Source organism: Calonectris borealis, chromosome 3, assembly GCF_964195595.1.
Source record: "Calonectris borealis chromosome 3, bCalBor7.hap1.2, whole genome shotgun sequence".
Lineage (NCBI taxonomy): Eukaryota > Metazoa > Chordata > Aves > Procellariiformes > Procellariidae > Calonectris > Calonectris borealis.
In genome coordinates, this window is record NC_134314.1 from 37,012,696 (window position 1) to 37,156,874 (window position 144,179).

At 38.3% G+C, this 144,179-nt stretch overlaps 1 protein-coding gene across 1 annotated transcript; it reads left to right on the top strand.

Annotated features, from left to right (window-relative positions):
* The first annotated feature begins 31,074 nt into the window (after positions 1 to 31,074).
* Positions 31,075 to 116,216, top strand: MEI4 (meiotic double-stranded break formation protein 4). The gene is made up of 5 exons (XM_075145346.1): positions 31,075 to 31,142; positions 41,177 to 41,425; positions 55,654 to 56,210; positions 72,789 to 72,920; positions 114,581 to 116,216. Exons 1-5 carry the CDS (start codon positions 31,100 to 31,102, stop codon positions 114,830 to 114,832), a joined length of 1,233 nt encoding a protein of 410 aa, XP_075001447.1. The 5' UTR covers positions 31,075 to 31,099; the 3' UTR covers positions 114,833 to 116,216.
* The last annotated feature ends 27,963 nt before the right edge of the window (positions 116,217 to 144,179 follow it).

Below are 144,179 nucleotides of genomic sequence, written 5' to 3' on the forward strand. Positions count from 1 at the left end.
TACTGTTTCCTTCTGATTAAAAGGTAAATGAGAACATCCCAAAGAACATCCCATTTCCTCATTCATACACAGAGTTATAACTCTGTGTGTGTGTGTATGTACACATACAGACAGACATACATCTCTCTCTCTCTCTCTCTCTCTCTCTCTCCCCATCCTAAGCCCAGAGCAGAGGATTTCATAACTGTTCCATGACCATGAGTGAATATTCTGAAGCTATTAAATAATAGATTTTTACACTGATATTATGTCAAGTAGTCATAGTATTTGTGATATTTTCCATTCTAAGTGTCTAGAACTCTATAATCACTATATAATTACATTATTATTTGTGTATAAAATTTTGTGAATACTATGTTGCCCACAATAACTCTGCTTAAAGCTGGGGAAATGCAGACAAATAATTAAAAAATCTTTTGCTATAACCCTTTGTTTCAATGTGTTGACAATCTGACTTTAGATTTTTTATGTTATGTTCTGCTTTCACAATATCAAGTTATGCTAAACTCCAATTTACTGCATGTAAAACTATTTTCTTGGAACCACTGTTACCAAGATCGCAGACTGAAATAATAAATTTTCAATCTTTCTATAGAGAAGAGATGGTATCTTTCAGAATGTGAAGGTCTGGCAACTATTCTAATGCATAAAGTGCCTTTCAGTGGACAGGTACTTCAATTAAAGTAATATCTATCCATAATGTGACAGACTTGCAATAACTGGATTCCTTGTCTGGTCTAATTTGAAAGCCCAGAGGTAACCATTGAAAACCACAGGAAACGAGGCTTAATTTGACTATGTGACTTTGTGCCTTGATCTAGATTAGTTGTGTTATTGTTTCTGAAACCCTAATCAGTTTGTTTAACAGCCACCCTGTAATAAGCATCCAGTAAACAATACCTCTGCCTCAATCTACCTATTTTTATAGGCGAGAAGTTGTGGAGATATGGAATGAAAACTAAAAAAACTGTAAAGCAAATACACAACTAGATAGGAAGTAGCAAACAAATTTTCACACTACCCAGATGGCTTATCCTGTTTTGACAGCAGCTCCTAACTGCTGCATACATCTAATTTAAATGCAGAATAACTACCTGCAGAACTACGCTATGTATTGCTAGTTAAGAACTGTTTTCACCGTTTTACAAAGAAGGCTCCTTCATATTTCTATCCTCTTGCAAACAGATTTTTTTCTGTTCTTTTTCTAATCTAATGCTAAGAATTTTAATATACTTAATCTTCACTTGATTTATTCATCTGCTTGATTGGTTAAACAGTGATCACACATGTAGGTGTCTCTGAGATGTGCTTTCTGTTGTTTTTTTTATGAACTTGCAATCCTCTGTGCTGAATACTTATCAGAAGTAGTCATCTTAGTTAGGACTGTATTCAATTGTGTTTCACCTTCCCTATTTGTGTAAGGTGATTTCATCCAGAATGTTATTTGGCTCGTCCATTATCATGCAAAATAGTATTTCCAAATAACTTTCTTCTTTTCTTATCTATAATTTGCTTTCTCATGGCCCTTTCTGACTGCTTCAAAATTTCCTTATTTGAATTCCCATGGTCTGGCTCTCCCTTCAGCATAAGAACAGGACAACTTGGAAAATACATCGAAGTATTTTGAAGCTCCTGGGATTGCTGATACTAGTTTTCTTTCCCCCAAGCTCAGCTTTTCTCTACCTCCCCCTTTTGCCATCACTTCAGCAATCTTCTTTCCTGTGGACATCTTGCAGACCAAGCATCCTGTGAGTAATATGGGGCTTTGTGGTTCTCTAATGCTACTTCTTTTGTCCTATTTCTTATTCTATTTCTTCACCCTGGAAGACTTCCAATAGTACAGCTCTGCCTCTAGCAGTGCAGTTGTCATGATACTTAAAGAGTAGAGAAGTTACTTTTTAACTCTTTACACTTTTAAATGCAGCTGTCTTTGTTGTTCCAGGCTCTGGAAATCATTACACAAAGGGGTAAACCCCACAGGCCTCTGCACTGGGGACCCAAAAATGCTAACTGCTAGGCATAGATGTCTGTACTTCAGGAGCTATAATCTTAGAAGTTCTTGAAGTCCCGGGTCTTCTGATAGCTGCAAATAAAGGTTTTGGCACTACTTCTAATATCCAACCCTGAGAAGGGGTAATTCTCAGGAGCACAAAGGAAAATACATGCATATGGGTGCTGTAACTGAAAAGTAAGAATATGAGCATCATTGTGGCTGTCTTCAATGATAATTTAAACCGATGCAATCAAATGTATGCACGGATGAATCGTTAAACCAGTCCCTGGCACATTTTGATCTGAGCGAACTAGTGCCCTCCTGAGCAGCTCCACAGCACAGGCTGGCCCGTGCCAGGGTCCGTTTCCAACAGGCAGCTTGGAAGTGGCCACACTGTTTTGGAGGCTGAGAAAAATGAACAGTATGGGTACAGCCAGTCAAAGACAGCTGGCCTGGGGATTTGTGAGCGGACCTTGGGACTGGTACGTTTACTGGTATAGACATAACCATCTCGTCTACTGAGCGCTTGGGTATGCATTGCAGAACTGCAGCTGGACAAAATCCCCAGGGAGGGGTGGGGAGTGGGGTCTGGCAACCTCATCAAATGCAATTTAGCTCTTTCATGGTAGAAGTGCCTGAAATGGGCCTGAGGGGGCAGTGCCTGAAAGCCAGGCTTTTTGCAAAGTTATAGTCCATATGCAGGTAGCAACTAGGATCTGCATGAAAGAGCAGGGAGTGGACTTTATAGAGAGTCCCAGTATTTGGGCAATGAGCATTAGGAACCTCAGGGACAAACCACCACAGATGGTTCAGAAAACATCGGAGGTACTACCCAGAGAGGGAGCTCTTGAGTTAACTGCTGGCTGGTAATAGACCTAGCACTGTAAATTTTCTTGCTCCATAAGATTTTTACTCTGTTTAAGAGGAAAAAAAAACCTTTATGGACAACTGTAAACAGAGATTCAACCTGCGAACAGAGATAAGGAGATAGCAAAGATAGCTAACAAGGTGTGTCATACTGGCTAACTATACAAACCAAAAGGGGAAGCACTATCATTTTAGGCATTATACCTTCTACATGGTTATTTCATCTCTGTAACACTTTGCACCTGTGCAGAACAGGATTTGCTTTCAGTTCAGCACAATAGACCTTACGGCCAGGATCGCCTGTTGTCTTTCTGTGTAAAATACTGCTGATCAGTCTGGATCTTTTAAAATCACCTGATTCTTTCCTGTACAGCAACAAGAAGCATAATGAAATTACAATCATCAATGGAAAATAGGTGTGTGCTGTCCGGGAAAGATAAGATTAAATTGGTGGGGCTGAGAATCACCATGATAGTAACCAGCAGTGAAATAAAGGTTAGATGGATGAAAACAGAAGGGATTTTGGTCAGTTGTGTTCTGGAAGGATTGCAGAAGAGATTTCACTGAGGCAGTCCTTGAAGTACTGCCACAGATCCTGAAGACAGGTGAATAGAGATCTCTATATTTCTATAAATTCTTATTACTGGGATTACAATTTTCCACATATATGCTGGAGGACATGTATAAATAATAATGATAAGGCTCAGTTATTACCACATAGCCACATATACAGGAATAAGAAGCATAATGGAATAACAACCATAACTGGGATATAGGTTTCTGCACCATGATGAGCTGAGTTGATGATTGAGTTAATAGAAATGAGACAACATTCAGTAGCACAAAACACAAGGCCAAGGATTAAAGAGTAGTTTCTAGAATTTCTGCAGTAAATTAGCTCACCTGTTGGAACAATAGACCCCAAAAAAATAGATAGCTGGTAGCAATCCTGTGATAGACTGATGTGATGCAGCCATATAAAAAGAAAACATATCCTTGAGGATAGGGAAGTACTAAACAGTACTCTAGCAAGAGTTTACCTGGAGATTAATGTACAATTATAGCTGGTTACACAAGTGAATTAAACATGCTGAAAAGCAGAGAAAGACTTCTAAGATAATTAGGGGAAAGAAAGGTTATCAAATGATCAGAGGGCTGGAACACCTCTCCTATGAGGAAAGGCTGGAAGAGTTGGGGTTGTTCAGCCTAGAGAAGAGAAGGCTCTGGGGAGACTTTATTGCGGCCTTTCAGTACTTGGAGGGGGCTTGTAAAAAAGGGTAGATTTAGATTAGATATAAGGAAGAAATTCTTTACAATGAGGGTGGTGAGGCACTGGAACAGGTTGCCCAGAGAAGTTGTGGATGCCCCCTCCCTGGAAGTGTTCAAGGGCAGGTTGGACGGGGCTTTGAGCAACCTGATCTAGTGAAAGATGCCCCTGCCCATGGCAGGGGGGTTGGACTAGATGACCTTTAAAGGTCCCTTCCAACCAAAACTATTCTGTGATTCCGTCTTCTGAGAGGACCTTGGCTTTCACAGCCTAACAAAATGTTGCGTGTCTATAATATTGCGTGTTAATACACCAGAGAAAAGCTATTTGAACTAATAGCCACTGCTGGCACAAGAACAAATGGGTATAAGCTGGCCATTAATAAATTTATCCTGAAAAGAGGTTTCTAAGCATTGCAGCAACAACATTTTGGAACAGCTTTTCTAATTGCAGCACAAAATTTAATGTGGTTAAACAGCATGATCACAACCTGGATGAAATTATGCGATTGACCAAAATAGCAGAACTCCGATGATCTCCTATGGCCTCTATTACTAGAGGGAAACATTATACAAGGTTTTGGGCAATAGAGGTATAGATCCTATATCTCTAGATAAGTCTCTGAATTCAGCGCACACTGAAAACCACATTTGCTGTTGCTGATTTTTTCTTGCCTCACTTAATGCTTAGTTTCTGTGTCTGTTGTTTGTTAACAAGAGTTTGTGAACTTGATTATAGGTTGTTTTGCTACTGTTTAGGTACTTAACTACATCTCAGTCATTAAATATACATCAATTCTTTTAATAATATAAATAAAACATTTTATTATTTCAGTAGATTAGATCTTCCCAATATAATCTTTTAGTTATATTGTTACATTTCAGTTTGGCGTGCTGATGTGTAATGTCCATTCCCCTCTCCTCTTAGGGTTTTATTGGTTGCTATAGTTACCGGCCATGGCTCCTCTCATGTCATTTATGTAGGCAAAATTCTTAGTGACCCTAAATCTGTTATCATACACATCTTGTTGTTTCTATTTTGTGGGATGGCAAGGTATCCAACTTGTTATGAGGAAGACTTCCAAAGAAATGAATGTAGCTTGTTTGCATGGCAGTCTGGACTCGCAGGGCTGAATCCCTCCCTGCACTGCCATATTTTTTAAATCCACATGAACAATAACCCAGCAACGTCTTGTATATGCTGTAACACAGTCTATCTTTATATTTATTATTTAATCTATTAAAACATTTGGCTCTTTTCACACACAGTTGGGGGACCAATTAAAAGTCCAGAAAAACTATACAAAGTTTCCCATGTAATTAGATGTTTCAGGGCATGCTATTAAGGGCCATCTGTTCTCCTGGTTGACTGAGTAGGACTGAGAAATGAGATGTTTCTTTTTGTACTTGGGGTTCCGTCTGTCTTGATTCTATATTTGATTAACGCTGTATGGGGGTGGGGGCTGAATTTATTTATAATGGTCTTAATTTGTATAGTCGGTTAAGTATGGTTTATTGGGTAGGATGTTGAACTGTTTAGCATTTGAGATGCCCTTTATTGTTTCAGTGCAAATAACTCTCTTGAACATTTTTCTAGGAGAATCTCCATGGTTTTTCTCTTGTTTACATTCCCCCATCACCTGTTTTTTTCCCTTTCTACCAGTGAATCCAATTTTGCCATGGGGTAAATGGTTACAACTGGAGAGAAATCACTGACATTTCATGCATTTTGAATTTGGCTAGTAAAGCCAAGCAAATGCTCAGCAAATCTGAGCAAAACATATGCTGTAAAGTTATGAGAACTGGCTTACTGTTTCCTCTGTAACATCTGTGCAGTCCCACTGAAGGCAACTCAGAATATGTCAGACTGCCGCACAATGTGGAGATACACAAATTAACTTTTAATTTAGGTGTTTCTGCTATTCTGCCAGCCGTGATGTGTCAACACTGCTAAAAGGAGAGTTCAGTCCCTTTGTATCAGTGCAGCTGGTTGTCTACACTTTTCTCCCTAAGTGCCTCTACATCCTAACAGAGCAATGACACGCAGCAATACTTTCATTTAACATTTCTAACAACAACTGATTGCTTCAGCTAGATTTTTGTACTAGCACACAGACATTTAAAACCTAAACCTGGCTCTAAAGAATACTTTCACTTCTTGTATAAATTCATGCAAATAAAATCGAAGGTCTCATATGCTCTGCATATAGCAAAGTGTTCAAAAATCTATGCCAAGCCAAGAGATCGAGTCATTCTGCTTTGGTTATAGCGCTGTGTTTCGTTATATCTACTGTGCTTTAATGTTTCATCCACTTTATGTACCTCAGCAGGTACAGTTATAGCAATATTCAAACAACACGTTTATTCATTCATTCACTCAAATGCAATATTGTTTGAAGAATTAAACCTGAAATATGACTTTATAATACACTGTCGCTGCACACTTAGCATTGCTCATGTCACTCTCTAGCATCACCCTTAGGCATATAATCCCTGGCACTTGCCCAGGCTGGATGGCTTCCTGTCGGTTTTAGGAATGGTTATCAAAATCCATAAGCAGTTTAAAAACAGTATTTGAAGATAATTGTAGGCACTTAGGGTAGGATCATCTCACCAAAATTTAGACAAAGTTAGTTATCAAGGAGTGAGTTAGTTACCTTTTGCTCCCTTTAGTATCAGCAAAGAACAACAGGAATTTCCAACCTGCAATTATTTTCCCTGACTTGGGGAAGGTGTGTAATTAAGTACCTCATTTGGAGTGAGATGAATCACCTGGGAGGCCACATCCCTCATCACCCTATGAAGAGCTCAACCTTGACTTCTCTAACTTTTAGCCCCCTGAAGTTAACTTCATCCCCCCCTCAATGCGTGTTTCCCTGGCCTGCAATGCCATGAATCCAGCATTTTTGAGCCATTAGTAGCTGACTCTAGAGTTGTTCTTTCTCTCTCTTGAGGAGAAAGGGCATGCATTTTTCTAAGAAGAAAATATAAGTGCAGCCACTGTGACCGTGAAGCTACAGCTGTTCATGATGCACACCATAGTGAACACGATTAATACAGTCATCCGGAATTTATTAGCTACTGTGAAGGAGATGTGGATACTTTTGGTGTAATTGGAAAGAGAATTTAACTTCCTTTTTAAAGAATCCTTCCTGAAATAAAGAGTATCATTTTTTTTATTTAAAGTGAGTGAAGTTGCTTAAAGAACACAAGAAAAGCTATTAAAACTTTGACAGATGTTCTGCTGTGGTGAAATGTGAAACTGTGTTAATTTTAACCCAAATAACATAGAGATAGATTGAGCATGTCAGAACTTTTTGTTACAATACTCTTGCAGACTGAAATATTTCTTTGTATTTTTTCCCTTCAGGAATTACTTTGTTTCAAAATTGTAATTATTCTATAATCAAAAACTGGAAAAATGAACTTTGATGGATTTTTTTTTTCTAGAATGGTTCTTTCATAAAGTATCTGAAAGCATCAAGATTTGGGGAGAAATTAAATCATCCAAGAACTGGAATTTTCGCCCTCCTAGGAGCTCTACTTAAACGGTCATCTTGCAAAGGTGTTTTCATCTTGGGAACGGTCATATCAGCTATCTGCTCCCTTGACAATAATAATGTATGTCAGTTCTCACAGTTTTCTTAAAATGGAGGATGGTATAAGTCACTGCAGATTATATCATTACTAGATAGTGAAAATACTGGGTTTATAGATGTTTTTATATAATTTTCTATGTGTTTTAAGACCTATATCTTCCAGGTGCTACAGTAGTGGCTGTGCTTTCTCAAAATTTAATAATCATCAGGAATCCTTAGGATGTTCCTTATAATTTTTCTCCATTTTCTTGCTTCATAAGAATACACATTCTGTTACAGAGGAACTGAAAAAAAGGATATTCACATGGAATCTAAGGTCTGAAAAATGGCTATATACGAGCAGGATGGAGAAAGATGAATTTTCCGGCCCTCTTTGCTTTTCTAGGCCCTGGCAAAAATATCTGGGATTCTCAGGCTCCTCCCCAGACTCAGCAAACTTGTTTTTAAAACCTACAAGGGACATGTTTTCTTATAATTGAGACTGAGTGGCCAGAGATTCAGTAAAATCTCTGCTATTCAGTGGTAAGTGTAATTTTCCATTCCAATTCTTTATCTAGAGACACAGTGGATCCTTTGTCTCTCAGCATCTAAATTAAGATCAGGTTTTTATCGTATGCAAAAATTCCTTAGTGATATCTGCTGTTTTCTCTGCTACAGAGGAGGTTACAGGAGATCACTACAGCCTGATCTGGCTGCAAGAACCTGTGGAAAGTTTAGAGCTGTCTTCAGTGACTATCCCGTCCATGGGATTGCTCCTCCTGCCCCTTCCCGAGAAGAGGGAATTGCACATGAAGTCATTTGTCCCCCTCTGGCAGACTCCTGACGCTGGTGTCCCACCTGCCTCAGCCTGTGAAGCCCTGAACAGCCTGGGTGACCGGTGCCTTCTGCATTTCCCCACGGGGATGGGTCTGGGCTGAAGCAGCAGTAGGCACAGACAGGGTGCTCCTGCTTTGGGGAGCAGTTGTCCAAAAGACACTTGGGGAGCTTCTGCATCAGTGGGGTTAGTAGCTTTTTTTGTTTAAATCTTGTTTTAGTAGAGGAACAAATAAGAATGGATACGCACAACCTCTCCTGTTAGGCAGAATATTTTAGACTCTGTGTTGGAGCTGTATTTTAATCAAGGGTATCAAAAATACAGAAAGAGTTTGTCATACAGACTGAACGTTAGGGATATTTTAACAGGCAGAAAGAAGGATGAGTGAGAGCTTAACAAACTAATATAGGCCTGGAAAATAAGATTTGATGACCTTTTAATCACTGCCTTTCTCAGTATGTAGAGGAAAATAATTTATTTTCCCAGTGCTTCAGTTTCTTTCTGTACAGCGGGGATAATAACACTACTTGAAATAAGCCTTGTAGGGAGAAATGTTAAATATTGGCAGTTGCTTAAAGGTTTCAATCAAAGAATCACACTAGCTATTTACTTTGGGCAAGTAAATGCTATGTGTAGATACAGAATTTCAAAGTAAAATAGGTCATGAAATCACGACATGGTAAGGCACTCCTCTCAGTCTCTGACCAGAGGGTACCAGAGGACCTGTGGTATTTTATGAGACATCTGTACCATGAGCTAAAAAAACAACTGGACATTAAAAAGCCTTTGACAATCTTCAGAGGAAAAGACGAGTTATCACCTTTAAATCTGAAATTACAGATAATTACATTTTCCTCCCTTAATCCCCCTGTAGTTCCAATGAGGGATGCTATTTCTCACTTCCTCTCCCAAAGCATGGCACAATGCCGCTATGCATTATTGAACAGCTGCCTTACTTGACCCAGAGGTGACTGCTTCTTGGCGGTGGATGAAATGAGCCACACAGATTCCTTGACTACCTCACAGAGATATTGTGACTAGCTTAATTAGATAATGCTCAAGAAGCGTTGTGAGATACTTGGATTAAAAGCATTATGTAAGGCCAATTAATTATAAGTATTAATACAATCTTGATCTAAAGAGTAATTTGAATAAGGGATAAACTAATAACGAGATCTTTGTGAGTCACGTACAGAGTGCTTTGCTTCTCCATATAAAATATCTCCCACATCATTTCAAATGTTTCCGTGGAGCAGCGCAGGGCAGTGCCGCTCAGAAGTGACAGGAATATGCGCGGCCAGATGTGAGTCATCGCTGAACTCCAGCACTCGTTGCTTTGTTCACGTTTCAAGCACAAGACACCCTGTTCCCTCCGACAGAGTTGCCTGCAGATGCCTTGATGGAAAGTGAAAAGAGGGGGTTGTTTGGTTTTGTTTTGAAGTTTGGGGGATTTTCTTCATTCCCTGTGCAGATCTGTGGTGACATGGCACAACCATCCTTGTCCCTGGGTGAAATCCTGGCATTTCTGAAATCAAGGAAACGTTCCCTTTGACTTCAGTGGAACCAGGATTTCCTCCACGTACATGTTTCAGTGCCATGTTCTTTCAGGTAAGGAAACGTGGAAACGCTGGGAATGATGTGAATTTATGTAGCCACGTAGTCGATTTCCCTACAAAACCAGAAAAATTTCCCCATGGGGAAATGCAGAAGGCACCGGTCACCCAGGCTGTTCAGGGCTTCACAGGCTGAACTGACTGATCTCCAAATCTGTCTTGACAGTTGGGTGGCCAGCACGGGTTTCCACTGCAGCTTTTTGCTTGGTAAGCTTTACACTTTGTGGATACCTAGAAAGTTTGGTAACAGATTTATTTTAATGAAATCTGAACGCATGGAGATGGGATTTCTAAGTCTAAACTTTTTGTATTGCTAGGGTAAATTCTTTTGATTAAATACACATAGCTGCAGTATATTTAAGACATCTGCTCTAGGATGAACTGAGTTGCTCCCTAGATCTGCACTGACTCTAAGAGGAGTCTACAGTAACTAACTATATTTAGTCACGAGAATTTTATAATTTTATACTTATTTTTTGGTACGTGCTTTAGGATTTTAATGAAATAGGGCTGCAATATTGAATTATTTAATGCTACTGAGCTAGTTACCACAGAAATGTGAGCACAGAATTGTATTTTAACTTTAGAAGCAAATTTCTCACTTTGATTACTACCTAATAAAATATTTGAACTGAATAACCATTTTCTTTTCAGGTATTGGACAGATATCTCTAATGACTACTCTTCACACAAACTCCACTTATAAGGCCAAATTTCCACATGTAGACTTCCTTGTTACGTAAAACTTGAGCTGACTGACTAAAGCCGAGCATATAAATGACATTCTGAACATTTAGTTCTAGTCCTTTTATTTTTGTTTACTTCTGTGCTTCATTATAATGAGAGATACACGTTTTTGTGTATCAGGGATTATAATTACTCGTGCCCATAGAGCAGCTCACCAGAGAGTATAATTGAGTTGGCTCAAGGCAAGAATTAGACTAGAAAGTCTGACATGGTCATGACTCTTACATTTTAATTTGTTCACCTCCTGGTAGCACCTAATAGATCATCTATGCCTGTCCTAATTTTTCAATACAAAGAGATTAAACTCCTGCCTCCATATGCTTTTTTGTGAGGAAGATATTCATACCTTACTCACAAAGACACAGAGCTGTCTGAATGCCCACCTGGTGCAGGGACAGGGATGGCACACAGGGCAGCTGGCCACGTGCAAAGCACAGACAATGTCACAGAAATGTCCGAGGCCACAGAGACACGACAGACAATGCTGGGTGCACAGGGATGGAGGGCATTCTCTTTTTCGGGAGAATTCGAGCAAGGTCTTGGGGCAAGCTACGTATCTCCATGTGTCTCTCTACATGGAGAGATTTATTCAGGCTGGAGGTGACATATCCGTTGCTCATGAGCCACGTGTAGATCAAGAATCGGTTTGATGTGGCCACTGAGGACTCCTTCAAGACAGGGGCTACAGCAGGGATGGCCAGAGAACCTGCACCACATGCTTTCTGTAGGTGCTGTGCATGCACATCTATTTCCAGGTACAACTTGGTCCAGAATTCAAAGCACTTTTAGCACAGGAAGATGCTGGACTGCCCCTTACTCAGCTGCGGAATGGGAGCAGAGGATGGCTGCTGCCCGGCCCAGGTACCCACTCCTTTGCTATTACACTGGCCTGTGCACTGCTGACACTTCTGGTTTCTTCTATTTTCTGTCTGGTGCACAGTTTAATTTCCTGAGAACTCTCACGCTTCAGTACGACAAAAGTCTCCAGGCTTTAACACAGCGTACCTGGTAAGGCATTATGGTTTGTGCTATACCTTCGGCTAAACCAAACAAGTTAAGCCCTATCAAGCAATAAAAACTGAAATGTCTCTTCTTTGCCTATTACCAGTGAATCCTGTGCCTCTAAATCACTGAAAAGTATCTGGTACCCTGGCTTTCCTGGGCTGGATTACTCTGAGTTTGTGTGAAGATTTTCCTCCACAGCAGGAAGCCCTGACCATCTCCTCAGAGCTATATTGCAGGGCACGTATGCATGAGCTTATTTGGGGAACTACAGGCCTAGCTATAATGCTAGTGTTGGCCAAGACTTCTCCATAAGGCCTTGGTAAGGTACGTGAGCCTACACAGAGATGGCCATCCTGCTCTCCATGCTATGACCGAGTGAATAGAGGAGCCACTTTTTCCTCTATACTCATACAACTCATTACAAAACAATAACAATTTTTCAGAAATTTGTCTCCATTACTGAAATGTTGAAAGTGTTAAGAGAGTGAGCAAGCCGCTTGTAAATATTACTCATTCTGTTTTAAAATCTCTTAGTACTAGATGTTCTCAAACAAGCACAAATTAAGTTCATTCTGCGTATTTTAAATTCATTTTACCTGTTTCTTTTATAAGACTTATGTCTCACTATATGATTTTAAGTGGTTTTACAAAATTGCTTCAAAACAGATGATTCTGTAGAGTTTGCACACACTTGATATATATCGTCGGAATTATTTGTTCTTGTGCATCCTCTTAGTTACAGAATAAAGACTGCTTAAACTTCTATTGAGACAACTCAAGTAATTTCCTTATAACAAACTGAACGAAAAACACATCATTAAAAGATTTAAAGATGAGAAAAAGCCTTTTCTGAGAGCACAACTCTTAAATAATAACTTCAGCTCCAACAGTGAATTCTTAGTTATGTAATGAAATCCTAGTAAGCAGTACTTTATCCCATACATGTCAGGATTTTTCAGTGAGAGAAAATGAACTTTGGTCCTAATGTGTGCTCTGGGAGCAAGAGGCACTGGGAAAATATTATAGCAGGGCATTTCAAATTTAATTTGCTCAGTTGTCTTTGAAGGTATCTTGGGTGCTGATAACAGCAATTCCTGGTTCTCCGTCAGGCCGTGCATGTGTGCAGGAAAAAATGTGTCACTGTCCTTTCCTTCACCACCCACCACGATCATTCATGCTGACACACAATCTGTCTCCCCAGCTCTCTCCCCAGCATCGCTAACTGTGACCTAGCTGCATCTCTTCACCCACCTGCCATGTTCACCCCAAGCCCTTCTTTGCCATCACACCAGCCCCACGCTCAGCCAGCAAGCCGGAGTCCGGACACACGCTGCCGGCGGTGCATGCTGGAAGTGTATGTCCTCTCATGCTCTAACACCTCGACAGTTTGGGGCTGCCGTGGTGCACGGCAGTGAGCCACCCTCGCCATCACCACCTGCCCCTTCCGTGCAAATGCTCGGGTTAGCACCTTTGCAGCTGCTGCTCTGAGGTACCACCGCGCTGTCGGCCATACCTTACCCCGGCGGTGCAAGGTCTGCAGTAATGCGTTAGGCTGCTGAGGTTGCAATTCCTCTCACCTAACCCCAGCTTTCTAAAGGTTAGAGATCTAGATGCTGGTCTGTTCCCTTTCCAGCTAATGGAAAGAGACAGGAACAGCTGTGCTCAGAGCCGAAGCTCCGGGTGGACCTCGCCGCTCTCCAAAGGTGTCTGTCCTCCACCTGCAGGGACATCAGCTGGCTAACACTAACTGCATGTGGCATTGCCAGGTCTCGGGAGTTCACAGAGACAGGGCTTGACCTCAGTGTGCACCAAAATGATTTTAGCGTTAACAGAACCTTTCTTGGCAAGCAAGTTGCTCTACATAAGGAAAGATGTGCACATGGTCCTCCCAGCGTCCGGTCCTAATAGTTCAAATTTCTTTTGCAGATTATAAGATGCAAGAGCAATACAAACAAAAAGTGTTCTCAATGATGAAGAAATATTGTCATTAGAGACTAACGAAATAGCTTTCTAAACCATTTTACACCAGTTTGCCAATAGCCCAAGCCCAGACTGAGCTAACTCTGAAGGACTAGAAACACTGATTTTTGAAAATTAATAAAATAAATAAAACCACATTAACATTATCTGAGCAAAATTAAAGGTGGAACCAAGAAAAGTAGAAGCAGATTATTTGCGTTTCTCCAAGACTATTGCTGGAAGTATATTTATGTCTATAAGTACAAAGGGAAAATTGAAACTGATATTATTCATAAATCAGCACATTTAAGTAATATTACATAAGTAATTTCAGTGAGTATTGATCCACTTAAAAGCCATATAGCATAGAAGAACAGTGTTTTCATTACATGCAGTGTTTCGTAATAAATAAGTGAACCACTGAGTAAATCCATCTCATTCATAACGTGCACAGAAGATAATCAGTGGGACAAAAAACATCACTTAAATCTATAAGTGTTCAATATGAAGTTCTTGTTTAGTGCCCAATTAAACCTTCTCAAAATTTTTCTCATGTCACTACTCTTTGATTCTTCATGTTAAAGATGTATCTGAATAGAAAGCCAAAGTCGTATCTTTCATTTGCAAATAAGAAAAAATTTGAAATTTGATTAAATACATTTCGTCAAATGGCACGTCTGAATCCAGGATGTGATTGTGAAGCCTTTCCAGTAGAGTGAATGACTTTTAAGCTCTTTTTCTTGGAGAAAAAAGTTAGTTGCTTGCTTTCTAGCACTAGCATTTACTTTTTACAAATACACTTTCTGTACCTTATTTTTTTGTGATGGAGCTGTTTTGACTGATCTCACAGTTTTAAAAGTCAGTGAAAAACCTCTGTTTCACTGAAGTGGAAGCCTTGATCAGGCACTGCTTTTTCTACTTAAAGCTGAAATAAATATAGAAGCATGTCTCTTAGTACGTTTAGATCAACCTTTTCTTCTGCTCATGAACAAAGAACTCAGGAGCGGAGGGAGAATATGAGGCCTTTCTCTGGGACAGAAGAGAAAGGCAGGGGAAGAAAAGAATAAAACCCCCATAGTTTCTCCTTAAAATCCTTAGAAGACCAACTCTGCCTCCGCTTTTGGGTTTTGTGGATGGAGGGTTTTGAGCTGATTGGTGACAGAGGTGGGTTAGCATAACGATCATTTATTGAAATGAGGAAAAATAGCTCTCCAGGTCAAATACTTCCATATCCTTTGCTGCTTCTGGTGGTTAATCAATACTGTCTTCTGAGACAACATGACTCTTGATTCTTCTTGCAAGAAGATTATTGCTGTAAAAATGTTCAACTGACAAAGATTTCAGAGTATATATTATCAATTTGTGTAAGAGTCAAATCTTTCTTGGCAAAATCTCACTGGGATTTGCTTGATCCTGCCGTTTCCAGCTTTAGCTCAGCGAACTTGTGCCAGACATACAATTCTGTATCAGAGTAAAAGTTTTCAGCATGTTGCAAAATTCATCCCTAGTTGTTTCTGTTTCAGTAACTTTTCTGTATTTTTATTGTAGAAAGTTCTTGTTAGTTGATACAAAATTCCTTTCTTACACTGCATCCATCCCAGAAGATGCAAAACAAATTGTCTGAGTGTGAATGTGTATATACACACACACACATACATATCCACACACATGTGCTCTAATACGTACACATCATCAGTCAGACTCCTAATACCTACACCCAAAATTAGAAAGAGGGACTGTTTGACACAAGAACATGTAAATGCCCATACTGAACTGAAAAGGTGAGGGTATCTTTTTCTGAAATGTTCCTCTTACTGTGACCACTGACATAACTGGCATATCTATCATCAATTAATTTTGTAATTGCTGTAGGTGAAAACTAGATTTAAACCAAAGTCTTGGAGGCATGAAGTTTCATAATTACGTACCACTTCAGTAAACAGCCAGCTTCATCAGTTCAGATTTCATTTACTTGTGAGGAAAATATCAAAGAATCTGAAGATTTTCTTTGATCTGCTTATAAACATTTTGAGATCAGTGGCAAGAATCAAGGAACAGTAATATTACTGATGATTGATACAAACAAATTAAGCATCAGTGAAGAAAGTCATTTAAATGTCCAAAACTCCCAAAATTCTTAGAATACTGGATTTCTTCTAAAAGGCTTTTTTCTCAACTAACTAACTTGGCAGTGCTCAATAAAACTAAAAAGCTATCAAGGTAAGTTAATAATAAGCTAAGTGAATAAAGTTAATAACTATCAGAAACAATCTGCTTTTTTGTTAGTCAGCTTCTTGACATCCAGTTGTAACCAACAGCCCTGGTGTCTGATTGGGAAAACTCTTGGCCCTAGATAGATTCTTAGAGGAGAAATTTCAACACCAAATAACAAATGGTTTCCATGTAGCTTTAAATTTTCATTTTGTTTCCTTAAATTATATAAGGAGATGGAATTTTGTTCTCTCATATACCAACCAGGAGCTAGGAAAATTTAGCAAGAACAGCTTGGATAGATGGTTACACATAACATATTGAGTATTGCAATAGGATGTGACATGCTGCGTGTTGCAAATGACATAAATCATTAAACACTTTAACGTTAAAGGCCCTTAAGTAATTTGTGCAATTTACTGGCTAGTCCACAAGTCAGTGTTTCAAGATTAATATTATACTGTTATGGGTTGTTGAACAATGTCAGTGGTCAGTTCCCTTCTTTTTCCACCACCTTATTTTGTGGTTGTCATTAGTGGTATCACTTAACGCTTTATTGAACCTCCATTTGCCTGTTTTCTCACTATGTAGATATATTTCTGTTCCCTGTAGCCAAGTACCCACAGAATAATAATAATACTAACTATTCTCTTTAAAATGTAGTGTCATTATGAATACTTGCTTAAGCACACAAAAATTTCTTGGATTCAGAGGCCAGTAAATATGGAGTCAAGCCAATCTCAGGTGCTATTGTAAGAGTCTTCTCATTTTTCTACTTAGTTTTGTACATTCATTGAGTTATATGATGGCATCAGTCATACAGAACACTGGGATCACATCCTGACTTTGTCATTTCTGCTGGTTTTATAACAGTATACACTCCACTTCATCATCTTAGAAAAATAAGAAGGAAAAAGAAGGAGAGTTGTATTTTCTATTCATCATTGTTCAGCATACAAAATGCTACTCTGAGCTATTTGAAGTTTTACCTGAAAATTTTAGCACTAAATGGTTATTGAAATACACACAGAACACAAAGGAGAATTCTCTTAACTCAATTAAACTGGAAAGAGAGATGTCAAGCACAAAAAATCCCACAAATTATTAAATATTCCTTTAACATCAACCTGTCCTATAAGGTAGCTGTGAAAGTAGATTACCTCTTTGTTGGAGGAAATACCAAGCCAAATGCTACTACTGCACCCTCTCATTTTAAAAGAAGTTGCACAATGTCAAAATGTTTTATTCCTATAATTTATCTGACATTTTATTTTTCAGTATGCCTCTTTGTATGTGTTAAGATTTGTTTTTGTGAAATGAATGGAAATAAAGAGGGCAGTAGGAATAAAAAATGGAAGTCAAGGCAAAAATAAACTATGTATAGTCATGTATCTCTCTGTAAAAATGCCAAATAACCTTGACACTGGGATAATTGGCTGCTCTGTGTGACAAAGGGCATAGGGGAGGCATTAGCTCACTCAGAAACTGTACCGGCTTTCATTGGCGATACCCAGGCTTATTGGGTCCTTGCAGCAGGAAGCCCACCTGGACATGAGCTGCAGTTCCATCTCCATCTCTGTGTCCCCTGACCTGGTCACTCTTGTCACATGAAATCTCTGAGGATGTGACCAGCATGATGTGACTTGTCCTGCTTGTTTAGAGAGGTAGGACAGGAACAGCATGCCCTACCTGGGGCTGCTGCAAGCAGTGTTTGTCTCTTTTACATTATGATTCCCTTGCATCACCCACTGATTCAAAGAAAGCCATTAGACTCACCCTAAATGAGAAATCACTTTATGTTACATCCGCGAGCAATGTTATTGTAGTGTAAATTACTGTCAGTGAACCGAGGATGGATAAACAGAGACATTTTTCTGGTGTGCATTCCTCTTTTCTTAATAATATCAATAAGCAAAATCACTTGTCTTCTTAGGCAGGCTGGGGAATACAAGCAACTGCGACTGTTCATTAGCTCATTTACACAAGTACTTTTTGCTAAATGGGCACATAGTCTTGTATCCTCACTGCACGAACAAGACAAGACTGCTGGAGCTCAAAAGAAACAAAGACAAGCCCGGGGGACTGCAGATACTTATTTAATCACAGGACCATTTACCTGATTTTCTCAAGCTATTTGCTCACTTGAATTCAAACCCATCCATAACAAGCAATAAGCAATTCACCAAACTTTGAGATTTAGACATCAAAACAAGCCTGTTTTATCCGATTAAATAAACGGAAAAGAAAATTTCTCAGTCTCTGGCACATTAAAAGCTAAAAATCTTCCCCTCCCTTGCCCTCCCCACATGCTTACACCTTGTCTCCAGGAACATGTCACATGAGAAAGAAACTTGTCAATTATCAAAACTTTTAACACTAAGACTGCGATTAGACAGAACATAGAAACATGTTTCAAAATTAATACAGTAAAGAAATACGGCAGTAATAAAGGCAGCCTTATGCTTCATTTTAATACTTCCTCATTTTGGTTATTGGTTTGCAATATCGGCATCTCATTAGAGTCTAAGCTACAAAGAAGGCTTCAGGGTAATAGATCTTGCTTTAGGCCCCAGCGTTTGAAGGGAAAGGGACAATTTAATATTTTAAAGTCAGTGGAACTGTGTGTGGGCAGTAAGAAAGAGGGGCTTATCTGTAGATTTACTGTGAAACAATTACGCTCCTGCAAGCTCTAAATCCCTCTCCTACTCACAATTAAAGGCATAGATAACTTCTTAATGTACAGCAGCTGACAGTTCAGATGATGGAAAGCCAATATCTATCAGTCTCTGTTTGCTTCTTACTCTGTATGGGGAAAATCAGCCATATGCAGAATCCATTTGGGACAAAAAGAGCTTGACTAGCAGTGTAGAGATCATTTCCAGTATGAAACTGTTTCATCCATCAACTCTCTCCAGCAAGAACACGACTGGATGTTTCATTTGCAGGGCAGAGGAAGAGAGACCAAAGGAGGAAGAAATCAGTTCAATGAGAAGGGGAAAACTCCTTTCAGGCAGAATTTCAAGCTCCTAAATGATTTCCTGAAAGCCTCTGCAGGGCTCATTGATGGTTCTTTTGTTTGCTCGTTTGTCCTCAGAAAGGTAATTGCCAGAAAACTTGACTTGAACTTGCAGGTTTTCCGTTCATAGGGAGAGCAGTGCAAAAGGAAAGGGTGTGGGATATTAACGGGTACAATGAATCAAATCTTGAAGTCTTTCTTCAGTTTGTATTTTAGATTTTATATAAAACTCTAACTACACCTGGCAGAAGCTTTAGCACTTCAGGAACCCCAGAATTTGGCCTGCTGTGTTTAGCTGTGAAGCTGTTACCTCCACCTATTAAACAGAGGTACAGTATTTGTAACCTCTAAATGCAGTTTATTTCACTAATAAAATTTATCCAATCCACCCACAAAGGTTGCTTTTAATGTATGTTACTGCTCTCTTCCAGCAGAGAAAGCTATGAAACAGATCGTCCTGGATCCAAAGGATCCTGTGGCTCTCGCTGAGCTCTTTGGAGGCAGAGAGGCTTGCCTACACGTTGGAGGATTGCAGGAGCATGGAGTTACTGCCTGGGGGAGTTGACATGCATGACACTTGGATTGTCAGCTTAAGCACTCTTGTAACTCTTCTGTGTCCTTGTTTTTCCCATTAATCTCTTACAGGATGTAAAAGAAAGACTGACAAACTAAACTGTGCAAGGAGGAATCCAAATGAGAAGTTTGGATTGTCTCCAAAATATCAGTAAAAACATGCCAATTTTCATATTACTTTTCAGATTTCTGCATCCTCCCTCCTCCCCTTCTCTGTTAATTTCACAGGAGATTCCCAGCTGATCCTTGTCATGAAGATTTTGCAAGGAATTTGTTTAAGGGGAGTTTAATGAAGATGGCTAGCAAAATCTTGCTCATGCTAACTATAGAGTAACTGAGGAGACCTAAGACTTGCCCTCCATCCGCCAACATTTGTGGGTCCAAACCCAGACAGAAATGAAGTCAAAACCACTGTGTCACTTGTGCTCCTTCAGGATTACATTTCAGTCTCAGTGAGACTGGCAGCAGACTAGGGCAAACAAGTAAAGGTGGCAGGTACTGATCAACAGTGAAATTACTTACTTCCTTTTTATTCATTGACCCATGATCGAAGTGATTGAAGATCACCCTCCTAGAAAATGGTATCAAAAAAGCAGGTTCAGCTGTTTTTCACCTCACTGGTTATTTAGGTGTGTCTTCGCAGCAACATTTTTGTTTTCGGAAAGAAAGGACCCTTTCATTATGAGGCTTTGGGGTTTTTTTCATGTTAGACATCAGAAGAAGACAACTTGTTTGAAAAGATGTAAAAACATACTTTAAAATGAGATGCTACCAAATATTTTTAACATCTTTCAGAATCAAAGGTGTATTTACCGCTATAACTTTTGTAACAATGTAGCTTTTGTAATATTTACAACTGGGGTATTGGAGAGTTGGCTACTAGGCAGAATACTGCTTGCTTTTTTTTTTACCACCTTGAAATTTTTACGTGATCTTTCAGTGTGCTCTCACCAAAAAGCAGCATCTAATCACCATGCAAGACACTTTAGCTTCTAAGAAGTAATCCTAGAAATTAAAAATTGACACTACCCATTAACGTCTATCATATGGGGAAAGATTTCCAGTTCACAGGTTTTCCCTGTGAGTTTTGTGGAGGCTCAAAATTATTTTAAGATCTTTACATTTAATTGTTTTAAATTGAAAATACAAATCACATTTTTATATTTTTTTCTTTTTAGCTTAAACTGTTTTAGTCACCTAACAATCCATTGTTCATTTGCTGGTATTAATAACTCAACATTTCCTTTCAAGGATCTGCTTTGAAAACTTGCTGTCTCACCCCTTGTAGAAGTCTGATTTGAGTGCATTTATGATTTTATAGTGAAGGACCTGTCAGATTTTCAATTATAAAGTTTTATTTTCAAGGACATTTACAACATCTTTGAATTCCTTCAGGGACATCTGAATGATCCTTTTAGGGTTTCCTGCATTTGACAGGATTTTGCAAGGTTTCTGTGAGCTACTTAGATATTTCGCAGGGGCTTTCTTAGCCTCATGGTGCAAGCTTACTGCATATAACTCATGAAACTGTAATTTAAACATAGAAAATCAGTATGGGATGACATTTGACACAGCAATTTTTTTCAGTTACAAATGGTGTAGTATCTTTATTTGGGAGTTCTCTTACAAAAATGTAAATACTCTGTTCTGCAAATGTGCAGAGAATTTAGGATTGTGGAACAGTGGTTTGGACACATGTTAAAACCTACTCTATTTAATTTATAATCAATTTATCTAAGCACCCAGTTTTTGAAAACTGAATTAACATCTCTGTTGCATTAGTGTCTTTGGAGAATATAAACACTGATGTTGTATATGGCCACAGTCTAACTTACAGCTGTCATTTCACCAAAGAAGGAGAAAAAAAACCTGTGGAATTTCAACCCATTGAAATAAGTCCTCTAGGAAAAGAGTCAAGTAAGGCCCTGTAAAATTTAGACTACAGCTAAGGTGCTTTGAGGGCAATATAAATGGAAAGCAGCCACTTTTGAGAGAGAAAGGCAAATTAGTGGAAACCAACTTCCCCTTGATGCCTCCACATTCTTTGTTGCTTCAAGTTCTCTGTCAGCTTTGCTAAACTCCTCCCTTATGCTTTATTGAAGAGAATTTCTTCATCTTACTATGTAAATTTAAAGGGTTTTGCTATCTTCTCCTATTGACCTATTTCAACTGCTAATGGAGTGTCTAACGACCAACAGGTGACCTATTTCCTATGGAAGATTAGCTGAAGTCACCTTGAATATGATCACTAACACTTGGAACAAGCTCTGGTTAAAAACCATCACCTAGAAGAGAAAGAACACTCTGTATAATTTGCATTTTTGCTTTGAACATAACAAATAAGAAAATGGATGATCTTGGAAACAAATAAATATGCACTGAAGAAGGCTAAACAAATGAACATCTATGAAAGCAGCTAGGTTAAACGGAGTTGGCAAGACTTCTGTCCAAGTTCCTTGCTAATTCATATCTTTGTTAATCACATGGGTCAAATAGGGTAAGAGACTTTATTAGACAGGATACTAGTAGAGAAGCTGGAGACAAAAGTTTAATTTCTCACTCTGTGGTTGATTCCCTGTGTCACTCTGTTCAATAAAATATGGGCAATGGCATTTTCTTACCACGAAGATGCCGAGAAAAATAGAAGGATGCTCAGCTATGGCAGTAATGAAGAACTCAACAGTGTCTAAGAGCCGAAACAACACACAATGCAGCAAAAAAGATGCCAGTGAGCAACCTCTAAATAATATTCTAACAGCCTTTCCCACTGCTGCTGTAGGAGAGAGAAAACTGGGCTAGATGAACCCTTGGACTCGCCCACTGCGGCATTTCTTATGTTTTCAACTGATGTATGCTTCCATCCCTGGTGTTACTTGCTACTGGACTTACCAGATACGGAGACCCAGGTGAAATCATATTGACTGACAGTCTGAAGAATGATCTGTGGGACACTGGGATCATCTCTTTGGCTCAGTATTGACTTTTAACTGAACTAAACTCCCGGAGCACTGAGACGGTCTATCTGATCTGTTTTCCACAAATAAAATAAAAATAGTGAGGACAAGCTGGTCTTCATGAATATTGGCAGAACAATTTTTAGCCCTGAAAACAAGTGTAGAAGTAATTACTTCTGAGGAAGAGAGAGATTCTTAGCATATGAGGAAACACCCATGGCAACATAGGTTTCTTTGACAGTACTTCAAAACTCTGAGCAGTCTGGAGCATTTAAGGTAATATTCCTTGAAGACATTTAATAGCAAGTGTTCTGAGGGCTACCTAAACAAACATTTCAAATGAGGAAACAAAGAGGAAAACATTTTTTTTTTACTTTTTATAGCATCTCACTTGCAATGGCCATAATTATGGTTGAGAAGATATTTCTATTATGACATTTAGAGGTTTAAGAACATGATCTGTTGTGCTAATATTGTTCATGTTTGTTCACTACCCAAATATGAATTATTATGAAAGTGTGGTAAAAATCCGGTCTGGCAGATTCTGAGTTATGGAATATGAGTAAACACACTTCTGCATAATTGGAAAAATGTTTAGGTTGCCCTTTTACACTCCAATTCATGTAACGTTTAGCTTGACACATACCTGCCTTCGGCATGTTTGAAGAAATCTGGTTTTTAAATAATCAAGTTATGCATCTTAAAACTGCCTACCTCAATCACAACTGTGCCACATTGCATATTTATTAAAGGCCACATTTTCCCTTGAGAGAAATATGTGCATATGTGCATGGCTCTCAATGAAGTCATGCACATATTTGTGTGTAGAATGTGGCGATAAAGCATAAATAAAATAGTAGAGTTGAAGAAGGAATGAAAATTATAAAAGCTATTGGAAAATAACTCCCCTTGAAATGCAAGGTGCATAGGAATACAAGAGGATTATCTCCATAAATATATTTCTTGGTCCAATTTCACCTTAGGTTCTCACAGATCAGTGCAGAGCAAAACTTCTGATTAAACTTCAGTTTAACTTTCTTACAGACCTTAAGGAAAAAATATATATAGCACATATATCAAGAATCACATGTACTCCACAGAACTCAGATTTCTTTATTCTCAGATATGAATTATCCAAGTAACCTACATAAGAATTTCATTCTGCTGACTTGCTGCTTTTTGTTTCATTGTTCCTCAAATCCTCGAGACCTCAAGTTATACAACCAATCGAGCTTATAGTAAGGAGCAACCAAATGTTACAGTTGAAATTAAAAACTGTGCACTGATTTTACATATCATAACTGAAAAATCAAATAGTGAATTATTTCAACAAAAGTCTAGAATTTAGTTAGAACTAAACTAAATAGAATTTAGTTAGTTAGAACTTAATTTAGTTCATTTTATGAACTGTATTTTTACAATAGTTTTCATGGATTTAAATCAAATGTCCTTCCCTTTAACGAGGGTTTTAGTGATGTTGTAAGTCATGACAACTCGGTCTAGTTCCAAAATTACACATATCATAAAATTTAGGTTCACCTTCATTGCAGCCAATTCCTTCTAGTAATTTGTTTTCTTGATAATTACACAGTCAGAAATCTTGTTAATTTTTTTTTATTTTCTTCTGATGTTTTCTACTCATTCAGCAGAAACATCATTAAAGACAGCACACCCATTTTGGCAGACGGGTGATTGCCTCTTAAATCCTCCTATGGAATGGATATTTGTGGAGACTTATGGGCATGTGCAATTTTCTCCCCTTAAAATATGCACAATCCAGCCTTTGTGGTCCTAATCCGCGGCCTGAGGCCCATGCATGGACCTTCAGATTTCTGGACAGCTGCATCAGGATATAACTTGTACAGATTTTATTTTAATTTGAAATTGCGTCACTTGAGTCATGCCATGCAAGTTTTAAATGGCATCTTCATTTATATCTACTGATGCTCACATTCGTATATCACCACCATTTTATTTCAGGCATGGCAACCATGGTAATGTGACCCTCTCATGCTGTAAGCAGATGCTCCTCTTCTCTGCAGCAACAGCCCAGCTGCTGGAAGAAAGGATTTATGTCAGGTCCACTGCCCTTCCCTGATGGAGTCCAGGAGCCCCAGGAAGCACAGGGTAAGAGTTTCAAAGCAGATACAGTATTGATTGCAGCTCCCTTGATCTGTTAAAATTATGTTCAACCCTTCAGCTGTAAAGCTCAGAAACCACTGAACTAGGACATGTGATGGGATTTTTCTGAGGGAAGGAAAGTTGCATGTGGAGAAGACAAAGTGTTTTATTTTTGGAAGCCAGTTGCTATAGTTGAAACATATTAATCAGATAACAAAAAATGACTTTCTCCACCTCTTTACCATGACCTGTTTCACTTTGTCATTTACATCTAGCTATGTGTCTGTCTGTCTATCTATCTATCCGTCTAAATGTGTATATACATATTTATGTGTGTATACCTCTATATATGACCTATTCTATTTATACTACATATTGCATTAGAAATTTGTTTTATTAGTCTAAAATACTTGAGTTTTTCTGACGAGTGTTTTTTCTTTCTCCAATCTCCTTTCTGGAGAATTCTGGGCTCCAAGAATCTACATTTTTAATCATTTAACCTGAAGCCTACATTTCACACCAGGAAAAATGAATGAATTAATGGTTTAAGCTTGTTAAGCTCAGTGGGACACATTTACAATTAGAGCAAACTGACAAAACTCCTTGTAAGTGAATGAAATTGTGACAAATTACATGCTGAGCAGATAGCCCTCCCTCTCCTCACCTATGAGAGCAGTACAGGACAGTCCTTTTGAGGGGAGAAGTTAGTCCTAAACTGGACTGCTTAGTCGGTAAGAATGGGTCTATTAATCGCTAGTTATGTGTGTGCCTGTGTGCAAGTGAGTGTGTGTAAACAACGTAAGCTTCCACAAAATGAAGAAATGTCTACATTGTCCTTTGTGCACTGAAGGAGGAAGAGTACTTTGGTGCCTGGTCAATCGGTGTGGATTTCCTAACGCCCAGGGCTTCCTTGTGCTTGACACCAGCTGCGTGGCACAGCCAGACTGATATTGCGCAGTGCGTGACCTGGATAGTGCCACAATATAGCACAAATATGCTGTTAGGTCCAGAAAACCACTTCCGTGTTGCTATGCAGTGCAAAGACTGTGGATATTTTTTAGTAGAAGACTTCTCAGCACTACTACCAAGGATCCTGGGAAAAATGAGACTGACAAAGGCAGGTGCCAAGCGAGGAGCTTCTTGAGGGAGTCAAAATTCTTACCCACGTGTAAGACCGCCAGACCGTATGCAATTTCCTCCAGTGTAGATCAGAGCATGTATGTCCGCCTACAGGTCACAGCCTCCAAAACCTCTCCTGATTTTAGGTCTGGAATAGTCAAGTTTTTACAAAATACAGATAGTAGCTACTTTAACCAGTTTCTGCCCAATAACTCAGAGGGCTTACCCGCAATGTGGCGCACACATACTCCACTCACTTCTGAGTCAGTGTTCAAGCCCACCTCTCTCACCTTGCAGCCCAATTCACCAGATTATAGGCTATCTTCAGGTGGTCAGGGAGAAGGCAGGGGCAGAGTGCTCTGTTTTGCTTTTGGTTTGGTTTCATTTTGTTTGATTTGGTTTGGTTTGGTTTGGTTTGGTTTGGTTTGGTTTGGTTTGGTTTGGTTTGGTTAAGGGACTTCTTGAGGTTGTCTAGTCAGTCCTATGTCCCACTTCAAGCAGGACTATAACCAAGACCAACATTGCTATTACAGCTCTTCCATCAAAGGAATGAATCCTTGGCCGAGACAGCATATTACATGGTATCATATACGACCCCTCACATAAAGGTAATTTGGTTTCTTACCTGAAAGTAGGGCAAATTCCAGTTCTCGCTGCAGAAAAATACACATTATCTGGAGCGTGCATCAAAACTGAAGCCCTCATCTTCCTGCCAGGTAATTGCTCTTTCACCATATTAAAACTCCCTGTAGCCTAAAGAGTATTTAATTCGGAGCATTTTTGGCAAAAGGAATTGAGACAAACCTCCTCCAGAACACCACTATGATTGCTGGGTGCAATGCTCCTGTGGGAAACAAGGTGCAAATTCCCCCAGAAAAAGGAATTGACTCTGTATCCTTCAAGCTCTGAACAATAAGCTACTGGTTAGACAGGTGAGATGCTAGCAGCACTAGCACAACCGCTGTGTCTTAAGTGGGTTAGCATCTGGCATTTTTTGTGTGTGAAGTGTGATTAAGTGAGTATATTCCAAGAGGTGAAACTCATTTCATCAAAACTTAAGCCAGACCCAGTAGAAAGAAATGGATGTTGTAATCCACGATTCAGCTGACACGCAACGTTTGCACAGAGGAATGCCAATCAAAATGTCTCAGGATTAAATCAGAATAATGTGGATATTTTAATGCACTCAATTTTCTATATTGTAAGGCAGTTAGGGAGGACTGCTCAGATGCTCTTTGATTCTAGCCCTGTGTGTAGAAGTGTAAACTGGATCTTGTATATCCTAGGATAGCTATTTGATAGCAATTACCTCTTCCTCTCTCTGCTTTTTTATAAACTTCATAAAGAAAACCTTCTGGAATTACAATAAAAAGCACTAAATTAAATGAAATCTCTTTTTATATGTCCTTTAATTTTTCTTTCTTCCCAGATGTCTGTTGTCCTATACAGGGAAAATGGAAAAAAAGCTCTCACAAGAGTGTTTCGTTAGTCTTTGACCAATGATGAAATGCAAATGCAGAAAATTGTCTGCTATATTGTCACACTCATTTTTAAACATCTCTACACTAAAGTATGACCATCATTCTGATTACTTGCTAACATGCTCTTACCCTTTTTCTTACCTGGTGGTGTGGGAATCTTTTAGTATTGATTTCCAGATGGTGAAATTCTTTGAGGGAAAGGTTTTCTCTTTCTTTAGTATATACTGCATAGAAAAGAATGGAATCTGTTGTCATTATCCTGTGTGTGCATCTAATTTTACGGTGTTATGTAATGATAACATTTAAATAAAGCACTGTAAAGTATCTATACATATCAGAGCATACTGTCATAACTGATGGTATGTTGCCTCATAATGGTAGCAAGTTTTGTTTGTTTCCCTGTTCACCTCATATTATGTCTAATTTTTTATATTGCTTTTGTAGAATGAGGTTTTCATTGCATAAGATGCTGAAGTGTTATCTTTTTTTCCTGATGGTAATGCTTTATTTCTGAACAGTAACAAAGAAGTCATTGCATAACTCCCTGAACACCCTAAATCAGATGATTTGTTTAGAATTGCAGATTACGATCAAAGGGAGTACTTGAACCATATTTCTGTCAAGAGAATAACATACAAAATAGAGCCATCACAAACACATTATAATTTATTTTGAAAAGAGCATGATGTGAGTAATGAAGAAACATGATGCCAAAATTTTTATTTTTAATTAAATATAGCACTGTAACACAGAAGAATGAAAGCTCAAATGAGAAGACACTGACGTTCTTGCTCATGATTTTCACACACTCTTTTCAGAACGGTGTATCTCTTGCCCCACATCAGCTAAACACAATTGCAAACTACAACAGCTGAGGCAGCATATTTCATATGTGTTTTCAGACACTTCCAGCTCTCGGGTAAATTGAGATGCATTAAAATATAAAGATGTCTGATGAATTCTGACAGATTGTAGTTCTCCAAACGAAAAGGTATTCTTTCATGTTTGCTCAAATTGTTTGATACTGTAGGCATCCAGTAAGAGCAGGGCCTGCGTGTCTGACAGTAATGTAATCCATTTACTTTTAACAACTGATTGAAGCCTGCATTTTTGGAGGTTGTTCTCAGTTGACCACTGACTTGTCTGAATTATTCAGCATGTGGATTTGTTAAATACTGAGAATTCATGACCTCTAATGTGATTAAACACCTGCACTGCTTTTATGTTTAATTATTAATAAGAGCAGCTAATTATTTTGTATGGCCTTTTGCCACGAATACATCCTTTGACTGTTCTCGAGATCAAAAAGCATCTTCAGAAACAGAGATCAAAAGAATTTATCTGCAACTAGTAGAATCAGCTTCCTTCATGATTTACAAACTGCTTATTTCAAATCAAAGCTTGATTTTATTGTTGGTTCACTTGAGATTACATACAGCACTAATCATCCCACGTTTGGACATCAAAATGGGAATTGGATCTTATTTTTCATTTGTTGGATATAACATTAATCTGCACATGTGCACAAAAGCACGTGAACACACACCCATTGTTCATTTATGAAAAAGTAATGTTAGATTATGTAATCACTGGGAATATTCAGTGCATAAAGTTAATACAAGTTCTATACATTATTTTTGAAGCGTTCTTCAATAGAACAGGATCACACATCTCAGTGAATCTGCTGTTGATTGCACCCAGATTTTGCTGTTTTCGGATGAATAAAAAAGTCCTTAGAGATGCTTCTGTTAATGGGGGGGTGGAATCAGCTTTTTTCCACCTTGAAAATATTGGGATGTTTCAATTTATTTTAAAGACAAACCTAAAAACTGTAAAAAGGTGCAACCTTGAAAGTTGCATGCAATAAGTTTATAAATTTAAGACACATTCCTTTTAACTACTACTAGCTTCAAATAAAAGAAAAAAAAGGGGGCTGTGCATCTAAAACTAAATTTATGCAGCTCTTAGATATTTAAGTACAAAATAATCAAGCGAAAAACATCCCTCCAGCTGTTTAATGGTTGAAGGTCTCAGGATTGTTAGGTGCCTCTCAGTAAGCCTACAATTGCTAGTAGGACTGGTACTCTCACAAAAAGCAGAGCCACTTTCTTTTTTAGAACAGTAATAATGTTGCCTCTGCCTAATTCTGCTTTTTAGATTCAGCTCTCTGTATATAAACCCCAGATTTGCAGGTAAAAGCTCTCGTGTCTCTGAACCTTTTATTTCAGTCATAGTTGAAAAGATTATGTGAAAATGTGGACGTTCCAGTCTACCTAATGACTGCCCACTTTGCAAAGCACCTGCATCACTTACATGCACAAAAGATGCACAGAAAATGATAAAGTGTAGCTGCTGATATGTCACCATAATAAAAGGCTGGAGAATGTTTTGTTATTTTTTCCTCTGGGTTTTACTGAGAAATAAGTAGTGCAGGCAGAATGAAAATAGTCTCTAAATTATTCGGTCTAATTTATCATTTGAAGTCTAAAATGAAAGTTCCAATATGTTAACAGTTTTCTGTAGTTGGGATGGTAAATTAATTTTTCAGATTAAAAACATTAAGTACATTATCTTAGATGTCTACCACTATGTATCTTGATAAAAAAGTTAGTTTTTTTATTAAATTAAACATGTTAAAAATAAAGCTGTTTAGATTATCCAAGAACAAAAAATGGGGATGAGAATTTTAAAAGTATATATTGTTTGTCACATCTGAATACTTCTGTGTTTAGAAAGATCAATCCCCCTCTACTTAAGAACTTGAAGTATTGTGATAAGCCTAACTGCACCTAATGCATCTGACTTCATTACTAATTTCTTCTCTCTCCTCCTGTCCTCCCTCCTCACCCTTCTCAACTGAAGAGACTCCATTTCTGGCCAAGAAGTCTTAACACAGCCTTTTCAGCACAGTTTGTGTAAAGAATATGATTTTACATACAGAAATAATTTCTTAAGTTTACTGGTGAGCTTTGATCACAGTGTTTCAGCTAACAGGCAGCTTCTATTTCCAATGTACTGTTAAAGAAATCCTGTTCTGAAGTTTCATGATCTCGTTTGCTCTTAGGATATCTAAACACAATAAATGTTTAAAGACACCTAAATTAATCAACAAAATAGTGCAAGAGACCTTCACGCAATTTATAGCAGTACAAACGCCGCGGATTTGAGACCGAACATAGATCAGCGTAAAAGTATGGCGGGTCCTTCCAGGTGGCTGAGGCGATGGTGAGCTCCGTCACCTCGACCCTCAGCAGGCCCAGCGTGAAACCCAAGCGTGGGGCTGGGCGCCTGCACCCCTCGGCAGGGCCCCGCTTGCCCGACGCCGCTCTGCAGGCACCACAGGGGCCTTGAGACGGCTCCTGCCGGGCTCCCCTGGTTCCCCCTTCCTTCACCTTCCCGACCAAGGCGGTCCTTGCCTTTGTAGCAAGCTGGCCTTCCTCCTTCCCCCTCATCCCTCAACTCCTCCCAGCCCCGCGAGCCGGAGGAAAGGCCCAGGGCACGAGCCAGCGGGCTCCTGCAACACCCGTGTTTGGCCAAGATAAACACGAGGGGGATGCGGAGGGCCTGTACCGAAGGGCTCCCACCAACGGGCCTCGGGGCTGGGCCCACGCGAGGGTCTGGCGCGGCCCAGCAGGGGCGGAGAGCTCGTGTCCCGCCCCCCGAGGGGGCCCCTCAGCCCCGGGCTGGGCCGCCGCCCGCCAGGGGGCAGCGCGGAGCGCCTGTGAGGGGCGGCTGCTGGCCGCCGGGCGTTACCTCTCGCTATGGAGCCGGGGAGCGGCACCCGCGGCGGGGCTGCCGCTGCAGGTGGGTTGAGGCCCGAGGCTGTCAGGGCTTCCCGGGGGCCTCGGCCTCCCTGCGGCTGGGGAGGCGGAAGGGGAGGCTGGGCGAGGGCTTCGGGAGGGAGGCAGCGGCCTGAGGAGATGCCCCCAGCCCGCCGCCGTCGCGCGGTGTCGGTGGGTGCCTCCTCCGGCCGCGGCGGTTGCTGCGTTTGGGGACATCCTTCGTGTCTGTGAACCCCGCGGCGCTGGGTGGAGATCTGGGGCTTGCCTGGGACTGCAGGGGTGGATCCCGTGAGAGGAGCGGGCGCCTCACCCGGGCCGGCTGGATCAGGCCGCCATGGAGGGCGCGCCTTGCGGAGGAGGCCTCGCGTGGGCGGTCTCGGGTGTTTCAGGAGTGGTTTCCTGAAGAAAGGTTCAGTTTGATGGGTTTATGTGGAAGGATATAGCAGCCTTCCCATGAAAGTTGCACCTCTTACTTTTTATTATTAATGAAGAAGATAAGCTATGAGTGATCTCTGTCTACGTGTATTCAGAGCCTTGGTTTTCTTTTCTAATATGCTACAAATCTGAAGGTTTTTTCTTACTCACTTCACCCAAGTCACAAGTAAGAATGCTGTGTTGCTGCTAAGTTGTATTGGATAGATGCTGGAATGCAATTAATGTTGGTAGTGCTCTGCGTGCTAAAACAAAATTCCATTAAATATGCAGATACAATACAAAAGAATTATCAAAGAATTATCAAGATTTTTACCTGAAACTGATTATTTCTAATGTCAGTGAATTGAAATGATTGTTTCTGATTTCCTTCATTGGGAATTTAGAAATCATAGTGCTCAGTCTCCTACACTTTTACCAGTGACCGACAGAAGAAAGTAATGGTTAATTTTCTTTCTCTTTGTTTTCTTAATTTGAATAAACTAGTCATTGAGCTGAATTAAAGTGAAAAAAGTACTTTTCTTGGCTGCGAATGCTTGACAAGTCACTTCCATAGTCCACTGTCTTTTACAACTTCCAGTGCTTCATAAACTAATATTCAGGCACTACATATTTAATTGTGGTTATAATTATGTTAGTATCTATCATATATATAAGGCTTTGTTCTTCATTGCATACCGTGTGCTTTTTAGAGTACCAGATTCCTAATATTCCTGCTATTCTCTCTTTTCCTTGTCTTGTATTACAAATATTTGCTTTCTTGTGAACAATCTCATCTTTCATTCTGCCAGTATAAAATTTGTGTAAGAAAGCCAAGAACAAAGTTTTTAAAATACAACAGATGCTTTCTGGTAACTTACTTGAAGGGAACTTGAAAGATACTGATCTTGCAGATTTAAAAACTTGTGGAAATGGAACTATTCAGGTGAAGGCTGAAAATGTAAAACTAAAAAGGAAAAGTATGGTGATATTTTAGTGATATTTAGGGAAGAGAAGACATGCAAAATAATCCCTGTATAATCCTCCAAACTCTTCATGATTGCCTTTTTTTGAACTCTGCTTTGAAATTCTACATTCAAGAACTAATACAGTCATTGCAGTAGGTAAAAGTTAGGCGATACGGCTGCTTTCTCGTTATAACTTGGCAGTATATAAAGACTGGGATTATTTTCCACAGTCCAAAATCCCAACTGTAAATGTATACTTTATGTAATTAAATATTATTAGCCATGTGAAAGTTTGTACATGACTAAGGGTCTGACTTTCATGATCTATCTCATAAAGCTGTAATGAAAAGTATGTCCTCAATTTCCAAAGCAAATGGATTTACACCCAGCTGATTAAGTGATTACAGTTTTGTTTTGGTAGGGGAAGAAATCTGTGCCAACATAAGAATAGATAAATTTACACCATTGAGTTATACTTTAATTTCTGAACAGGACGCTTTATAGAATAAATTCCCTTCTGTGCATATATGTGCAAGTCCTTAGTAGTGAGAATAGTAAAGAAAAACATGGTAGTGGTAACAGTACCATGTGCCAGATTCATTAGATGTCATTGTAAGTGGCACAGCAAAAAAAAAGCTGTTGGAGAAGAAAAAAGAGTGCAAAGGGAAGAACTCTCAGCTTGTAGGGAGAACATATACATAATCTAAAACTATCAGAAAACTCAGGCTTACATTAGGGTTTTTTACTTGGCATATTCTAATGGGAATAGAGCAGAAGTTAATCCTTTTATCTCTTTAAGGCTCCTACAGTGCATAAGCTGCCCTTGCTGTCAATACTTTGTAATGTTTCTTTAAGAAGATTGACAGAGTTGAACTCTTGAGTGACTTGGGATTCTTGTACGTTAAATCTCATATGGTATTTCTCTTCTAGATGTGTCACTACAACATCATGTTAGAAAAAAGACAGTTGAAAAAACCTGTCAAATTATTCTGTTCAGAAAGCAAAATGCCTGAACAGTCCAAACCTGGAAAGAGTTAATCTAAGCATATAGTTATGGGAGTATCGATATACTTGTGGTATCTTAAATTGCAAGTTTACACATTTTCAAATGGGAGGAAATAATTTCCTCACATGGGATCTGACTGAAGAGTGATGTGCAGTAACTTTGAGGGGCCAAGCTGACTGTTTTATCCTCATTTAATTCTAGGCATACTTGATGCTTCCCATGTGTTTTACTTTGCACCTGTATGCTATTTTGTTTGTGCATGGACAATGTTTAAATGTTCACAAGGTTATTCTCATAAAATTTTTCCACGATTTTTGGGTTTTCTTCTACAAAGCTTAACTTTTTTTTTTTTTCCAGAGATATTAAAAAAAAATCTAGGATTCCAAACTTCTTTTAAAAGGTGCTGATTTTAGCCTTGCAAAATTTCACTTGTTAGTTAGGTCCTTAAATACTTTTTGAAGGTCTCAGCTTCAGCTGCCTGTGGTGCACGAGCTCATCTCGCTGAAGTTAGCTGTCCACAGTACATGTATGTGCATCTGATCTAGTCATCTTAACTCTCTTTGGAGTCTGGGGAGGGAAACAAGTGTTTCTGGGTCATGACTGACTTCATCACAAGGTAGGTGTACAAATGACTTGGTTTATTTTTGACATTAGAAATCTCTGTTTCTGCCCATTGATGATAAAGAAAGCCTAGACAGCTAGCTTGGCTGTGGCCTTCTAAACTGTAGATTTCTGTAATTAAGAGGAGATAAATCCCACCTCTAAAGTGTTAATGAATTCCAAGGGCTTATGCTTGTTTATGTTCTTCTGTGCTATGAAAGGGTTATAATTGGGGAATGTTAAAAAGCTCTAAAATATTTTAAAAATCATTCCTGTTACTTGGTTTTGGAGAATTTATATGACTTGATTTTGGAAGCTAAAATGATTTAAAACTCAAATTGTTTGAAGAAATAAATCATGTTACACTTTAATCAAGTTTTGACATATTTTAAATATTTATTATTTTCAGTATCATTTTAGCATCTTGAGTCCATTTAAAAAAAAAAGAAAGAAAAAAAGAACATGCTGGAGATATTGTTTAGGCTTGTGGTAGTGAAACCGAGTTTTTCCCTCAGTAAGTACGTCAACATTACATATCTTTGTGTATTATGAGTATAGGTTGTTTAAAAATGACACTGTGGAGTAGCCTTGGTTTAATATACATTTTTACAATAAAAGCTGCTTAATTGGAATACAAGACATACTTTAGTTCATCTTGATTATGCAGCTGTCCCATTATCATTATTTATTATATACACGAAGGACAGTATTATGTTAGGCATACTAATTAAATCAAGTTTATTTTATTGTTGCTTAATCTTACAACCTTATGTGTCTGCAGCTCAGCCCAGTTCCGCTAAAGCACTTGCATCATTTTGTGACCCATTTTGTATTCCATTATAAGGGGTCAATATCTTGGTTGCTACTGTATAATGCAGAATGAGGTTACAGAGATGTGGGTAATTTTTTCACCTTTATCTGCAGTATGTAATTGACAGACTAGTTAAAGTAAAAATCATGGCAACAAACCAGTTTTTCCTATTACGTTTGTGCCATTAAAGACAGACCATACGCTTAAATTTAGAAGGAAAATCATTTTTTGGATATTTATTACGTACTATTATTTAGGACTGTCTGAAGATTTGTAGCTGTGTAGTAGTGGTGAATGGCAGTTTGTTTCTGTCCTGACAAATCCTTTCATATGTCCCATCTATTTCAAATGTGAAGAAAACTGAGCCCTTGAATGACCTGGAAGTTAGATGAGTTACAGTCTATTTTGTGTCTTACTCTATTAATTTTTAATTTCTGTTAATTTTTTAAATGTTCAATCTTAGATGATAAAGATGTGAATAACAAATAAATGTCCTGTTGTAAGCAATAAGGTTTTGTCTATGACATTTAAAGAAGTTTCTTCCATTGTTAGCCATGAATTTCATGGGCAAACTTAGAGATCATGCCTAAGGCGTGCAATCCTGTGACATAAATGAATATTAGTCAAGTGTTCAATTATTTCAAACAAGTTTAGGTTTTGGTTTTATTTTGATAATTTTAAATCACAGTAGAACTTAGCCCCCTTCCTCTCATCGCTCTGCGACTTCCCTGTTTCCAAGGTCAGTCAGAAAACTGTATGTAGCACTCAGAAAGGTAAATTATCTAAAATTATTCACCTCCCTTACCCAAAAACACCCCCAAAAGACTTCTTAAAAGCTCTAGAGCTGAGGATTCACCTGTACAAACTGAGGAGCTCATCCCTAGATGGCTGGGTGTGGCACGCACTGCTGTTCCTCTGGGTAGAGCAACCCAGAACTGGCTGAGAGAGACCAATGGACGTGGGCCCAGGAGCTGGGGGAGGCTCATCGAAAGATCACTAAGTTTTTCCTCAGGGAGCAATCCATTTTGATCTGACTGCAGACTTAACCGTACCCCTTTTTAGGTTAATCCTGTTTGGGAGGCCAGTTCCTCTAGTTCATGTGTACTAATGCAATGAATAATGAAGAGATCATGCCTGCACTTCTGTTAAAGACAGAAGATTATTGTTATCCCTGTCAGCCTGGTGTTGATATTAGTGCAATTCTGGCATGAAGTAGAAAAACCCAGGTAGCATCCAGGAGTATTTTTTTTCCTCTTGAGACTTAATTTGGTGGTGTGTGCAGCAGTGAAGGCAACTGCTGTGCATTCAGAGACTGGGCTGTTCAATTGTGTGTAGTTAACAGTGAAAAAAGAAACAATGAAGAGGTAAGAGGCAGAAAAGCACCTTCTGACAGCTAAGAGAGTGCTAGGGGAGGAAGGGATGCTTTTGTGCCAGTACTGGGCTCAGGGAATTGTCTTTGTTTCTTGAAGATGTCACGTGTTTGACCTCAACTTCCAGACTTGGACAACATGTTATCAGTATGAAAGTGGGGACCACTAACTAGCAAGGTGCATAAACAGCCCTTTTGTGGGGTTGCAGGTTTTTTGGAAATAGGAGATTTTATAGCTTGTTAAAATGACTTTAATGAATGGTTTAAGTTTAGATGCAAGTTTCATGGCTTTAATGGATGTTTTCAGTTTTTTAATAACAATGAATGATTTGAATTGTTTAGGTTTTTTAACCAATAATGTGAAACCTTTGACCTTTGGAATGGAGTTAAATATGTCAAGTTTCCAACTGAGAAGAAAACGAACTAAAAAGGTGATCATCTGAAAATAGTGGGGTTTTTTTTAGTTAGTTTTTAGAATTATTTCCTCTTCACGTGTTGCAGACAGTGTCAAAAACAAGGTGAGACTTACTAGAAAGGTATCTTGCTATAGTTGATGGTGTAATATGAGCTGCTGCATCAAATGCAGTTACAAAACAGCGGGACTGGCAGGTTGGTGGAGTAGGGTAGTGTTTATGAATCAGATTTACCCTGGTTCTTTCTGTTATCCTGTTTCCTGTTTATATCTAAGGTCCTCACAGGATCTTACACCACCTCTTCGTTCCCCTTGGTTATCTAACACAGAGCTGTACAGGACAGTTCAAGACATCTTTTGTAATTGTTTCAGCAGCTGAATGATAACTCAGCAGCCTTCCATGGCTAGGACCTCGGTGGGGCTGTGGATCCTCAGTACCCTCTCCCTGCATGAGAGTTAGAAGGCTGGAGGGAGGCGGGGAGTCTCCCTCTTTCTCTGGTCAGAAATCTGGAGACCCAGTCCTGTTTGACAGCGATTTTAGCCGATCCTGTCCTCTGAGTACACTTCCAGTATCAAACTGTGGATTGAGGGGGTTGCATAGGAGACTTGTCACCGGATGCCATCTGTTTTTAGGGTGCTGCGTCCCGCTTCTGGCAGGGCTCACAAGGGGTTAATGGTTCCCTTACACTGAGTAAACACACAAGTGGAGCTTTGTTAGTAAGTAGTTATTCTCACTGAATAACTTGTGTACCAGATGTGTTTTGGTGGATAATTCTTGATCCTTCCAGTTCCTGATAGACATTGTTTTGGCATTAGCAGCTAGGGTTAGACTGGTGACTTCTTTCTGCTCTCGTCCTGGTACTATTCCTAATCAAGGAAAATTTCTGGTTTAGTTGTAAAGCTTTTTTCTACCTAACCATTGGTGTCATTTCTGTGCTGATATGAGCAAAAATATTATTGATAAAACTCTGTAGCTGCCAATATGCTTTTAGTGGAATGCATTTGCATTTGGTGGTCTTCGGTGCAGCACTTCCTGAGAGCAACAGATTGCTGTGCAATTTTTGCTAATGCGCAGTTGGCCAGCATTCCCATATTTCTAACATTATCATCCGGTGTGTTATTTTCTAAGAGATTTTTTTACAGTGGTTTCTGAGAGAGCAGTTGTCCCTTTAGGGAACTGTGAAAAACTTGAATCAACTCTTACAACTCCTGCTTTTCATTCCATAAACTTCTTTTTTCATGGTCATAAAAGAAGAAAAGAGAAGGGAGAAGGTGATAGTGACAGTAATAGAAAGAAAGTGAAAAAGCTGTATATTCTCTATAAAATCTTTTTGAAATCCACTGTTTCTGGAAATACATGCAGGTATATCACAATTTGTCTTTAATTACCTGCTTTTAAACAAGAGATTTTGTGATTCCAACAGAATTACTTCTCAAAAAACTGCTTTGATTGTGTCTTGTTCCTAAGGAGAACCAACTTTGTGATCTGTGCTGCCTTTTCTTTTTTTAACAGCATCTCTACAAGTAATTATTCCAGAAAAGGAGTGATTCTTTTTCTCCAGAGTAAGAGTACCTCATTAAACTAATTCAGTGTAAGGCACTACTGCTGTAGAAGTGAGTCTGTACAAGATGTTAAAGAGAAAAAGGCCTCTCTCAAAATCCAAATTTCATTACTTAACTGTATGGCGTAAGTGTTAAGGTGGAATGCTATTTAAGATTTTGATGATTGTGATTTAAAGCAAAATTAGGTAGGATACCATGGTTTATGTGATTTATTAGGGATACATCTCCTTTAGAAAATAGCATTTTGGCATGTTGAGGGTGAAAGAACCTTTTGCTTGTCTGTATTGTATTATTAGCATGTGCACTAAGGTTTTTGCTCTGCTTAAAATATAGTAGTCCCCTTTAAAACAAAGTAGAAAAGTGACTCTCTTTAGTTTGGTAATAAGTGGTGAAAAAATACTACTAAAGTAGCATTTCATACTTCTGCATTTCCTAGAGCTGTAGAAATTCAGTCTCAATTGTTCCCATTCCAGTTCCTTGTAATACTTGTCTACATATTAGATTATTTTTATTGGGGATTTTTTTGACTCTAAATCACTTGATTTAAAGTTGTGGGCTGAGATGTGTAAAGCGCGTAGTGGTAAAGTATCAGTGGTCAAACAGCTAACTTTGACTTTTCTTTGTAATAGTATGTCATGTGGGTAGAAATAATGCATGATAGAAAAGAAGGTATTGATGGTGACTCTCTAATGATAAAGGGCACCTGAACATTCATGAAATGCTGAAATTAAATACCATCTCCTGACCCATACTGGAATGTTGATCCTTCTGCAACTTCCCTGAATGTAATTTAAAGGAAAATGCTGGTACTGACAAAGCATGTTATAAAGCACAAACCTAACCTTTATTTGTCCTTTTTTAAAAGAGGTAATCAGAAAGCTTTTGCATAGTAGTCTCCGGAGATATCAAAATGATAAATCAGCAGTGAAAGACATTTGTACGACGTCTTTCTGCCTCCCTTAATTTGTGGCTCTGCTCTGCAAAGGAACTTTGTAAGAGTGAAGCTTGACAGACGCTGTTTGAATGATATCTGGGTGAAACTCTTGTCTTCTATTAAGAAGACGAGATAATCTGGGAAGCATCTTTCAGGTTCAAAGCCAAAGATTTTGGATACCTTACTGTTACTACTTGCTCTTCTTTCAGTATGGTTCCATGTATTTAATTTTATTTACAACTTTGAAGGCAGTTCAATTACTTGCATGGTTCTGTATTTGTAAAACATTTCCTTTGATGTATAAGGCAAACAAGAGTCTTACATCAGTTTGTTGTCCCACAGAGGTGCTGATTCTTTGAGGCTGAGAGAATTAACTTCTGCTTTTTCACTGGAATTCTTAGATATGAATGGAAAAGTTGTATGAAATAGATTTTTACAAGTAAGAAGTTTTGCAAAAAGTACCACTTCATGCGTAACTGTTTTAAGCAGTGGGTATAGATAATCTTGTTCAGTTTCTAAGGGCTTACTCTTTCATTAGGTTTAAGAGGGCACTGGTGGCTTAGACTAGGTGTTTTCGCCCTGACACAGGGCAGGAATGTACTGTTTCAGGTGGAGAACAGTAGCTTAAAACATAGATGTAGGTAGGTAGATCCCAAGGAATTTTTGCAGTTGTATCCCTTGTGCCCTGTACATTTCATGACTGGTGTGTCTGAATGAACAGTGTGCAAGGAATGTACAGGAATTGTTTGTGCATTTCAGAAGTATTTGAAAGGTGAAGGAAATATTTAAGAGGCAGCTCTTTCTGTAAGTGCCCCTGATGGATAAATAAATATGTGATGGTTTATGACTTACTGTCCAAAGTTGAGGAGAACCAAAGGAAGAAATCTGGTGATCTGGTGAAAGGATGACATAAAATACCTTATTCAAACCTGTGCTGTGACAATTTCAGAGATATTCAACACAATTTATTATAGACTTTAACCTGCATTTTTCTTGGATAACAAGAAAAAATAGTATTATGAATAATTTTTAGATGTCAAGGCCAGGACGAAAGCAGAGGAAGTGATTTTTTTTATTATTCTGGAAGTAATATTTTTTCAAGTAAAAAAAAATACAGTGAACTATTGAATGAAAATGATGTGGAATTAGGAAAAAAAAAGTTTGCTCATTAGATAGGCTGGATATTATTAGTTATTTTTAATTTCATTTTTTTGTTTTTTGTTCCTAGGTCCTGTGCTGTTGCCCATGACATAATCATCTAGATAAATCTTTTCTTTTTCTGACTCTTATAATGCCTTTTGCCCCGTCCTCACTGTTTGTAACAGAGCTGATAAAACCAACCGTCTTCTTCACTTATCTTACTAGCCACTTGCATCTCTTTGAAGCTGTCTGCATAGACCTTTCTGCAGGCTTGAGGCTTAATGTAGACTTAGAACTGCAAGTGCAGCAATACCAGGTATCCAAAACCAGGCACTAACAACCACCTCAGAAGTTTTATCTTCTGAGCACTGGGACTTTTTGGTACACTTTCAAGAAAGTGTATGTATCATGTTTAAGCTAAGTATAAATAACCCCATATGCATTCTTCAATCATGGGCTTAGGATTTTTTTTGGGGGGGGGGGGCATGTCAGGGATTTTTTTGAGGTTAGTATTTCTAGTGTTTGTTTGTTTTAGTGGAGATAACATCTGCATTTAAAATTTTGCTAACAAAAGCCTATTTGAAGTACTTGCTATTTGCACAATTACTTTCAAACACTGCCTGAATTTTATTGCTATAGCTGGAGCGCAGCTCATATGTTTTTATTGTGCACGGATGCTTATATTTCTACTCTTTTTCTTGATGATTTAGGAATGCACTAGAAATAAAATAGTTGGTCTCACTGTTGAACAGTTTTCAAAGCCAAGAAAATACTGGGCATAATTTGCTTAACAGAGTCATAGTGAAGTTACTTTTTTACTTTCTGTTTTTCTAATATAATAGAAATCAAAGGCGGAAGAGAAAATCAAGTTTGGTATTTGAAAATATCAAAACTAGCACTGGCTTTTGCAATTATCCACTCAAAACCACCAGGGAAAAGTTGTAAAGAATACACTGAGCACCTTGCCAAAACTGTATCCGAACAAGATTTTGGATGGAAATCGAAAGTTGAAGCGCTGGAAGCTGAAGTTCTTCGATTACGTCAGGAACTTCTTTTGAACAAGATTTGTCAGAGATTCTGCTTGGAAAATGGTACGTTTCTGAAATAATTTCTGACTATGTTGCAGTAGCAAGGAAACAAACAGCTTTCATGTTGCCTGCACCATTTCTTGTACCTAGATATGAGAGTCTTCAGTGTACAACTTTCTATTTTTCCCAAAGCCCTGAAGTAGTAGAACACTTAATTCATTTGTAATGGGATTGAGCTTAAGAATTTGATGCTTACTCAGAACTTACATTTTTAACCTTCAGAATCAACATGTATCATACGGAATAATTCCAGACAAAATTGTTAATACAAAGTATTACTCTATAACCTTGGATATACTAGTTTGTAAGAATATTGATGTACCCTATTTACATTTGGAACATGTCTTAAGGACATATTGCATTTTTTTTTTTACCACTTTAAAGATGCTTAAAGTCAGAATTTAAGCCTAATGTGTTGAAAGCATAAATCCCTAATATGTATAACAGAAGGTTGAGCAGGCAAAGGACTGTTTGTTTGCGATCTCTGTTAATGTATTTAGACTGTGGATACTGTGAATGTTTATTATGACATGTGATAAATTGTTGTAAGTCTGATATTGTAGCATTCAGGAAAGGTGTCAGTTAAAGAATATGCAAAAAAAAACCCCTCAAACAGCACTGTTTTTCTGACTTATGCATGTGGAGTGAGTCATTCTCACTCTGAGAGATCAATGGCACAGGATGAGCTTGGAAGTCAGGCAGTGGAAGATGCCTCCATGCTCTGGGGACGTTATCCCCTGGGAGATGGAGGCCAAAACGCTCTGGGCTGAAGGAGAGAGACAGTTCACTGTTGAGGGGATCTCTAAAATCCAAATGTCTAGCTAGTTGCTTTATGACTTGAGATTTTTAGAAGGTTCCCTGATAGCAAACTTGATGAGGCTTTACTGGAATGCTTTGTACTGAAACGATAGCTTCTTTATTGCCTTGTGAAAAGATTTCTGGATTCTAACTTTGACTGAGAGGGGGAATGTATTAGACTTTAGCTAGAAGCTCTAATGACTTCTTTTTTTTTTTTATAATAGACCTTTCTCTCTAGAGAAGTGATTTAATGATTATTCATACTTAGTTATTGTTTGTGTGTGTGTTTTCTGCAACCTATTCCAAACATGAATTTATTTAAGAGTAAAAGTTACTTTCAAGGTGCTGCTTGCAACAGGTGTCTTAATGTTGTGAAGAACTGATTGCATATGATGCATAATGAAACCAATTAAACTGTCACTTCTGTGTTGCAAGTCTTAACTTTTTAAAGATTCTTTACCCCAAGCTGTTGAACTGAGCAATGCTGGTATCTCACTTGCCAAAGTAAGCTCTTCTAGTTGCGAGATAGGCAGAGAAAAGCAACTATCCCTGGCGAGTAACACCTCTTCCAAAGGATGTTAATTTTCATTGCCCTAGTCACAGTGAAGTTTGTTCACAGACCTAAAATGTGTTAAGTCTTGTATAATTGTAGATGTCTACAGCTGCACTAAATCTTCTGTGCTTTCTTCATTATCTCTACAGGGAAATAGCACGCTTACTCTACAGTTTGTGGTTCACTTTACCCATTGCGATATTCACTAATATGGATATAGTGAATTGTCCACAAAAGACATCCCTCTCCATTCTGCTAGCAATAGGCTGACTGCCTTAGAAAAAGTCCCATGGTTCCCAAATCATTTCAATAAGCTGCTCTTCATAGATAGCTCTCTTTATGTTTTATGATCTCAGCAGCCTGTTCAAACATACCTTGGGTAGCTGACCAAGTCTCATTTTTCAGTGAAGCCAAACTTTAATTTCAATCTGTGTTTAACTAATGGAATCATAAATAGTAGAGATGAGTATGTGGTATCTATAATCCTTCTATAATCCTTCTATATTCCTTCAGTTTCTCCAGGGTTCAAAACCAACACCCTACTAATTTGAAGGATTAGTGTGTAGCCGCTTTTCCCTTCAAATGTTTGTTTATATTTATGATTTCACTGTTGATAAACCTATTAAACAGAAAACCTTTGGACATTTGAAATGTCTATGGGAGTTCATGTCAGCCCCACCTGCATCACATGCTGTCCAAGAGGAGTAGGGCGTAGTCTTCCCCTTCAGTTTCTCTTAACCACTTGGGTGTGAGAGAGCAAAAATGTGTAGAAAATCTGAACTGTATCATAATTTCTATTTTTTCATACAAGTTTTTTCTTAACATTGAAAGGACACTTTCGAGCTCTTGGAGTTTAACTTTGAGACAGCCATTTTTTCTGATATTTCTTTCTTTTGACTGTTTCGTTCTCCTCCTTCCCCACCGTCTTAAACCTTGGTATGACATGTGAACTCCTCTGATAACAGATTTGACCACATGTTATTTTGGAAAGGAGATGTTCTTCATCAAACAAGTGTAACTGCTGAGTGAGCATTCATGGTTACAGTTATATTGGAGACAAATGCTCAGTCTCTTACTTTTGAGTAAAGAAAGGTCATTACTGATACCTGATGGGATATCTGTTGGTGAGATCTGTGCACTCTTCTGGTGATCCAGTGTCATGAAATACTGATTTAGGATCCTCCTGACTACGCCAATTTGTCACGAACCACTGATTTAGGATCCTGCCGACGCCAGTTTGTCATGAGTGAGTGGTTTTGAGGCCGCTTAAAGAATCACTGACAAAGGTATCAGCAAAAGGTGATTTTAACAGAAATTTGTAAAAACGCGACTTAACAGAATTCGATGGCAAGGTTCACTCTATTACTCATTACATGGATTAAGTACACACAGGGAAAATCGTGTCAGAATTCTGTTGGAATGATTTATAGAAAGACCAAGAACAAAAGGGTAAGGAAGACCCTCCCATTGAGTCACGAGGTTCAGAGTAGACCCCCTTGTTTTCTAAACTCCTTCTCAGAGAGGAGTCTGGGTGCAGCTAGATCTACCCCTAGTCTCAGACCTGGTCAACGGTTTATGCCTAAGGGGTTATATATGTTTAGCAGTGACCTAAAGTTCATTCACAGTTTTAAGGTAGATCATAAGATTTTGACAGCACTTAATCATTGACTAATTTAACAGTTACAAAGCAAGTTAATCAAGTTTACTACAATTACTAAATTACAGATTATGCTTATTGTTAGTTATCTAAATCAATACACACACACAATATAGATCTATTCACACACAAGGGCCCATAGGTAGATAAATTCATGAAAGACAAAGACCTATAGCTAGATAAAGATACCGGTTAAAAATTCCCCTCGAGTCTGTGAAATACTCACATTGAATGTCTTGGCATTTCTCAACGGGCGAAGGGTTGAGCCCCGAGGAGTGTCTCAGCCGAGGAGTGTTTCAGCCCAGGTTCCAACGGTCCTCCAAATACCACAAACTCAAGAGTTTGCGAACTCTGAGAGGTGTCCCACTCAGAGGGAGACTCTGGGCACAGCCTGCTGTGGTCCAGGAGAGCTCAAAGGGTCTCGCTTGGGACCACTGTTTATAGGTTTGCCAGATGATTGGCTTTAGTCATCAGTAAATTTCCATCTTGGCCACTATCCAGCGTGGTCTGTGGTAGTAATTAACTAAGTAAGGAACAAGAGCAGGGGATAATTTGTCATCTCTGACAGCCCTGAAGCATTCCCTACCTGGGTCATAGCTCAAGTGGAACGATACCATGGTTACCGTGGAACAATACCATAATTACTACCCCAGACCGCATATATACATTGACGATGTGTATTAAGAGCAGAATACCTGTGGTTGACATTTAAAGGAAGACGGTCATAGAAGCAAAGCCTACCTGAAATAGGGGCCACTATACCACTGACATCTTCTGCTCTGGGAGAAAAAATTTCCTCTCTTGTGTGTTGTGCCAGTTTTGAGGTTTTTCAAGCCCATGGAGATTAGAAGCTGAAGGTTGGCTACTGCTGTGATGGGAAGACTCAAGGAGCTTGCACGTAAGTTGAGAGGAAGTGGTGTAAGTGGTGTTCCATTTTGTTCACCTGAAGGCTACTATAGATCCATCAAGCCATTGTTACAGTTTGTTGTTTATGGTATATTGCCCAAGTTGACTACATAATATCATACCAAAAAAGTTCCCTTTAGGGGCAAGGATAACTGGTAATCTACAGAGATCATGGATCCTTTTCCTCCTCCACTCATTTCTCCAGCCTTATTTTTGGAGTTGGTGTTCTGCTTAAAACAATGCAACCTCTTGAAAGAATTCAAACCCTCAGCTTTTCTTTGGCTTTCTTGTGTTCTGCTTAAAAGCTCTATAAATGCAAGAATGCCAGGGTTTCACAAAATCCACCACCAGAAAATCTCATGCAGTAAGGATCAAATACTGCATTTGTGTCTGCTGCTGCCTGTTGGGTACTGAAGAGTTTGAGTCCTTCAGCCAAGGTTCACTTTGCAGCTGTATCTTCCCTGCTCTGCATTCTGAGTGTGAGAGCTTTCCTCTCCCACCTGCTGTTTGTAATAATAATAGTAGGTCTTTCAGAAGCTTCAGGAATGATTAGAGACTGCTCACAGGGTTTTATTTCCCTGATGTGAGAAATTTGTGAGCTCTTTGAAGCTGTGGTGCCTGTTTTTGTTCTCCCCATAAAGTTGCACACAATATGGATGCACAAGCATATGAAGGAGAAAGAACAAAGTATCCATTTTAAAAGATATGTTGTCTAAATTATTTTTGTCCCACCTGACTAGATCTTTGGCCTCAGAGATCCTAAAAAAGTTTGGGTTTCCTCGATGAGGGGGAGGAGCATGCTTTGCTACAGGTAAACTGCTTGGTAGTATAGGTTGTTACAGTTTAATGTGTTGTTTATAAAATTGCTGTGGTATATATTCACTGACTGTGCTGGAAGTTCCTTATTTGACTTAATGTGCAGCTATCTTTCTGAATACAAGGACATTGGTATTCCTTTTACACGGTGGTGCTTTTGGCTGTACATCAGCCATCCAAAGAGGAGGAGAAGCAAATCTTTTTGTAATTGTCTGTTCGTTATTTTTCACCTTGCCAGTATTGTCCTGACAACTACACCCATGAGTAGAAAAAAGTCAAATTTCATATTAATCAAAGTTGCTTGCCTTTCTTTGATTCAGATTGAAATTTCACAGAGGAGGAGAGAAACTCATTGGTGTTATTCCAAGAATAAGAATATAAAATATTTGAGCATTCTGTTGTCACTTTGCTTTGGAGCTACATGAAAAGACAAAGGGTCTTACAAAGCATTGATGAATTGACAGATTCATGGATTGAAGCATCTGTCCTCTAAGACAAATTCCTTAGCTGTTATCAGCTCATTAAATCAACAATCATATTGTTTCTTGACAGTCTCTATTAAAGAGATCTGAAAAGCCTGCAGCTGTTACTCCAACCTAAGAAGGTATAAATGCAATATTCTACCCTTTCTTGCCAAGCATGTATTTTAGGAATGACAATTTAGAGGATAGATGTTTATTGCCTTGGTTACTTTAGGCTCATGCTCCTGAAGAGTTCCAAATCAGTTATCCAGGGTACATTTTTAGCAAAACTTGTATTGAGTATGTATTCTTTCTTCCTTAGCTTCACCTTCAGTCTTGGTTCATATTATTCCCTTCTTATGCAGTGGATAGGAATTTACTGAACTGCTTGCATGTCTAATTGAAAAAAAAAAATCAGATTCTCCCCCCCCTTTTTTTTTTGGAATTAATTTATTGTTCCTTTTATAGATCATTTACAGTAGAACTTCATCTGCCATGCCCGAAGTCCCCTCCTGTGTTCTTAGCCTCCACAGCAGCATATGTCTGCCAGCCCACCATAGTGTGCCATAGTGTGTCTGTGCGTTTAGAGGAATGCTGAACTCTGAGTCAGAATGCGATTAACATGAATGTCTGATTTTTAACTGTGTCCTGAGGCTGTGTTTGACTTTTCAGGATACTGTCCCCTAAATTCTGCTTCCTTTGTCAAGACACTTGAAGCAACTTGTATCTCTTTAGGGAATAAGAGCCAGGGACAAAAAGAATTTTGTATGTCCTGCTTCACTCAACTTAGTGTGTTTCTTGAGGCATTTAGTTGTACCTGTGGAAAAAGGGAGCAATTTCCTTTGTAGATTAGTATGAATGAAGACACTTCCATCTGCTTTCTTCTTGCTGGAAGCTCAGACTTGCTGCAAAAGCAGAAACATAAAATTGGAACCAACCAGCTCATCAGCTGAAGTAAAACTGATCGTACATAATACACAACTCCAGTTTACCAGCAGCCTTGTTTTGGGCCACAGAATTCAGCCACCTCTTCCCTTTCCACTTCCCTGTAAGTCATGGCTTGGGTGTTTCTTGCGCAGTAGGGAGAGGCAGAAACTCTGGGTGCACAGCTTAAAGCCCCAGCATTTCCTTGGTAGGCAAAGGAGGGATCAGATAAGTCCTGCTTTGTTGAGAGCAGGAAGGGTGCTAGCCAGTCAAAATCTTTTCTGAAGAATTTGATTTTAAACCTCTGAAAGAGCAAAACTCTCCACTGTGACTTAAATAACTTAACTTGTGATGTTTCCTCTGCCTGCTTACATTAAAGGAGCAATGGGAGAATGTAATCAATAATAGATTTTTTTTTTAAGCTGATTTTAAAGAAACTAATCAGATGACTTCAGAAAGATCAGACCAAAACATATGCACATTCCTCAGTGAATATGTTATCTGCAGCCTCATAAAGGAATCTTCCTCGTTAGCGGACAGAGCAGCAGTCCAAATCAGAGTGAATAATAATGATTAAAACATATTAGTCTATTAGGAGAAATTACTTCCCTCCCCAGAAAGAAGATGAAACGGTGTGAAATGTTTAGAGCTGCCCTGATTAGCGCTTAGCAAAGATTTTAATTCCTATGGCGTGGTAGTAAGGTAGAGGAATATAGACTAGAATTTCAAAGTTATCATGGTATGTATATGTAAAAGCTATTTCTTCAGGTCAGTATGTTTGAATGAGGTGCTCTTACAGATTGCTGTGTCCTGTCACCATTTTTCCCCCCCGGTATTTGGCAGAAAGCAAGGAATGCAGAAGACAGTTGCAGAGGAATTGTCAGCTTCTGAGAGGTATCTTTTGGCTTTTTTCTTTTCTAGCTTCCTTTTTCCAAGGTGAGAGGATTCCCCACTGGGCAGCAGTCAACACTTAGTCTGATGTCGCCATGGAAAATTATTTTTGTCTGGTGCTTAGGGATGTGATGTTTGTGCATGAAGAGATTCTTCCTCCCTCCCTATCCCTCTCTGCCTCGCCCCTGCCTCCCCCCCCCCCCCCCCCCCCCCAAAAAAAAAAGGTGGCCTTCTCTCCATACAGATCCATAAGGGCAGCCCAGTCTAAGTAAGTGTCATCTGAGCATTTTCTTTAAGGCATGATGGTGTCAGACAGACAATACTTCAAAAATGAACTGTCATTTGACATCTTAAGTGTACTAGTGTACTTCCGTGCTTCTGCCAGTGGTGCTAATGCAAGTAGGCAGCATTGCAAGTAACATTTCACAACCTAAAAAGTATTTTTTTTTTTAGGAGGGGAGCAGAGAATTGAGAACAGATATGTGAGATGACCAAAATGGAGTTAAAATGTGTTTAGCACAGATTTATGGGAATATGGCTCTTGGAATACGATGATGAGATAAATCTGTTCCCCATAATTGTAGTGACACAATGGGGAACTTTATGAAAGCTGAGGCCTTTTCAGGATAATTAAATAAGTTAATTTGCAATCTGGAAAAAGCACCAGCTGGAGTGTAATGATTCATTGAAATCTCAGAGTACTGCTCCTTCCATGGATAACAGGTCTGGTTTGGTTGTGGAAACTTTCTCCCTTTGAAAGCAGATGCTGTCTGTCTTATCAGATGGCATTGCTACAGCTGTTCTAAGCACATACTTGGGGCAAAGGGACCCAAGAAGCATCCTTTTCTTTCCAGGTTTCTGTATAATGAACCCATTCACAGGCAAAAACAACCCAATTGTCCCAGCAAGAGAAAGGGTTTGTTATTATTTTATAAATTCCCTGTATAGATCAAGTTCCTGATAAGATGCATAGTGATTTTTAGGAATAAGGTTCATAAAAGCAAGTGGGATTCCTAATTTAGTGTAGATTCATTTCCTTTCTTCTGGGTAACAGAATGATAGTTTTGGGGGAAACTGAATGTATATGGTAAAAACTAGTTAAGAATTGTGGCAATGGCAATTAGGATCCTCTTGCCTATAAGTCTGATGTAGGGAGCTAAGGATCAGTCAAATTTTTCTCTGGAAATACAGAGTCACAGAATGGTTGAGGTTGGAAGCGACCACTGGAGGTCATCTTGTCCAACCCCCTTGTCAAGCACGGCCACCTAGAGCCGGTTGTGCAGGACCATGTCCAGACAGCTTCTGAGTATCTCTAAGAATGGAGATTCCACATCCTCTTTGGGCAACCTTAACCTAACTCAAATTTAGACTTGAGTTCCTCAAGCATATCTTTCTTTGTGGGCTTCTGGGTATATAAGCACAAAAGCCAAACATTTGTACCATGTTGCATTCAAGAAAAGAGATGTTTTTAGGAATGCACACCCTAGCTGATTTCTTAGGGAGTCCACCTCATTTCAGCCTGCAGCTCATTACAGTTGCACCCAGATCATTGCTGTCTGCATTGGTTGATACTTCTTGTCTCTTAGCAAAGCTCAGTTTGTTTGACAATGCAAAGCATTTTTAATAAGACATAGTACTTCCAGTTCAGTACTACCAGTTCAGACAGGTAGTCTTCATAGGTAACATTAATTCACTTGGTATCTTGAAATATCCCCTATCTAGCTTAGAACTCAAATTTCAGTCATCTCATTGAGATGGTCAATATTGTAAACCATATTACTGTTGGAGCGGGTCCAGAGGAGGGCCACGAAAATGGTCAGAGGGATGGAACGCCTCTCCTATGAAGAAAGGCTGAGTGAGTTGGGGTTGTTCAGCCTGGAGAAGAGAAGGCTCCAGGGAGACCTTACTGTAGCCTTTCAGTACTTAAAGGGGGCTTATAAGAAAGATGGGGAGAAACTTTTTAGCAGGGCCTGTTGTGACAGGACAAGGGGTAATGGTTTTAAACTAAAAGAGAGTAGATTTAGACTAGATATGAGGAAGAAATTTTTTTACAATGAGGGTGGTGAAACACTGGCACAGGTTGCCCAGAGAGGTGCTAGGTGCCCCATCCCTGGAAACGTTCAAGGTCAGGTTTGACGGGGCTCTGAGCAATCTGATCTAGTTGAAGGTGTCCCTTGCCCACAGCAGGGGGGTTGGACTAGATGACCTTTAAGGTCCCTTCCAACCCAAACTATTCTATGATTCTATGATACGTTAGATTGTTTGTCATGAAAGCCACTTGATGAGCATTAACTGACCCAAATCTGTATGTTTGTCACCTGATTATCGATCCTTCCATATCTTTGCTGCAAGTATTCTTTATTTGACTTGAACTACAAAAGATTTGTGCTGTCTTTTACAGAAATCCCCTAAAAATGAATGTTTATATGCTCAAAATCCTTCTCAGTTCTTACTGAATTCTAGTTTACTGAGTTTAGATGCTTTAAGCAAAATCTATAACAAATTGAAGTATATGCTTCTAAGCCTTCTGAGAAACATTTAAATCCTGGCATTGAACAATTAATTTGAAAATTTTAGGTACTCGGTCCTATATTCATTTCTTGAAATTATTCCTAAATGGAACAAAGTATGTCAGCATGACATACCTTAGCTTTAAACAGAAGAACTTTCTTTTCCAAGCTGGTTATAAAAAAACCATGGAAATGCAGAAGCAAAGCGTGGAATACATAACTTCTAAAATTTCTTCATTTGGAGAATCCTGGAAGCTTTTTATTATTTTTTCATTATTATTTCAAAATGTTCAAATATGTGAGACAATATTTCTTTGCTTTGGTATATACAGAAGTTTGGTTTGGTTCCAGATGAGGACAACAGTGGTGTGCTACACGCACAGAAGTTCATGAGGGAGGAGAGATGTTTTTTTCTCAACCAGCCAGCTTTGTTAGTAATGAAAACAGCAGAATAGAGGCAGGCTTACACATGAAGAAAAGATAAAGAAAACAGTTAATATCTGTGAAGAGTTTTTTTTAAGAAGAGAATAAACTTGATTTGTTGTTCATGGAAAGTACACTTGTAACAAACCAATCAATGAAGATTAAGTGAAGAATAAGAGAGTCCTGAAAAATGCAGTGGAGAAGTGAACACAATAGGAAAAAATATGAACGATTTCACAGATGTTTTTGTTTCCTTTTGGAAGTTATTGACTGAACACCTACTTGGAAAGCAAAATGCAGTATCATCAAACAGGCTTCTAAGATTGTCTCATTTTTAATTGTCTTTTTTTTTTTTTTAGAAGTGGAATTGAGCCTGTCAATTGTAACTGAGTTTTAAGAGAGCTTTACATGTCTAACACCATTGTTTTAGATTTTTCAAGTGATAATCCATGCATGTGCTCGCAAAGTGAGAGAATATGAACACTGCCTAATGCTTGAAACTGAAGTAATTTTTGCTTTGCAGAATTCAAATCATCTCTCCACTTTTGTTTCTTACCTCTGCCACCTTCAAACCCATTTTCTGTTCTACAATCCCTGTTGGTGGTGTAACTGCAGGTATATTAGGTTTTTCAAAAGACTTGAAGGCTATTTTATGATTGCACAGCAATTTCATCAGTTGAGGACCCTTCTTCAGTTTTTAAATTTTGAACTACATATAGCATGTCGCCTTCCTCATTCAAACACTGCTTGGTCTGTGACAGCCAGTAGTGCAGGTGTCTGAGGAAGCATCTTCCACTACCCCTGCTCCTGCTACATGGATATTACAAATGCTGAGTCTCGTATTCTGCGTTGGGTAGGACCAGGAGCTGGGTCATTCCCTTGTCTCTTCACAGCTCTGAGAATCCTTATGACCATACTGCTGGCAACAGGCACTCGGGAGACAAGAGATGTTTCCCTGTCCTGGTGAAGCAGTTGGCTCCTCCTCCTCCTCCTTTTCTTGACCCTGAACTGAGTCTTGGTGTCTGTATTAAGGTGGTTATTCAGAAGTGACAGAATTCACCTGGGAGATGAGGTGAACTTTGGTGTTTGCCAGACTCTGTGTCCTCAGGACTAGCTGAAGACTCCACACTCTCTAATCATAAGACTTACTGGCATCTCACTCCTCTGATAAAAGCCTCTGTGTTCCGTGGTCCCACAGCAGTATGTGCATTTGAGTTCTTATGCTTCGCAGAAGTGCCTACAAACCTTGCATACGTACTATACACAGTATGCAAGTCACTCCGTTGTCCCTTGAATGACTGCTGGGTTTCAGGCCAAACACTTTCTGCAACAGCGGATATGTGTAGAGGGATGTCAGTTCTTCAGCCTTTGCACCCCAAGGCTCTTCTTGTGACTGTATCTTGCTTTGATACAGTCAAAAATTCTGATTTTCAGCTCAGGATCTTAATGTAGTAAGGAGCTAAAGTCCTAAATAGGAATTAAGAGTTTAAATATTTCCTGAATCTGATGTGACATATTTAGGAGGCTGTAAAATTGCTCATGACCAGATATTTCATTACCTATATAAAGGCATTGTAAAATTTTGTGGTTAGTTTATCATGCACACTAAATTTTCATATTTCTTGTTCCAGTATATTTATAGTCAAATGTTGAAATTGCTTAAAGATGATGGTTAGTGTGAGGCAGGCTTAATGCTGTTTGGGGTTTTTTTGTTTGTGTGGTTTTTTTTGTTTTTTGTATTTGATAACCATATGGTGTGAACATCAAGGCTGCTTTCTCATTTAAATAGTAGGTAAGTACAAAGTGATTAGTTTACCTTCTTTCAAGAAATAAATGATAAGCTGTTTCTAGACATTTTGAGGGAAATAATGAGTGTTTCTTGGTGGGTGACGTATTTATTTTTTTAAAAGATAACTTCCACCTCCTCCTCAAATGACTAGAATATATCAATGACTGAACATTTTTAAAGCATTTTGTATTATTCATTGAACAGGAAATACGCTGCTATTGGGGACTTACTATAACTGGGTTTTCTGGAAGCGCATCACGGGACAGGATTTTGATATCTCAGTGAGTAGGAACCTAAGCATAAATGCAACATTGTCTCCTACTGGTAGGAGTGTTTTATTGTATATGTTACCTCTTTTATTTGGGGACGGTCTTAAGTTTGGTTCCTACGGATATTTCTGTATTACTCTCTTCTTCCCTTTTTCTTCTCTTTCCTTCTCCTTTCTTTCACCTCTGCTATTTTTTTTCCCTTCAACAAGAGAGTCAGCGAACATACATGGTTTTTTGCACGTAGTTCTTGCTTTGCTTCTTTTGATTCCTGGCGCTACATCCTCATGAGCAATTTTCATATTGCGCCATGGGATTAAAAACAGGAACAAAATATCCACATAGTGAAACTCACAGTAGATGGATTCCCTAGAAGGGCACATTTTCCTTAAACAGCACCAAAAACAACTTTCAGTTTTTCTCTTCTAGAATGTCTTTTGCTTAAAACGCTAGAGAGAGAAGACATGAAAGATTGCTGTCTGGTTTTGTTAGTCACACCATGGGAAGTGTGCTTTGCTTCTTTGCTTGCTTTCCAAGTTTGGGTATGCAGGGCATTTGGGAACAGTGTTTATATATAAAATGCTAGGCTGGCCTTACAAGCCCTGCTTTTCCTACTTCCTGGAAATGTCAGTTGATTTCCCCACAGTTAGCCCTTTCATTGTGAGTCAGTTGGTACCAATCCTATTCAATTTTGAGTATGTCTGAATGTTAAAGGCATGAAACTCAACAACAAATAAATAAACCGTGTTTCCAGTTTTTATCTCAGTAGTAGTACCCTCATTGGATGATCTGGTATGTTTTCAGAGACTGAAGTAATGGTCAGAAAGTTCCATTTGAAATTGTATATTTAATGAAGTCTGTATAAACTTTTTTGAGTAGTGTTTTGTTAGTGTACAGAATACTGTAGATTGCTGCCTAGTGATGTTTTCTGTGTTAAAAATCCTTTTTTTAACTTGCCATGAAATATAACATTTATTTCCCATTAGCCAAACCATCTATAAAATGTTTTTATTCATTTAAGAATACAACACAGAGGACCTGCCCAGGGAAGTGGTTGAGTCACCATCCCTGGAAGTATTTAAAAGACGTGTAGATGTGGCACTTAGGGACATGGTGTAGTGGGCATGGTGGTGTTGATTGACGGTTGGACTCGATGATCTTAGAGGTCTTTTCCAGCCTTAATGATTCTATGATTGCTTTGGATCCTTGTGGAAAATATGAATAGTATACGCATGTTTTTTAAGAGTGAGAGGAGAAGCAGTTTGTGGCTGTGCCCCAGTAAGCAGGGCACAGAGGGGAGTTGGTCAGATGGGGTTCTGGCCTTGCCTCATGGCACTGAGATGTTTATGCTTGTTGGACTTCCACTTCACTGCTCTAATATCTCTTGCTTGTTTTGACTGTAATCTTTTCACATAGGTAGCATATAGCACAGAGGTAGTCTATTGTCACCTAGTACTGAGTTTATGCCCAGATGCACTGACTTAAATGTATCTAATGTGTGAAACAGGATGAAAGAGATTCTGCAATGCTGTACGAAAATAATTTAATAGTGTGAATGCAATGCATACCTTCTGTAATGTAGTTTGTGTGTCTTTGAAGAAGATGATATGAGAGATAGGTGGTATGAGGATACAGAAATTTTTGGTTCTGAATGTTTTTCTTTGTTAAATAATAAACAGCTCAAGTGTAATGTTCTGTTCAACTTTGACTCAGTTAGAATTCCTTACCTGACCTGGGGAGAAAGAGTACAAGTAAAGGAGAAGGTCTTATTTGATGCATTTATAGTAACAGAACTTCACTGTCTTTTAAAAGCAGTCTGAGTTCTTGAGAATAAAACTGGTGAAAATGTTTGGGGGATCAGAAATTTACATGCATTTCTTTCCCCAGGAATTAATGAGAGTATAGATGTCCACTTAAACTGTTCATGTGATGTCCACTTAAATTATATATGTGAAAACTTAAAACCATCAGGAATTTTAAACTCAAAATTGCTGGTCATATTACTATGAGCATAAAACATCTTGTTCACAAACAGTTTAAAAAAAGTTTTGACTTTAATTTAAAAATGTCACCTTCTTCCACAGCTAAATTCTAGTCATGGGAAGTTCTCGGGGAGTGAGCATACATATGTATTACGTGATTTTTGTGTGGAAGCAAAAGGAGAAAGGAAATACGACACTTCCTATAAGCACGTATTTAAGTATAACACAAATGTAACTTTCACATTTGTGTTTCAGGAAAACCAGATGCCTCTGCTAAAACTCTTCTGGATCAGGAATATACAAACCCTGTGAGTTACTCAAGTCAGCTAGAAGACTCTGGATGTGATGTGTCTAATGACTATGCATTCGATTCTTTAGGCATAACTTCTGATTTTCACCAATCTGAGCATGTCGACACTTCTAAACATTGGTTGGAAAGAGTTCCTCCATTGAATCTTTGCTGTAGTAGCAATGAGGAATCTCTGGCTGCTCCAGTGCAGTTTTTGCAAAATCTGCTTGAAATAAGAAAACTGTCAGAAGGAGGAATTCTTCAAGCAGACTTCACAGAGCTTGAGAATGATTCTTTCACCGTATGCCATTCAGTGTCTCAGTTGCTTGATGGACTGACTGTTTTTTACAACAGTCCTAAATTTCCAGTTTCTAATTTTCTTACTGAAGCGGTTTGTGTTTTGATCAGTTTAATAACTGATACTAAATTATCTAATCATGTTTTGAAGAAGTGTTTCAAGAAGCTGGAAGAATTTAAGAAAAATCTAATTCAGATTATTTTAAGAAATAGCAATGTCAATAGGGTAAGTTTAAAACATCTTCTGTCTTTCTTACACCATTTCAATGTACGGTAATACTCTCCTGGTTTTATGCACTTTTTAAAATATTAGTTTGTCTTACTATATTTTGAAGAGTACTTTTCAGAGATTTTTTAATTGTTCTTTTTTGTGATATAGACAGTAAATGCTCTAAAACATTTGAAAAAGTTCTTGCTCATGCATGCAAGTTCTTCTAGTCTATTCCTGAGTATAGGAGTTTTAACTGTTAAAAAGGCAGATTAAAACAACTTTATAGAAAATATGAGAGAAAAACACATTGTTTCTCATGCTATATGAAGATATAGTGTAGATATTCACAAGGTAATGACTATACAATTTTTTATTCTTTCTTGTGCACATAGATTAATAGATTGATTTGCTTCAGATGATCTCAGTCACTCTCTAGACATTTGCAAATTCGTGTTTTAAAAATAAATCAGCAAATGAGTGAAGAATTCAGAAATGGCATGTCCCTGGCACAAACAGCAAATAGGACTGAGCTGCATTTTGTCTGTATTCATCATTTTGCATTGATGCATGCATCATCGTGTTAGTTTCCTCATTCAACTGAAATATCCCTAGTCTGTCTTCACAAGACTTCCCATAAGTAGTGAATTCCATTGTCTGTCTTAGGATTTTTGGTTTTCATTCTGTCTTTTAGAGTAACTTGGAACAGGCATGATGGTGGAATTGTTTGAGACTTAGATGTACGAATTTAGTGTCCACATGTATGTAACTACACTACTATTGTAGTAAATTGAGATAGTATCCCTATAATCCTTGGAGCCTAAAGAATGCTGACCCCATACTAGGTCCCTATTTTAGGATGAGCGCTAGAGTTGCCTTTAGCAAAATGAGAGCCTAGACATCTGCTACACCTATGGACAGATGTACCCATTTGTCTTAATTTCAAATGAATCCCACTCACTGTGTATCAAGTATTTACCCCAGAATGTAAAAATCAATCAAATATCATTACCAGACTGGGGAGGGGGTGGAAGGGTGGCAGATATGCCTGTATTTTGGTTAGATGAGGGAAAACGAAAGTATTCAGAAGGAAAACTTCATATACTGGAGACTTTCCAGGACTAGAGCCTTGTGTCTCTAATACCGGGGTGCTTTTTAGTAAAGTGTCACCATGGTGTGATACTTAGTTTTTAATTAGAGGTGTCCCTGGCCAGTGTTTTGAAAGGACGTGAGCATACATACCTTTTGTGTGGTATTAGGAATAGAGAGTCATGCAGGTGTGACTCCTTTTATTTTCTGTGTGATTACAGGATACAGAACAAAGGAAACTTGAGCAGGCACTCAGGATGGACTTCTTCATAGTTGATGAGGTCCAGTGTTTCCACCTGTTCCCCTCCTCTACCTGAATGGGAAGTTAATAAATAATTAAAATAAAGTTAATTGTAGGAGCACAACCAAGAGGTTATCCAGAGAGGGACTACTTGGTGGTTGGAGGAACGTGGGGAGAGGACAGAAAGAAAAGCAAAGCTTAAGTGAGAGATGTAACATCTTAAATGAGAGAAAATATCCTCATATATCAGGGACATTTCAAGTCTGCCAAGTGCTTTTAGAAATCATTCAGGAAGGGTGGAGTATGTCAGTATAATTTGCAAGTGGCATCTTTTCTCTGAATAACTTCACTGAAACAGATGGCTTTTTACGAGATATTTTATCTCTTGCTTCCACCAAAATGTTGACTTAACAGTCATTCCTATCGGCAGCCATTACTTCAATCAGATTTAAAGAGTTTAAAAATTGTATAAACCAATTATTAAGGAATAATCATGATAGTTTCCAGATTTCTAGGAAAAAGGGGGCAATGTTGTGTGTAGTAATTGCAATGTTTATAAAGATTTATCGAAAAATTCTTTGTAGAGGTTTGGTTTTCTTTAAATTGAATTGAATATGGAAATAAGTATGTAGCATTCAGAATTAGTAGTGGAAATTGTGTAACTAATTCTTCATGTGCTGTGTACCAGAATATCTCCCAGGGAACTTTATGCTTCAGTTTTAATCATCACTGTTTACTCAAGTGGTGATTGAAATATCAAGATTATAGGTTTAAAATAAAATTACCATTAATTACAAGGCTGTCATCTGAAAAGAGTGGCAAACTGTGTGAATTTTGTTTCCAGGAGGATGCTTAAATGCCTGCAGTATAAAAACATTAGGAATTTTGTTGTATCTAACCTTACTAACTGTCAAAAAGCATTTGTACAGACAGCCACCGATGCGGTTATAGTATTTGACATAATTTTCCCTTTGCCATCCTCACCTATAAAACTGTCAGGAGCTGTCAAGGAAGACAAAGGACTGTGAGAAGCATCTTCAAAAAGTGAACAAAGAGAGAAATGGCTGTGGATTACACTTAACACCTCATCTTCAAAAGCAATTCCAGCGTTTTGCAGAGCAAATTAAATAACTTAAAAAACCTTTGAGAATTGGAAAAGAGATCATTATCTGTACATTAGATGTGAAGGAAGAAAAAAAGCAGCAGAATTACTTTCTATAACTGTTGAGTCCCATTGTTTGAGATGTTTCTACTTACAAAGCACTGGAAGGTGTAGGAACCAGCAAAGACATGCGCTCAGAGTTTTTCTGCCTGGATTCAGTTGCCTAAAGCTGTGCACTTTAGATGATAGAATTTTTTTGACCTGAAACTCCAAATTGACACGAGTATCAAAAGGAAAAAAAAAAAAATTCTATCGTTTAAGATATGAGAGGTAAAATAAAAGGAAATATTACTTAAAACCATTTAAATCAAAGAACTACAAATAGAAGTAGCCTCTTGAATTTCCCTTTTTAATTTTTCTCCTCTCCCTCCATGTTTGGAGAGCAGCTCAGAAGTCTGCATACAGCTGTCAGACACAAAATCTTTTAGAAGAAGCCTTCTGAAATATCTAGAAGGAATCTTAAGTCATGGCTGCTAAGGGTGAAGCATGAATGCTCTGAGGTTAAATCATCTGCTCAAAGGCCTGTGTCTGCACCTTCTACTGGCACAGTCTTGCGTCCCTGGATGGCTGCTACAGAACAGCTTGTGAGGATCCTATGTCTAATTCTGGTACAGATGAGCTGTTGCTCTCATGTTGCAAAATCTGTGATAGTCGCTGCTGATCTGTGGAGCAAGTGCTTTGCTTGTCACCAATTTTTGCATCCTCAACACTGAGACTCTTGGAGGTTTGTATGGATATTGCTGTTGGTGCATTGCCTTTTCATGTGCAAATTGTTCATTCATGTCGAGTCACTCTACTGTCAGCAGAACCATTGTCCTATTTATGCAGGTTCTTTGCAAGTCCTGCTTTGAAGCAGAGAGAAATGCTGTCATGTTATAAGAAAATTCTGCAAGACTGGATTCAGTTTGTGGAGCCACTGGCTCTACTTTTGAAATGGACAGTTCTCTACTACCTGACAAAACATGGGAAGACATTTCCTGTGGAAAACTTCCGTAGGAGCTATGGTATATAATTACAGCTCTGGTGGAGTAGAAACTTTTGTCTCTTCCCCTTCAGAAAGGAAGCACAGGAGAATTTTTTTCTTAATCTGCCCATTTGGGATTTGACAATAGCTGTTGTCCCTGTCTCCACAGGGACATAGTAAATGTGCATCTCTCCTGCTCCTAGGTGCATCACTTGCTCACTGGCACTGGGATATGCCTGGTCTGTTGAGGTTTGTCTCTGTTGTCCAGGATGTGTTGGAACAAGGGATCATTTCTCCTATTTCAGAAACATGCAACAGTCAGAGGCACTGGGGATTCCCAACTCCCTATGCTGTTCAGAATAGCATGTGTGTTTCATGTTTCTGGTGAAGGTTTTGCACAGCTCATTGCTGTAGGGCACTTCAGAGAGGACACTAAATTCCTTTTACATGGGCAGCGTCTGGAGTTTGCCTGGAAACCTGCTGTGGTGAACTTGAGCTGACTGTAGCTTCATAGTATATGGAATTAGCTTTAAACGTCAAATCCCTGTAACAGAAATTAAGATACTTCATACATGTCTGTCTTACATCCCTCATATATGCAGCTGTGCAAAACTTCAAAACAATTATTGTTAAAGAATTCAGAGTCTCATTTGTTACTTTGGAGAGAGAAGAAAAGTACTTTTACATCTGGCTTCTTTCAATGCAGTTCAGCTATATTCAAAGCTGTCATGGCCAAATACAGTCACAGGGTGCTGCATTACACAGGATTTATGTGATGTGATCCTAGTGGTATCACACTAGTTGTCAGCATTATTGACAGAAGTGCAGTTCACTGGTTGTAATTCTTTTAGGTGCAGCTGCTAGTGTAATTTGGAGCATGGCTAATGCATTATGTGCCAGAAGATCCTGTCCTTGACCCTGGGTTCTGTACAGAGACCTGTGTCTGTTTCTTGGACCTCTTGTTTTAAGGAGTTAATCAAAACACTAAAATAGAAGACAAGTGTACATTGCCTTCAGGATTCAAGAGTAAAGTCGAATTGTGTAGGGCTTTCAGGAGAGACTGCTTTCTGGTACCTTGTTCCTGTTCATCAAATACCTCATCCATCTGCCCCACCTCACTCACAATCTCTTTCAAACAAGACCCAGAAGGAAAAGAGCCATGTTTCAGTGAACTGTGGTTGTTTGCTGCTTCTCATGCTATGTTTAAAACATCAATATTGACTTCAAAGGTGCTGTCAAGAGTCATGAAATGCCTGCTCTGTTCAAACAAAGCAAAAAAAAAAAAAAGTTATGTGCTATTTCCTTCCTTTTTTTTTTTTTTTTAATCCTTGTCCCCTTTGGAAATTGGCTACCCTACCTTTAGGGTAGTTGTTTTGAAGTTGTTTTGTGTTAAGAGTATCTGAATGGATACTGAGACATGACCATAGTCTCTAGGAACTTTTCTTACCCTGTTTGGGACTTTACTGCCTGTTTTCATTTTTCTCTCTCTTCTTATGTTCCATCTAAAAGTCTTTATGTAGAATTTTGCAAATGCTCAAATATTACTGTTGATATATTTAGCAGAAAAGCAAACGCAAGAATTCTAAGTATTAGTTTAATGCCTTTACCGGATGTTTGTGTGAGAAAGAATTCACAATTCTTCATGAAAATAACAAGTTGAAATGTAGTACAGTGAAAAGCAGAAAGAGAGAAATGTTTGAATCTTATTGGTAATTATATAATGAAATGTATGTAAGTGCAATTGAAAAGTACACATTAATCAGAACCGTGGTTTTTGAATCTTTTCTTATCGAGGATACAATTTGTATGATTCATTAATGACTGAAATTGGCTGGAAGAGAGTAATCATAAACTTACTCTGATGGTTTTAATACGTGCAACAGTATGTATTTAATACATGCTCCAACTAGTTGTGGGTCATAATAAATTCCCCCGGCCGTGTGTCGTTTGCAGTATCTTTTGTCAGCAACTGCCAGGACAATATTTAAGTCATCTGTTTACAAAAGTCTTGCCTGTTCAGGGACAAATAAGATTTAAAAATAGTTATTCATGTCACCGGTGGCTGCCAAGTATAAAACTAGTGGGCTTCAGTTTTCCTAAATTAACCGAGTCCCAAGAGGAATATGATGGCTTGTGAAACGTGATATGCTTTTTCATTGGCCAAAAAATTTTGCTTGTATAGTGGAGGAGCAGTTCATTTGTATGAATATTAAAATGTGTTGCCAGGATTTTATGGTCTAGTAAGAATCAATGTTTGAATCTCTTGATTGTTGAATTAATTTTTCTCAGCAATCTGTTGTCCTATGTAGAGAGCTATTTAAGTCAAATGGTAATCAAAATCCATTGTCTTGTAAATCACTATAGTCTAGACCAATCGCCAAACTGACTGACTCTCATTTACTTCAGTAAAGTGGATCATAGGAGTAACTAGACAGGAATGAATGAAAGAAAATTCTGACTGCCTCTTAGATTTGTCCATCTTCCCTCCTCAGCCAGCCTCACCTGATACACATCACGCACTACAGCTACAATTATTGAAGAGTTACAGGATGAAGTTAGCAGGATTTTTTTTACCATTGTGGCAAAAAAGTTTTATTCATGATTTCCAACCTGTCTGTAACACTGTTTTGTCAGGACTGTCTCTTTTCCTAATAACAAATACTGTCATTGCCTGGTTTTATCCAAGTAATTAACTGGTATTCAGGGTATTACAAATTATTTCCACTAGGAGGAGAAAAAAGGGATGGAATAGGCCTTTGCTGTTCTCTTGATTTACAAACTAAATATATGGGGGCCCTTAATGCAAGAATACAGGAAATTCTTGTTTTGTTGAATATGATAGGAAATATATATCAAAAACTGTTTGTTTGTTTCCTCTGCCCCCAGTCTCTCTCCAGTGAATGCTTTCTATCAAAGCTCTCTTAGCTTTCTGTAGCATTGCATTAGCAGTGTCGTTTTGCTTCTTTGGCATCTCTGTGATATTTGCAGCTGAGACCATGCAGAACAGCAACATCAAAGCCTATCCCTCAGTCCTTCACTTATCATGCCTGTGTAAAAGCATTTGAATTCTTCTAGGCCTTGTTTTCTGTTATTCTAGCCACGTTATTGAACAAAAAGACCTAAATTTGTTCTTTTGTTTGTTTGTTTTTGGGGGTACGATAGTAGGTGGTTATTCAAAGAGATAATATGACCACCTTAGCTCCATCACATCATTACTTACCCCAGCTCTTTAGTTCTATTCTGGTCAACTTCCAGATGGAGGTCTAAAGCTGTTCTTGCTATAAGGATTGTCTTTCTCTTCACGGAAAAATTCAGTTTGCTGCATTTAACAGAGATAGTGCTTTTTTTTTTTTGTCTTGGGGAAAATTCTCTCTTACATCCTCTAGTTTTTGAAGGTGGCTGTGTATCCCAAGGGGTTTTTGATAGTAGTCCTCAACCATTGCTTAAAATGTGTGTACATACTTTAATAATGAGAATCTTAGGGTTTCTCTGTTCTTTTGCCTGTTTACTAATGAACCTTTTTTCATAGTTTAAATTTGTCATGCTTCTCTAGGAAATATTTTTGTGTGCCCAAAATAGGGTGTGTGTTTGTGTTATGGCGATAGGATAGAAATGAAAAGTAAGCTCTGTAGAGCCTTTTATCTATAGCCAGTTGCAAAGACAGCTGAGTATTTCTTGTCTAACATTTTAGTGCTCAACTCCTGCAGTGAAATCCACAACTCTAAACAAGGTACCTCTGTTTTTCCTAGGTATGCATGCCAGATACTTGGCATCTTTAAGTGGTATTCAAAGTAGCTCGCACATTGTGGGCAGAGGGAAAAAGAGTGAAGGACTGGGAAATAAATATCTGAAATCCATTTTCATTTGCAGGGACTGTCTGTAAATCTTAAACACTTAAATGAGACATTGATTTACAGCCCTGAATTTCTTTAAGGATGACCAGCTCACTCTTTAGTTTAAAAACCTAAAAGCTAAAGAATACCTGTTTTCTGTAATTTATCCAGTGACTTTTTCTAAGCAGTCCTCAGATTAAAAATGTGAATCCGTAACTCTTCTGCTCTGAGTGAGCTCACACTTGTTGCTTAGTGTCTTCTGCATCCGTTAACATGGCTTGGCAACTCAGCATCAGCAGGCAGATAGGCAGTTCTTCACTCCTCTAGGCTTCTGACCAGGACTAGTTAAGAAGGAGGAATCAAGAGTAATACAAATTTTAATCTCTCAGGCAGGGAAGACTTTGTATCTAGAGCTGCTTCTTCATAATCAATAGAATATTTACAGTAGGTATTGAAAAAAAGGGCAGCAGTAACATCAGAGTCGTCCGAGTAGTAGCTGCTGTGAATGCTGTTTGTTTAACTGGGATTGATACTGTCTTCCTGTTGACAATATTTACTGGATCCAGCCTCTTGGATGAATTAGATATTTAGATGCCTAATTCACAAATCCCAAGAAGATACAGACGTTCTTGATCTCTGCCAAGATAGTATTGCTTAAAGTAAGTTTGTTGGTGAAAACTCTGGTGCCAGAAGGATCCCAAGTGTCTTCAGTAGTTAGCTGGATTTCTTTATACATCAGTTTCTTGTACTTAGTCTTCAGATGAACTGATGACTTGTGTGTTTGTGTGCCCTCAAGGAAAGTGTTGCCTTTTCTGTAAAGGTGATTGGGGTGAGGTGATATAAGCAAGGTACTTGGGTTTAGTGTATGGAAATGGATTTTACTATTTTAAGGTAGACACTAAATTACATGTGATAGTGATTTGAAGCCCTGAATTCCTCTAAGGATATCCAGGTTGTGCTTTAGTTTTAGGTTTGGGTTTTTTGTTTGTTTCGTTTGCTTTTTTGTTGTTTTTTTAAAAAAAAACACAGAAACTCACAACAGGGTCTGTTATATGTATTTTATCCCATCAACGAGGTATCATTGTTTTATATATATAATCCAGCTAAAGAGGATGTAAGGTGTTCAAAATGGGAAAGACAAGATAAGTCTTCATACTATGAAACTGAAAGAAAAAAAAATATTTTAAGTTTAGAATCAAAGACTCAGAGATGGTGTTATTGTGACTGTAGAATTTCTAATATAGCACACTCCGTATTTGAAACTGAAAGCTAAGAGGAAGTTACCTGGGAGGCAGTTTATCTCAATAACATACAAAGCTTTAGAACAAAGAAGAATAATTAAAGATTTAGAGATAAATGATATAAAATGCAACATGAGTTTACCAGAGGTAACTTGTGGCAGAACAACGTAAGAGCATTCCTTCTAAAATAAACCGTGTTTACAGCTGGGAGATGTGGTAGCTTTTATCTATCTGGTGTTCAATAAAGCATTTGTTATGGAACTCATACTAGAAATATATTAATGAAACTGAAAAAGATGTTCTTTAATGCTTTAATCTTTTGTAATTGGATAAAAAAGCAGCTAGAGAAGTAGAAGCAAGTTGTGCTACATACTGAGTATTTGTACTTGACAGGAAGAGGAGGGGAAAGGTTTGTGTATGTCAGTCAATCACAGGACATACTACTTAAGGGTAGTCCAGTCTCTGCAGGTGCTGGGTCTGGTCTGAGTCTGTCCTCATTACTTGAGCAGTAACAGCCATCTCCTGTGCAGGGAAGGAGAGGGTAAACACCTAGGAAATAGTCTGGGAAATTTGCCTCTGCAGAGGGCTTGGTGGTGTGAAGAAGCAGTAAGGGGGAGGAATAGGAAGGTGGCTGCAGATGCTTCTCTTCTTCACAGCAGTTGCTGTGGTCTCTCATCTCTCCCTCTCCTTGCTGATGTGGCAGCAGCAGCCGGGTCAACTTAGTTTAGCCTGTGGACAGGAGCACGCAGATGCACTCATTACTGCCTGTTTCACTGCGGTACTGGTATTGGGTTGGGTAAAAGCATATTTGGAGCCAGAGGGACCCTGCTGAGCAGCGAATCAGAGAGTGACTTCTAGGCAGCCGTGAAGAAATAAACCTAAGAAAGATATTTTCCGTGAGGAGAAAAAATTGCACCTTCACGCTCGCAGTGTGACATACAAGCTTTATGGTCAGCAAAGATGACTGGGAGAAGTTCATGTATTACACTTCCTTGGAGAACTTCTCTCCCCATTCCACAAATAGAACAAAGCTGAAAGGTTGCACATTTCTTTCAGTGAGTACCATGGTATCTACTGCTGACATTTCTGGCTTTTCCAGCATCATTCACCAAAGTGTTCTGGTTTTCAGAATACTTAGTAGGCTGACTGCAGGTTCTTTGTTTCTCCATCTCCATCAATCATCTGCACAGCATGCAGGTGCTGTATTACAATAATTCTTTCTTGGTTTTGGATTTTAGCAAAGCTTTTGATAGTCTCTCGCAGTATCCTTCTGGATAAACTGTCTAGCACACCGCTAGACAAGTCCATAATACTTTGGGTAAGCAATTGGCTGATAGGTTGAGCCCAAAGACTTATAGTAAATGGTTACGTGAGGCTGGCGGCCAGTCACCACTGGGGTTTACCAGGGCTCAATTTTAGGGCCAGTTCTCTTCAATGTTTTTATAAATGATCTGGACGCAGGAATCAAACATATGTTAAGTAAGTTTGCCGATTGATACTAAACTGGGAGGAGCTGTGGATTCCCTCAGAATAGAGAGGCCTTACAGAGAGATTTGGATAGACTAGAGAGCTGGGCAATCACCAACTGTATGGAATGTAACAAGAGCAAGTGCCGGATTCTCCACCTGGACGGGGCAATCCTTGTTATACATACAAATTGGGGGACAAGAGGCTGGAGAGCAGCCCCATGGAAAGAGATCTGAGGGTTTGGGTTGATGGCAAGTTGAATATGAGTCAGCAGTGTGCTCTGGCAGCCAAAAGGACCGACCGTGTCCTGGGGTGCATTAAGCATAGCAGAGCTAGCCAGTCGAGGGAGGTGATTGTCCCACTCTACGCTGCACTGATGCAGTGTGCCATTTTGGGCGCCTCAATATAAGAAGGACATCAGACTATTAGAGTGCATCCAGAGGAGAGCGACCAAGATGGTGAAAGGTCTTGAGGGCAAGACTTATGAGGAGCAACTGAGGTCACGTGGTTTGTTCAGCTTGGAGAAGAGAAGGCTGAGGGGTGACCCCATCGCAGTCTACAGCTTCCTCACGGGAGGCAGCGGCAGGGGAGGTGCTGATCTCCCCTCTCTCATGACCAGCGATACAACATGAGGAAATGGAATGAAGCTGTGTCAGGGGAAGTTCAGATTGGACATTAGGAAAAGATTCTTCACTGAGAAGAAGTTGGTCACTGGAACAGCCTCCTTAAGGAAGTGGTCACAGCACCAAGCCTGTCAAGAGTTCAAGGAGCATCTGGACAATGCACTTAGTGATATGGTTTAGTCCTGTGAGGAGCAGGGAGTTGGACTCTGATCCTTATGGGTCCCTTCCAACTTGAGATATTCTATGATTCTATGATTTCCTAGATATTGAAATATCTTGGTTTAACTTCATTATTTTTTCACCTTTAAGGAATCTTTTCTTAAAAAAAAAAAAAAACAACTAAAAAATTGTGCATCCCTTTTGCATTTTAGTTTTATTTTTGTAAACAAACAGTTTTGGTGCATGCAGTCAAACGTGTTGCAAATAGACCTGCCTCTATTGTATGTCGCACTGTCTGTCAGAATGTTTTTCAGCCAAAGCTCAGCAAAACAGTACCGAAATACTGTAATATAAAAAGCAGCTTGCAGCAGTGAAGCTAACTGATGGTCCTAGCACAGAACATCAGGTTTAGAAGAGTGAAGAGGAGCGTGAACAAGATTATGAAAGGGTAAGGGCAGAGCAAGGGCTTGAGATGAGGCTTACGGAGCAAAGAATTGGAATAGTATGTATCAAATCCCAAGACTTGAAGATAGGAGAAATAGTGCAGCATAAACAGGGGGAGAGATAAATGACAACCATCAAATTAACAAAGGAAGCAATATGACAGAAAGATAAGAAAGGGGATACTAATACTCTCTGTATAAAAGCGAACATTTTCAATTGACATTGATGAGTTAGGAGTGGCAGTCAGGTTGGACTAAATGGACAAAGGGCAAGAGTGATGTGAATTCAAAGGCAAAAATACTGTTTTGATTTTAACACCTCATAGTTTGAGGATACCTGTTTATTTGCCTTACTTCAATATTGCCAAATATGCCAGTCACTTTCTGAAGAAAGCTGTTACTTGGCATGAAAGTTTTAAGCTAATGAAACAGAAACTAAGGTGCGGTTTTTGTAGTTGCAGCATGTAATGAATCGTGCGACTCATGAAGGAATTGAACTCACAAGTTTTGGATAACTGTAACTAAAGAAAAGTCTAACACATTCTGATAAATGAATTCTAAACAAATAATTAATAAGTAAAGATTTTTATCCTGGTTTCCTGGGGAAACAAGGCTCATAGGAGCGTGCTGTTTGTTTTGCTCGTCAGTCTTTTCCTCTACTAGTAACTTTTGAAACTGATAGCCAGTTTGAAATCACTTGCAAAGAGAAGTGGAAGGTCAAAAATACTTTCCACTTAAAATTGGTGGCTGGGTGGAGGAGAGAGCAAATTAGTATGCTTGAGGCAAGCAGAACATTTGACATTACATGTTCATTTTGGTAACAGCCAGGTGGACAATCCACACATCCTTCCCAGCTACTGGCACAGCATTGCTCGCTCTTGCTCTGCATCCTGAGGAACATGGAAAGAGAACAGAAACTGGGGTGTGGGAGGAGATGATGCACCTCCCGAACAGTGAACTAGACTCCATTATTTTCTTGTTTCTGATCATATGTTTTCTACAATCTAATTTTCTGACTGCTTTTAACTGAGAATCCCTGAAGAGCATAGGTTTTATTTCATCTATACCATTAAGCAAGCCCAAGGGATTAAAACATTTCTGTTCCTTTTTTAACATTTGATGGATTTGAGAGCTGAAGGTATGCTTTTATTTTTAATGAAACTGCATACTATTTGTACTATTATCAGTTTGAATGTTTCCAGAGTTTCATTAGCAATACTTGAGCATTGCTCTGAAACACAAAGTCTTACTTCTGTTCCCTATTTAGAGGTTCATTGCTTATAGGCTATAAATTTGTTCTATATGCATTTAATGCATACAGTCTGTGAGCATTGTTTTAACCTTAATTCTTTTTTGTCTCCTTATTTTCTTAAAATATCCTAAGAGGTCCACCAAAATACAATATTAAATCTGTACTCTTTAATAAATCAGTTAGCAGGTAGGATTTTTCAGTGGCTTCGATATCCATATCTCAAGTACCCTAAGTACCGTCATTACAAAATCCCTATTTACTTCCCTTCGTAGAGGCTCAGACTTTAAATTTTAAGATCCCCTGTCAGCTAGTCCTACAAAATTCCAGCTAGAAAATGGTAACTCTTGCCAAACCAGAAAGGATATGGAAATTTTGTGAAAGATCCTATTTTAGTTAAATCTCAGCTGCTAGCATTAATAACTGCAAAAAAAAAAAAAATTCATTTGCTTCACTATCTGTCTAAAAATCTTGTAAGCAAATAGAAGAGAGCTTAAAAAAGAACAATCGTAATCATGTTTGTGTGTAAATATATACATTTAGTGTGTTCTTTGGGAGAGGTAACACTGAAAAACTACTTTGTTACACCTAATACACACTGAATTCCTATTTAATTTCTGTCTCTGAATTGTTGAATCAGTGAGTTTTACCTGTGTGAGAAGTACGGAATATTGACCAATGCCTAAAGAAATTTCATTAGTTTGTAAAGATGTTAAGCATGTTATATACAACTATTCTTTTTCATCTTAATGTAAGACTTGTTCACACTTCTAATACAGTAGAACGCAATGTAAGGTAGAAGTATTAATGAAAAGGATTAGGCAAAATTTATTTAATTTGTATAGAGACATTTTTAATTGTTGTCTAAAACCTGCTCTAGGTAGAGTGAATTAAGCTTTATTTGACGTAATCTGTTAATAACGTAATCTGCAGAATCATCATGTACTAATTTCCACTGTCTTGGTACCAGAAAAAAAAAATGCTGGTGCTCTTTGAAGGCCGAAAGAGGTGATTCATGAACGGAGAAGTCAAGTTACAAAGGGCAGAGCAATGTCTATTTTGCCTTTTTTTTCTTTTCTTTTCTTTGCTCCTAGTGGTAGCTGCATGTATTGTTTATAGAACACTTGAGACTTCCAGAATGTGATGGGTAAATCATACTAGTCAAGAAAATTAGGAAATCGTGTACTATAAACCCATCAAAGTGGATTCCGTAGACTTAAGCGCTTTACTGTATAAATTTATCTTTGAGTTATAACTAATGCTTATTTTACTTCTGCTTAGGTTAAGGAAGTCATATATTATTTAGGTGACTTTTTTTTTTTTTTTGACCCTTCTGTACTCAAGCCATTACATTGCAACTGCTGGTCAGAAAGGATTGTGGAAGGCTGCTTGATATTTTGCAAGCTGCCCAGTGTAGTAGATCCCAGGAACAACAAATCCATTTTTCTTTTCCCCAGGGAAGAGGCACAAAAGGCTGGGGAAAAGGTGGGGCAGCAGAGGCACTTTCCTGTAAGAAGCATGCAAAAGATTTTGCATTCAGTTTTATTTCATGTTGAAGTGAAACAGTTTTCTCAAATGTGTTATTTGAGATAGAAAAGAAGTGTGAGGTGAAGGGGAAGAAGGAGGGGTCGTAGCCCTAGAATACCAGCAGGCTGCTGACTGCATGAATATTGATTCACTTAGATTAAAGTATCTGCGCTAAGCAGAGTTCAGCGTTCTGACTTCAGACAGCATAAATTTGAACAGGAATCTGTCACATCCATGTGAGTGCTGTAACTCAGCAAACAGGAGTTCAACGGTCTCCTTACTCCCTCACGTTTTGAAAAGGAACACTACTCTGGATTGTTTAGTTCGCTTGCTTGCCAAAGGCAAATTAGCAAGTATACTCACTGTTAGGCTCTGAAAATATGGAACTATAAAATATGTATCCATCCTTAATTTATAAAAAGAAGTAAAAATTATTGGGGACTTTAAGGAAAAATGTGCTATTTTTTAGCATTATTTAAACCTGTAAGTAATGATTTGAAGCAGTCTTACTCTTTTGGAACATGTGTGCTGTCAAGGCAGAACTATCCAAGTGTGGCAAACATAGTTTCTGTCATACAGTTTTAGTAGATACTATGGAAGATCTTTCAAAACTGTAAATGTCTAGATTATTTTTAGGAAGAGGAGTCATTGTTTTGTTTGGAAGGGCGTACATTTCCAGTATATGGAAGTCTGATTTTAATTCATATATCCTCAAAGCATATGTAGGTGCATGCATTACATTATCCTTTCATATAATTTTAATTGTTCAGAAGCCTATTTTTATCTCACCTTCATTCCCATTTCATCTTTATGGAATCTGTGGTGTATACATTTATGAATCATTTTAATCTCACAGATTTTCAAAGCTATATGTGTACAATTTATGAATTCTTTTTAATATGAGTAGTTTACTTTGTATCTCTGACTGCAGATTTGATTCTGAACATAACACTCGTCTGTCTTTTATAGCTTTCTTTTTATATTTGTTTTGGAATTACATGCTAAAGTGAGATCATTAACACCAAAGATTAATTAAAGTTTGATTGTTGTGACTGTGAGTAGGAGATTGTCTCATATTGGGCAGATGATAGCCAAGCTGATCAAACTCCTTAGCTTTAAGAGGCGGGTAAACAGGCATTGCATCAACTGGCAGGGCAGTTGGACCATCTGATCAGGCAGACAAGCAGTAACTGCAAACGGGAAGCTACGTAATTAATGGTTTTTACAGAAAAAGTTTTCAGTCCACCTCACTATCTGCTTACCTTGCTCAAAATTTTGTCAGTAACGTCTTTATGGGAGACAGTGTTGAAAAGCAGACTAAAGCCAAGGTGGACGATACTCACTGCTTTCCCCTCGCCCACTCAGCCAGTCATCTAATTGTAGAAGGCGATCAGGTTGGTTAAGTACGGTTTCCCCTTAATAAATCCATGCTACTACCGGATTGCCTTCCTGCCTTTTGTGTGTTTGGAAGTGCTTTCCAGGAGCATTCATCCCGTGCAAACTTGTATATGGTGGGCAAACAGATTCTCATGTATGTGTGTGTGTGTGTGTATACACATGTGAGCTGGCTAGAGGAATAAACTAGATTGTTAGTAGGATGCGGTGGTCTGCTTTTGAGTGGTTAAGACATGGTAGTTATTCTTAGACGTACAAATTTGGGTCAGAGTATCCTTTTGTCAGTCAAAAATACTCATCTACAAAGAGATACTGAACATTAATGTTGTAGGGGTATACATTTGTATAAAAATATAAATTATAGTAATTATATTAAATATATATTACTTTTTTCTTTGAAAGAACTCCAGTACATTTATATATAGAAATGATAATTTCTTCTGGTAGTGTTTTATGAAATAATGTCGTGTTTACTTTGTAAAGCAGTATGTTTCATTACATAATGGCTATACATTTCCATTTCAGGGAACAAAGAAAACAGTTTTTATTTTTTTTAATAGCAAAGACTGTGGTAAAAAAAAAATTACTAATATAATTCTCATGTAACTTCACATCACTCTTCCTGCGGTTCAAGAGAAATGCCTTGGTTACAGCTTGTTAAAGAACAATATGAAAGTGTATTGTTTGAATTTGAAAATATGGTGTATATTCTGTCAGTTAGCATTTAATCAAGTTTCTTCCTGCTAACTCTATTGACAGAAAACTCCAGTATAGCTCTTAGCTTGCTCATGCATTTGAATTGCAAAGAATGCATTTGTCCATTTGTCTACCTGTGACAAACAGAATTACTGTATGTGCAGGGTAGTCACCCACTTTCTATGACAGCAGATGGGCATGATGACAGATAATGCTGAAAAGCTGCCTCCTGGGGAATTCACACTCTTGGAGGAGTTTGTTCATACGACAGTTTCCTGTAGCGCTAATCTTTTGAGAAAGTGAAGTTTCTAGGTAATGGATGTGGTTTTCTCATATATCTCATATGTATGTAATTAATAGAGTTTTAAAATCTCTAAAATTTTGAATTTTACTTTTTTTCTTTAAAATTTTAATATGTAAATCCCATTTCTATTTAAGGTAATTGTTTGGGGTAAAAAAGACAGAGGTGTATTTTGAAAGATTGAATTTACTATTATTTCTCTTCAGTTTCAGGCACTGCATGCTATATCACACACATTGGTTTTGCTAGGAAGGAACAACATACTAAGAAATTCTGTAATATCTTTTCTACTGTCAGAGGTACGTCAGTTTGCTGAGCAGCTGTTGCAAGCTCACCAGGTACTGTCATCTTTTCTTTTGGAGAAGGGCTGAAGAGTGGAGTGTTGGGGAGTGTTTTGTCTGTATCTATTTGTTTCATAAGATGTAATAAATGGATCATTCTATAGAATATGCAGGTTTAAGAACCCAGAAAATGTTATCACCTAGCTTTAACAGCAGATTCAAAAAAGATATATAAAGTATATAAATCAAAAAAGATATATAAAGTATAGTTATGGACAAAGGTAAAATTATCAGACTGTATAATAAATAGACTGGTTTTTTTTAAATAGGTTTTAAGATCACACTATATAATTTGGAAAATGCTTGAAATAATTAGTTAAAACAATTATTGCAATATGTAAATTGTGGGCCATGCAGGCAATACAACTTAGGTATCCAGCTGGACCCACAAAGAATTATGGCTATCTCTAGCTCATGTAAAACTGGAAAGGAAGTTGCATTATTTTATTTCAGAATTAGATTTCATGTTTCACATTATAATATTAATTTGCATGATACAAAAGTTATCCAGCACTTAAAATTGTATTTAGTTTGTTGCAATGAGTAGGAGATGAAGAGCAGAATAGAATGGAGAGAATATATTTGGTAAAAATATATTTTTAGGTTAAATTTTTTCCAGTAAACTAGAGAGTTTAAAAAAAAAAGAGAGAGAGACAGTAAGTGGGTGTTCCTTTAACATTTAGAGAAGAGATGTATGAAATAAATTGGTGTTTCATAGATTTTTCATGTATTTGTGTGTGGTGGTATGTATTTAATGCAAACTGTTCAATCTCATTTGGGATTATGACTTGATTGTACACTATCCTAGAAAGGTGAATAAAAAGAAAGCACACAGCTTTTTATTTGGTGGAAAATAGAATTATTGACATATATATAAAACATTCATCATAGGTATATGTAGTGGTGGTCCAGTTTAACAGATGTTTTAAGTGTTGCTCAAGCAGTCTTAACTTTATTCTTTTTCTCTCTAGGATATGATATGGCAGTAAGTTCTGACTGCTAGAGAGGGAATATGTAATTTCCAACCCAAATTTATAGTGTGTTTGAATTATCTTCTGAAAAGGCTTCAGAAAGGCCAGTTTTGAAAGAATTAGACAATGAGCTGTGTCTTATTTTAAGTCATTAGTAGCATACCAGAGTTACTGATGGCAGCCAAAAGCAAACAGACTTTAAACAAATGTAAGGATAGGGAAGTGTGTAATTAAAAAAAAGTTCTGTTTTTTAAGTTTAAACAAGTCGCTAATATTTAACGTTATTAAATCTCAACTGTTTAACAGAATTAGTCATCCCTCCTTTCAGCAGAGTTTTTGCTGCAGCAGAGTAGCAGAGTAGCAACACAGAACTCTCCAGTGCTCCACACTGATGAAAAGCTTACATTGAGCATTGCACTTTGCTGAATTACTTACTATGGTTCTACTTAACCTTGCCACACTGTATTTATTTTAAGTATTACTTTCATATTTGGTACATAAAATTTACTGCTAAAAATTTCTAAAAGAAGTTTGACTCCTCTTTGGCTTCGCTTTATGTTGGAAACAATCATATATTTGATTTTAAGATCATAATAAGAGAGATTACAAAACTGCCTAACTTGCAGTTAAGAAAATGGAAGTAAATTAGTATCCTGTGATTTTAACTGTAAAAGATTCTCTTTAACTACATTAGTGATTTTGATTTTTCTAATGGCAAATTATTTTATTACTGACTATGTAATTTGTATATTTATGGGAAGATAGTAGAAGACTTGATTCATATATAAGTATAGAGAAGTTGGTAATTTAATCCCTGAACAATTCTTATACCGCAGCTGGTATAATAAATTGCTTAAATGCCAGTCTCACTAGGGTGGTTTGGTAGCCCTAGTTGATGTGTACAGCAATTTTCCTTTTTTTACCTCTGGGAAAGCTATCACTCTTTTTGATTTCCCCCCACCCCCACTGTAAAGAAACAGAAACCTTCAATTGTACTTCCTAGAGAAGTGGAAGAAAGTTGTATCTAGCGCTGAAGGGAAGGTGCCGGTGGAGTGGGAAACCATTTCCAGAGGGATAGAGACTTGTATTCCTTTATTGAAAATAAAAAATAACGATGTTTTTGATCTTGTAAATTTATTCTGTTTCTTCATGCTTAGTATATATGGACTGAGATTTGGGACAGTAAAATGCGTTTGTTATTTGACCTTTCCAGCTTCAGGACCAAATCCTTTTTCAGGTTAAGTCTTTGCTACCTGCAGCCCTCCATCTGTCTCATTTTAATTACCTTGCATTTGTGCTTGCTGCAAATGTTAGCCATTATCAGTCCACAGTACCGATTTTCAGACTTTCTACTACCAAGAGCCTCTCTTTACAAGTGAGGAAATGTATGTTTATTATTGTGCAACAGGAAACATAGGAAGATTTTCTGATAAAACACTTAATAAGGTTCCCTTTCACCCTTTTTTTTAAACAGGTCTTTCTGTTCACCAAGAGAAATAATTTAATTCTCTCATATTCAAGAATTTAGAGCCATGTTTACATAAGGAGAGTTTCTTGCTCTGCTTCTGCTTCCTCCCACTAAGTTGTCAGTCTACCTTCTGCTACTGAAATGTGGTAGACCCTCTTTTTTCTTTTTTTTTTTTTTTTTTTAACTGATACAGTAACTTGTTTATTTATAATTTCCTCATCCAGCATTATAAGCGCTGCTTGGAAGATTAATGCATCTTGATCAAACAACCACAAACCATGGTCTGGAATAGGACTTTCATATAATCTTACCAAAGCTTATGGGGCTTTCTTTTGAGTCCTTTTAAAACACTTTGCATTTAAGTGGCCATCAGAAGAATAAGTGAGCTTCAGGCACTTAGGCAGAGACTCCAATGGCTAATTTTACAATGACAAAGTAGTCTTGAAATGTTCACTTCCCCAACTCAGTGTTGGCCTTTTTCTGGGAATAGCAGAAGGTTCAAGGCAGCTGAATTTGAAGGCGCAGGAGCTGTGCGTGTGTCTGTATCTGACACTTTGTAGGACTATAAGATTTTGAAAAGCTGCAGTTCATGTAGGGAAAGTAACTGAAGTTCTGGTTTGCTTAGCTTGCTGCGAAGTCAGTGTTTTTAAAGTTTATGCATTCTTGCATTTAGTCCAAATAGATGTATTGTTTTCATTTACAAACCCTTATACGTTCTATATGTGATAATTATTTCTGGAAATATTGCTTAACAAAAACCTTTCTACTTATCACAATAGGACACTAAATTCTAGTATTTCTGCCAGCCTGATTTACAGACCTGTTTCGGAATGTTTCTGACTTTGTATAGCGTTACTTTTGGTAGGCATGATTCTAAAAAGGATTGATTTTTTTTTTCTTGTTTTATAATCAAAACTAACAATATGATATCAGTTTGAAATATACCAAATGACAGCTTTAAAAAAAATTTCTTCATAAATACTTAAATTAGAATTTGCAGAAGGATAATACTTTATATAATCAAACTTCATTAGCTGACAAGTATCCTAATCCTGTTTTGTTACTTAAGCAAAACTGCTGTTAATTGCAAAGGCGTTTCATGTCTTCCACTTAAGACAATCAAATTAGGGACTCTGAATTTTAATTATGATTAGAGGTGTGCAAATACCTGTTTTCTTTTTGTTTTCTTTTGTTGTTTGTTTCTTTTTTTGTTGTTGTTGGCAGATAGGAGAAGTAAAGAAATCATCTGAGGCATGTATTCAGGTTAACTTGCGATGAACTTTTAAATATTTGGTGAAAAACAGAAATTGGAAAAAAAGCTTCTTCAAGCAAATTTCTATGTGTTATTTTTGTATAATTATAATTTTTTTTCAATGTTGAAGATGTTTTCCAACACTGACTTGGATTGAAAACAAAATTCTTTTAATTTTTCTAAATGAATCATCTAGATATCTCAACATTTTTATTTTAATTTCCTCATTAAGACTTGAGCTAAGCTACAAATAGTTTGTAAAATGTTTGCATTCCAGAATATGCAACTTTATATTCAATCACTTCTTCAATAGGAAGCGTGCTCAGCTCGGGTTATGTAGGCTTGTGGATATGTCCTCTGATAAATATTGAAAATTTTTTTACTTTAAAATTCTGACTGATTTTACTGATTTTGTATCTGTGTCCTCTTGGAACAAGCTTGTCTGTCTGTGACCCACAGTAAAGAGCTATCTATGTCCCTAGCTTTACAAATTAAACAAATAGGTTTACTGTAGCAGAGTGTATCTAATGAACTACACCAGAAAAATACAGAGATTACGCTGCATGTTTTTATATTGTTCCCTAATTGGCTAAATCCATTAATCTTAAAATATGACAAATTAATGTGAAATATATGAAGAATAGAATTTTGTTTAATATTTTGGACCAATATTTCCACATGTTAATATAGAAAATAAAAGTAACTAAGGAGCATGTAAAACAGTATAGTTATCCTGATTTTTCACTCAGTTAAGATGAGTTTTATGGTAGTAAACTCTCAAGCAAGTTAGTAGTTTGCTTTAATTCATTTAAATACTTCATCATGTGCTTAAAGTGAAGCTCATACTTCAGTGCTTTTGAAGGACACTGACTTCTAGGCAAAAGCATGTTAATATAAACTCAATTGGATCCCTTAATTTTTACTGATGTTGGATATGTACTTTTCATTTTTATCTGTAATAGGAACCTTTCATGCTTCATAAATACGGTTTATAAGAATACAGTAACTGAACCTTATCTTCCTATGGAATAGAAATATTCCGATTCCCAATTAGATTCCTACTGCAGAGCAGGTACAATTTTAATATACTAAGATTTCAGAATGGTACTGTGGAAGATGGATTATTTTTCAAATGTTGAGTTCCTCACCATGCTAGCAGATCTTTTTTTATGATAACTGTTTCAAAGACAAGAAATGGAAAGCACATATTGGTTCAGTGCCCATTTCTAACCCCCCAGGTGTTAAGTCCAAGAACTCTGAAAAAGAAAATTAAAAACCAGAAAATAGATTTGAAAATAGAAAAATGAAGACATAGTGTGAGGTTTTGGAAAGCCCTGTTATTCAGTAATTGCTGATACATAGCTTTTCTAACATTACATTTTTGTATCACATTACTTTCTGTACACTATTTTTCCATTTTTAAAACTTTAAAATATTTCTATCACAAAAACTGTACACTGAACAGTTGTGGGGGTTTTTTTAAATCAAAACACCGAGTTATATGTAATTCTTAATGTTATATGTAAACATTAAGTCCAAATCCAAAGGTGGGTGCTAACTTTTCTCCTGAAATGAATGGTGCATTTAGACTTTGACACAGGATAACGGGTGGGATTCATCCTATTTAGTTTAGAGGTATGTAGTAGACACTGCTCTCTACTTCTCATAGAAGTCAACCAAGCAGCTGAGGTTAACTAAAAAATTTGCCGACTTGAAGATAGTCGTGCAAGGCTTTGTTGAATGTTACATAAATTCTTGAGAATCAGGCTCATTACGACAGAATAGCTTTGACTCAACTGAGCTAAAGGAGTTAGACATATGGTGGGATTTGTCTCACTTAACTTCAGATTTCTATGATGTTTCCCTCTGATTTGCTTACTTTAGTTTTTCTTTATAGCCAAGGGAGGGAAAGAGGTATTTCTTGTCCAACCTATTTTGGATGTATGTAATTATGATAATTGGCCTTAGAATCATAGAATCATTAAGGTTGGAAAAGACCTCTAAGATCATCGTGTCCAACCATCAACCCAATACCACCATGCCCACTAAACCATGTCCCTAAGCACCTCATCTACACGTCTTTTAAATACTTCCAGGGATGGTGACTCAACCACTTCCCTGAGCAGCCTGTTCCAAGGCCTGACCACTCTTTCAGTAAAGAAATTTCTCCTAATGTCCAGTCTAAACCTCCCTTGGCGCAACTTGAGGCCATTTCCTCCCGTCCTATCGCTGGTTACTTGGGAGAAGAGACCAACACCCACCTCGCTACAACCTCCCTTCAGGTAGTTGTAGAGCGCGATGAGGTCTCCCCTGAGCCTCCTTTTCTCCAGGCTAAACAACCCCAGTTCCCTCAGCCGCTCCTCATCAGACTTGTGCTCCAGGCCCTTCACCAGCTTCATTGCCCTTCTCTGGACACGCTCCAGCACCTCAATATCTTTCTTGTAGTGAGGGGCCCAAAACTGAACACAGTATTCGAGGTGTGGCCTCACCAGTGCCGAGTACAGGGGCACGATCACCTCCCTGCTCCTGCTGGCCACACTATTTCTGATACAGGCCAGGATACCGTTGGCCTTCTTGGCCACCTGGGCACACTGCTGGCTCATGTTCAGCCGGCTGTCAACCAGCACCCCCAGGTCCTTTTCCTCTGGGCAGCTTTCCAGCCACTCTTCCCCAAGCCTGTAGCGTTGCCTGGGGTTGTTGTGGCCCAAGTGCAGGACCCGGCACTTGGCCTTGTTAAACCTCATACAGTTGGCCTCGGCCCATCGATCCAGCCTGTCCAGGTCCCTCTGCAGAGCCTTTCTACCCTCCAGCAGATCAACACTCCTGCCCAACTTGGTGTCGTCTGCAAACTTACTGAGGAAGCACTCGATCCCCAAAGTCATCTGCTTCTCTCTTCTGGCTATGAGGAAGGAAACTTAAGTTGATCAGCTGAAATGTAGATATTTATGTTGTAGACATCTAAAGTTAAGGGAGGAAAATCCCTTTGAAGATCTCTTTTGGAAGATCTGGGCCAGAGCTGTTACAACAGAACAGTTGTAACAGGTAGTCATGGAAAGCGTACTTCTGTCTGAACACTGACAAATTTATGTAAGTAACCTCATTAGATGTTTGTAACAAGTTATGTTTCAGTTAGGATAATTAATAAGTTAACTTAGTTCTCAGGTATTCAAATTCTTTAAGTGTTTACATCGTTGGAAGAGATTGATGATGAACGAGGGTGCAGGATACATGTATTGGAGCTTCTTCTAACATGCATTCAGCTATGGTGTGTCTGATGCATATGCCTCTAAATAGGAACCTCTGTTAAACTAACAGTCTATGCAGTCAATGTATTTAGGAAGAAATAGAACGAGGAGGAGTATGGATGCAGTATGATTTTGAGCATTTTCTGAGTTTTTTGTTGCCATTCAGCACTGCATATCAAACAGTCGTGTCACTGAAGTGTCAAACTACACGGCAACAACTCTATGTGGAAGCAAATGAAGGAATGAAATATTCCTGTGGCTGGAGAGACGTTTTTTTTCTAGCAGGCCTGCAAATTAGAGACATTGCGAATGTCAAGATGGACTAGCTCAGTTGGTAATCAATCCATTGGGGAAAATGGAGTTTGCCTGGAGCTGTGCTCAGCTAGATAACAGAAAGGTTTGAAGTGCTAAGAACTGAGTTATTAATGTCAGGGCTTGTCTTCGTAAAGACAATGCAGCCATTCTGTATCCAGTGGATGCTCTGGGCAGGTATGGTACCCACCACATGCTTTATTCCAAATGCGAGTGTGTCTGATGTAATGTAGAGAATTCTTCAGATAAGCTCCTTTTTCCAAGAAGTCTACTTCGTTTATGCAATATGTCTAATCTCTTCAGCCATAAGTTTATATACCTTGTAACAGAGCTTTTATATGGGTTAGAAAAAAAGCTATACTATTTTTCCCAAATATGGTAGAAAATGGCAAAAATCATTAATTAGAAAAAAATAGCTGATAATATTATGCAACTAGAAAAGCAAAATGCATTTTGCAGTCCACTGTTGTTCAAGATACTAAAATGGCTATCCAGCATATTTGGCTTTTTGTAGTTTCTACTCTTGACTTTTATTAACGCATCAGATTACTAATACTTCACCCAGGTAAAAGAAAAGAGATTGATGCCATGTAGACCTCATGAAAATAATTAAACTTGCATCTGGAGATCTCTTCATCCTTTTTAAGATGTCATTTTTTTTCCTTATTATGCTGGAAGCACAGATTGTAACATATTTCAAATTGTGAATGGTTAAAGATGCTGCAAAATAGTGCTCTGGGTAAATGCAGGATTATTTTTATTCCATGTGACTGCTGATGCTACTGGTAACAAAGGAAATAACGGCTGGATGGAATAATCAGTGGATCTGCATTTTGTCTCATAGACATATACCTAGTTTGGAGATACGGACTTGTGAAAACATAATCTCTCCTCTGAAAGACAGGAGTGAAAGAATCAGTCAGGACTCGGTATATGTCGGAAGAGTGCCATACACCTTTGAAGTGTATACCTGCTTTTGCTGCATATGTCATCCCCTATTACAGATTAGATTTTAAGATGCATATGTGTCAGACAGCACTGGAAAATGACAAATGGTTCATGCGGTTTCTCTCTTCCCTCCCATACTATGATAAAATTATAGCGCTAAGGAGAAAGGAGTTTAGAAGTATTCTTACAGAGCTAAAAGGTAGCAGGGCTTTGACTGCACTTAGGTGCTTGGCAAAATTGAGGATGACATATAATCAGAAAACCTCAGGTGTGTTTGGGAATAGAAGCAGCAAATATCAATTACATGAGGAGAACTCTGTATTACCGTCAACTAGAGAATTATTACTCTTAATATTGGTGAATCATCTCATTCATGGAAACATAATACTGGAAAAGAAAAAATGCTTAATTACAGAAATCGGAATATATCATACCTCAACAAGTAAATAAGTAATATTCCTGGGAATCTTCTTGTTTCAAATCGTGCAGAAAATCCAGGCTTAAAAAAAAAAAAAAAAAAAAAAAAAAAACCAAAAAACCATGATTATGAATTAAAATGACCTATTTGAATTCTTCATACAGTTTAAAAAAAAAAAAGTGCAATGAAAGCTTATCTGGGTTGATGCTGCTTTTAATTCCTTATTCTCAGTGTTAATTCTGTCCTTTTCCTGTTGCTTTCTTTACAGCTCAGTTTATCCTTTTGCATGCTTGAAAGCAGAATGTGAATAAGGAAGAAGCATCTTGATTTTTGTGGTATATGTGATATACCCGCTAGTCTAGAAGACCATTTGATTATTACTTAATCTGTGTCTCCAAATAGGTAGTTTTAATGCTCCTTTAATTTCCTTTCTTCATGGAGCATTCTTGCTTACTGACAGTGATTTGCAAAACAGAATGATGTTACAGAAAATTAAGCACCGCTTCCTTAATGCTTTTGGATATTGGAGTTGTCTGTGTGAATTAGCATCTATACCATATGTGGTCTTAAAAGTTCAATTTACAGGCAAGGTAACGTTTTGTTACAGATTTACCTTCTGATTTTCTTTTTTCTTTTGGAGAATTTTTTAGTGTCTTCATTACGATGTACTTTTAACACAGCTTCACTAAATGCTTTTCAGGATACAGTTCCTGTGTCAGTGGCTTTGCAGTTTATTTGCTGCTTTAGTATTTCATATCTTCATAAAACGGAAAAGGGAAGAGTTGTAGCCCTAGAACTTCTAACTAGAAATTACTGATATAATGGATTTTTTTTGGAAGATTAATTACAGTTGATAATTAAAACTGTGTTTAAGTAAGAGCCTAGTTAAATATAGTAAAACGTAAATGGAAACTATGGAATGATATTGGATACTAGTGAAATCATCACTTCATCTTTCTTTCAAAACATTCTTTTCATTTTACAGGACACATTAATATCTTTGGATTTCTTAGCTCTGCACACACTTGCCTCTCTCTAAACATGTGAGACAGTCCTGCACATGACTTAGAACATCAGCTTGCCCCATTGGGACCTCATTTATTGGTTTGGGTTTTTTTGCTAAAATTACCTTTGAAGCTGTGTTTATCTACCTATAGAGCTTATAAATAATCATCACTACTTTAAATTACAATACCAGGAGGATTAACTGATGTTTGTTCAGTGCTTTCTAAAATGTTAAAGTGCTTTTAAAAACTCATCATGTAGCTCACTGTGAGATATTATAACCACTAAGCACATGACAGTGGCATATCTTCTGCAGTATGCTGTGGTATGCCATCAAGCATAGAAAAACTGCTTCTGTTCTTTGCACGTTCTTTTTTGATAAGCAACGGTTTTGTTTTACATTCTGTTTGTGTTTGGTTTGAACTCTTTCAAGGGACCATATGGCTTGGCTTAGCTTAGGTTGTTAGTTGGGAAGGATGGCTGTAGTGCATTTAGAGTTAGGTTTAGGGTTAGAATGGGATTTAAATTTAGGATAGCAAAATAAGATCCTTACCACAGAGGGAAATACTTGAGAGGCTGTGCTTAGGAGTGTTTGTCACGACCAACCAGACGACACTTGTTCCACCAGCTCGCTGTTAATCAGGTTAGAGTTGGTGTTAGAACAACACCTGGTTAAGTCCTCAGTTGAAACTATCGTAGGCTACAGTTGTGGTGGTGGTGTGGATTTGAGTGCATATACTTATGAGGTGCATTGAATGCCACCACATTGAGCTGTTGTCCCAAGTTTGGTGCCGAAACAAGCAGAGTTTGTCTTGCTAGGATTTAACTAATGTACAAGTCATTAAAAGAATAGGTTTGTGTCTGGGATGAAAGGGATTGACTCCCTGGAGTTTGTTTTGTAGCTAAGGTTGGAATTATGGTTTGCATGGCTGAGACATGCAGGAGGTTAAATCTGGTTCCGTAGCTTATCTTAAATTTAGTCTAGATTTTGGGTGACAACACTCTACCTGGGGGCTTAAGGCTTGACCTGGCAGGGCAGCAAACTACTATTAATGCTGTGCTCAGAGAGGGAAGTGGGTTTCAGGACTGGTATCAGGAGCAACTCCTATTCATTGTTAGATTGATAGAATTTCTGGTATAGATTTAATATAGGGAGATAGGACGTGATGAGCTAAAGCTGACAATGTTTACAGAAGGTATCACAGAGCTAGATTTAGGGTTGTCATGCTGAGGGCTTCCAGAACATGAAAAGTTGCTATACAAGGAGTAGTCCTTTTGACTTCTGGAGTGAACAAGAAGAAACGTACTTGGTGATTAAGGTTAGATATCAAACTTATTTTACTGAAGGTCTTCAAGTATGTTCATGATGAGTATCTTTTGGGGGTGACCTAAGTATACTTGAACCTGTCTCAGGGTGAGGGTTGAGACTAGAGCACTTGAGGACCCTTTCAGCCATAAATCTGAACTCTGCACTCCTATTTATATGTTATATTAACATTGACAATTATGGACAAAATTTGAATAGTTGAATAGTTAAAACTCCACCGCAGATTTCCAGTGCTCCTGAGTTTTGGAAGAAATTGAAGTACTATTCTAATTAAATGTGTGGATGCTAGTTTTAGGGGGGATTTGTATAACGAGGATTTAATAATTAATGCTAGTAGGTCAGGAAAGAGGTTTTACAGAAAATTTACAAAATTTGACTAATTTTAGAAAATTACTAACATGTCCCACAATCACGATTTAAAAGTGTGGGTGGTTAAAACTCTCTTCTTCAGGCAGTAATAAAAATTCAGGATGTAAATTAGATGTGTCCTGGCAGGGATTTTAAACAGGTGATTTTTGCGCGGAAGTGACTGGTTTGCGTCAAAGGAAGCCTCTTGGGGTTTTCATATTTGGAGTCCTGTGAATTCTGTATTTCTCAGGCAGATTACTTTTGATGTCCCCGCTTATATTCAATATTCACTGTAACACCTGTGTATAATATATTTTACCTATAAAGATGGACAAAATGGTAATTTTAAGAGAGGTCTTGGAAACTGGAAGAAAAATGTAGCTGAAGACTGCACTGCACCATTGATCAAGACCTTAGAGAGTTGAGCTCAGTTACAGTGGTGCTATACATACATATAAGGATCTGAATAATGAGTAGCTTACAGCTGTGTTCACTTGAATAGCGTTTGAAATAATATGTACTGTTCTGGGTTGTTTTATGCTAATTACAAAATTAATAATATTCAAGAGCCTTTTTGCTCATTTTTAAATACTTCTATTTATCATAAGAGCTATTCTTCAAAATATACTTTAGCATACATTTCAATTTCAGAACATACATCTTAACATCCTTGCAAACAATTTTAAATGCATTTGAAAGTTAAATTATATTATTGATTCATGGATTCTGAGGTCAGAGGGAGTCATTTAGTCCAAATGCCTTTCTATACAGGCGATAGATTTTTTTTTTTTTTTCCTCAGAAGCTGAATTTAAGAATGAGTTATTAATACAATTAATCTGAAAGCTATTACTGATTCTGTTCATTGTTTACAATTATTATTCTCCTCATTCTTTAATAATAGCTTATGAGTTTTGGCTTTCTCCATCTAAATTTTATTGCCTAAAATTAAGTAATAGTTGGGGGGGGGGGGAGCCCTGATCAAGATTGATAGAATTTGCTGAAATAGTAGTATAGCTGCGTAAAATTATATAGTGCTATATATAAAGTTATATAGTAATCTAGATAAATTATGAATGAAGCGTAAGCAATTGTCCAAACAATTAGTTTTATGTTGAATCAACTTGAATCAAGTGTATTAGCTGAATATTGATTTTTATTATGTATTTGTTAAAATATTTATTTGAGGAAGAAATCCAGGTGGTGGAAAGAAAATTTTTACTAGAACTCATTTTAAAGAAGCGTTACAAATGCTTAGAATACTCCAGCATATTCAGTATCAGTTAAGATAGTTGGGAATGATCCAATCCTGGCTATGTTGTAATCTAATTGCATTCTGTATGCTGCTAGTCCTGTTAATTCAAAAGTTAAAGACCAGATCCAGAGCCTGTTGAAATCACTAGAGGACTTCATTTTTCAGTCAAATTGCATTAAACGTTTGGATTTATATTATGATAGCATTATACGGTTGCTGAGTTCAGATACTTTTAAAATAATAGAATAATTATTTAAAACAAGAATTGAGAATTTGTTTATGTAAGTATAATTAAGTTTCCTTTTATCTAGGGATTTATAATTTTTTCTTCTACTTCACATAACCCTTACTTTGTATCAGTAATTTTTATTATGACCCTATGTAAGGCATGATTTCATCATTTATTTGATGTTTATGAAACATGCACTCTTAAGTAATGCTACCTGCACTTATCACTGATGCCTGCCTTGGTTGTCTCTCCTACCTGTTGCTCTGAAACAGGATTCTTTATGTCTGTCTGCTTATTCACAGAATGTACCACCTTTAGCAAACCTGAAGTACTCTATTTGCATTTTCAGACTTCTTATTGGCCATTTCTGTTATGATTCCTGTAAGAAAACAACAGTTACAAGTCTGAAGTTACAAAGTCTCTCTCTTTAAAGATAGAAGAACAAACCTTAATAGTGTAAGTTGTCTGTACTATTTTGTGATAGTTTTCATGTCATCCATATTTTCTTTCTCTTATTCCTCTTGTTTGAACAGTTTTAAATTGTAGCATAATCTATTCAGAGAAGAAATTGAGTGGAGATTTTGAGGGGTTATCAGGATACAAAAAATAAGGTATTTGAGATTGCTCCAGCAATTCAGTCTTATTTCTTCCTAACAGTGTTGGAATGGGGAAGAAATTTTATGGTTTTAACACAAAACCCCAAAAGATATAGCCAAAATATACTGTACTAAACATGGCAAAGATGAAAAATACGTAGCATAGTTGTCATGGCAAAGTTTTTCTTCTTTCTGGTGACAGGCAAAGCAACTGGGAGGGCTCTTGCTTTTCCATATGACCTTGGTACCCATCAGTCTCAGGTCCTGTGGGACAGCACCCCAGACAGCTTGCCGCCAAGCCTGCAAGCAGCAGTTCTCTCTTTAAAGCCAAAGGACCATTTGCTGACTCGGCACCTTGGCACATCTTTCATCATCCTGAGGTGCTTCCTGATTGATTCTCCTGCCTGAAAAGTGAAGGCAGAGGAACCAAAGCAAGGCATTTTAAATATCCTTGCTGGCAGCCTTAAAGACACTTTACCGTCACTGTTGCAGGTATGAGAAATTCTGTCAGAATAGCAGACAGCATACAGCATTGCTTTTAACTCTACATACAATACCACCACCACCCCTCCAACCTAGATGATCTCAATTTTTCATTTGTTGCATTGTCTTTAAAGATGCATTCCTCATGCCCACTTCTTCCCTCTAATAAGCAGTGTAGTGTTAGGAAAGAAGATGACTTTTTTTTCTCCTCAGTTAGTATCAGTATACAGATCTGAATTCACTGTGAGCAACTGAGGGTGGTTTATGTGTGCAGAAGTGACGGCTCCCAATGAATTTCTGCACATACAGGAACTGGTATAACATAAACATGGCAAATTTTATTGTAATCTGTGCACAAGACACTGATACTTTTTTTTATTGCATTTGACTCAGCAGGAGACAGATTTCTAGAATTTCGCTCACAAAGATGAGAAGCCTGTAGTCATTTGATCAGTAATACCTTATTTGTAAAATAGCAGCCTGTGCTAAGTTCCAAATTCCAGTGAAGGCTTGAAAAAAAAAAAATCTAAAGCTATGAGTCTGAAAGACCAACTTATTTCTATGGCACCTGTTTTCTTCAGTAGGAAGTTTAAGGAGAGTCAGGATTTGCAGTCAAATGCATCATGTGAAATAGCAAGATTTTCAGGAATTTTTAGCTATCAATGTAGTTATAAAACTAGGTTGACATGCAGTCTGTGGATTTTTTTTTTATAATTATGTTGAAATTGAGGCATAGTGATCTAATTGCCCTTGTAGTATATTAAGGGTCTGCAGGAGCAGCAATGAGCAATTCTCTTGTCAGATTATAACTGTTTCTATCATTGGCAAATGAAAAACTTTTTGTTTTTCAGAAGCCTGAATAGTTAAGTGTAAAAGCATTGCATCTGAAAAACAAACTCAAATATAGGTATCCAGTTACAGTTGACATATTTCTAACAAGACCTTCAGGGCTTCATTGCTGTAGGGAAATACTAGCAATTAATGTGAAATCTAGTAAGTGCATGTCTGTCTGCTAAGTTAATAAAAAAAACATAGACGGGTTTTATTAGCTGCCAATTGTATCCAGGAACACAAGCAGTGAACTATGATACTAAAAATAAATTGGCATCTTACAAATACTGTTTGAGAAATAATTATAGTCCCTGAAATGATTAACCATAATAATAAATTTTACTTTTCCACTTCTTCATGCTATTTTAAAATTAATTAACTGTATAAAAGTAAATTATGATTTTTGTGATTTAATCAAATATCTGCTAGTGCCAAGATCTTTCTGGGGCAGAAGAAAGATCTGCTTCCTTTGATACTCCTTATTTGCAGTCCAAACCACAAAATATTATGTTTGAATTGAACATAACACTTTTTGCACAGAAAATTTTGTATTTTTGTAATATTCAGCGTGAACATAGGGGACAGAACTGTGCCCCAGTTAATTCATAACTGTACTAGCATAAAGGAAATTCCTTAGCAGGCAGGCCCCACAGCCGTCTTGGAAAATGCAATATCCTGTTGAAATAGATCTTCCAAGCAGCGATCTAGGGCTTAATACACACATATGTTTCATGTTTTAATGTGGGTCTTGACATATATTCATTGTGAAAAATATTACAAAGGTGCTCTGGAAGGAACTTGAGTGTCATGCTGTTGCAGATGATGTTTCATATCCCCACTTTTTCAGTTCTGTCCACAATATCATATGGAACAGAAATGTCCTTTTCTTCTTCCACTGCAGAATTGGAGGATAAACCACTCTTGACTATTTCTGGTTTTTTGCATAACTACTTATAATTTTCCTACTTACATTTAGTAGGGTAACTGTGTTTATCTGTGGTTTTACTTTTATTCCTAACACGCTTTAAAGTTCTTACTTTTTGTTGGGGTTTTTTTTAACTCTACTGCTTATTGATATTCTGTGATCCCTTTAGCTTCTCTCATCAGTTACTTGCATTATAAATTTTTACCTTACCTTCAGTGCCATTAATTGCCTCCCCTTCTATTCCCTACATATAGATTATTTAACGTTTTATCGGTGCTTTCACATTTTCTTTTAATGGGTTCATTTTTACATCATCATACTTTTGTAATGTTGATACTTGGAAAATCCAGCTTGACATACTGGCAGCTTACAAGGAAAAATAGTGACTTCCATACTTTATCATCTTTAAAAGAAAGCTATGTATCTTTCTGAAAGATGATTAAATTCATTTTCTGGGAAAAAAGATGTGATTTTTTGCCTTGAACTTTCAGATCAAGCAGTGTGGTCTCTGTGATCCCTTCTAGATTTAAAATTGAAGGCTATGTAAAAACATCATACTATGTTATTTAATACTTTCAGATACATGACCACCAAGAACTTGGAATTACTTTTAAAAAGAAGCAGAATTACTACTCTGCTTTTGTCTATGTTTCTTTGCTGTAAGAACTTTAAGTCAAAATATTTGTTCTGAAAAATATGAGCTTGTTTATTTAGTTTGTTTTTCTTCCCTTCCCTTCCCTTCAAGGGCAGTTATGCTGTAGAAATGCCGCTGAATGGAAGGGTATAGTAACTGCGCCATAAGATGCGAGAACAACAGCAGCAAAAAGAAAAACCTTTGAGAATTGATTTCTAAGTAAGCAAAACAGCAGCAAAGGAGGACTTTTTTGTTTTGTTTTTATGGACTGTGTAGAATTTCAGCCTTCTGCAGTCTAATACACACACACAAAATAGAAATAATAAAGCCTGTCACAAACCTAAGGAAATGCTACCTAAAATATATAAAAAAGCACTGTCTAGTTATAAATTCTAAAATAACTGATTTCTTGTCATCTTACTGTTGCTTGTGGTTCTTAATTTGTGTGCCTGCTTGTAGCTGATATTTGAGACTGAGCAATAGATGTGATTTTCTAGTTAGGGTGTACTTCTCAGAGTGGGCTAGTGAGGCACCATCACTGTCCATTTGGCTTTTTGCTGTCAGCCAGGTTTTGCTGCCTTTCTCACAGCTTTTTGCAACTCTGTCAACTTTGCATTTTTAATAACTGTTCCTTGTCATTTCACTGCATGATTTGCTCTAAGGCTGTTGATTTTCCTAGTTTCAGAACTTCTCAGGTTTTTTTATGTTTAAAATTAAACTGCTATTAATCTTATTTTTATTAAATATTTATATTTTTATCTTTTATGTTTCTTGATCTTAAAAAAACAACAGAAGTTCTTTGTACTGTAAGACTAAGTGCTATATCACAGAGGGACATGACTAAAAAAATACCACAGTGTTCCCACTTGTATGTGCCTAGTTGCCAGTGTGAAATCTTTTTAGTAAGCTCCTGGTCCAGTGCTGGGAAAGAGGTGAATATTTCAGAATAGGTTTGACAGTAGTAGTTACGATGAGTGGGAGACAGCTATTCTAAGAATTAGGAAAAGTTAAAGAAATTGGTATTTCTTAAATTTTGTTTTTCTGTGCAACTCACCTATAGGGTTGCAGTTTATAAGCTCCAACTGTTTTCCTTAGTTGAAGCACCTGAATCTTTATTTCAAGTTGGAAATGGGAAGGAGATTTGCATGTGTCCTTTTAAATGAAGTCAGTATGTACCAGTGCTTCTGATGTCCCATTTTCTTACAGAGAACTACTTTCTTAGGAAATGATAGATATGTACAGCCTAATCAGTGATTTAGACTAACAGATTGCGCTGTTCTTTGCAGCTTACTAAATTCTCTACCATTCTACTTGAAATACCACTTACATAATATTCACATTTGATTAACAAGCACAACAAAACCAGTCTGGGACTAAACAGGAAGTGTAATTCATAGAAAACACTTGTTTCTTGTGTTGCTTTCTACAATACTTGGACAACATACAAGGATTAGCAGCACAGGATGACTCTTGTCCGACGCATTACATTTTTCCAGTCTTGCTAACTCATGGTTTCACATCAAAACTATCTTTAAGTATTACCCTTATGCTAATCTTCTTATAGGTCATTCATATTTGTATTACATTTATTCCTCTTTCCTTTTATTTGCTTACACACACCGTTAACATTCAGAGTTCCTTCTGAAAATAGGCTATCAAATTTGCATTAGTCTTTTAAGCATCTGTGTCAGTATGTTCTAATGGTGTTACTGTCGTGCTGCATCTTCCTAAAGCAATTCAGAACTCGATTGTCTGTCTCTGTAGTGAATACTGCAGCTACTGGCATAATCACTGTACTTGAATTAGTTAACTTTTTCAAAAACAAAGACAAAAGAAATACTTTCAGACTTGCACAAAGTCAAAATAATCCTAAAAAATGTACCTAAGTTCCTGCAAAATTATTCCCACCAGTCAGTGACTGTCTGCTTAAGGGCTTGTTATATAAATGCAATGGGGGCATTCCAAAAGAACGAGTAATTGACTGCTATTCAAAACTGCTTACAAACATGAATATTATAAAAACCAGTAGAATGGCAATTACAGTCTGTGTAGAATATTAATGTCCTACTTTGCATGAAGTAGGCCTTTGTTATGAGTTCATTTTATAGGTGAGCCAGTGTAGATTGTTTTCAATATGAAATATGACATGCAGTGGTATTAATAAAATCTTACTGCACATATTGCCATCTCTTAATATGCAATTAAGCACAGTTTTAAATCCTAAAATAAATCATACTGCATGCAAGAGCAGCAGATTAAAAACCACTCCAAGTATTTTGTCATTATTCTTTCATCAGTTAGTGTAGCAAGGTGGTGCTAGCTATTGTAGATCTAAATTTTGAAGATTGCAGTTAGTATAATTTTTACTCATAACTGTAATGAATGATTGTTTTGTTTAACCCGTAAGAGTTCTTTAAATTTAATTTCATGTCATGTACCAAGTGCAGAAAATAGGTTCTTAGCTATTATTTCCATGCAGAGCAACTGTTCTAAAATATTATTAGGATTATGAGATAAACTGGTAAAGATACAGATGATGAGTTGTAGCAGACTTGGTAATGTGATAATGTCTTTTCAGAAAATATGTAACAGAATAGAAACGGTTTGGATAAAACCAACAGATTTAGAGACTTGTAAAGTAATCTATTCTGAGAGAAAGATTATGATTTAAAGAGGAAACAAATGAGGATTACAACAGAAGTATATAAACCAGTGTATAGTGTAAAGAAGATAAACTGAGTATTTTTCTGCCCTTTATCATTATGAAAGAACTAGATGGCATTGAAATTTGAAGGTAAAAAAAACTTGTATCTGAGAAAGAAACACCTTTGTTCAAAGGTAATATCCAGTATATTTTCTTTCCTGATCTTCAGATCCTGCACGAGAACTTTCTAGCTGCTTTCTCTGTGTGGATATTCCATGAAAATTCTTGTCATACGAGCTAATTCTCTGTAATCTTTTTTTTTCTTCTCTGCTTTGCCTTTTATCTTTGGACTATTGATATCACTTCAGATGTGTTTCTCTCTAAGGCAGTAATTTTCAGCCAATACTTTGTGCTTCTCTCAGGATCCACATCTAATGGATCCTAAAGGGTGAGTAAGAAGAGTAGATTCAGGAAGTACTGTGCTTCTAACCTTTATCTTGTTCTTGGAAAATGTCGTTCGAACATGCTGCAATTTATACAAGAAGTCCTAAATGTGCTAAAGAATTCAAAAATCAAAATTGCGCCTTGAAAACCTTCACTTAGTGTTTCTGAATGTTTCCAAAGCTGTTTCAATTTTTCAGAAGGAGAATGGGGTGCCTGGTAGCAAGGATGAGAAGACCACATATGAGTGGAATAACTATTTCCTTGTCACAGTAGTCTCCCACCTTCAAATGGCAGTTGCTTTCAGGAACAATGCATGTGGATTACTTCCATAAAAATATTTTAAGTGCTACCCACTTCTCCAGTCTCCAGTTTCAAGCTATCTGATGAATAGATAGATGAAAAAAAAGATATCAACGTAGTTTGGTTGACTTTTCATTTGGTTTGGGTGAGGGGGGATTGTTGTTACTTTGTGACCACATGGGAACTAGTTGATGGATGAGAATATAAAATACTTAAGTTCTAGAGATAAGACCCAGAAGCATGACAATGGAATTGGGAAGAAGTTACACTTATTTGCATCATCAGCTTCTCCAGCTAATTATCGAGCTGTCTATACAAATTCAAAGTTTTGCATAAACTGCCTTCCCTCACCAATGTTTTTGTACTGACTTCAAGAAGAATTTTCCTTCTAAGGCTTATTCATTCATCACAAGGTTGTTGCAGGCAGCAATGGTTGTGCTGATATTCCCTGTCAAGCAAGACGATGTACAATTTTCATGAGGAACACCTCCTAGTTTGAGTTTGTATGCTTACCCAGAGAAATGCCTTTCTCTCTGGTCATCTACCTATTGCTAACTTCATTCTTTCTAATGATAGAGTGAATGAGGTCTTTCTTTTCATTGAAGATTTTAGAACCATATTAAGATCCCTTGGCTTAATGACAATCACTTTTCAGAGGAATCCCGTTCCATGGATTGTACTTAGAGAGGCCGTGCTTCTTGGCTGTTCCACGAGTACAGCCAGAGTTGGATCCACTGAAGTAATGGCATTAGCGTCACCCAGATGAGGGTGTCGTTTCGCCCTCACATTGTAGGCGTACCCAAGAGGCCTGATACATTCCTCTTCTTATTTATTACTTTTTCCAGTTTTGGCTATAATCCCTTCTTTAAGAAGTGCATTTACTTTGTGTGCATACATTTGTATTACCACAGCCAGAACCTGTTCCATTTAGTTTTCATTACTGTCATCTTGAACTGCTGTTAACTCTGCCCCTTCTCAAGGGTGATGCTCATGAAGATCTTTCACAACAGGTTAAGTTTTCTTCTGATCCTGAAAACAGGAGCAGTTTCCTGTAAAAGGAAAGAAGGCTCTGCAGCTCATTGGTTCTTCCCTTCCACCCGCCCCACAAAAAGGAGTGGAATTAAAATCGGTCTAGAACCCAGACACTAAGTTCCTTCTGCACATGAGCATTTGAGTTGGTAACTCTGATATAATCTCAGACATTCAAGAGTTGGGGGGAGGGGTGGGCAGGAAATATAAACTGATTTCCTGCGTGTTGTTAAATCCCTGTGTCACCTGGAGACAACAGGGTTTGGAACAAATCATGGGGCATGTTTTATTCTGGAAAGAGATTATAGCTATCAAGAAAGTTTCATGGGAAGGTAAAGCAACATACAGAGTGGTAATGGCCCAAGGCTGACCTTGTACAGTTCTGAACACTAGACTGAGATCCCACTGAGGCAGCAGTAGGTGCAAGAAGTCTAATTAACCCTTTAGGGTTAAGGAAGTCAAAGTCTTTCAATTCTTACTGGCCAGAGGATTGAGAACTGAAAAGAACATTAAATGAACCATAGTTCCACATGGTGATAATCCCATCTCCTCCATATCCAGTAGGGAATATAAAATACACAGTATTAAGGAAGAGAGACGGAGCTGTGACAAAACCAAATGAGAATTTTTCCTAGTTTGCAGACTGGAAAGCTTAAAAACTTTTCTAAAGCAATGGCTGTGTGCCAATATATTATAGGAGAACCAGAATTCCATTTATATGAGTTAAGTTTGGTAGCAGAAACAGTCACAGCATGAGTTCCTTATTGGCTGATTGGTTGTTATCAGGGAAACTTGAAGGAATGTATTGCATGGCTATCTTAAAGCCATTAAAATGTAGCAGTAGTCTCTTTCTTATTTGTTCACAGTCTGCAAATCGCTGTATTATCCCAGAAGTTTTCCCTCTACTATAGCATACATATTTTCTACAAGAGCACTGATAGCAATGGAATGTACAAAAACTCAGATTTAGAATAGTGACATTCTTCTAATAAGGTAAGTTTGAGCATTAAAACAGGAGGTTTTCTTTATATTGCAGCTGATGTCTTTCACTGGTTAGTAATGTTATGATTACTATGCCAGGTAGGCTAGACCTTCTAATAACTAGAAATTTGCTAGGAGTCAGTTACAGCATAACAGAGATGATCTGTGCACCTTAATTTTGATAGGATTTGATTTTTTTTTCTTCTCTCTTCTTTTAATGAGTCAATCCGTAATGATTTCTTGTCATATTTTTGTTAATGTATTTCCTGCAGTCATCTGAAATCGTTTTGAAGAGCTAGGTGGCCTGTGTATTTAGTATGATTTGTTAATATAATCTTTTCATCTCTTTCACAGTGGTTTTAATCCTACCTAATAAATTAAGCAATTATGTTAAATTGCATTAAATTTACAGCATTATATCTGTTTAAAGTAGCAAAGAGAAAAGAGGACTGCTGTTGTGTTACTAAGGGCACTTATAGAAGCATCGCTACATTCTTGTATGTATTGCCTACTGGTAATTATTAAATAGAATTAGGTGATTGTAAATAGTTTTGTGCGTAAAATGAAGTAGCAGGTATTTTGAATTATTACATCTGATCCACAGTTAGGAAGATGCTTTATTTCTTGTTCCAGACCATCTAATTGAAAAAAAAAAACCCGTGTCTCAAATGGAAGCTTAGCTATCCTTTTGAGAGGCTACTCATCCTCTGAAATGTTGCAATTTTTCTAGTCTTTTCAGGACAACTTTTTAATAAATATCATGCTATACCTAACATGGCATACTGATTGCACAGTAAATCTCTCATTAGCATTGCATTTTGCCTACTGTGTGCTCATTTAGCAATTGGCAAGTACTGTGGCACCTGCAAGAAAGAACAGAATCATCTCTGAGAATCTGCTCTGAATATCAGTTACCTTAATTCTTCTAGTACGATGCTGCTTGTTGTTTTACACAAAAGGTCATGTGCTATCTTAATTGTTGTGAGGATTAGGGGCTGTTTCCTGTAACCTTCTTGAAACTGTATTAAGCTCTGAAATTGTTTAGGTAATCATATTCTGATTGCATTTTTAAACTCTACTTTCTATAGAAGCAGCATGCAGTATTTGAAATAGTGCTAATTATTCTGCTAGTCCAGTCCACTTCAAAAAATCCATAGTTTTGAAGTGAATGTAAAGAGATTTGTATCTTTTTCTTCAGTTTGCAGATTTGATTATTTTCTAGTCTTTGTTTTTATTTTATTTTTCAATTTTTTTCTCTAAGACCATGCTCTTGTGGGAAGTTCAAATCAAATTTAAAAAAATGATTTGTTCAGATTCAGAATTCATAGACATTAAGAGCAAAAGAATTTGTAGTGATTGATGAAATACAATCTCCTGTGTATTTCAGATTCCTGTGGTTCCACTCATGGCCCAGAGCATAGTCATCCCCATCTTACCTTCTGTTTTCCTGAGAAGAGGGAGGAAAAAAATAGAGAAGAGCCAGAAGGATGGAGATGGGGATACAGTAAGGAAGGGAATGGCAGGACAGGTTGCAACTGCCAAGGAAGATTGAGGAGAGATTTTCAGATGTAATTCACCTAATATTGAGGCTTGATCAGGCCTTTAGAGGACATCACGACCTTAGCTGAAAGGTGGACTTGAACTCTTTTTCTACAAAATTCTGTTCCATCAAGCGCTAGTATGTTCTTGACTTCCAGTGGCGTCACAGACTGACACACCGTTCTGTTGCTGCAGTTTTTTATGTTATTCTCTGGCTGTTTTTTTTTATACCATGACGTTTCTTTTATGCAGCTATCATACCACATTCACATGAATGACAATCTGTTCCTGGAAACTTTAGCTTACTAACTGTTATCAGGGTCCCATATGGGCCCCTACAGGTACATTTATATCAGCATTCTGTAACAGGTCCACCAGACACCAGTCCTTTGCCTAAAACACTGTCTTTTAGGTTTCTCAATGTAGATGCTGTTTTACTGGGCTTTGTTCAGATCTTTTGTGAGTTTTAACATACTTTGAGCTCCAATTGGGCTGTTGTTTCTAATTATTTCTTGAATTGATGCTTCTGCTTCAAACTTAATTGCTTTAAACTTCTATGATATCTCTGTAGTTTGGGTGCAATAGTCTCCTTTTGGGGAACTCAGTGCAGTAGAGTTCACTTCTGGTCATTTTTAGCTTATTGTTCTTAGGTCTTTGGCTTAGCACAGCCATTTGGTAAAATCATCTGTACTTTTGCTAGGGTACTCAGCTCTTAGATATCCAATTCAACTGCAGAACATTATCCTTCAAACAGATTCTATGAAGGTTAAATGAGTCTGTACCTCTCCACTACTTGTCAATTCTAGGTAGTCTTACTGAGCTGAGCTTTGGCATAAGAAATGATACCATAGAGTGAAAAATCATGTGCTTCTCTTGCCGTATGTAATCTAAATTTTCTTCAGCTTTCTTCCAGGTCGTTTCAAATCCTGACATTCCCATATTCATCATTTCTCGATGGCATTCTGCTAGCACAAGGAATGAGGCCTACTGTAAAGGACTATGTGCTTGCTGAAAATGGTGGTGCTATACGTCCACATTTTAGCTTAATTTTGCACTCTCCAGAATCTTTTCCTTTAGTTAAGGCCAGTTGTGCCATTGCCAACTGACACATTTGAGATTTTCAGAACAATCCAGATCACAGTGACTTGCATAGCAAACTACCTTGAATGGGAGTCAAGCCATTTCCAGATTTAGGTATAGGAAGCCCTTGGTCTTGGGTTGGCTTGGTATGACCTAGTATATTTCACTAATTAATAATAATAATAAAGTTCAGACCACAGATCTTTCTTCAATAGTTCTTCCATGATTTTTTTCAGATGATATCATAACTTTTAGAATTATAAGCATTTTCCTGTACATAATCCTTCCTGTATATTTTTTACATTCTTTTCTGCTTCAAAAATTGAAAGAAGAACTACCTGGCTTCTGACAGTCAATTTATAGTTTAATCCCTTTGAAGTTTACTTTGTTTTTTTGTGTTCTGTCAGGATGCTGCAATTTTCACACAAGCTGCCAAAGATTTTTGGTTTCAAAAGGATCTTTCTAAATGTAACTGTCCTTAGACTTACTCCTGGCATGCTGAATTTTAGAGGGCCAATCTTGAACTACGTATCACTGGTTTCCAGCACCGGTTTCACTGTGACACTCACAAGTTCTAAACTGCTGCTCTGAAGCTCTTAAAACCCTGTCCTTTTATACTACTGTGCTGCTGTAGCATTTGAAAAAAACAAACAAACAAATTAAAAATGTGAAAATGTCTAGAAAACTACTGGTTTGGGATTTTCCAGAAGAGTATAATGGAAAATTAATGGAAAAGTAAAATTTGAAAGAGAAGCCATATTTGCTCACAGTCATACCCATTTAGTTTCTCTAAAGCCTAAAAAGATTGTAGGAAGCAATCTGTTCTATTTTCTGTTTTGTCATGTTTTCGTCAAAGGAGTAATTGCTTCTAAAATTAAGCTTTACAGCATGTATATAAACTTTTAGATACACTGTGGTGTACTCATGATTTCATGATATTTTCTATTTTGTATGATTTTTAATTAAATAGTTTGCTTCTGTAATTTCTCACATAATTAAGCTGAATAAGCAACATCATTTTCATGTTGTTAAATTCTATTAATCCATTCAAGATTTATTCTACATACATATTCCACATACTTGTAAATACATTAAATAAGAAAGTAGCACTGCTTGTCTATCCTGTCTAACTTTAATGAAATTCTGATATCCTACCATGCCTCTTGAGTCTTCCAGTTAAAATTTGGAAGGCTCTGATGGTATTCTCTGAAAGTTGGGAGGAGGTTATGGGATTTGGTGACATAATTGTAGTGGAAAGCTGGTGTTTTAGGCAGATGCTAGATGCTAGAATCATTGAAGACCATATTTTGTTGTCTTGTTTCATAGTCATATGTAAGGGAAATATTCATCCATGTTAGACAACTAGTTTGTGAAAAAGATTTTTTTCTGTACAATAAAATGTAAGATTTTTTCCAAAACAACAGGAAGGATAAGTAGATAAATAAAACACTTCTTCCTAAACCAAAGACAAAGGTTGCTTTAGTTGAACATTGCCTTGAACAGTCATACAATATTCAGCCTCTAACTACGGAAGAGGAGAAATAACTGCATAATTAGAAGGAAACTTGTCATCTTTAACATTATCCTTTTTTAATTATGAAAAGTATACAGAGACTTTGATTCATTGGATGAAAGTGATTCAGAAAGCAGATGTCACTTTTTTTCTTACAAATCTTAGGCTTGTGTTCCAACCAGCTTGTCCATTTCCTCACTTAGGGCAGTGCCTAGAATCACTCCTCTTGCTCTTTGTTACGTGTTTTGTTTTGTTTTTCATGGCTTTTCTATTTTCTTTTGCAGCAGATAAATACAAGCTTCAAGTACGTATTGCGTTTTCAGTTAGTCCAAAACCCCCTAGGTTTGCTTTTGTTCAGGCTTTTTTTCTATGTGATTCTGAACCTGGAGCGGTGGATTCTGTCTCTGGCTTTGGAGGAAGGACTGAACTCGCTGCAACTAAAGAAGTTTGTGGTGCATATAGAGCCATGGGTTGCAGGCTTCCTGAGCTGAAAACAAGCTTTACTTTGCCTGGAAAAGGGAAGGGGATTTTCTTCTCTGCAGTAACCTAATGTTGGTAGTGGGTAGGGCAGCAAAGTAGACTGGGAGAGCACAAGAATGGCCATGCTGTCAGACCAGAGGTCAAATATTCTGCTTCTGACAGTGGTTATAGTAGACGTTCAGGGAAGAGTTTGGAGATGTTTCCAGGAACACTCCCCCGGTACCCAGCAATTTGGGCTATCATACGGCTGTTTACTTTCCTTTCACCCCATGCAAGCTTTCAGCTTTCACAATATCCTGTGGCAAGCAGTTTAAATGCACGTTGTGTGATAACCTACCACTTCGATTTGTTTTCAGACGAGCCATTTGCCACTTGCTAGGTTCATTTGATACTTTCCATCCCTAGTATGGGAAGAGATGATTTTAGTAAGCAAGCTGAATGTGAGGCAAGGTTGTCATGCTTTTAGAAAAACAAAAAAATCCTTATGAGATGAAAAGCATGTTCAAAAGCTTCTTTTCAAAAATGAATGAATTATGATTAAGTACTAATAAGCCTGTATCTTGCATTACTGTCAGGATTCAGCAATCCATTGTTTTCTGATGTGATTTTAATTAATAGAGGACTTTTTATTGTTGTTGTTAATTCAAAACTTAATTTTATTACCTTAGTGTCATTCTTTACCTGTAAAAATGTTATATGTATGATGTTTACTTTCAAGACTTGCTTAGAGTACTAGCATTGCTGTATACTTTATGACATTTCCTATAGGATGAGAATGTAATTTCTTATGTCAACAAACAATGTCTATTAAGTGATACAGTTATTGCATATGGTACTCCTACACTTGCTTGTGGTAAATGAAAGAAATGCACATCAGACAATGAAGTGATGTTATGAATGTGTTACCTCTCGTCTTTTTGCTAAAAACAGAAGCTTAATGTGTATAAAGCTGACACAGGAAATTGAGTAGAAATCTTGAAGGACAGGCAAGTCTGCCTGTGAACAGAACACAGTTCGACAGAAGGGAAGGCCCGTTCAAACATGAGGTGCAGTCAAAGTGCTGTAGGGTTTCTGGTCAGGAGGAGCTTCCTTACCACTTTTAAGAACACTTGAAAAGAAGAAAGAATATAAGAGCTCTTTTCTGTCCTACTCCTTGCTTTTCTTATGGGCAGTAGCTACTAAATAGGGAAACTGATGGGTTGACAGCTTATATTCTTCCTGCTTTTTTAGATTGTTTTTCTGATATGTTAGAATAACTTTGATACGATACTTGACCTTCTACTTATAAAATCTGGATGTTTATGTGCTAAGGCCTCCGTCTTTGTCATTGTCTTAGTTTCCACTAAGTTTCCATTAGCAGCTTATTCATAACCATGTCTAAATTATCATCCATGTTCCATTCTTCGACTCTCTGAAAGCTAAACAGAACATGGATAGAAAAATAGAAGTCCCAAATAGGACTTTGAAGATGGGGTGGAAGGTGAGGCAGAACAACAAAGTATGTGGTACAGTCTGTTGTCAGTTTTTAATGACTGATTGGAGTTAAAAGTCAATGTAAATTGTATTAAGGCTCCTTTTTGGAGGGAAGCATACATCTCAGAGAGCTAAAAACCGTTGAATTGACAAGGCTCTCTCCTTCCCTTTCTGCCATGGTTTAACCCCAGCCGGCAACTAAGCACCACACAGCCGCTCGCTCGCTCCCCCCCCCTCAGCGGGATGGGGGGAAGAGAATTGGAAGGGTAAAAGTGAGAAAACTCATGGGTTGAGATAAGAACAGTTTAGTAATTCAAATACTTTGAAGTAACCTCTCCTGAGGTAGTCTATGCCAAGGATACATGGCGCCTCCGGACCAGTCACAATAAGATGCTTTTGCCACTCATTCCCAGTTAGGCTTACCTCAGCCTGCAGTTCTTGGGATCCTCCCATCACTCCAGAAATACAGATGGATTCTGCCTGTTTGTAATCTGATGGTATTAGACTACACTGTGCACCGGTGTCCACTAGAGCTTTATACTTCCGTGGGGCTGATGTGCCAGGCCGTTGAATCCACGCAGTTCAGTAAACCCAGTTGTCCCTTTCCTCCGCCTGGCCAAAGGCAGGGCCCCTTTATTCCTGATCGGAGTCTTCATTACTTGATTTTTGTAACTGCAAAACAGAAGTCCCTTCATCATGGTCAAAAGTACAATCAGCCCTTCTACTCTGCCCAACAGACAACGGAGCAGTAATTTTCCTGGATGGATGCATTTTAGCTGTTGGTTTTCGTTGCAGTTCCTGTACCCGAGCTTCTAGTTTCCAGGTAGGTTCACCATCCCACTTCCTCAGGTCCTCCCCTTGGTCACACAGGAGGAACCACAGGGTTGCACGTGTGCACCACCAGTACCCTTTCCCTTGAACAGAAAAAGGCTGACTCTTAATAGCCAAGGCCTTGGTTGGAGTGCGTGAGGAAGACCTATCCTTCTCGGCTTGCTTGGACACTTTTTGGGTCAGTCTGTCCACAGCTGAGCCACAGGCCCACGTGGAGGAAGCAAGATTGTCTTTGTATTCTCGGAGTTGTCTGGCCAGTCCATCTATAGTTGGTGCCTCCGTGTCTGTCCAGCTCGTTATCGCCAGGGTGTGGGCATATGACATTGGTGCATTTCGTACAAACTTTCACCACATGGACCATGTGCACAGGATTTCATCCGGGTCTTTCGATGCTTGGGTGTCATCCAGGTTGTTATAGATCACCCCTAACACAGCTAAATCCCTCAGATACTGGATACCTCCCTCAATATTGGTCTATTTGCTTTGGGAATTTGCAAGTTCTTCCGTGAAGGGATATCTGTCCTTCACACTTGACAGGAGTCACCGCCAAAGACTGAGGACCCCTGCCTTTTTTCCAATCCCTTTGTCAATGGCCTTATCCTTAGTGAGGGATCCCAACTGCCGGGCTTCCTTACCCTCCAATTCCTGACTACTGGCCCCAATATCCTGGCATCAGACTAACCAGCTGAGAATTAGCTCATCTGGTTGATGGCTAAAATCTTTTTGCGTATCTCGCAGCTCACTTAGGGATAGGGATCAGGTGGTTTCTGTCTCATTTATGATTTCAGTCTCTTCCTCCTCCTGTTCTTGTGACTGCTCTGCTGCAGAACAGGCTGCCTCTTCTGATTCTTTCTCCTACTCCCTCTTAGGAGAAGCTTCTTCATCCCTTACTAAACGAGCTGACTTCTGCTTCAATTGTTTCTTTTTAGTTATAGGGATGACTGATATAGTGTCTGGTTTAGCCATGGTGTCTGTTGGTATGTGTCGTGGTTTAACCCCAGCCAGCAAAAATAAACTCCACGCAGCCGCTCGATCACCCCCCCCCGGTGGGATGGGGGAGAGAATCGGGAGGGCACAAGTAGGAAAGCTCCCGGGTTGAGATAAAAACAGTTTAATAATTGAAATAAAACTAAGTAGAACAGTAATAATAACAATGAGAACAACAACAATAACAGAATACACAAAACAGGCAATGCACAACACAACCGCTCACCGACCGCCGACCACGTGTCACGAACGGGGGGCGAGCCCCCCCCCACACCTGGTTTTTTTACTGAGCATGATGTCACATGGTATAGAATACCCCATTGGCCAGCTGGGTCCACCACCCCAGCTGTGCTCCCCCCTCCCGGTGCAAGCATCACCCAGCAACAGCCAAAGCATCAATGGGCCATCAACGCTCCTTTCACACCGAACCCAAAACACAGCACACCCCCCAAGCTACTGGGAAGAAAGTTAACCCTGTCCCAGCTGGAACCAGGACAACTGTATAGCTCAGAGGAATGAAACCGTGCTTTTCTCTCAACCCATCATCATTCCCTGTTTTCAGGGCTTATAGTTTGGCTGTAAAACACTGTTGTGGTTTAACCCCAGCCGGCAACTAAGCACCCTACAGCTGCTCGCTCACTCCCCCCCGCAGTGGGATGGGGGAGAGAATCAGAAGAGTAAAAGTGAGAAAACTCATGGGTTGAGATAAGAACAGTTTAATAGTTGAAATAAAATAATGAAATAATTTTTAAAATTGTAATGAAAAGGAAAATAGCAAAGAGAGAGAAATAAAACCAAAGAAAGACAAGTGATGCAAATGAAAACAATTGCTCACCACCAACCGATGCCCAGCCAGTCCCCGAACAGCAGCCCCCCACCAACCTTCCCCCTAGTTTTATTGCTGAGCATGAAGTAAATATGGTATGGGATATCCCTTTGGTCAGTTGGGGTCAGCTGCCCCACTGTGTCCCCTCCCAACTTCTTGTGCACCTCCACTTGCTGGTGGGGTGGCGTGAGAAGCAGAAAAGGCCTTGACTTTGCATAAGCACTGCTCAGCAGTAACGAAAACATCCCTGTGTTAGCGACACTGTTTCCAGCACAAACCCATACTAGCTACTATGAAGAAAATGAACTCTACCCCAGCCAAAACCAGCACGCTTTCCCACAGTTCTATTTTCCTATGAGTTTACAGGAATGGAGGCAATTCCTCCTCCACAACCAGGAAAAAAACCACAACAAAAATCTTTCTCTAATACTGAAGTGTTCATAACTGAGAAATTTCATTAAATTGTTTTTGTTGGTTTCTTTCTCCTTTTTCCCTGATAGTGACTTTGCATGTGACTGTCTGTTCTAGAACTTTACTCCTTTTTTTAAAATCAGAAATATGCTTAAGTAGCCCATTTGATTTGGAAGGTTCCATACTATGATAGATACTTTCACAATTCTTTTCTGGGGGAAAAAAAAAAAAACCAACAAATTTCATGTTTCAGCTTGTGAAGAAATGAATTTTTTTATTCTAGAATAGATTTCAAAAATAAAATGCGACAGAAGTGACAGTTGAAGTTTATGTCTTGTAGATTGGAGTAAAATAGGTTTATAAATTTCCATTATCCCAAGAAGGTTCATACATTCATTTTTTGGTTGTTCTCTCTAAATGAGATTTCTTAGTGGCTCATATTTTAGCTATCTTTAACAGGATAACGGGGATTAGAATTTACTTTTTAAAGCTTTCTGTGTCTTTGTTGTGTTACTTGCGAGGCAATTGTTACGATTCTTACTCCAAAATGGAAGCTTGAATGCTCTACTGCTGGTATATTTAGTTTCTTACAATATGTTGTGGAAATCGTATTACTAATTAAGAATAATATTGCTTAAGATGGCTTGGGAATTTCTTGTAATTCAGTGTGTCATATTAAGGGCTAATAACAGATGACCCTGCTAAATGATATGTGGAAGAGGCACAATGCATAGATGTCTCAGGGATAAGCGTCTTCCCCTTGGGTGATAGAATTTAAAGTGCTTGTTCTCTTTGCTATCAAAAATATTTTCCAGGGTATACCAAATTATCGTGTCTGGGCAGACATCATTTTCGCAAGATTCTTACTGTTGCTTCTGAAACCTCTCTCACGTGAGGCTGGCTAGGACATCTGAAGTGTTGTTGACAAAATGTTGCTGAGGACTGTAGTCACTGCACACGCTGTAGCTGCAGATTCATTTGTTCCAAGAGTTCAGCTGATGATCCCTTCCCTGGAATTTAACTTTCACAAATGTTAGTAATTCCTTGACCCTTTCTGCAGGCACATTTGGTCTTGTTCTGTAAGCAGAATTGTTGAATCTTAGGGAGCTACTTGGGAAGAAAGTGATAGCATGAATAAAGACAACACAACTAGAATTTCAGATCCCATTGAATAAAAGATTAAAATACTTCGAAAATTTGAGGGGGAGGTGGTATAAAGTTAAATAAGGAATTGTAGGTGGTGTGAATTTTGCTTTAGATACTGAAAGAGGGTGTAAATCAGTTTGAAGTTTCTTGGCAGGTGAATATTGACGTGATTAATGGGCGTTATGATTACTGGGAGGGATGTTAGAGAAATATGCGTTTCAAAATCACAAACCAAAAAGCAATTAAAGAGAAATGCTAATCAGCTAAAAACTGAATCCTGAGTCATGGCAATTTGTAAGGTAATTACCTTTTAACCAAATACAACAGTATTAAAATCAGAACAAAAAGATTTATACTACGGTCTTTCATGCATGCCTGCCTTAAACATTTTAGAGATGTTTATCAGCATGTTATTTAAACATTAAACCTCTTTTATCCTACTGTGTGCTTTCTTATATGATGGATTTTGTTGGTTTTGTAGATTTTAATGATCCACGTAGAGATTATTTACGTGCTTGTGGAACATCCAGGTAAAAGATTTCCATGTTGTTTTGAAGTAAAATGCCTATTATCCAAACATACATGCCGCACTCCAAAAAATGTTTGTCTTGTGTTTAGGACTTGAACACAACGAGTAGCCTGGATAGGGATTTCTCCAAGGAAAAATGAAGGGTCAAAAACAGAATTCCCTGTGAGAATGAATCTTCTTTGTTCATAAAATGAGAATGTATTGCCACTTAAGGAAACAATTCAGTCATTCTTGAAATATATTTCCGTTAACCTCTGACTCAGACTGGATGGGTAAAGTAAACCAGTGTTGATTTTACTGAAAACTTAGGTTTGTCAGAATTACCTTAACAAACACAAAATTTACTAAATGCTGATCACTTATTGATAGCGTTTCCAGCCAGTCACTTCTTTCGTATTTTCCATTATGATGATTTAGAAATTTCTTTCCTAAAAAGTGATGTCATTAATGTCTCTTCATTTTGGGACTTGTTTTTATAATTATATGGTTGTTAGGACAACTGTAGTGTTAAAATGCTGAAAACAGTTTCAGAGAAGCATCCCTCCTATATGCAGGCATAGTGAGCACAGAAATAATTTTTTCGTTTCTGTGGACATCAGTGGCTGTATTTAGTTTGTCACTGCCTTGTTGTTTCGTCCCAGATCCGCCTTCCTCTTAGTTCTAGATGGAGCAACCCTTTATACTTCCAGAAAGTCAAGGCAGCAAATAAAATAAATTAAAAAAAAAAAAAGTTGGGGTAATTGACCATAAAACAGCATACCCAGGATTGTGTATCTCTAGAAACGTGTAAATCAAGCTTAGACATTTTCTAACAGGCATGCTCCACTTCAAACAGTTTGAAGTAGTTTGGGTAAGTCCCATGTTCTGCGTTACATGGCACATCAGCTTACACTTGCTCTGTGGCCTCCTAGCCCATGAATCTTCATCTTCTTGACAAGAATTCAGTCTGCACCCATACCTGCCTGTACCAGCAGCCTTCTGCAAGGAAACAAGGGGTACTGGGACTATTTGCTGAGACGATGTGTTGGTTGGTGGTAGACTATTTCAAGCTAGATATATGCTCTTAGCCTGCTTCTACTTGCTCTAAAGAATTTCTAGGAGCTTTGGCTCCATTTGCTTCCCTGAGGAGGGGATAGGCCATGGGGGACTTTTGCTGGAAATGGCTAGATGGCAATTTGGTTCTGTTCTGTCCTTTGTCCTCCTTAACTACCTAAGTGATCACAGCCCAGCAGCTGGCGGTGCTGCAGTTCCTACTGCCTCTGCTTCTGTTGAAAGGCAATATTAGCCAGGCTTTAGAAGTTCCTATTGTTTATTTCGGTCTTCCCTTTATGTTTCTCTGAAAAATATGCATGTAAAAGAAGAGAAATACCAACTTTTAACACTTGATATTTCAGTGAAATTTGATATGGAATTTATTGGGACATAGAAAAGACACCTTGCTAGCATAAAAGTTATATCCCTGCTGAATAGTAAGTTTGCCAGGAAATGGAAGTGGCAAAAGTTGCAAGAAAAAATTTACAAGAAGCAAAACTGTTAGAATATGATGGATTGAGGAGATTTGGGCGGAACACTTTTCTCCTAAAACAGCCATCTTCTACAAGTGTCAATTTTATCACTTTCTAAACAGCAGAGGTGTATAAACATTCATCTTTCCAGTTTGATTCAAATTTGTATGAGTATGTCAGTATTTTGTATAGCATTATGTTGTATATAATTATTTGTTGCAATATACATTTAAACTCGGTATCTTCATAGGACTAAAAAAGCCTAAACAGGTGTTAACTAAATTATAGGCATAGAAAAGAAGGAAAGCTTTTTGTCATTAATCGAACATAATGGTGCTTCTAGATTAATTCTAATTGTTTCAATTTTGTCAGAAATTACAGCATTTCAACATTCCATTCTAAACCAAAAAAAGTTTTCCCAAGTTAGAGCTGTTTGTGGCTTATTCCAGAAAGCATACAGGTGTTGCTGACTCTTTGTCCATAGCCTACATAAGTATCTGAGCTGCATGGAAGCAAATACTAGTTGCCATGAACATAATCTCTTTCTTTTAATGTAATTTGTATTTGCACTGGTAAAGTATTGTCTCCATTCTGTAGGTCCCTTGAGACATATACTCAGAAGGTAGCATCAGTCTTCTGTATGTGAAAATTCCAGCATCAACAGACTGCATCACTAGAAATATGAGTTGCAGCTGATAAATGGCTTCAGAATTGTAGAGAATTTCTTCAAAGCTAATATTTATTCTCCTGTTCTTGTTTTATATTGCTGTTATTGAGAGCATTTGAATAAATGATATGAATGTGCATGAACCACTAAGACATGAAAACAAAAATATTCTAAGTGCAAAAATTGCACATAGAATATCACTTGGGATTTTTTCTTACTCTGGTTGAATAACCTTCAGAAATTACATCCACCATTCTGTGAAGGTTCCCTCAATTAATTCTGTGCTTTCAGATCCCTACTTTTTGTCCAAAATTTTGCTGAAGACACCAACTCCAAATCTGTCCAATAAGAGAGCAGTGGCTTGGAATTTGATCCAGGGCCATCTGATCTGTTGCTTTGCAATGAGAAAGTGTAGTAAAGGCCCAGGGACCTGGAACACAGATGACTTTTTAGCATTCTGACTGTCATTGCTGCGTACATTTTTGAGCAGTTTCCTTTAACATATTTTTCTGGTTTTTATTATAGCATTTTAAAGAAGACAGGTTACAGAACTTTCCTGATTTCAGATTATGTAGTAAATATGTGTGCTATTCCAGGTGGTCACCCTGTAATGCAGGAGAAGCTTGGAGAATTAATTTCAGCCAAAAGCTTTGACACTTCTTGCATTCTGAACTTGGTGATGTAAACATATGAATTTTGATTAGCAGATCATCAAATCCAGGCAGGAGATCCTTGTACCCCTTGTTTCCATCTTTTGTAAAGCTCAATCTTTACTAATTAATCTTTTTTTTTAAATTATTTAACTTTGAAAATTTGTTTGGACTGAGAAATCGTAATAAGAAAATAATTTCAGAAGTTAAATTCAAAACTGAGGTGCATGCAAAATGCATCTTACTGCTAAGAAACACATTTCCAAATACCTGGTGAGGAAAAATCGGCAAGGACTGATCTCAGAAAAAAGTAGTGTCCAAAACCCCTATTGCACACCCATTTGACCTGTAAAAAGAGTGATTATCTTAAAATTCTTTCTGAAAAACAGAGTTACTGTTAAAGTAACTTAAAGTTACTTAAAGCTGGTATGAATAAATTCTGGAATTGTATATATAAGGGTTTGCTTTACAGACATACTTTCTGTATGAACTTTCTGGGTGGACTAACTGTGCGTATGTGTGTCTACATGTACATACGCCACTACCCGCTTACACACATTGGTGAGCAAGATTAATAGGTCTGTTATCTGACTGCACCATTAGGTAACAGTAAAGGTATTCCTCTACAAATTCTGTGGCATAAATTTGCATCAGTAGTAATTGCATCAATTAGTGCTACAAAAGACATTTAACAAAAGAAATGGAGATATGTTTTGTTCAGATTATTAAATGGGTTGGAAAGGTTAATAAGCCTTCAGCCAGAAAATGTTCTAGACTGATTTTTTTTTTCCTGGTTTTATAAAACAATATTTCAAGGTGCATTTGTCCCCTGAAAAGCAATTACCTCAAAAAAAAAACCTTCCTCCTTGCCATCAGACTTACCCTTTCTGTTCAAAGTCAGTTCTGTGTGGCTTAAAATCATTTTCCTTTAGTGCAGTAGTATTTGCAGAGGAAAGAGAATTAGTTAGCTTGTGGTTTCTATTATCCATAATCAATTAGATAGTTTACTATGTTGCAATTAGTTGCCCTTTTCAAGACCCACTGAAAGTAACACAATTGCTTAAATTCTTGGAAGAGCCTGAGGTTACGGGGGTAAGTGAAGTGACATAATTTGCCTTTGTAAAAGATTTTCTATTGATTCCTCATACGAAAGGAAGATCTGAGTGAATTTACAAGACCAACACTTAAGAATCAAACAAAGGCTTTTGCTTGTAATGTTGTACTTCTAATATCCAAATTACTGGAACTAAAAGCATAGAACTTCAATTTGTGTTTCTACATAGTCATTTTTCTGGGCACAATCATACTTTATCATTGTAAAGACTTTCACAACATGGTACATCTGAGGATCTAGTTTAGAATGGGATGAATTACATCCTGAAAGACTCAATTGCCAAAACTCAGACATCTAATACAACACTGAATGCCCTAAGGTGCTACTCCTGGCTTACAGCTGCTGACTCTTATGTAAAGCTCTACTCATGCACATGCCTTAGATACCCTTGGACATCCAAAATGGCAATAGATATCTACAGTCATAGAATCATATAATCATTAAGGTTGGAAAAGACCTCTAAGATTGAGTCCAGCTGTCAACCCAATACCACCATGCCCACTAAACCATGTAAGCACCACATCTACAGGTCTTCTAAATACTTCCAGGGATGGTGACTCAACCACTTCCCTGGGCAGCCTGTTCCAAGGCTTGACCCCTCTTTCAGTAAAGAAATTTTTCCTAATATCCAATCTAAACCTCCCTTGGTGCAACTTGAGGCCGTTTCCTCTCGTCCTATCACTAGTTACTTGGCAGAAGAGACCAACACCCACCTCACTACAACCTCCTTTCAGGTAGTTGTAGAGAGCAATAACGTCTCTCCTGAGCCTCTTCCAGGCTAAACAACCCCAGTTCCCTCAGCCGCTCTTCATAAGACTTGAGCTCCAGGCCCTTCACCAGCTTCATTGCCCTTCTCTGGACATGCTCCAGCACCTCAATGTCCTTCTTGTAGTGGGGGGCCGAAAACTGAACACAGTATTCGAGGTGTGGCCTCACCAGTGCCCAGTACAGGGGCATGATCACTTCCCTAGTCCCGCTGGCCACACTATTTCTGATACAGGCCAGGATGCTGTTGGCCTTCTTGGCCACCTGGGCACACTGCCGGCTCATGTTCAGCTGGCTGTCAACCAGCACCCCCAGGTCCTTTTCCTCTGGGCAGCTTTCCAGCCACTCTTCCCCAAGCCTGTAGCGTTGCATGGGGTTGTTGTGGCCAAAGTGCGGGACCCGGCACTTGGCCTTGTTAAACCTGATACAGTTGGCCTCAGCCCATCGATCCAGCCTGTCCAGGTCCCTCTGCAGAGCCTTCCTACCCTCCAGCAGATCAACAGTCCCACCCAACTTGGTGTCATCTGCAAACTTACTGAGGGAGCACTCGATCCCCTCATCCAGATCATTGATAAAGATATTGAACAAGACCGGCCCCAGTACTGAGCCCTGGGGAACACCGCTCGTGACCGGCGACCAGCTGGATTTAACTCCGTTCACCACAACCCTCTGGGCTCAGCTGTCCAGCCAGTTTTTTACCCAGCGAAGAGTGTACCTGTCCAAGCCGTGAGCTGCCAGCTTCTCTAGGAGAATGCTGTGTGAGACAGTGTCAAAGGCTTTACTGAAGTCCAGGTAGACCACATCCACAGCCTTTCCCTCATCCACTAGGCAGGGCACCTGGTCATAGAAGGAGATCAGGTTGGTCAACCAGGACCTGCCTTCCATGAACCCGTGCTGGCTGGACCTGATCCCCTGGTTATCCTGCACATGCCTTGTGAGCGCCCTCATGATGAACCTCTCCATAATCTTCCCCAGTACCAAGGTCAGTCAAGCAACCGAGTCCCACCCTCTGCTTCCCTCTGTTGACTAAAACAGGAACCAAGGATAACTATCTCAGCTTGTTGATGCCTGTGTTTGGTCAGATGACTCCTACACTGAAAGTCTTAAGAGCAGACTTCATAGGCCTTTAGAATAATCTATTCCCTCGAAATTCAGGAATTATTTTCTCAACTTAGAAAGCTGTAATTTAGTCAAATAAGCAAAATAAATACATTTATCTCACCAGTATTAGTTAATAGTCAAAACAATCAGTATGTAGGCATGGGTGTCCTAGAGTCAGATGCTTGGTATTTGAAGAAACAGGCTGTCTTGTTACCTCTTTATTAGAAGAAGGTTTTCCCTAATTATACAATTTGATTTAATTGGACTTAAAAAATATGCAAATACTTAATATTGTCCTGTTATATTTTTTGCTGTCTGTTTTGATAAGAATGTCAATATCGAATTCTTGGCAGCAGCTTTTGAACTGCAGATTTTTCTTACCAGGTTCCAGAGAGACAGAACTGGAGCATGCAAGGCTAGGGATAATATTTTTTTTTTTTTTTCATAGAATAGAATCATAGAATCATACAGGTTGGAAAAGACCTCTAAGATCATCGTGTCCAACCGTCAACCCAACACCACCATGCCCACTACACCATGTCCCTAAGGGCCTCATCTACACGTCTTTTAAATACCTCCAGGGATGGTGACTCCACCACTTCCCTGGGCAGCCTGTTCCAAGGCCTGACCCCTCTTTCAGTAAAGAAATTTTTCCTAATGTTCAATCTAAACCTCCCTTGGCACAACTTGAGGCCATTTCCTCTTGTCCTATCGCTAGTTACTTGGGAGAAGAGACCAACACCCACCTCGCTACAACCTCCTTTCAGGTAGTTGTAGAGCGCGATGAGGTCTCCCCTCAGCCTCCTCTTCTCCAGGCTAAACAACCCCAGTTCCCTCAGCCGCTCCTCATAAGACTTGTGCTCCAGGCCCTTCACCAGCTTCGTTGCCCTCCTCTGGACGTGCTCCAGCACCTCCATGTCCTTCTTGTAGTGAGGGGCCCAAAACTGAACACAGTATTCGAGGTGCGGCCTCACCAGTGCCGAGTACAGGGGCACGATCACCTCCCTATTCCTGCTGGCCACACTATTTCTGATACAGGCCAGGATGCCGTTGGCCTTCTTGGCCACCTGAGCACACTGCCGGCTCATGTTCAGCCGGCTGTCAACCAGTACCCCCAGGTCCTTTTCCTCTGGGCAGCTTTCCAGCCACTCTTCCCCAAGCCTGTAGCGTTGCCTGGGGTTGTTGTGGCCGAAGTGCAGGACCCGGCACTTGGCTTTGTTGAATCTCATACAGTTGGCCTCGGCCCATCGATCCAGCCTGTCCAGGTCCCTCTGCAGAGCCTTCCTACCCTCCAGCAGATCAACACTCCCGCCCAACTTGGTGTCGTCTGCAAACTTACTGAGGGAGCACTCGATCCCCTCGTCCAGATCATTGATGAAGATATTGAACAGGACTGGCCCCAAAACTGAGCCCTGGGGAACACCGCTCGTGACCGGCCGCCAACTGGATTTAACTCCGTTCACCACAACTCTCTGGGCTCGGCCGTCCAGCCAGTTTTTTACCCAGCGAAGAGTGTACCTGTCTAGGCCGTGAGCCGCCAGCTTCTCTAGGAGAATGCTGTGGGAGACAGTGTCAAAGGCCTTACTGAAGTCCAAGTAGACCACATCCACTGCCTTTCCCTCATCCACTAGGCGGGTCACCTGGTCATAGAAGGAGATCAGGTTGGTCAAGCAGGACCTGCCTTCCATGAACCCGTGCTGGCTGGGCCTGATCCCCTGGTTGTCCCGGACATGGCTCGTGAGCACCCTCAAAACCAACCGCTCCATGATCTTCCCCGGCGCCGAGGTCAGGCTGACCGGCCTGTAGTTCCCCGGATCCTCCTTCCGGCCCTTCTTGTAGATGGGAGTCACATTGGCGAGCCTCCAGTCGTCCGGGACTTCCCCAGTTAACCAGGACTGCTGGTAAATGATGGAGAGCGGCTCGGCAAGCTCCTCCGCCAGCTCCCTCAGAACCCTCGGGTGGATCCCATCCGGCCCCATAGACTTGTGAACATCCAGGTGGCATAGCAGGTCATGAACTTCATCCTCTTGAATTATGGGGGGTTTATCCTGCTTGTCGTCAATTTTCAGCAATTAACCTAATTTTCAAGATGTCTGGAAAATTCAGCAAAATTACTTTGCTACATTAAGGCTTTGCAATAGGATGGCTATGGTGTCTTAGTGTTGTCCCTGAGGTGGGAGTTACCTGGAAGACATTACCCTAGGGAGCTTCAAACACAGATTTTAGGTTTAAGAACTACTAGCTCAGAAAGACAAAATGAGCAATCCCTGAGCCACCATCTACTGCAGAGGTAGATAGTAGCAGCCTTACCTGAAGAAGGTAAAGTGCTGTCTTCTTGTTAGATTCTAGTGGAATCAAAAATTACTTACATTTGGTTGTAAAAACAACTATTATGTAATAAATTTCACACTTTGGAAAGTCTAGCTGTATGCGGTTTAGGGTGGGTAAAATTATTTGATACTGATTCATAGACCTATGTCAAAGCCTAGACCCATCTGGGGTTGTTTAGGCTCGCTAGAGCTATCGGTCCATTTTCTAAAATATATAATTAATTTTGTAGCAGCTATGATTTTACATTTCAGTTCTGATCATCTAGCTACTGTAATTGCAGCCTTTTTCAGAACAAAGTCATCTCATATTATTGGTAGATTTTGCTGTTAAGGAGGACACAGAATTTCATTTCAGAGAGACAACTCCCCAAGGTTTAAGTTTTTATCTTACCAGTTTTTCCCTACGTACGGCAGAGATTCTGATTTCAGTTTGAATTTGCAGTTTCCAAATACAGGACAGGTAAATTTATATTAGATAAAGCTGTAAGGCTTTTAGTGAATTTGTAATTTGGTCAGTGAGCTTATTTGACAAACTGACTCTTCCACTTTGTAACTGACTCAGATATGGCTTGTGTATTTTCTATTGAGATTGAGAATTTGGACATTTCATTTGCTTTCTAGAGGTGTCACTTGAATAGATGATTGTCTCTATTTGAGAGTAAAAAAATTTCTTTTTACTTGTTATTTTGTTTCTCAGAAAACAGAAACCCACCAATTTTAATTATATGCCTAAAAACAATCAAAGCTTCTGTTGTTGTTGTTGTTTATCTGTAGATCGTTATTGTATGCCACAGCCTATGGATAATTAGGTAGAGAAAACCCTCTTTGACTCATGAACAGGAGGTTATGTTGACTTTCATTTGGTAGTATGACGGAGAGTTAGTTGTTTGGCTGTTATCACAAAAAGGAAAACGTTTCTTAGAAGTAATCATACTGAGTGTATAGCCGTTCTGATTATATAAATACTACTGCAAATTTTAACATTATTCCTTAAACTGCCGTCTGAGATGGTGGGCTGCAGAAGCATTTTCACACTGTGTTATGTATCGATTTTTCTTTATTCCCAGATCCAGGCCATGTATGACATTACCCAGTATGAGAATATTTTTCCTTTGTGCATGATTCTGGAACAACTTCTTCAAAATGAAACAGAAGAAAGTAATGTTTCAAGCTCAGACTATGATGAAGAAGAAAAAATCAAATTTCTGAAGAACCTTGATCAAATTATTCTTCACCTATCAGATGAATTCCCTTTGTTTTCTTTATATTTATGGAGAGTGAATGTTCTTTTGAACTCAGCTCAAATACAAATTGATTAAAAAAAGCAGCCTACTTTTTAACAGGTCATTTGTTGTGGGATCGCATTGGAAAATTTTTGAGCCAGACAGGAAAATTGTCATTATTGGAAAACACTTACTTTAAACTACTATGCTATACAGCAGTTTCAGAGATAATGCAATTTATTTCCAATTTTAAAGATAGAAAAAATGTAATAATCCAGGTGCCGTTTCGAATAAATGCTGTTTCTCATAATGGAAATCAGTATGTTGGTGTTTGCATACACAATGAAAATGGCAACAAAGAAAGCTGTTTCGGGTGATGTTTGAAATAAGTGCTATGAATTTTAAAGTCAAGACATAACGTGTGTGTAGAGCTTCCAAGTTAGGAAACTAATGCCTGTCTTTTAAGAGTTGTATAGCTTCTGTGAGCTTTAGAGACAATGGCTGGTTGGCAGAAATACAAATGTTTATTTTTAAACTTGGTAACTTATCACTACAAATTCTTATAAAACAGACTTAGTTTCTGATTTAATCAAAAAAGTCATTACCTGAGCAAAATAAAATCTGGTGCTCAGCTTTACAACTTTCTTACATTCATTGTATACTGCTTGGCTTTATTTGTGTATGCACAAGTGTAGGCACAGTAGACCTAATTTACTCTGAGTTGACTAATGATTTCAAAGATTTAATCTGAATAAATTTAACTCCTTTAATGATTACTTTAAACCTTTCTGTTCAAAATGAATGAATATCGATAAAATCTCCTTCTGTATTATCTGATTTTTAAATTTTTATTTCTGTGTGATGGCATTATATTCATAGTAATAATTAAAGTAACATATTTTAACAGAAATTATCTTAAACATAAAAGGTCTTTAAAATATGAGTTCAACAATACCCTAACTGATCCAGAGTCTTTGATAAATTTAGAGGGTAACTATTATGATGAATGGCATTTTTTTCTAATAGGTAAACAACATTTTAGTTTTGTTGTGTCTCCTAGTAGTGCATATTCACCATAAATATAAAACATTTTTAGCATTAGTCTTTATCTTTCCCCTTGCACTTGTTTCGTCAGATCCATTTTTATGTCAGAAATATTCTCTGAAACACCACTTTTTTTAATACTGTAAATAATTTATTGTATTAATTTGAATGTATTTATTTCAGATTATAAACCTTTGTTTTCTATATATGTAAAATATATTCATATTTACAAAACAAGTTACTTTGATGTTGAACTGGCTCTCCAAATTGATTCTTATACTTGTTTAGACACTGGCCACTGATCTGTTTCTTGTATTTGGTATGTCATATAGTAACATTTGTTTAATGTTTTCTTTTAGCAAACTTTCTTTCAACAGGAATGTTTGATTTGCAAAAAAAGTGTTCCTGAATATTCACGTTAGAAAATCAGATAAGTTTACCCAAATTAAAGAAAATAAAGTTAAATAAGTATGTAAGTTTGGTAGCTACTCAGGATCTACTGTGCCCTTTTTGTTAGTGGTTTACTTGTTTATTTGTTTGTTTGTTTCATTAAGGTAGAGGATCAGTTCTTCCACCTTCCTCCACAGCGCTGAAAGCATGATTACAAAAAGAGCAAGGAAAGGAATAAACAAAAGGAACTGGTATCTAATTGATATAATTAGTTAAATTTTCATTTTTTAAAAAAGCTTCATTCAAAAGTATTTTGTAAAGAACAGACACAAAACACAGGAGGATACTGGAATTTGTATAATAGCAAAATGTATATTATTTCAAGACTCCTGTTCTAAAGAACAGTTTCAACACTATATTGCACACCACTGCATATTTGCTGATCTATTGGCAAAAAATATTTTTGTTATTAGTAAAGCAACTGGGGCACAAAGGGACACATATTTTCTTCTTTGCACCTTGTAGCATTTTCTCACCAGCAAGCTCTCTAGGCCACTGGAAGAGCAATGGATATTTTGGGAAACACATGCACCCTTGCTAAGTTTTGAAGTAATGGCTGACTTGAGACATGATTTTTAAAATCTTTTTCACAGCATAGAGAGAGAGGGGTTTTGTGTCCAGAGATGGAATAACTACAGAACTTAAGTTCTGACAAAGATTTGAAACAGTTTGTTATGCAGCTTTGAAAGTGCTGGGGCAGAGTGAGGGTTCCCCTTGTAATGCCCTTGTAGTGATTTAGACACACGCTAGATTTAGACACATATTAACTGGTCATCCTGGGCTCTCCTTATCTGTTTCAGTGCAAAATTAAATAGTGCAGTTGAATCACGTTAGTGAGCATATCTCAGCTTTGGTAGGAGCAATAAACTCTGCAACCAGAATAGTTATTAGACAGATTGTTGTCTCTTGTTTCTTGAAAAGATTTTTCACCAAGATAGGATTTGCCTCAAGATGAAGATGCACAAAGGTAGACATGTGCACTTAGATGTCTCCATGTGGTTGGGATGTCTAAGCTATGAAACACTTACAAAGTACCCTAATGTTTTGGGCTGGGTTTCCAGCTGCTACCCCAAAGGACTGCCGATCATCTGTGTCACATTTTCTCTCTCCATGTAGATGCTTCTGATACCCTGGAGCATCTTTAATGGCAGTGTGACTAAATGTGTCTGCCTAGGCAACTGAATCGAGCAGTGATGATAGCATGAGCTTAGATATGTAGCTCACTGACATGAACATGCATTTAGGTGTCTTAATGTGAGAACTAAATCCCACCCATGTGATATCTTATCTGTTTTTAGGAGTGGGAAATCCTAGGTTTAAGTGCATGCTCTTCACACAATTTCTGCTCTTGTCCAGTGGCTGTTAGATGTAACTTGAGTATACATCGCTGTCTTTAGTTTTGAAATAAAACAGGATGACTGAGCCAGTCCCTGGAGTTAGCTGTTACAGGTGAGGATTTGCAACCGGGTTGGAAGAAACCTTCCTGCAGCTTGGACTTTAACCAAGTCTTAAAGTACTTACTAAATAGGTACGTCAACATCCAACTTTTACATACCTGGCCTCCAGAGGGGAATCCCAAATCCAGAGAAAGTACCTATGGTCTTTGCTGAGTGGAGACTATTAGATGTCTCAAAAGAATAATCTCAAAGGCCCATGTGCTGAACATAACATGTCATAGACCTAAGGAATAGGAAACACTAAAAAAAGAAGTTGGTCTGACCTGTCATCGCTCCCTGGAGTGTTTCACCTGAGTTACCCTTACGGTTTTAGAATTAACAGTTCCAGGGTATTTCTTTTGTCTTGCTGATTTCCTTTCTGTAAATGTATGTACTTTAGAATTTGGCAAAATGCTAATGTTCTGCAAATGCAAATTGTTCAGGCTTTTATATATATATATATATGTGTGTATATATATACACACACATATGGTTGAATTATATATTTATATGGTTGAATTAGCAGTGCTTATTAATTAGTAACCTAATAGTGGTTTATGATTTTGTAATTTGTTACTTTGCCACATTCTTAGTTTCTCAGGTGACTATGTTTTGTACCTGTCTCCATCTGTTTTAAAAAGAATTTTATGGTAGAGTGACTCTTTTTGTGAGAGTGGAAAAATTATGAGACAAGGAAAATAAATTTTTATTCTAGTGCTGCTCCATTGACTTTTCTGTTCACTAAAGAATTTTACATGCCTACTAATGACAGCAGTGGGTGGCATTTTGAAGTGAACTGTCTCAGGATATTTTTGTAAACTTGATTTGGAATCTTTTTATAATCTATTTGTGATTTACTGATTTTTTTGAGGTAGTTATTGCTTGTATATGGTAATATGGAAATATATGGTAATAGTGGAAATGAAATTGTACCTTATTTTAATCCTGTAATAATCTTCAATTTTTCCTTTCAGTTATCTGTGCATTACTAGCTGATACAGAGTAACACTTACAGTTTACTGTGGCGCAACATTCAGCTGACGTTCACATGATCTTAGGAGAATTTGGTTGGAGGGGACCTCAAGAGGTCTCCAGTCCAACCTCCTGTTCAAAGCAAGGTTAGCTGTGGTGTCAAACCAGGTTGTCTGTTGCTGGCTCAGTATTCAGTCAGGTATTGAAAGCCTTCAAGGACAGAGACTGCACAACTTCTCTGGGTAACCTACTCTTCCACTTGACTGTCTTCATGGTGAAAAAATTTTTCCTTATGTACAGTCTGAACTTCTGTTGTTTCATTTTATGCTCAGTGTCTTTAGTCTTCCCACCACCCAGAGCCTGGCTCTGTCCCCTTGATAACCTTCCCCATAAGCACCAGAGGCTGCTGTTAGATCCCCCTGAAACCATCTCTTTCCCAGGCTGAACAAGCCCAGCTCCCTTAACCCACCTCACAGCACAGGTGCTCCAGCCCCAGCCATCTTGGGGGCCCTCCATTGAACACACTTCCGTTTATCAACATCTTTTTACGGGAGGCCCAAAACGGGCAGCAGTAGCCTAGATGCAGAAAAACAAGGGCTGAGTAGAGGGCAGAATCCCTTCCCTAGATCTGTGCTCCTGCTGACACAGCCCAGGATGCTGTTGGCCCTCGTTGCTGCCAGGGCCACTGCAGGCTCACGTTCAGCTCGCTGCCCATAAGGGCCCCCAAGGGCTTTGCCCGCAATGCTGCTCCCCAACCAGGCACTTCCAGCCTGTATCACTGCAAGGGGCTCTTCCTTCCCAGGCTGGACACTTTGCACTTGTCCTTCCTGAATTTCATAGTCTCTGTCAGCCCATTCTTCCAGCCTGGATCGGTCCGTCTAATGACAGCCCTGCCCTCAAGCATATCTACCAGGACCCCCAATTTGGTGTCGTCTGAAAATTTGATAACGGGTGCACTCCATGACATCCTCTAGGTCACTGATAAAGATGTTAAACAGGACACATCGCAGGATAGCTCCCTGTGATATTCCACTTGTGACAGGCATTCAGGTAAAGTACAACCCATTAACCACTACAGTGTGAGCTTGACCAGCAAATCATTTTTTTACTCACATGGTTTTTCACCTATCCAGACACCAATCTGTCAGCAATCCATGGATGTAGAATAGACATATATGGGCTGAAATCTTGCAAAGAAAAATGCTAACTTAATCTTCAGCTACTCCTAATAGTTCCTCTCCTTGAACTAAGTGGAAAGGCTTAGGAGACCTTGTAGAAAACTGAGGCAAAGAAAGCATCAAGTTCCTCAACCTTATCTGTGTCTGCCATCGCTAAAAGTTTCATCCTTTTAAAATCCTTAATTTGATTGAAAGCCGTCTGTGAAATACCGTGATGTAAATCACTTTGAAAGTCACCAGTAATGGAATTAATTTTATCTTTGCATTTCCAAAGGATCTAGCTTTGAAATTTCAGAATTAACATCAGATTTGTATAAAATTATTTAATCTGAAATTCAGTTCAGTTTAGCCTGTTTTAAAAAGCCATGGGTTTGGGGGTGATTTATATGTTCATATTTTATTAATCTAGACAAGGGAATTCAGTCTTTAGATCTCTTGCTGGTATGAGAACAGAGGACTCAGAATGACTGTTTCATCAAACCAAAAAAATCTTACAGCTTCTGCTTTTTTATTAGTTCCACAATCCATGAGCATGCCTAGCCTGCAGGGACGACTAAGTGGACCAAAACAAAGTTTACTTCTCAGAGGTGGAAAGCCCTACTCATAACTTGTTTTACACCACAGAAGTGCAGGACATTCTCCAAAACTCCTGACTGCAAGGGAACACTGCAGCGCTCCTTGTCTGCAAGGTAAAATAGCAGTGACTTCTGAGTAAGGGTATTAAAAGCACAGTATTTACATGCAGAACCTCTTGTAGCTCTTGCACAGCAGTAATTCCTTTAGCTATCTTCAGCATTCTGCAACAAGGGGAGAAGCAGCTCAGCCTAAAAAATAGACTGGGGAGAAGAGTGAGGAGGGAGGTACAGATGAGCAGGAACCTTTGACGCTGCTGGGGCTGCTAGGTGAGATGAGTATGGGAATGTCGGATGGCTGGGCGACAAAATGAGACACAATGTCCAGAGAGATCAGTACTGTAAAAAAACCATCATTTAACCTTTTCACAGAGGAGAGGGAAAAGACAAGGGCAAAATTAGATTGGTTTTGAGCTAAGGCATTGTCACCTCACTCCTTCACAGACACAAATCTGACCTCAATTTCAGCTTCTTCAATTCTTACCCCTTAAAAAACTCTCTTCTGTACCTTAGTGCCCCTGCGCGGATTTCGGTGATCAGCTTGAGAGAGAAGTAGTTAAGAACTACAGTCAGGTAATAATCAAAGGACTACATAAACATTAGCATCTTACTCTGCTTCAGTTTAGTAGTGAAAAAAGGGCAAGTTTTTGGTTTTAATTATTCATAATGCTAAGCACAAAACCTTAGGAAAAGCAAAGGATGAAGTTTTAGAGGTTTTCCTTCAGTGTTTGTTTTCAGTCTCTGAAAGCTGTCCATATATGTTTGTTTCCCTTTAGAGCTCAGAGAAGTTTTGCCCAGCTACATACTTGCAGCTTTCCTGGTTTGTGCTTTTTCTTCTATTGCGTGCCAGAAAGGGTCTTTTTCTGTTCTGCAGTTCTTAATTGCCTTGATATGAGTTTCTGCAACTTCATCCAGATGGTGTGCCTCACTTAGACCTTCTTTAAATCACTTCCCCCTTATATAAATTGTTTCACCCTCCTTAATTGTGTTTCCTTTTAGTTTTCCCTTTTTTCTTACAAGTAAATTTACTTGGTCTGCACCTGCTTCTTTAGTTGAACAAGCAAAGTTAGTTTTCAGCCTTGCTTTAATTAAGCCATTCCTTCAACATGGTTTCTTCTAAACTTGTTGATTTCAAATTCATCCCAAATTCTTTGGGATTATGCCCACCATTAAAATAGTGGCTAAAGAGAGGCTCATCCTTGAGAAGAGCACTGTTTGCCTATGACCTGCTTACCAGTCTTCAGTTCATGGTTGAGACAACTCTTTCAAATTGTACTTGAGGAAACAGTCTCTGCCAGCCAGGAAAATCCTCCAGTGAACAGAAATTATCCCAAGACAAGATCTTTCTCTGGGGTTGTTCAAAAGGCCAGTCGTCTTTCTTTTCTTATTCCTGTAGTTGTCAGAGATTCACGTGGCTTGATGAAGGCCAATCCTGGCACTTTACAGAATACAACTCTTCAGCATCTGAGGCTTAAAAAGCAGCCCGTGTGTATTTATCAAGCATTTTCTCCACCACAACAGCTTAAGAAACTGGACAGTGGAGATTTTAGCACTGATATTGGTTACTCCTCCAAGAAGTTTCGATGATTTCTTGCCGCCTCCTGTCAGCTGCTGTTTCTGGTGTTTCTTCTGTCAAAACGTAGCTTTTTGCGGTTATCGTTATTGGATTTAGTTATGTTTTTTGAAGACCTTCTTTCCAGTCTATGAAGATTGAAATTTGACTCTGTCCTCCAGAGTAACTGTCCTCCCCTGACGCCAGCATGATGACACCTGTAAATCTCGTAAGTATACTCTCTGATACATTCAGCCAAGTTTGTACAGCCAGAGGAATATTATGAAGTAAAAACTCTGGAGAAAATAACAGAAACTGAAACTCCTGTAAATGACTATTATGTATTGAAAGAAGATAAAACATTGAAAGCAAAGGTATTATTACAAGGCAAATACAAAGCCTAATCTGTTTTCATTTAACATAAATGAGCTCTGTTGATTTAGTTAAGCATTTACTTCATCTTTCTGCTGAATGCAAGTAAAAACTGTCAGCCTAGTTTTCTATTATCTTTTTGACATGCAGAATTAACGTATTGTCTTTTTGACTTATAGAAGGGTTTACATCCACAAAAGGCTTTGGACACACTTATATACTACTGCTTTTGTTACCTGAGGAAGATACTGGGGCATCCATGACCTTCACAGCCCTTCACTATGTCTTCCTCTGGAAAGTTGTTACTTTTGGCCATTGGGTATTCTGGGCTTTGTCTTTCGTAGCAGAGATGAGGAAATATGTCTTGAGCCAGAAAAAGGAAGACTGAGAGATTAATCTTTTAGCTTACTATCTTTCTTAGTGACTGACTACTTTGAACCCCTTTTTTTGCGGGCAGGGGGGAGGAGGAGAAGGAAAAGGATTAACTCTTTCCACGAGGGACTCTCAGTACCTGTTTTCAGGCTCTGAGTATTACAGGATATCAGGATGCCTCACTGGTACCTGAGTGAGGTTACTCATCTGGTAACGAGTCCTATCAAGGTCAAGGTTCTTCAGGCCTCACAGATAACAGAGAGTCTTTCAGCTAAACTTTCAGTTTATTTTAGTTGCCATTCATAAAAGCGGTTCCAATTCCACATTGACCTTACTCTGAGGCTGTCTTGTCCTCACAATACAAGGAAAAAAAAAACAGATGAGAAAAACAAAGAAACAAAAAGACAAACCGTGATGAGACCTCCCAGAAAGTGTGAAGTGACATTTTCTAAAAGCCTTCAGCAGCGTGTCATCCTTTTAAGGGTCCAAGCAGCATGACCAAAATCAACTAATGAAGCCTTGCAGGGTCCTTGCCATTAGGCCGGAGCTAGCACAGGCAGTGGGACAAATGTTGCCACGACTTAGTGCAGTGTCCTCAGCACTGTGCACCTCTGGGATCTGCAGTACTAACTGGTTTGGATCACCAGGGCAAGCACCCAGACACTTAGCAGGGCAGTTCACTACAGGCCTTCTTAAAAAAGCTAAGCATAGTCTGCTTCTTAAATACAGAGCCAGTTGCAGTTTTTCATATGTTTTTGTAAAAAATATTAAAGGAACCCCTTATAACTGGGCAATGAAGATGATTGCTAAAATCCCATTCAGTGTTATTTTTTCCTGTTAATTATAATTTACTTTTTAAGGCAAACAAACAAACCCTTTATTTCAAAGGAGACCTTGTTCTTCTCTTTTTGTGTTTGTATAAAAGGCTCTTTCGAGCAGAGAGAATTTATAAGAGATTATGCAACACTTTAAATGTTAGTCTGCCACCATTAGAATATAATGGAATAGATTCTTTTGCAGGTTTTTGGTGCAGCAATTTGTTCGACTATTCAGAAAACAGATTGTACTGTTTGATCCTTTAAAGGTCTATTTATATATTAGAAGCTAATAGAAGCATAAAGGAAGCCTGTTCCACATGGATACCACTTGACTCCAAATTCCTTGTTGCACTAAGGTATTGTTGCAAGCATTTCTGTGAAATATTAATGTATGCTTTTGAGCAGCATACTCTACTCTGCTTTTTTCCTCCTAATGATTATATAAACCAAAATTGACATTCAAAACTGTAAGAAGTAAATTGACTATGAATTTTAGGATTCTCTTTGGCATTTCTAATTTTTTGTTCCCAATGGGAAAGAAAATCTGCTTAAAATAATTTATGCTGTAGTATGAAAATCACTTAAGGCAATAATTGAAACAAATATGTTAAATGCCAGTCATGTATATCACTGGAATTATTTTTGACACTTTCTGGTTTTTCACTTACTAGTTTCTAGTAAAGTTGAAAAGAGTACTAGAGGCAGGTTACACTCAAGTCATTTCACTGCTAAGTTAATGATCCTGTTCCACACAAAGTGCTCTTACGGTTATTTTGAAATAAACTAAGGGTTTTCATTTTTAACAGGGGAAAATGTTGACAGCTAAAAGGCTTTATTGCATTCTGTGACTAGCCTGCACACAGATATCACATCTACCCTTACTGTTAACACCTTCCCTCGTCTTCAGCTTTGGTTAGGCAGACCATACAGTGAGAGTTTATCTGCACCTGTTTGGCAATTAACGAGAAGGGTGAAGTACTGAAATTGTGTGATCACCTTTAAATGAAATATTCCCAAGGTTTTCTTACCTATTTTGTTTTTGCAAGATGTTTCACTTTGATTACTGCAAGCACACAAACATAACTAACATGAGGGTTAGATTTTACATTCCTTACTCAAGGTAACTTAGGGTTGTGCCCCAAAGAGCAGAAAAGACAAAAACCTTATATATGACACTGATGAAGAAGCTTGTGTAGTTCTCCTTTTTTTGTTCTATATTTCTTCTGGATGGGTTATTTTCGAAAACATTTTGAAGAAAAGTGCTTATCATAAACAAACCCTCAAATCCACTTTTAGGCTTAGTGACAGAATTCATGTCAGTAGCACTTTAAAGGAAGATTAGAAATTATAAGTAAGTGAACAAATATCTTACTAATTTCCAGACTGATGAACAGCAGATCATTTTACATGTTGTCTTGGTAATGTTCTACCAAGCGTTGATAAACAGGAATACATCCATTTAATATTCAGTGTCCCTGGTCAGATCTTACATTCTTTCATTTAACTCTCTTGACTGTCCCCTATGATTCAGTCTTTCCAGACAGCATTATTTGTGTTGATAGCCTGTGAGCTGATTTGATAATAACTTTCTGATAACATTATTATGAGTAGTAATTCTAGCTGTGACTGTACCTGTTCTGCTTTGTATGAGTGCAGCCTTCCTTGTGCATGTTGCAGATGCTTGTACAGAAACACCATACATTGTGCTGGATACATTAGGCACTTAAGTCCACTAACACTACTGGGGGTTTTTGTGCATTAAGATTTAGATGTGCATCCTTTTTTTTTCGGTGAAAGAAGTGGCTAAACTCTTCTAACCAGTCTCTGATCACACTGAAGTAGGTTTTTCAGCTAAAATGGGTCAGTCTAGCAGAAATGTGCTCTTTATGGTAGCTCATTTCAACTGAGATGGGTTTTGGGTGTGGACAAGAGCAGTTCAGTAGGCCATCATGATCCCAGGAAATGGCAGTCATGAGCAGCTGGAAGTAATTTTTAGAAGCGACCTTTTCAGTCAGTTCAGCTATAATCAGGTAAAAATAAGTGTGTCTGCAGCCTTACTGATTCCTGGGTTCTCCTTTCCTCTTTGTGCACTTAATTCCTCTCTCTCTTTCCCCCTTCCCCTTCCTCATCTTCTTCTTGTGGTAGATACCTGTATTTGTTCTACTTACCACATAGGTGGAAAGAATTATCCTAAGCCAGTATGATCTGTAGGACTTCTCACAAAGTGCATTTGCAGGTACCTTGTTTCAAAAGGTGGCCCCAGAAGGCAGTAGTAAGGACGTTCATTCTTTCTTCTTACGCAGTATCCAGGTGGGTCACTCACCCAAGTGTGGAAAATCTATGATCCCTGCTCAGTCTTTCAAAGAAAGGCTTCTGGACAACTACTTTCAGAAAAGATATAATCTGTGGCTCCCAAGTACTTTCCTATCGTTTTGCGTAAAAGGTTACCTTTAAGACACATCCGTCTCATTACTTCCCAGTGACTAATGCTGGGCAGGACCTCGCTAAGCGTGTTGGCTTTAGGCGGCTCCCTGCCTGCTGTGCTCTCTGCTGCAACTCCTGTTCTGAGGTGTGCAAGATGTGTGCCACCCTGGCGAGGCCCAAGATTCAAAGGCTGCATCTGTACTAGCCACATCACCAGTGCCAGGGCCTTCCTCTGGCCGTCAAGCCAACTTAAATTCTTGTAGTCTTCTAATCAGGGTTGCCATGTCCAAAGCAGCTGTTGAGGGATGATCCCTGGCCTGTGCCAGCACCCGGGCTGAGTTGTAGGGAATCACAACGGGAAGTGCTGGATGAGCAGTGCCAAAAGGATACCGGGGACAGTTTGGCAATAGGTGATTTAACTTCTTTGCCCTGACACACTCTGATTCACTGGTGCAGGCAAAGTCCTCAGGTTTCTAAGGTCATGCAGAGATTGAAATAGTTTTTTGCACATAAATGCCTGTTGCCAGAAATTTGTGTATATGTGTTATGCTATGCCTAACATATAGTTATGTGTGTGTTTACAAATTCTATTGCAAGGTTTGTGCCCTTTGCTTTAAATGTCATCCTATCCAGCAGGAAATGTCACCAGAGGTTCTCAGAAGGTCTGGAGAGGGTGTCAGGGAAAGTCCTAGAGGAAGCAGGGGAGCAGAGCTTTAGATGGGTGACAAGCCACGGGCCTGAACTCCCAGGAAGGAGAATAAAGGGAACTCAGAGTAAAAGGATTCCTGAGAAGTAGAGCGAGTGCCCGTGCTTTCGAAGTACATGGTATGTGAGAGAGAGATCACAATTCAGCAGCTGGAGGCAGGAGATCATCCTGGGCTGAAGCCTCAAGTATAGTCAAGATTATTCTCTTCCTGGAGGCATTAATTTTATTTTTTCCATTAACTGAAAAATTCTGCGTTTTATTTATTCCTCTGATTAATCTTTCCTGTTGATTTCTTTGCCTTGTTTGTGATTTGCAAGTTCTCTCCTTATGCCCTACTTATGTTTGAAAGCATCACTAATACAGATCCTTCTTGCAGATCACTTATGACAGTATCAAACATTGTCAGTCTTAACACTATCTTCTGCAATACACACCAGGATAGCTGTCTGCAGTCAATTCACCAACATTTATCGTTACTTTTTGCTAATGCTGCTTTTGTCAGGTTTTTATTTACTCAACTTGTAGCAGGTATGAGCCCAGGGGAAACTTCTAAATGACAGTCAACATAAAGTCCCCAAGGCAGAGGAGAATAAGCCAGGCTTGGAGAGGGGATCATCAAAGCTAGGGGTCCTGTTATATATTCAGATTCCATCTCCAGCACCTGTTTAAATCTTCGATAGCACCACTAATCTTATCCTTACATCGACTCTGGTGTTTATTATCCTGAAGGAAATAGTAACTGTAAGTGGGAGCAGCTGACAGTAAAGGAATTAAGACTTAGGGGAGAGGAAATCACTCAGAAAAAGAAGAGAATCTTGTTTTGACCTTCAAAAGGACAGCTTTAGTGGGAATAGGGCCTCAAAGTATACCATGGAAAAAAGAAACTTTTATAAAAATCTGATAATTTTAAAAGTTACAATAGAATAAAGACTGTCTCCTGAAATAGCTGTAGCTGACATACTAAAGAAGGGAGAAGCTGAAAGTGAAGATGGATTCACTCAGTAATGTGCAAGAAATCCAGAAGGTAAATAAACATAATACAGAAACAGTAAGTAGTACAAGTAATATTGACTTCTTCAGCTTTGGTAAGCTGATTAGCAATTATGTTAAAACTGTGATTATTGTGAATTTTATGTTACTGGAGATTTCTGTTCACAGCACTTTAAAGATTAACCTTTACACTGCTGATATCTTAGCATGAAATCAGGAGAGGGAAATTATCATTTACAGATGTTGAGAGTAAAGTTGATACGTTAGAGGTAGTAGTGTACATTTCATGTAATGAAGCTATTGTATTCTGTACTTTTCTTAGAACTTCATTATTAGTCATTCAATTTCTATTTTTATCTGTTTTTTTATAAGATTCTTTTTGTCAAAACCCACTAACTTCGTAAAATTTTTAATACTTAGAAGCAAGCAGATTTTGAAACTTACGGTTCAATTTCTAAAAATTGAGGCCAGCTGTATCCACTACCAACTTTTACACATTGAAGGCTTCAGACTTCCCAGAAATCAATCCTCCTCTAGCACAGCAACTCTCTAACTTAAAAGGACAAAAAGTCTAGAACACACTAACTTCACTTGTGAATATTTTCAAAGAAAATATGTAAAGCATAAGATGAATATGGAGTGAATTGAAAGGGCTGACATATCAAAATTTGCTTTAATTCAGAGTTGTAATGAAATTCTGATAATTCTTATTTTTCATTAAATACAATCTCTCTTACTTGAACTACTAGACTTTCTATTACCTATTATCTCTCAGGTCTGTTTTGTTTTAGCATTTGTATATAAATCCAGCTTAAACTCTGTAGGTGTTCTTTACATCCCAGTCAACTTGTCTCATTCAGAAAACAATTATATCCACCTTAAATATAGAGCAAGATTTTTCAAATACAAGGTACTGAAACAAGCTTTAGACTACAAGTGGCTCAATAAAGTACTAATAATTAAGGATTTCATTCAGCAGTTCAGATTCCATTACGTACAGCTCGAAGTTGTTTAGACATGTCAACAATTAATTCTATAGAAACAAATGTTATTCATTAATGGGTTGGAACCCATTAATATACAACTCTTTGAATAAATAAGCTGTAATTATATCAGAATACAATCCTTTGATGGATCAACTACAAAGTTTGTCTCTTTCTAAAAGCTTTTCCTAATGCCTCACTGATTTCTATTTCCTACTCGATAAATTATGGCCTAATTAGTGTAAAGCTTTGTTGTAGAAAAACAGCTTTCACTTTCAAAAATGTTAATCTTTTCATATTTCTACTTTCAGCAGTAGTCTGTCTAAAAATGATGCTGCTCTGCATCAAAGTTGCCACTTCATTTACTATTATAAAATGCTGAGGTGATGAGGGGTGTGGAAATTACTGTAATTATGCAAGTGTATGTGTTTACTTATTGTCTCACAGCTGCCGAAATATTATTTAAAGATAGGGCTCATCAGCAAACAAAAAGTTTCTGAATTTTTTTTTAAAGTCTTTTACATTAAATTCCTTCCAGTACAGTAGAAAAGATAAATCTTCAACCAAGATAGATCTCTCACCTAGACCCAAGTTCAAGCTTTTTGCTCTTCTGCAACCTGGATGAGGCAAGATATTGAACCTGTTTCTTGCACCTTGTCTGCCTTACCTTACAAACTGACTGTCTCTCTGTCTCTCACAACTCAGGTATTCTTGCTGTGATTAAGATCTAATTAACCTGGTATTTTAAATCTGATTAAAACTTCTACCTAAATTTAAGAAATCTTTCTCAGTAAAATTTATTTTTTTAATTAAAACATCCCTGAAAAAAGGCTTGTCTTTCAGCTGGATATTTTTCTACAAAAAAAACTGTTTTCTTGAAAGTTCCCAGCTCGATTTGGCTGCTGGAGGGGGGAATGGTTTGCTACTGGAAATCATGCACAGCACTTAAAGATAATTTGCAGAACAATTAAAATAGCTACTAGGATTTTATGGTGTGCAATTATGTTTCTACCATCAGAACATCATTAGGAGGAAACTTTTTTGCCCTTGCAAGTAGAGCTTGTTAAACATAAAGAAAAATGCAACTGGCAAGCAATAAAGGGCAGATTAAGGGACAAATCAGATGTCCAAGGAGTTCTTTATGAGTGGGGCTTTTTTGTGTGCTCAGCTTCTGTTTTTCTAGCCTTCCCTGGAATAAGAGCTCAGAAAACCTAGTGAAGCCCATGCAGTTGGCTAACAGTTTTAAATGCAACTTCATGCATAAGTGATAAATATACTAGTTTATAGTTAAGTTAAAAAGTAGTATGTGCTGAACTTGTATATTGAATACTATATTTTGACATTCCCATGTGTTTTCAGAGTTTTAGTCAATCTCCAAAAGGTGTCTGTATGGTTTTAGAACTGTAGGAAAATTCAGGTTGAAAAGCACCTCAAAAGGTCTAGTCCAACCTCCCGCTCAAAGCAGCGTCAATTAGAAGGACAAACCAGGTTGCTCAGTGATTTATCTAGTTGAGTTTTGAAAAATTCCAAGGACAGAGACTGTAGACCTCTCTGGACAGCATGTTCTGCTGCTTGGTTGGCCTCACGGTGAAAACGTTTCTCCTTACCCACTCTTAACCTCTTTTGTTTCCACTTATCCTTCTTACCTCTCTTCTTTCCATGTGTCACTGTGAAGAGCCTGGCTCTGGCCCCTTGATAATCTCCCTGTAGGCACTGGGGGATGCTGTTAGGTGTCCCTCCGAAGCCATCTCTTCTCCAGGCTGAACAACTCCCCCCTGACCATGGTGGCCTCCACAACTCACTCCAACTCACTCCATCCATGATTTTCTTGCACTGGGGGGCCCGTTATGGGCTGCAGTGGCTTTGATGTAGTCTAATGAGTACAGGGCAGAGGAGAATAATCTCTTCCCTTGATTAGCCATCCGTGCTCTTGCAGACACAGCCCAGGATGCTGTTGGTGCTCCTTGCTGCCAGGGCCACTGCAAGCTCTTGCTCAGCTCATCTGCTAGGCACTCCCAGCCTGTACTGTTGCAAAGGGGTACTTCCTTCCCAGGTGGGGCATATTGTCTTTTCCCTTGCTGAATTTCATGAAGTCTCTGTTAACTTGTTCTTCCAGTCTGTCTAGGTCCTTCTGAACAGTGGACCATTCACATGAACAACTGTCACAAGAGAATGATATTTCTTATACATTTTGTTTCTTAAGTGAAATTATGTTTTGGCAGGTGCATCAGGGAACTGCCTGAATAAAGCATACAAATGCGTGCATAACATTAAGCATATATGCCTGAGTAATTCTGCACCAATTCAACAGTAATTCTTGTTTAAAAAATGTTTAAAACCTGTAAGTATATTCAAAGTAACATACATGCTAAATAAAAACTGAATACATTGGCAGCTTCAGCACTTTTTCAGAAAAGTGAGCTGAACATAATATTACACTGTTGCAGAGGTGATAAACATCAGACTGGAATGCATAAGAGGAGTGACCTTTCAAAACGTGAAATCTTTCTTTCCTACATCCTGATACTGATTAGGCCACAAGAAAAATAAGGACCAATAGCAGAGAATTGGGATGAGGTTGTTTGTGTTTTAAACTTCTTCATGGTTAGACATCTAACCATACTTTTGAGGGAACACTGGAAAATTAGAATTGTTTAGGCTAATGAAGAGAAGACTTAGGGGAGCCATTAATAGCAGCTTTCAAGTACATAAAAGGTGTATTTAAATACTGTATCTGATTCTGAATTTCTGGTTCATATGTAACACACTGAAGTTTGCAAGGTTACTTGCATGAATCAGCATGGCAGAACACAGTAGTCAGATGGAGCATCCTCTAGCTGAACCACTGCTCAAAAAGGATTGATTCAAAGTACAGACAGAACTAAGTCGTGCTTTACTCTCTGTCAGAAACTTGAGCTTTCAGCTGAAATAAAAAAGAAGAAAGACAAAAATTGAATGAGAATAAAGTCTGTTTAGTGAAGAGAAACTGTCCAAACCATTTATTTGTATAAGGCATCCGCATGTTTTAGGGAGAAATTGAAGGAAGGAAGAGGAGGCCTCTCTGTTTACTTGATAGGCTGTTCAAAAGTGGTAGCATTTGTGTCATTTTTTTTCTTTGCAGCCCTCCTGGAGAGAAACAGAAGTAATTCATCTCTGCAGCAGTGTACTGGATTCCCAGGTGTCCATGTTGAAGGTGCACTTAATTTCTCATTTCAGACTTCAACTGAAAAGTCTACTATTTTGTCTGAAACTGTTTTCCTTTTGGAGTGAAACAGACCACTTCCTGCTTTAACCTCTGCAGATAGAAATAGAAGTAGAAGAGGAAAAAATAGGTCAGTAGATACTTAATAACTTGAGTAATAGACTTCTACACAACTTTACTCGGAATGCCCATTCAATCTCCTCAATTGTATCATCATCTCTTACTAGACTGCATTACAGGTGAACATGGAATTTACACTAATAAAAAGATAAGTTTCTGCCATAAATAATTCTGAATTTAAATTAGATTTAACACAACAGTAAGCCAGAGTTAGAAGAGCAGTTGTAACAGCAGCTGTCAGAATAATAAAATATTTTTTTGTTGCAGATTTTTACACTTAACAATGCTTTGAGTTTAGGAGTTGATGTCCAGAGGGCAAATATGATGAATTAATCCATGTTCAGAATCAAAAAAATCTAGGAGTTTTCTGATACTAAAATTATATAAAGTGGCATTTTAAGATCCTCCACACTCATTGAATTTCTGGATATGCATGTGCAAAACCATTCCACACTAAAGACTTGTTCGTGGTATTTGTAGGTTATTTCTCAAACATATCTGTCTTTAATGCTCTGTGGAAGAACATCAGGCAAAAATGTATGGTGATTCTCATTTCCTTTTGTCAGCAGTGGCTCAAGATAGATGGAACATTTTATATCTAGCACTCTGTTCTTGTCAATATAGCTTCCCTTTCATCACAAACCATCATCATAGTTTGCTTTGTCCATGAAAGTTTCATTGATTTTTTTTTTTTCTTCTTCTGTCATGTTGTCATCAACCACCAATCTCCATCTATAGTGGCCGAACATAGTCACCATGCTACATGTCTGTTTTGCCAAAGAACATCTCAGGAAAATGAGACTAAACTCAAAAAATTGCTGCACAAGCAGATCCTGGAGTTGTCCTCTGACTGTTTAGTGCTAGAGACTCGAAGTCTTCAGCTCCCTGTCTGGAATGTGTCATACCTTGGGGCACCAGCAAAGTTCCAAGTCCTGAAAGCCCCTGAGAGGTCATTCCCTTAATGACCTTGCACCAGGAGATCCCAGCCCCTTCAGTTTCTCTGGGTAACCGAGTAGCAAGGGCTTTTTCTACACGCTCCCATCAATTCATGAATCCCATGGCCTGAGGCTGCATTATGTATGTTTCTGGGGATTTTTTCCAAGAGATAAGGGAGTCTAAAAGCCTATTTTTCAAGCCTCTGGCAATCTCAACATTGCATCTGGGATTTAAGTGCCTTTCTACTTTTGATAATATCAATAAGAAGGGAGAAGAGATTTGAGTTCTATTGTTCATGCTTTGTCTGCAAAGACACAGTATGTATGGGTTCCCTGCTGTTTCTGAGATTCATCTAATTCGTAGAACTAGTCTACCTGTGTTCTACCAAGAACTTCATATCCCAAAAGTGGACTCATTCTTCAACCCTTTCCTTGTCAAAAGGGTATTGCTTTTCACCACAAGAAACGGTCCCCAAGGTTGTTTCCACTGGTAATTGGAAAAGCTAAATTATGATTATTTCTTGCTAGAGACTCTTAAACTGGATAAATTAGTTATGTCAAGGTCCAATATGAGTCTACCAGGATGGAGACTATCCTCAGCACTCCCTGGAATTCAGTAAAAGCTCCGTCTCCATCAAGAGTTAGCGATAGGTGGTAATGTACAGGTAATGGTACAGGTCAGTAGTGTTTCTATTACTGACACATCCCAAGCTGCTGCCTCCACCCAATGCAATTTATCTGGCATTATAATATCTCAGTGCCTTGGGTGACCAATAAGGACTGGCTAGTTTGTGCCTGTACTTTCTGGGGTTCTTTTGGTTGGACTCTGAGCCCTATATGTCAGGGACAAGCTTTGAGTCATCCACAGTGTAGGTGTGCCTACAGGCAACGACTCAAAGGTGTAACAAAAAGGCTATTCAGCACATTCATGCTCACATGCACTTCTGTGCTCTTCCTAACAGATACTATAAAATTAAAAAACAAATTGCTTTTGAGTGAGTATTAGTGCACTCACAGTGGGGCCACAGGCACACGCATCTCTGCAGACTGCTCCACTAGTAACATATTTCTTGAGTCTGATTTAAGGGAGCAACAATTTTGATAAACTGATAGAATGCAGTCTGAATGAGGTTATATTTTGCAATGCCAATCCCTGAGCAATAACCACAGTAAATTTCTCGGGAAATTTACTACTGACATCTATGAAGTTGTCTGATGCTATTTTAGACAGTGTATCCCTGGGTCCTGTTCTAGCAGTCATGTCTGTTTTTTTGGCCTAACCTCTTTCCTAGTAGCTTGTAGACTGATAGAAAGTTGGCCAGTCTTCATCTCAGCCTCTGAATCCTCTCTTGTCTTGGTCCTTAGGCTGGTGCCTTCTTTTCTTATTTTTTTGGCCTTGGCTTGTGCTTGACCATGCAGCTCCTGTGTTCTCTGCCTCTCTGGCTCCACTCCTGGCTTGGCCACAAGTCTTCCTCCCATTTGTGCCTAACAACTCCCATCAAGAACAACACTGTTCAAGCAGGGTCTCAGACCTTAAACATCTACTTGTCCTGAACAGTCCCCCCACCGCCTTTTTTTAATTTTTTTTTTTTAATTTAGACTATTATCTAAATAAGTTTAGTTAAGATGAAAGAAGTGTTGCTGGATTTGTTAATTTTCCAATAGTTACCTCTATTTTTAAGTCATCTGTTAATTTCCTTGAGAGAAGTATGAGGAAAAACTCATTTTAGCCACAGTGAGATTTTAGGATTTGAATGAAGGCAAAGTACTTTAAGCTCATTATTTCTCTGCAATTAGCAAAATTTATCTCATTGCCCTTTTGGGTGAACTCCCTGAGTCAAAGAGATACATTAGGAATGGACATTCAGATTTTTCAGCTGTTAATTCAAGGCCATAGTGTCAGACAGGGCATTAGTTAAGGGCATTGGGTAAGAAGGAGATGGATGGACAGGGTTTTGGCTTTTGTGTTTGCTGAAGTAATGGATGTAATACGTCTTCTGGCAGTATCTCTATGCATGAGGGTTTTTTTTTAAAAAAAAGACTTTTTTTTTCTTATGTCAGTCTCATGATTTATTCTTTGTATTAATTCAGTGACTTGATAATTTCAAAATTCAGGAGCAAATTATTGTTGATTCATTGGTTGATTCACTCAGTCTTTGATTTGATATATGCATTGTTTATTTTTAATTAGCTGAACAGCTTAAAGTAATTTAGCCCCAGTCATTGTTATTGTTATTCACTTCTTCCTTTAATCATAATCCCTACACAGAGAATCGATCTTTCAAATTACTTCATTAACTCCAAGATTGTCAATAACTTAGCAAATAACTTCAGTTATTTAAGCCATTCTTCTAAATTACTACTTTTGTCGCCCCAAAATGAACTATAAAGTCGGTAATGAAAAGCAAATAAGAAAGAGTCATGTGTTTTGAGGGGAAGATATACCATGGTTAAATACAGAGAGATCATGTCTCGGTGTCAGTCAGGGTCTTCCAGTGCCCTCTGAGTGGCATGGGATAATGTTGGGGTCTCTTGAGGAAGCTGTGGAAGTAAGATACTCAACATTTGGACTGTCCTCCAAATTTAGCATGAAAGCCATCACCTATGAATGTCCTGGGCTCAACCTGTCTAAACATCATCCTGAGCCTCTGAGCTGACTTAGCTTGGGCAGCAAGGAGCTCTCTGTGTGCCAGAAACAGGGCTTTCTCAGAGGTTAATTCAAGATCAATTCACTCAGCAGAGCTAGTGACCATCAGAAGATGTCACTGCCCTTTGATCCATGTGCAAAATGTGCCTTTTCTTTTTTTTTTTTTTTTTTTTTGATACCTTAAGATGAGCCTAGAATAGCACAGACATTGAGCTCTTGCAGGAAAGCTCTCTTCCCTCCTAACAGTCACCCTAACAGCCTTTATTTTTACTTGTGTAGCTGGAGCTCATCTTTCTTGAACATAGATGGTCTGATATGTACACCGGAGTCCAAATGTGATTTCATCAGGTTCTTCTTGGAAATTTATACAGCTATATTCTTTTAGCAGTACTTTCCCTGATACATGTTTGCTTTTTCACAACAGCGTCCCGTTGGTGGTTCATTATTCTATGATGGAGTCAAACTCCTTGAATGTACCTCTCCTCTGTGATGTTCAGCTGGCTAGCTGCATTTTTAACACATTATTCCCAAGTGTATAGCCCCCTCTGTTCTACTCATTTTGGTACATTCATCTGTTTTGACAATGCTTCCCAACTTTGTGTCTGTTGTCCACTGATTTCATTATCATTTTCCATTATCTATGGAAAATACTTTACATTCTTAAATAAGGTTGGTCCAGAAAGCAAGCTTTAGTGGAAATCCTCCTCTGTCCTGCTATAATTTTCTTCCACCCCACTGTTGATGGCTTGTTTGGATTGCACATAACTATGCTTCTTTTGCTATATATGATTCAAACAAGATAACACTGTTCCTAATTACCATTTTGCAACAGTGCTAATTTGGAAAGGGCAACTGTCAATAGATGTGGTTTTACTTTAAAGAAATGTCATGGGAGCCCAAATTGATTCATACACTAACTACATTTTTCTTCTTATTATGCAAGCACATTTGCTTGTTTATGCTTTTTGAGAAACCCTGAACTACATATATTTTTTTTCCTCTGAGAAAACAAATAAATCTGGAGACCTGGCCTGACACAATATCGAGCATTGAAACAATTCTGTGATGTTCTCCAGGCATATTATTCCCGATTTTATATGACAAGTTTATTGGAAACATTCAGGTAAAATGTTCTGATTTATTGCCTTTCCGTGGTAGATTTACTGAATGCAAAAAAAATGCAGTGAAATTAAATAGGATTTTCATGAAATTATGCATGCAATAGCATTTTGGTATGAGTGAGAGATCACAGTTTTAACTTTATTTTAATGTGTGCTTTGATACTTTACTCTTTTATCAATTGTATAGTCTTTTTCAGCTCTGGTAATTTCTTGTTAATATTTCAATCATGCTCCAATGTATTTATGAAAAAATATGGGAATTTAAAGTACTGGGAATTTTTGTAGGTGGTACATGCGGTGCGTTGTAAACCTGTTATAGGAGGGCATGCAATTAAAAATGTATTAACAACATATTTCATGTTCTGTGTGAAATAAGAAATGAGAAGTACATCTTGTCTCCCTTAACTTCATCTGATGACGACGTATTTTAAGCAGAGCTCTGATCATTAACGTTAGGAAAGGGCAACCCTGCCTTTCGCACTACCAGTCAGCGGGATGTGTGTACAGAGGAAACACAATACTGCAACTCCTCAAGGGTCTCAGAAAATAAAAAAAAATATTAATAGTAAAGACCACAAATGCCCATCTGATAGAAGACAAAAATCTCTGGTAGGCTGAGACCAAAAATCATGCCCTGGGAAAGGAAGGAATGTTCTGGTACAGGGTACTCTATGAGAATAAGTATGGTTATTTACTTGGAGGGAATAATTAATGTTTCCAATTACCTGGAGACATTGTAAGGTATTAAGTTTCTCTAATAGTGTGATAGTTGAGGGATTTGGAATAATTTTTACATAAACATACCATATTGCTTCAAAAGCTTGCAATAAATTATATGGTTTAAACTGTATTGAAATTGCATATATTTACTCCTACTAGACTGGGTTTGAAATAACTTTATGCAGTTAAACTCACAAAACAAAGATAATTTAAATTTTTCCCTTTAGGTCCCAAAACTAACATCTGAATTTAAAAAAAGTATCTAAATGTAAATTTTAAAGATTATTGATGTAGCAGAGGTAGTTAACCCATGTGTTCGTTTCTAAATTCTAAGTCTGTCCTCTTGTCATTGCTGAGGAACAGATCCTTCACTAGCTAAGCAGTGGGCTTTTCTTTCTTTATAATATTGAAATAGGTTCAGAAAATTCAGTCTGAAGTAAGAAAACTTTCTTTCCCTCAAAAACTTTTTTCTTCCTAGTCTTAGAAAAATACACTTATCAATAACATCTTACTTCTTAATCTTTTATGCAGTAAACCTATGGCAAATAGTAATCTTCAAAAGGTTTGGGTAATTTTTGGTTCCAAACATTTCTAGCATGTGCCACCTGGGATGTGTTGTGACTATTGGAGCAAAACTGATTTGCATTGAAAGACTACATATTTTATTTAGCAGACTTTGATAGGAGCAAGTTTAATGGCAGAAATCACAAAAGCTTAACCAATATGCCTTCTTTCTGCAGTACAAGGGTTTTGTAGTAGAACAAATAGGCTTTTCTAATTGTTCTATACGACGTTACGCATGAAGTGCGTTAGAACTGTTGCCAAACTGGTATTAGTATTTTACAGGGAAACCATTCTGCTGGTGAATGCATTGAAATAAGAGACAAAAAAACACAAAACCCTTAAATTATGCTTCATGTAAATGTGAACATTAGGAAACATTGCAAAACAAAAATATTGATAAAGCTTTTATTCCTGTCCCCTGCAAGAACCACATGGATTTTGTGGCTGATGTCATAAACTGCAGTAGCCCAGGAGTTCAGAATTGGACGGACTCATATCTGACGAGTAGCTTAATAATTTTCATTACTTCAGAAATGAATTCACAACTAATGACAATACCATATGCACTCTTATAGTGTGTACCTAGTACACTTGTCACCTGGAAAACTGTCTTGGTGTTGAGTAAATAGGTTGAATACCATGGGAAGAGGGGGAAGTATTAAAAACACACAAACAAACAAAAAAACCCAAACCCCAAACCTTTCCATATAGGAAAGGTTTATTTCGTTACTCCTATGCATCTCTACCTTTGTTACATTCCAACAGTGTGCTATAATTGAAAAAAAACCCATGTACTTCATTATTTCCATTAAGTTAATTATGGGATTTTCAATAGGGAAACTCATTTATTCATTTAATTTCATTTACCCTTTCTGCCTCGTCACAGGAAACGGTATAGTTTTGCCTTTTTGATGTAAGATGTCTAATACAAAATGGTGAAGATAAAATATGATCAGCCTTTCAAAGGAAAGCAAATAAGCATTATGTCTTTGTTTCAAAACTTTTAGTAGGATTATTTAAGAATTCATAATCATTGAAACCCTACTTCAGTAGTCTTAGTTTTCTAGTGACTGCATGCATCAGGTCGGTACCTGTATTCTCAAATTTTAAATACTACCATTTAGCTAAGTCTGTGTTTTGTCTGTGACTTAGTGCCATTGAGTCAGCACATATTTCCTTTTCTGTTTCTCTGTTATCATTAATGCCTCTGTGGAAGTTGTGGTTTAAAAATTAAGGAGAAGGGAGGATTTTGGAGGTAGTGGAGACAGTAGTGCTGCAGGAAAGTCGTAGGAAAAGAAAAATGGAGGTGGCTGTGGCCTAAATTGAACCTGAGGAGGCAGCAGCTCTCACATCTGACTGCAAACTCCTCTTCCACACCTTGTCAAGCTGCAGAAGCTGCAGCAAATCACCACGGCTAGTTACCGTCTTCTGAGTCAAGAGAAAGATGTAAAGAACCAGCTATTTATTGGCGGTAGAGGAAGAAGAGGTCACAGGCTGTTGTGCACTAAGTTGACGGACCCTGCGTGCACCCTTCTGCTGCTCCTGCTGTGAGCTGAGTTGCCTCTGGCAGCGGAGGGCAGCGGGCAGCTCAGCCTGCCAGCTGTGTCTTGAACCCCTGCTGCTGAGTCAGCAAGAGCTCGTCTGCCCGTGCCCCTTGAATTCGGCTGCCTTGCCCTACATGGCATCTGCTGTTACTGGCAAGAAAGGTGATGTTGATTTTTCTAATCTATGATTATACAGGCTTTGCAATGGCTTTGAACAGACCGTTCTGGAAAGCATCTCCAAAGCCTGCTAGTTAGTCACAGGAGGTAGTTCAATTGTACGTGGCTTGAATGAGTCCAGTGTTTCTCTGAGCTGGGGCGTTTTGTCCCTATGTGAGACATTAGTGAATCGACACTAGAGAGAGAAACGCAATCAGATAATAATTTCACAAAAGCCGAGCTATTGGTCAGTAATTCTCTCTCACAATTCCTATTTTATCCTTAAGACAAAATCAGAGAAGAAACAAAAAAAAAAAGAACTTTCCTTTCCCACAGGATAAACAATTGTGTCTTTAAAAATGCTACTAAAATCTATTTGTCCTTTTAAAACACAGATTTTAAAACTGGAATACTTTCCCCAACAGAATTATTTTACAACTCGGTTTCCTTGGATAATATTTTCTCTGCTTTTTATTCTAATTCTGTCTGCACAGAAATCAATAAATACATAAACGATGCTTATTTTGTATTCTAAATCATAAAAAGACATAGTTTAATAACAAAAATATTGTCCTATGTGGTAATGAAAACTCTGAGATTCAATAATGAAGTATGCATGCAAGTTACAGTGAAATGTACATGCACAAGAGCTCGCCTAATTATGTTTAAGAGTTCACTGTCAGATTTTTAAGGTGCAAAATCACTGTGCTCTAAAAGACCCACTTTATGTTTATTGCATATCCCAAACTCTCACTAAAACTCTCAATAAAGGGGGAAATGGGTTAAGAAATAACCATTCGACCCAAAGGACTTTTGCATTCGCTCTCTGGTGAGTTTTAAAATAATACTGGGTACACCATGTAGTCTATTGTGGAAGTCTAATAAAGTAAACAGAGCTTGCATTTCTGTAAAATTGAAGGGTTGCTGCAGAGAAACACATTTTCCTGGTCTGAAAACACTGTAGCTTTTTTTTTCTGCAGAAGTATGTAAAATTTGTACGGGTTTGCTATGTGAATGTCACCTGTTCCAGCATGATGATTTATTCACATCGTTCTGGTAGCCATAGTAGGAGGATTTACTATCCCATGCTGTGATTTTCACTCTGGCTAATGAAGAAGAGAAAATAAGACAAAATTATCTAAACAGTAAGTAAAGAGTACATGTTTTGTTATGGACATATTTTTACATCATGGTCTTGTGTTATATGTGTACAGCAACATACATTAAGGCGCTGTGTAGGAGTCATGCCAGCAGAAAATTTCTGGAGGTATATGGATACAGCAAGGAGCAGAATAGTAGGATGGAATTTAACAGCTTCTGAGTTAGTGGTGGAAACTTTCAGGAACGAGGTAGTGAGAGGGGACTTGCATGATGAGAGACAAAAGGAAAAGTAAAATGTGTTTCAGTGTAAAGGGCTAAACTGTAAAGCAGGTTTCTAATACAAACCAGAGGTTCAGATGGGGAGAAAGTCTTCAGGATATACGGTACGGTGCAAATAGAGGAGACGGAGGGAAGGGCAAGATCAGCGGTGTAGAATAAGCATGGAGGATAGTGTAGAAGAGAGGTCAGAGAGTCACTGGGAATCCTTAAGAGAAGGAGGAAAAGTTTTAATTTGATTTAAAAATACCACAAAGGCTAAGGAAACAGATTGATAAGGTACAGCTTCTGGATTATAGAATACACGCCACTTGACATGCGGTGTACTTACTGGGGAGGCTTTAAGAGAGAATGAGCAACAGTCAAGAGGAGAGGACTTCAAGTGTGAAAGTGTTCAAGGAGACAGTTAAAGCAGACAATGGGAATGCAGGAATGAATTGTAGTAAGGTTTTAAAGGTGGGGATAGGCTTCCTCATAGTAAAAATGATATGAAGGAAAAGCATTTGTTAGCTATGAAAGCCTCTCAAGGTTTTCGTAATAATTAGGCTCCGAGAACAAAGTCAGAGTTTGAGATTCAGAGCCTAATCAAGGTGCTCAGCAGAAAATAATAATAGTACCCTGTGACTGACTAGCCCTCTAGCTTATCTGCCTGAGATGCATAAACAAGAGTAAAGCTTAGTGGGGAAGGACATATAACAGAGTATATCAGCCTATAAAAGAAAAAATTAAACCACTATGGTTTCTGTAAGTTCTTACCACTCAAAATAGACCTAGATTTAGATAGCTAGATCCCATACACAGTGCAAGGGGAATGTACTTTTAAAATTGAGGCAGGTGGGGTGTAGAGTCACCGAAAGTTGGAGAGCACAGGTGCATAAAATGAACAGGGAAATGTTGCAGATAAAAATCTGAAAGCCCAGCCCTCCTGACTCATTCATCACTTTGGGATCCATGGCTTGAACACTGTCTTGAACCTATATTCCCATTTTTTAAAAAACTGAGAAGGGACCCCTCAGGTGTATGACAACTGTTCTATACCAGTGCTTGCAAGACACCGGGCAACCTTTTGCTTTACTAGATAACTTCTGTCTCGACTGCATGTGGAGTTTGAGGGTTCATTTTAATTCTCTCTGAGGTTTCATGCAGAATAATTGGGACAAAACAGGAATCCAGATTTTCCCCCAGGATGTTTAATTTGTCCAACCACTCTCCAATGTACTAGTCGCTAAGAATTTTTGCAGCCTCAGCAGCACTAGTAATTTGTATTGTCTTTTGCCTTGCATGTTAAAGAGAGTGTTTTCTCCACGTGTCTGGAGTAGGTGCTAAATGCAAAGGCACACAGCTATCACAGCTGTTTCTTCATTCACCAACATCTGAGATGAGATGACAAAAGGATCTAGGAATTAGACAGCTATTTAGGAAAAATTTGGAGATGACTGAGATAAAATGGAACAGCTGCTTTCTGTGGAAGCCAATAGCATTATACCAGAAGTAGAATCAGCTCCCTGTAAGCCAGATGTCTCTAAATTAGGAACAGACCCAATAAAGGACTTAAATATTGATGTGCTATATTGAGATGCTGTAATGCTGTAATTTGGATTTTGTTCCTGACAAAGGAATCCAAAGCACAGTTAGGTACACAGTCATAATAATCATTGCGTGAGGACCGTCTGGCATGTCAGAATGAGATCCAAACTGCTAAAGCACTGAGCAAGGGGTTGTTTAAAACTGGTTATCCAGAAGGGCTAGGAGGAGGGCTGTATGTTGAAGTCCCGCCTTGATATTCCAGAGCAGGCTTCTTATAAGTACCTCTGCAGAGGCCCTTCTGTCCGGTCTGGATGCCCTGTGCGTAGCCATCTCCTCAGGGCATGTGTCTATGATTATTCATTAACAATGGGGCAAGACTCACCCTTTTCTTTGAAAGGATAGCTATTTGGTGGTATTGCCTACTTTTTATGTACATTCAAAAAGTTGAATATTCAAAGAAGGAAGTCTTGGGTTCAATATTCTTCTTAGCCCCTATATTCCTGGCTGTAGTCCTTCAAGATTATCTTAACCACCAATTTAGAGACTACAGTAGACAGGGCAGAGGGGCACATTTTAAACTTTTTAAAATGGAAAGGAGTAGGAAATTCATTGCCTGACACCACAATGGTTACCACAATGGTTATCATGGTAACTAAGGCAGTCACCTTTTTCTGGGAGCAGCACCATTCTGCAGGGTCCGTCAGGTGCAATCACGACAGAGCAGTTCTGCCAACCCGAACCCTCTTTGCTGGGGGTGTATCATATTAAAAGATTTAGTCAAAATGGCAATTACAGGTAATTTATGAGATGTTAATTGGCATATGGTGTACATCCAAAAATGCATTACAGAATAGGAGGAATACCAGCTCTGTGGGTTATTACTGATGATACCAAACAAGCAGCATCTGACCATGTAACAGCCACAGCTGGGTAACTCTAAAGGAGCACCTGCACTGTGCTGCTACAAGGAGTCCGGGCAAATAAAACACAATCCATGTTTCCTGCACTGAGTATGATCGGTTGTCATCACTTATTCACATTAGTAGAGATGGGTTGATAGAAGAAAATTATTATATTCTTTGTATAATACCATTTCTCTAAAAATAAGATCAGCTAACAGGCAAGTCAATATTTATATGGCAGGAATGGACACTAGCAAAAAGACTAATTTACGTGATGAATTCAGAATGATCACTTTGTGAATACTGGTATAAGTGTTACATAGTGCTAATTAAAAATGCAAGTGCTTCAGTTTTTTGGGACATAGTGCTTTTGAAATGGAGTAGACATCTCCTTGGTTAAAGCAATCAAACACCAGCTATACCCTCTCTCTGACAATTCAACCTGTAACATACAAATAAGCATTTTCAGACAATGCATTATAATCAAGCTAGAATAATATCAGCTGTTTACTATCTTTTAAAAGACAAATGAAAGAATATTTAATAAAAAGGAGACAGGGTTAGTGGAAACTTCTGGGCAGCAGAGCTATAGATTACTTTTTTTACCTTAAATCTCATTTTCCCTGTAACCTAGCATGTATTATCAAGAGGAAAAAGAGAATAAAATAAAATAGCAGCAAGGAATGTGTCTTTGTTTAA

Coding starts and splice junctions, on each gene's coding strand:
- MEI4 (XM_075145346.1), top strand. CDS start 31,100: ATGGAGCCGGGGAGCGGCACCCGCGGCGGGGCTGCCGCTGCAG. Junction 41,426..55,653: donor GAGATTCTGCTTGGAAAATG/GTACGTTTCTGA, acceptor TTTGTGTTTCAG/GAAAACCAGATGCCTCTGCT. Junction 72,921..114,580: donor AGCTGTTGCAAGCTCACCAG/GTACTGTCATCT, acceptor CTTTATTCCCAG/ATCCAGGCCATGTATGACAT.